Source organism: Musa acuminata, chromosome BXJ2-9 (assembly GCF_036884655.1).
Source record: "Musa acuminata AAA Group cultivar baxijiao chromosome BXJ2-9, Cavendish_Baxijiao_AAA, whole genome shotgun sequence".
NCBI lineage: Eukaryota > Viridiplantae > Streptophyta > Magnoliopsida > Zingiberales > Musaceae > Musa > Musa acuminata.
In genome coordinates this window covers 5,493,619-5,632,180 of record NC_088346.1, presented here as the reverse complement: position 1 = coordinate 5,632,180, position 138,562 = coordinate 5,493,619, and the positions used below count along the sequence as shown (strand labels likewise).

Sequence of the window (138,562 nt, the reverse complement as noted above, 5' to 3'; positions counted from 1 at the left end):
AATCAAGTATGAGAGTTCAATTACACAAGGGATTTATGCAATGCTTTGGAAGCTCTTATACATGCATGATTTGATATTGTTAAACACATGCCTAATTCAAGAAAAAGCTCATCCTATCCTATCTTGTTAATTATGCTATGATTAAATCATCATGTTAATCCAGCAATGTAATTCAAATAAAATTTGAAGTAAAATGTTGTGCATTCTTCTTAACTTTGAAGTTTATTGTTGACCAAAACTGGTAAAAATAAAATATGAGGCACATGGATAACTTTGTTAAAATATTATCATGAAATAAACCACTCCATATTTCAATGAAATTTCATGCTTCTTCGATGAACTAAGATTAATATTTTAACCCAACCCACAACAAGAGTGCCAAATATTTAAGTGAAAGATCATCCCATCCATTGTTTTAAGATAATAGGAATAAAGAGTTAAAGAAAGGAAGAACTTGTTCCACAATAAAAGTAGGGGTGGACACAGCATGAGAGAAGGGTTGGTCACCAAATAGATTAGATTCTTCCACACTTTCTCTTCCCCCCACAAACAAGCACACACTCACATGCATATAAGTTGGGCTTTAGAGGATCCTTAAAAGGTGGAGTGAGTGTGAGGGAGGCGCAAAGGCAATGTCGGTGGAATAGAGATAGACATCCATCCACACACATCCCACAGACACAGAGAGAGAGATAGAGAGATAGAGAGAGAGAGAGAGAGAGATAATAAATGAAGTGAATAGACTGAAGGAGCAAATTGCACAAGAGAACACTCACGTAAAAGTAGACCTGACCTACCATATCCAGCGCCGTGCTTTGCAACCACTCGCCCCCTCCGCACCAACTCGGTCAAATGGGACAAAAGGGATCGAGTCAATGGGCGCTCCCTCTTTGTTGTTCTGCTTCTTGTATATATCCCATCCACCTCCTCTCTGTCTCTCTCTCTCTCTCCTCATTCCACTCCTGTTCCAGCTCAAGCTCATCTCTCTCTCTCTCTCTAACCCCATCTCCTCTCGATCTTATTCCCACTGCTGCCACTCGTCACAAGTACCTGTTGCGTCCGTCTGATATCATGGGCAGATCTCCCTGCTGTGAGAAGGCTCACACCAACAAAGGAGCTTGGACCAAGGAAGAGGACCAGAAGCTGATCACCTATATCACAGCTCATGGTGAGGGCTGCTGGAGATCCCTCCCCAAAGCTGCAGGTTCCCTTCCACGAGATATGAGCTTCATCCTATGAGTACGTCCAGGAATGCTAAGTTTCTTGGTTTCTGTTCTTGTGTAGGGTTGCTGAGATGTGGCAAGAGCTGCCGGCTCAGGTGGATAAACTACCTTCGGCCTGATCTCAAGCGCGGCAATTTCACGGAGGAGGAAGATGAGCTCATCATCAAACTCCATGGCTTGCTGGGAAACAAGTAAGCGCGTCGCTTTCTTTCTTTCTGTTCGTCGATTCATGATAGGTGGGTGTGAAGGAAGACCTATAGATGCTTGTTTCGTGTCTGCAGGTGGTCTCTGATAGCTGGGCGATTGCCCGGGAGGACGGACAACGAGATCAAGAACTACTGGAACACCCACATCAAGCGGAAGCTCCTCGGCCGAGGCATCGATCCCCAGACGCACCGGCCGATCACCGGCGCCGCGGCCACCTTCACCTCCCTACACCAACACCAAGACTTCCTCATTCCCCTGCCACAAGAAACAGCAGCCGCTGCCGCAAAGTCTACGGCCGACTCCACCGACGACGGCCGCATGAGCAGCGACGCCAGCCGCCACCACGAAGACCAAGACCAAGACCTCGACCTCGACCTCGACCTCGACCTCGACCTCGACCTCGATCTCTCCATAAGCTTGCCTCACCACCACCCGAAACAGTCGCCTCCTAACGAGTCGCCACCAACATCCACCGCAACACCAACACCATCCACCGGTAGTTGCACCGAAGCCATATGCCTGTGCTGCCATCTGGGATTCCAAAGCTGCGAAGCTTGCAGCAGCCGAACCATTCCTGGTCCGTATGTCTTCAGATACATCAGACCATTGGAAGAAGGAAAACACACATAGATGAGTTAAGCTTGTATCCCAAACTGTGATCTTATTTGCCCACAGGAACAATGAAATATATCCATGGTCTTTGAGAAGCTAGCTAATGCAGCGATTGGTCCATCATCCCATTCTATTCCTTCTCCAAGGAGAAAAGAAATGCTGATGACATGTAGTCTCCTGTTCGTTCAGATCTTTAGCTCCTTCAGTGGCCATAAAAGAAAATGGAAGTCCAAAGATGATAAGGGTGGGGTGGTGAGAACGGTGGTTGTGAGAGAGTTAGGTTCCTTGTTACTGTTGCAGCATATGATTTGAGGCCTTTTTGCCACATAGAGAGGAGTGTGGGCAACATGTGAAGTGTGGTGGGTAGGTAGGCAAAGCAACCATTTAATATAGGAGAAGAGGAGGAGATAAAAACTTGTGGGGTTTTCTCCTCATGTGTGCTTCTGTTGGACAGCGGATAATAATTATAGTCTCATCATCATCATCATCATCATCTCAGAGACCCACCCACAATCATAGCACTGCTCTGCTCTTCCTTAATCAGTAAGCAACTGATGGAGAGTTTAGATCAGATTCCATCACTCGATCTTGTTGCAGAAGACTAATTAATTGCTCAGGTGGTGATCACCAATCTTGAAAGCTATAACTCTGCACAGCGGAAGAATGCTTACCATCGCCATCCATGGAACAACGTATGTAAACATGGTTGTCGATGGAGGTTGGGTTGCGGATCAAAAGGAGGACATGAGATTGACGATCGCCGTTTGTCTCTTTCGTCTTCTCGTGTTTGTGTTCAACAAGCAATAAGGAGGTTTGCTTGTGGTGCTTTCTTGTCGTACATCCGAACCTCCTGTTTTCAACACATGAATAGGGAACTCAGTACGCCTCTTGAATGCACAGGACTTTGCAACCTGCACAAGAAACCAGGCTTTTTTCCTCTTTCTGAAGAGAATCCATTTTACCATCACATGCGTCCCCCTCGCCATGGCTGTACTGATCGTTCAAGTCATATTAGCTAAAGCTATATGAAATGGATGGGTCGGAGTGGAGATTCTTCTTCTGTGCCGAAGAACTTTGATGTCGGTTTATTACCTCTCAAGAGAAGCATCTCTACCATTCCATCATCTTCCGGTGCTGCATTTGGATCTAAAAATCCTTTCTACAGATAAATTAAAATTTTAGAGCTGAAAATTTTATAATTTTAAGTAAGGTTCATCGTGTATCGTTCCATATAAACGATATACCTCCGTATATTATGTATCGGTACATTCGATATAATTCGATATACATCATAAAATAATTGATCAGCACATCGATACGAATCGATAAGATTAATCAAAATTCTAAACCTTTAAAATCTTATATTTTTTACGCCAAAAAACTTTAATATAGTTTCGAGAAAATTATATATATCAACCATAAGATGATCCTCAAAGTGCTTTTGTATCTGAAGAGAACATAAAATCCTGTAATTTTTTTTGTGTCAGTAAACTTTCACCTTGCAAGAGAAATTATCTCGACCTGAAAAAGAAACATAGTTTTAAGCCTTCCAACGCTCCTGCAAACTGTGTCCAGAAAATTGATGTGGCTTCACCTTTGGAGAGAAATCATATGAACCATAAAATGGAGGACCATCAAAGTGCACTTAATCTTAGAAGAACTTTCAGTAGGATCACCTTCCAAGACACACTACCACCTCCACCACAAACTGATCTCCAAAGTGCAGAGGAAAAGCTTATGCCCTCTTGACCACCTTGCAAGTTACACCGTCTCGACCACAAAATGGATCTTTAATGTGTCCTCGAAAGCTTACTTATTCCCCTCCATTGACCATCCAACATCTATATGCTCCCCCCCTCTCTCTCTCTCTCTCTCTCTCTTTCTTTCACTCTCTACCACTGCCCAGCAATTTAAGAGGGCAAAGAACCCCACCCAAACCCTCCCCGTGCTCTACCAACTTGGGCAGATATGATGGCCACAGACGAAGGCTTAAAAGAAAGGAGAGGCAGAGGGCGGTGGCAGTTGGTTGCAGGTGGTCAAATGACATCACACAGTGCAACTACCGATGTCTTTATCTCATCATTTCCTACTGCTGCTGGTCATCCTTCATTTGTTTGCGTCCTTCCATGTCCTTTTCTGTAGGCTTCGGCGAATGGGCGGCCATTAAGAAAAGATGCGAGTGTGTGTATGGGTGGCTCAGCTTCCAGAAGGGCAAAACCCCCCACTCGAGCCTTCCTCGAGTGTGTTAGGGTTGGTAATGCTAGGCAACAAGACATGTCACGCAGTGCTTGGATGTGATGCTAATGTTTATGAATGGAGGTTTGATAGGGTTAGATGGGTGTATTAGGGATTACATCTTCAACTACAAGTCTCCTTAGATTTTGTTGGGATTCTATTGTCAAAATTATTTTTACTTCTTTTTTTTTTAATCATCACTATAAATAGATTTAATGGTTTAGCAAACAAAGAGAGAGAACTAAAACTATAAATTTAGAAAGCAATTTCTTGTAGGCTATCATCTTGTTAAAGAAAAGGGGGGGTGTGAATCAAAATAGGTTACAAAATATGCAAAACAGAGAGCAAATATTTTTTCTTGTTTTTAGGGAAAAAGAAACACTAGAGTTCTTTCACTTCTTCAAGAACAGGGTAATCTCCAATTGGATGGTAGATATGCTTCAACCTGTGATATTGGAATGTCTGTATCTTATACCCAGACTTGTGATAAGGATGAACTTGCCTGATTCAAGAACCATGCTTCCCTCTCTCTCTCTCTCTCTCTCTCTCTCTCTCTCTCTCTCCTGTAACTTGTAAGCAGTCAATAGTTTGCATTTCATTAGTCATGTAAATCAAATACACAGATTATGTTTCATTTTTCGACAATAAACTTATCGAGCCCCAAAAGTACAAATTGCAACATGGAGCTTCGAAAAACCTGCCCTGTTTCTGTCAAGTAAAAAGGATGATGGCTCGAGGAAGATGGACGTAGCATTAGCAAAGCATACAGCCATACAAAATTGACACCTTAATCTCTTTGTCAGGACATCATCTTTGAGGAAATCAAAATTAGCAAAACTACACTAGTGAGAAAGCTAAGTGCCATTCCACTCAGCAACATATAATCCACGGCAACTAATTTTCTTCTGGTTCCTTCTGTTTGATGGTCGTTTGATGACTTAAATGTGTTACACTCGCTTTTCTTCTCTGGTCCGCATGATCTTTTCCGCACCAGCAGAGACTGAATTGAGCCAATAAAATTTCTCCCCCTGTGATTTCGATCCATAACAATGTCGATAGGATCTACATGGCTGGCGGTACAGGTTTGCTGAACACATGATTCTGGGAGACGACACTGGCAGGGTTCAGGATCCCTTGAGCACTCACAACTGTTGCATGAATTGGAGTGAAGAGAAGATCCCGCTTTAGGGTTCTCTGGGTGTGTGCCTTTATTTACCATAGCTGGGGTGTCAATTACTTCACCAAAAGCAGACCACCTTCCAACAGATGTGATCTTTGAATTGACTGAGGTCCCCAACATACTCTCGGGAGCAACCACAAGCACTTGGATGTATCCCTTGGTATGGCCTACCTGTGATAAGAATGGAAACTGATTTGAGTGAGACAGTGATACAGTATCCTTATTTGGTTAAAAGACATTGACTAATGCCTCGGATGCAAAAAGTAAATTATGCATATTCTTGATGATTATCCAAACGGGATAAGATGGCTGACTTACCAAATGAATTCCATCAGTAGCAATTTCGGTAATCCATATCCTCACAATTTGACCTTCCATTCCCTGGTATGGTGAAAATGACTCAAAAACAGTGGTTAGTTCACGACTGCGATTCTTCACCACTGTGCTGGGGACTTTCTTCATTCTTGCAGCAGGTGTTCCTGAATGACCACCAAAGTTAGCAGCCTGAATGCTTGTGGCAACAATTGAAACATATACTTGTACCAGCATCCCTGAATCTCCCTCCTCAAACGTACATAACGAGCATCCAGCATAAATTTGGATATCTTAGTTTCAGTAGAATTATAATATATTTTGTCTCAAAGAAACTGGTCCAGGTACAGTGACATACCAGACAAGGTACCCAGTTTAAATAATAATCATCTGCTAGTAAGAATGCTAAACAAATATTTTAAGCACAGGACTGTGATTTGTAAAATGCCATATTTTTTATGGGCATTTTATACACCTAATTTAACAAAATCTTTGACTGATAAACTAGCAAGATATACCACTAAATAATGAATGAACTGTTAAGTGTTACTAACACGTCTACACGCACCTGGTCGGGGATAAAACTGTGATATATGAACTTGAGCAAACTGGTACTCTTTTATAAGACTGACAGTTTGTGCAAAATCTTCATCAGTTTCACCTAAAACATGCAGGAAATATTTAGAAGTATTGTGGAGATAAAAAAAATACAGTAAAAAAAGTACTAAGAGCAGGTATTCCAAACGTGTATATCGAACGATCTTAAGGCCCCTCCCAACTATTCAACTATTTAATCAGAATATCAGCTGAAAAGCAGACATGCAATAAAACTATGTATAAAGAAAAATCTAAAGTCCATCGCTGACCCTACTAAAACAAAATAAACTATTACCTGGGAATCCACATATTATGTCGGTAGCAATTTGCATCCCAGGAACAAGTTCCTTAAGAGTGTCAACCACTTTTCTGAACTCATTGACATTGTATTCACGATTCATTGCCTGACATTATCAGAAGACATCCCATCAGGTTTTTACGACCGTCATGACTTGGGCACCTTAGTATATCTCATTAACATCTCAAATACAGAAAAAAGGAAAGAGAAATTGCTACTTATGGAGACTTGAAGACAAAATATGGTTTTCCAACTTACTGTTAGGACAGAATCACTCCCAGATTGAACAGGTACATGTAAAAACGAATATACACATGGGTGACACAAAACTTTAGCAATGTCTTTCAAATGCTCAAGTATATAAGGTGGATTAGTCATGCCAATGCGAAGCATGGTACTTCTATCAGGAGGAAGTTCTGCGATAATAGCGTTCAGAAGAAGTGGAAGATTTGTTCCAATATCCCGACCTGCAATTTTTGCAAGTTTCAGCTATAGCTAAGGCAATCTGATCAGCAAAAAGCATGTGAAGAATAAAGTTCTATAATTCACCACACTTTATGTTGTTCGAATAATAACCCAAAACAAACATGAAAACTTGCTTCTAACAGTTAGAGGCAAACCATGCACCAAGAAAAACATTTGTCATTTGTAATTAGACCTTTACAGAGGAAAAGAATATTTGTCGACTTTTTTCCAAGTTAAAGTAACAGCTAATTGTTATGCTTTGTCACAGAAGTGCAATGTTGAATTTGATCAAGTAGAAGAAGAGAAATGCTTCTTGTTCACAATAATCTAGTGAAATATAGTAATTAATATATTTGACATTTTCCACAAAGTAAACTTATAATATAAGTCAATTTCAGTTCAAAAATCAAGACCAACAGCCACATATTTAACTAAAATTGTTTACCAAAAACAAATCTCATGAATTTACCATATGCACCAGTGTCTTCACTGCTCAACCAGATCTCCTTGACTCCCTCAGAGATAACTGTTCTTACACGTTCTACCTGCAAATATTATGATTTTAAGAGGCATCTTGAGAGAATAATTTTGTAGATGCATGTCAGTTCAGCAAACTCACAAGGCTTTCAACCATGTAGCTTCCAAGATGACCACGAGCATGCTTTGTCTTGCAATAAGTACAAGCACCTAAACATCCAACATTTATTGGAAGAATTTCAATAAACTTGTTCTTCCTCACCTGCAGGAACACGGAAAAGTTATAACTTAAGACACAATACCATCTAAATCGAAATTTGATCAAGTGAACACCAACTCCGCATTAATAGGACAATGAGTCGAAACCACAATGACTTGTTACATCAGCAGGCACAAAATAAAATCCAACAAAGTATGGGTAAGCAAAGTTTGCTTCCCGAAAATAGCTCTTATGTTAGCATAATTCAAACCTGCAAGAAATACCTTAGGAAGGTCTAGTGATGGCAATGTTTTCCGGCTTAAAAGCCGCACCTCATGGCCTTTCAGCGTCTCCTCTACAACCTCAACAACACGATCTATTTGTTGTACTCCGATTATGCTAATGCCTTCAAGCTCCTTCAGGTCTCGACTTCCTTGAGGAACACATCCTGCCACCACCAGAGGTTTTTTTGCAGTTTTACACTTTGATATGAGAGTCGTCATGGCAGACTGACTAGGAGACTTCACAGTACATCTGCACCAAGTGGCAAATAAAGAACTTGACAAAGTCTTAATGGTACATGAAACTGTGCCCTAAAATATAACCACATATAAAAGAAAACAAAAGATCTATCTATATTTTAGTTCATGCTGTGAATAAAACATGCGTTAGTTACATACATCACGGGGGCAAAGTGCCAATCTCAGACAAATATATCCATCTACGAAGGTAATACAGCACAAAATCTGCCTTTCCTTTTTTCAGACTTCTGCAGTACATCCATTATTTGTTTAAGATGCAAAAGAAAGTAAAACCTTGAATGACCAATATAAATATATCATGTATATGCACATTAACAGGCCTATCATGAAGCTAAAGTTTATTTAACATTCACAAGAAGAAGCAGTTACTAAGTTAGAAAGGAAAATTTGAAAATTAATGATAAAAGAAAACCGAGGAAGAGAAGTACGTATTAATCAGCCATAAGTCTGCCTCCTGGGGGTCCTCGGTCACTGCATAGCCAAAGGCTGATAGCTGACCAGCCATATATTCACTGTCGCTCTGTTAAGCAAACACAGAAGCAGACAAGATAAGCAATTCAAATATAACATCAAACTCACACTAGTTATCTGCAATTGGTTGTGGTGATTTCAAAACTACATCTTGTTAATAGTGAAGAGAAGTGCTTTACCTAGTTTTCAAATCAAAAAAAGATGTAAAGGATAGTGTTCTAAAGGGTCAGGGTCCATTAAATTATAAGTAAAGACCACATCTGGGAAATAGAAGCTAATGGTTCAGAAACAAGGGTGACACTTCGATACTGCAATTATCACCAAATGTAAGGTTTACCTATAACGGTTTAGCAAGGATAAATTTTTCACTTAGGATTACAGTTTTCATGATCATTCCGCATCATTTTCCAAAGTGAATCAGCAACTGGCTCGTGAGCTTCTCATTTGACTTTTTCGGACATCTTGCATAGTAGTTTGTTTGTAATTTTCACGTTGACACATTCGTGCAAAGAAAGGACTCTACATAACAACTATGAGTGTTTCATCCATTGTCAACTCGAACTGATGCAATATCAGACAGAAACTTGGTCATGTCTCAATGTGTTATTCACGAGTCCATATCTTTCATTAGCAAATAAGGTGCTAGACATGAATAGGCATACATGGAGCTTCCAACTAACGCCCAAAATAGTTTCCAAAGGAGTCCAATGATACAAGATGAATGTGATAGGCGAATGGCAAACTAAGTGAAGCTCTCGTAACAATATGAACTGAAGACATGCATTTTTTTCTTATAGGTATTCCCTTACTGATAAATGATGAGATCAAACAAACACTCAAGTTGCATACAAATAGGAAATTTGAACATCTAGCGCCCAAATTCTACGCCATTTGGATCTCCTTGCACACACACTAATGAGAAAGAATCAAAAACCAAATCGAGGTACACGAAAAGCTTGCCTGATTGTGCGAACACCCGAACGTCTTCACATATATCGTCTATATCAAATAAAAGAGAACACATGAGCAAAAAGAGATGATGAGAGAGAAAGGGACGGAGACAGAGGTGGGTCGAGAACCTGTGTGCCCGGAACCTGCGGGCCGGGGTCGACGGGGTCACGCACGAGGCGAGCTTTCGGCTTCCTCTTAGGTTTGATGCCGACGGCGGTTACAGGAAGGCGGAGCCCGGGCGGAGCTCCGGCGCCCACCAAGTCCTCTATATCCTCCATCGGGATGGCTCTCCACGGTTGCGGCCGACGAGCAGAGGCGGCTCCGGCGGCGGGTGGAGGTCGAACGGACCGAGCGCAGGAATGCTGGGAACAGTTTAAAAGCAAGGCAGGCACGAATTAGGGATCAGGGGAGACGCCCCGTGCAATTCGCGTGCTCAAAGGTCGGGCCAAGAACTGTGGAGCTGGGCCTGGGCTCACGTGCGATTCTCGTGCCCAACGCAACTGTAACGATATATGGGCCGGGCCTCATTTGGGCCTCTCGATCCTTCCCTACAACAATTCCAAGAAAGCTAATTGTGGAGTCCTCCATGCTTCAATCTTTCTCTTGCACTCCTCTATGGACATGAATGGTTCCCCTATGGCTACTAGAAGATTTGGGATGCTTGATGAGTTAATTCACATGTTCTTTGCTTCATTGAGTACGTCATTTACTAGGTTAAATTGGAGATCACAAGATGACAACAGGATGTATAGAAAAATTATAACTCATTTTAATTGAATTTGTTTAACAATCACATATGGCACATTATAGTATGCTAATAGACTTGGCAAAGGACTACATATTTTAATGCTTTGGATCTCGGAACTTCTTACATAAAACAAAGTCATTAAGAATTTGAAGCATCCAATGTATGCATTTTTGTTTTTATTTGGCTTAGAAGATAGGACCATTAATAATATGTAAATGTTTTTGTCTCATGTCTCTTAGATTCAAAAATACAACACGCCATTCCCCTTTCTACTCTCCTAAGATCATAAAAGTCTTGACAAGAAATTTTATCCATGCAGTGGTAACTTTTCCAAGGCATCTATCTGTATTTGGTAGTCTTAACATAAGCTAAGACTTTCTCTAACTTTCATTTTATTGGATGTAAAGTATTGAGGCTCTGATACTTGCACTTCTTATATATTCCAAGTACCTATTGATTTGGTTGGCCATGCAAGTCTGATGCAGATTACTTGAATCTTCTCTCATCTTTCCATCAATTGTGCTACAATATGTACTCTTGCAGTTTTCTGCGACAGCAGGCCTCATCAATTGTGTAGGATATCTTGATCACTGAAAGATGGACCAATCTATCATCTGCAGGTTCGAACCTTCTCTGCTGCAGCCATGTTCTGCAGAGTCTCTAATGGCTACTTGTCTACAAGATTGATGGATTGAGGAGATACCAGAGAAGGGCAATGAAGAGGAGAACAGAGCTGGCTAGTCCCCACAAAGGTTGGACTAATCATGCTGCCATTAGGTCTCCTACATTAAGCCACTCCTCAACATGATTCCCTATATGTAGGTCACCAATCATGTTCTTGAGGCATTCCTAAACTACTGGTGTTTAATGGAACCAGTGACAACTGGATTCTGTAGGACTACAGGACTTTATTGTGTTGGAGTTCCATGATTCCAGCTTAGTATGCTGCTGGAGCAGGCTGTTTAATCTCGTCATCAACATCTTTTCTTGCACCTACTGCTTACAGACCCTACCTTTCAATCATTGCTCACAAGCATACATGCTTCATGAGTTCATGTATTATTTCTTGTAGCATGATAGAAGGCATGATTTGAGGATTGTCTAAATGCCTGACTAACTCAGGATTTTGTTCCGAGGAATCCATAATCTCACTGCTGTCTTTGCTTTGTCTAACTTCTTTTTTCCCTGTCTCTCAACGATGACAAGAAGAAGGAAATAACTCTTTTGGGGAATTATTAAAAATAGAAAAAAATCTAAAATATGAGACTTCTTTTTTGGTAAATCGTGCAAAAAGAAAAAACAGGTCGAAATGAGAAGAGCGAGTGGTTGACCGGTCGCACGTGCAACGACTTTTATTACACGCACCGACGTAAGAAGCACGTCATATGGCAACGGCGGTAATTTTTTTTGAACTTGGAAATCTATTAATCTCCCTCTTAGATAATTAATTGTCTTCCACCTCTGGTTTGGGTCCCACCACAAGTAGTCATCAACGGACTCTGACACTGCGGTCTTCTTCCCCTCTTCTTGCCTTGCGCGTGTGTCTATATACGTGACTCCTCAGAGACGCTAACTCGTCACACAGCCAGCTGCACTGCTACTTCTACTATCGCTCTCTCTCTCCCTCTCTCTCTCTCTCTCTCACGCAGCGATGGCCATGGAGACCAGACCCGACGAGCCAGAGGCGGCACCCGCTAAAGAGGTTGTCGTCGCTGAGGTGCTGTCGGCGGAGAAGGAGGTTGTCGACAAAGAGACGTCGCCAGAGGCTGCCATTGAGGCGGACACACCGGGCAAGAAACCAGCTTTGGAAGCGGCGCTGGCTGCCGAGGCGGAGGAGGAGGCGGGGGAGAAGAAGGCCGCCGTGCAGGAGGTGGAGGCGAAGGAGAGCAGCGTTGTTGCGGCGGACCGGGAGGACCCCGAGAAAAAGGCCCTCGACGAGCTCAAGCAGCTCGTCCGGGCTGCCCTCTCCAATAAGGAGTTCTCCCCTCCTCCTCCCGCTCCGGCTCCGCCGGCTCCCGCCACAGCCGATGCCGCCGTCGTGCCGACGGAGGAGCTTACCTCCAAAGCGGAGGAGGTTAAGGCTGAAGAAGAAACCGCTACTACAGCCGTGGTGGAATCTCCGAAGGCTGTGGTGGAAGAGCCGGCCCCATCGATCAAGGAGGAAGAGGCCGAGGTGCCAGCTCCGACGCTTCCGACGACGGAGGAGAACGCCGTCGTAGGAGATGACGACGGAGCCAAGACCGTCGAGGCCATAGAGGAAACCGTCGTGCCCGTCGCCGCTCCACCACCTGCAGTAGACGATGCGCCGGCGGCAGAATCCCCGAAGGAGAAGGAAAACGAGAAGCCAGCTGCTCCTGCAGGCGCCGCGCCGTCTCTGCCGCCGGCAGAGGAGATCTTCATATGGGGCGTCCCGCTCCTCGGCGACGAGAGGAGCGACACCGTTCTCCTCAAGTTCCTCCGCGCCCGGGACTTCAAGGTGAAGGAAGCCATGACCATGCTCAAGAACGCCGTGCTCTGGAGGAAGGAGTTCGGCATCGAGGAGCTCCTCAACGAGGACCTTGGCATCCCGGAGATGGAGAAGGTGGTGTTCATGCACGGCATCGACAAGGAGGGCCACCCCGTGTGCTACAACGTCTACGGGGAGTTCCAAAACAAGGAGCTTTACGCTGCGGCCTTCGCCGACGAAGAGAAGCGGAAGCAATTCTTGCGATGGAGGATTCAGTACCTGGAGAAGGGGATAAGGAACATGCTGGACTTCAATCCGGAAGGGGTATCAACCATGGTTCAAGTCACGGATCTCAAGAACTCAATCGGGTTGGCGAAGAAGGAGCTCCGCCAGGCTCTCGACCTGCTTCAAGACAATTATCCTGAGTTTGCGGCCAAGCAGGTAAGTTTGACTGACTCCAACTTCATGCCATTCTTTTTGCTCCAACACCAAGTAGAAGGATTCTTATCAAAATCCAATCTTTTGATGAATGCGTTGGGATCACTTGTGAAAGATGAGTTTCTTTCTTTCTTTCTTTCTGCATCTGTCCAAAAACATGAAGCTTTAACACATTACTCTCAAGATCTGAGTTGGACAATGCTTAATGGCCATGTCTATTGAATCTGTCCTTGGAAGACTCACAAAGCGAGTTGCCTTTGATAGGTATTTATCAATGTCCCATGGTGGTACCTGGCTTTCAACCGGATGATTAGCCCCTTCTTCACACAGAGGACCAAGAGCAAGTTTGTTTTCGCAGGGCCATCAAAATCAGCTGAGACCCTTTTCAAGTTAGTAATCTTCTCCCCGAGTTTCTCCAATGTTTTAAGCTGAATCTTACTGCTGCTTCAAGATTTTTATTCTCTTGTGCTTTTGGATCTTCCAGATACATTGCTCCTGAGCAAGTCCCAGTTCAGTTTGGAGGCCTTAGCAAGGAGAACGACCCAGATTTCAGCACTTCCGATGCTGCAACGGAGATCACCATTAAGCCATCAATGAAGCAAGCTATAGAAATTCTAGTTACTGAGGTAGGGATCTTCTTCTTCTTCGTTTTCTTCCACTTCCAAACTGCTTACCCATTGGCCATGACTCTTGATCGAAATGCTATTTACAGCCATGCCTTCTCGTCTGGGAGCTCCGTGTTCTAGGCTGGGATGTCAGCTATGGTGCTGAGTTTGTGCCCACCGCAGAAGATGGATACACAGTGATCGTGCGGAAGGCGAGGAAGCTGGTCGCGACCAATGACCCGGTGGTGAAGGACAGTTTCAAGATTGGGGACGCCGGCAAGGTGGTTGTCACGGTGGACAACACCAGCTCTAAAAAGAAGAAGCTCCTCTATAGATATAAGACCAAGAGCTCTACTGATTCCATCTGAGAACTTCGATGCTAGAGGAACAGAAGATGAATGATCATAAACTGAATCTTTTGAAGTGCCATTTGTTGTTGATTTCATGGAGAGTTCAATTCCCAGCTGCTTACAGTTTTGTATTTCATCTTAGTAGACCTGTGTTGTTCTGTTGGAATCGAATTTGTTTTCTGTAAATTATCTGTACACAGTTTGTCTGTCATATTTGTTTGTCATGAAAGTTCAGCATCAGTTCGAGTTTTCCTATGCATTTATTTGTTTCCTGAAGCTTAGCAACAAATCCTACTTCCTTGCTGTCATTTGGAAGTTTAGTGTTCATCTGTTCTTGTCTTCTTCAATCATGTGTCAGCCACTAGGAATTCGACTTCCATCATTAGCTCCATGTTTGCCCATTGCAGCTTATGAGATTTGGTTGGCATGTATGATTCAGCAAAGCTAAAAAGCCTTGTGCATGAGTCTCCCCAGTACGGTTCATTGCATTGGAAGCCATCAAAGAAGCTATGAGAAGGAACCTGGCAAGGATCTCAAATTGGAGTTCAGCCTCTGTTCTGGTGAATACTTGAGGATAGGGAATTCTTCAGTTCATATGATAAGACTCGATTCAGCTTATTGCTTCAAGTAATGATCTGTGGATTCCTCTCAGATGAGCAATGTGCTAAGACTGCAGAGATGGTTCTTCTCCAAGCCGTGAGCACATTTGCCTCAAAAGATGAGTTCACTGGTTCAATGTGCCAAGACTGCAGATTGAGAGTCGCAGCACTCAAACCAACAGCTTTTGCCACAGCAATGCATTCCATAAAGGCATTCCATTTCATCTTTAGCAGCTGTAAAGTTCTTCGTCACCCAACTGGCGGCCAGATCGTGGATCACTCTACCTCACTTTAGGGCAGCTTCTCTATACCAAAGACTGCTCTCCTGGCTTCTTCAGCTGACTTGGTCATGAACTCAGAGATGCAAACAGAGAACTCATGTTGTTAGGGGGGGTTTTCTCATTACAGTGAAGTGTTATCACTGAGAAGAGAACAATGATTTGAGCTTCTCTGTGCTTCCCATGTGCAGCTCTTCTCCACTGTCAAACGTCTGGTGCGTGAACCGGGCTTATCTCTTCAGGTCCAACTGCTGCAGTCATCCCACTGTGTCGGGTGAATCCTTGAAAGATTTGGTGTTGTGAGGGGATCCAAAGTTAGATCTTGCGGTGTTCAAGTAGACTGCTGCTGAGTAGGAGTTGGAGACTTAGCAAACAGGCTCACAGCCTCATTCAACTGATGGGGGGAATGTGGGTTGTTCTGCTGCTCTTAAATTTGATGGCCAGGACAACAAGGCATGTCCTCGTCTTGTTCCAGGGGTTGGTGACATTATTGCCATTGGCTGGACCGGTCAAACCATTCAATTTTTTTACCTCAAATTTACTATGCATCACATTCATCTTATGCCATCAGTAATTCTCCGTATTTACCAAAATTTAAAGCTATAAAAATAATCTATCTTCTTATAGGGACAAAGCCACACATTAAAATTGCAGGGATAAAACTAGGGCAAAATTTTCAAATAAATATCTTTTTTCCTAAAACATTCTTTTTTTGATTTATTTTTCTATAACATCCTTTACTTTATAAAAGACGAAAGTGCCTCTAGCCTTCGTCCCATCGGTCATTGCATTCACCCTATCATGATTGTCTTTATTCCTCCGCACACCATCTCTACCTTGCCACCCTCACCTCTCCCCTTTCTCTACCCTTGCCTCTCCTCGCTCTTCCTTACACTACTTCCTCTTCGTCATCGCCCCTTTTTGTTGCTTGACACTTTCACTTCCACTTCTTTCTTTCTATGATCTCTTTCTCTCTATCATCACAGTCATTAACATCCTCTCATCCCCTCTTGATCAGTGGCTACTAGATTGATGGAGAGCTGACGATATCAAAATCCAACAAAAAAGGATGAGACATAAAACGAGTAGAACAAAATCGAAAGCTATAGGTAAGAGACTTCATAATCAGCTTGAGAAAGAGAGATTTCGAATACTGAAAAAAAAAAAATACATGGATAACTTGCAACGGTCTATTCATTCAAATTTTCAACGGAAAATGGAAAAAAAAAAAAAAAAAAAAAAGGAGGGGGAAGAAAAGTAGCTGAAAAGGAGAGAAGAAAGTTGTGTTGAGCAAAATGTTTGTACCTCTGCAAAGGAGATTCTTTTTTTTTCTTTTTGCTTTTGTTCAAAGGGCTGCTGTACTCTTTTCAGGTTCCAAAGGAAACCATGGTCACGTCGATGATGAGCTTGTTGGTACTGCTCAGAGGCAGCTTCCAGACCTCTCCATTCGGTGGGGATCTCTCACATATTTATACCTACCGACTCCTTAACCGGCACAAATTTTGCTAACAAAATCAACTTGGTCCCTTTTAGAAATCTCGTACTCGAGGAGCGAGGCCGACAGAGGTCAGTTAATTCTCAATACATTCTAAGAGGCTTAAATGGTGATGCACACTGAGGCCTCGGCCTCGGCCTCGGCCTCGGTTCCGAGCTCAAATCCAATGGAGGTGATTCTGCCCCCCTTATCTTTAAAAAAGGGTCTATGATGACAATGATGGATCAAGTGTTTTTCCAAAAGGTCTATGATGAGAAAGATGGATCAAGCGTGATATCTGGTTTTGGACTGGGTTACCTTTTATCTTTTTTGCTCGAGTAGCGAGTCGTTTAAAAAGCAGCAGCTTGGGTTCTTTTTTCTTTCTTCTTCTCTATGTTCTATGCTTCCAAGTCTGAGGCGTATGGCTATTCCAAGGGCTGTACAAGTTTTGATCATTGGAACGAAAAATAGTAGGGTTTGGGAAATCCTACGGTTTTAAATGAGTCATACCGCCTGTTCATGAGCATCAGCTCGTTAAAAGTTTTGTTTATATACCAAGTTTGAGTATGACATTAACCCAATGAACCGAGGCCGAGGTTTGATCTAATACATGCTCATTGGGCCATATAAATCATTCACCCTCTAAGACCCATCATGGGTCCCATAATTGTCATGATGGAAAGCAAAACCAAATGAAAGGGACCGGATGCCATGTCATTTAGCATTAGGTTTAGCACAAACAACCAATAGATTGTTTGTGCTAAACAGCTGATTAAATGAACCGGATAGACCCAAAAAAGAGATCCAGTACCTCTAGCTTGGACCAACCCTTAAAACTTACTGCATATAGTTATAACCAGGATTAAGGAGTACCAGAGCTTGTATCTCTCATCTCCCTTGTCTAGGAATGGGCCTTTCATATGATACCTGCTCGTTCATTTTCAAGCTGATTAAGAAAGATCTATGTATATTTAGTAATATCTGGCACAACAGATGGTTTGTAACCAACAAAACACACTTTGAGGAGCAAATTATATACAAGACTCCAAATTATATGCACAACAGATAGTTCTTTATGTATCTTGATAACAATCTCTGTTTTTCTTATAGTACTATTGTGACTACATTTATCAAAATCTCACATTGATATTTGAGAATTTTGCAAATGGTGCCAACAAAAGCTACCATGAATAGAAAAAAAAAATCCAATAAAAAGGTCTTACAAAAATTGAACATAAAAAACCAAAGCAATATCATCCTCATCGGAAACCTTCTCAACCACTCGTGTCTTAAAGGTAAGAATGGTGATGGGTGTTTGCAGACTCAACAATGTTGCTGATGACACTGATAACTATCGGTTCTGATGTCCTGCCCCTAGTTTTGGAATTCTTCTTTTAAAACAACAAATCTGACAAGCTGCGTTTCTCACTTACTAGTGTTTCATTTGCCAAGAACTAATCTGTCCACAAATATGAGCTCCAGCTTTTCACTTTGGTTAAAGCTCAATTTTTCACCATACATAACTTATTTTATAACAGAACACAATTGCTAATCATGACAGAAAAAGACAGGCAGCCATTATCTTTCTCTTATTTCCCTGTTGGATCATATAACGAATCATCTAAAGGTTAAGTATTCATAATTCATCAAGAAAATAAACCAACCACAGGTTGCAGAATAATTTAGTCCATAATTTCGTTTAATACAATTGAAAAATCCTCAGCAACAAATTCCTTGAACATAGCCTTGTTCTTTTTTACCTATAGTCAAACTTAATATAGTTATTGATATGCCAATCAATTTTCAAGCCTTCGTATCCTAATATTTATTCTTTTCTTTTCCATGTGAAGTAAGGAATTAGTGCTCAAATGCAGATCACAACAATTTATCTCTATACCAACCACAGATTGCATCAAGAAAATAAACTAATCACAGATAAAAGAATAATTTAGTCCATGATTTCATTTAGCGCAATTGAAAAATCCTTGGCTACAATATTTCCTGAAACATAGCCTTATTCTTTGTTACTTATAGTCAAACTTAATATAGTCATTGATATGACATGAATTTTCAAGCCTTAGTATCCTAAGATTTATTCTTTTCTTTTCCATGTGAAGTAAAAAATTCGTGCCCAAATGCAAATCACAACAATTTATCTCTATACCAACCACAGATTGCATAAAAAAAATAAACCAATCACAGATAAAAGAATAATTTAGTCCACGATTTCATTTAGCACAATTGAAAAATCCTCAGCTACAATATTTCCTCAAACATAGCCTTATTCTTCGTTTCTTATAGTCAAACTTAATATAGTCATTGATATGACACGAATTTTAAACCCTTAGTATCCTAAGATCTATTCTTTTCTTTTCCATGTGAAGTAAGAAATTAATGCCCAAATACAAATCACAACAATTTGTCTCTATACCCTATTATATCCTTAGTGGGCATAAGCAGTCCGGTCCACAAGCTTCCCACCAATTAGTCCGATGAGGATCAACAATGCAGTAATCCCTACAAGAAGATATCTCAACAAAGTATCCCTAACACCATTTTAACTCAAGCCAAATTGGGCAATCCATTGTATGAGGCTTCCATCACTGCAAAGTCTATAATGGATGTGCCTAGTCAGGTCATTTCCATGACTCGGAGTTGCAAAGGAGGAATGTTACTATGGTGTCAAGGATCCTTGAGAGTAGATCCTACAATAATAAATGAAAAAAGATCAACCAGATCAGAACATCATAGATTCAAATCTTATGTAGGTATAGAGCCCTAGATTCTTAATTCGCCCAGCGGCCACATCTCGAATAACTGGATTTAATGCTATCGTTGATGTTTATATTTTTCTCGCACTAGATCAAAAAATCACTTAATTTCTGTCTTAATTTAATAAAATTTGACTGGGGGCCAAAATTAGGTTTATGATCCATAACATTAAGATGACCAATACAGACTCACACGGATCCTCAATCAACTTCACCCTGTCATTCTCAGATCGTTCCAAAGATGGATGAAGAATCAACATCAAAATTTGTTGACCAAACAGTCGCAGCACGAAGAAATTTACAGCAATACGAAACAATGCATCCAAGCAATCTTTAGCAAGAAAAATCTTACAATGTACTCTTCTGATCTGTAAAAACTCGCTCTCAGATCTCAAAAAGAACAATAGCTTCAACAAGGGCGAAGAGAACGGAAAATAATTTTTCGAACAGCTTCTCTGATAGTCGTCATGCTACACATTGCAACTTGAAACAACAACATTCGGGACACTATCTCGTCGACAGAAAGAAACCATTCAAGATCACAACGAGAAGAAAAAGAGCGAGAACCGAAGATTACCGAGGTTAGAATGAATAGAAGAGACCGGCTCTCGGGGTCAACAAAACGCGGATCGTTCGGAGTCGGTTAGGGCTTCGATCCGGGCCAGATCTTGTGGAGGAAGTAGCAGAGGAAGCAGAAGAAGACGAGGAGGAAGAGGTAATCCACCGCCATGAAGAAGGCGGTGGAGCCGTGCCGCCTGTTGACGGGCTCTCTTCTCTTACTCCGCTCCTCTCCTTTGCCCTCCATCCTTCGCCGCTTCCCGTGCTTTCCCTCCCGTCTTTCCTATTCTGTCTTCGGTTTGTATAGATATAGCGATATCGCACATTAATTGGACTGTCGCACTCAAATTGGACCGACCCAACCCGAGCCGAATTATCCTCGCACTCGAATTCTTCCCAATTGAATCCACATATTTATTTATTTATTTCTATTTTTAAATATATTTATTAATAAAAAAAATATATAATTATGCATAAAATAAAATAAACACCTACTGCAATGATACACACAAATTTCAACCTTTCCAAGCAAAACTAATAACTAATTATAAGGTATAAAATTATTGGTGAATACCCTAATTTAATTTGATCTATTAAAAAACTTAGAAATTCCTAATCCCTAAACGCGTCGAAAAGAGTTTTCTATCCCTAAATAAGAAAATGAACTCCATATAAAATCAACAGAAATAAAAAGAAAATATGATATTAGGCATATCTTCCACAAAAGGTAATTGTTTTGGTAATTATCTTCTAAATTTATGTTTCATTTGGTTAATTTATGATAATTTGACAACGAAGATATATAAGGATTGTTAAATCATATTAATTTTAAGTAAATTTTTTTTAATTATTGACTTATAGAAATTCTCTCCGAGTCTTAAGGTCTTCTCTCCCCAACGAACATCAAAATATTAGAATAATAATTTTTGTTGATACTAATTCATAAATTAGAATTTATTGCATTTATTAATCTAAAATATTGATTAGAAAATTAGGAGTAAAGTTATTAATGAAAATATGATTGATATTAATGGTAATTAAAATTTTAATGTCTTTTCAATTTGATTGGCAATAGTAGTAAGTAGTAGTTAATATATATTGAAATATATATATATATCTAAATATATAAGGAGAGATATGCTACAAAATTTGGAGAGACCAATATACTCTTCCTAAACTTGGAAGGATGAAACATAGAGATAAGTCATTGGCATCTTATTTACATAATTTTACTTAAAATTATCTTTTTTTTCATAAAGAGAAGTGATAGAAGGTAGGATTGAAATCCTAAGACATTATGATAATATGATTAGACCCTATCAATTAAACTAGTCATAATATTTAAAATTTATCGAATGAAATTTTTGAATATTAAACTATTTATAAGTGGATTTAATACAACACAAAGACTTACTCATCATGACAAGAAAGAAAAATATTTGAAAGCATAAATTATTTATACAAATACCCTTTTCATATTGACCAAAGGCTCCCTTGGTAATTGAGACTATGGGATATTAATAGCCTCCACAATAAAAAAAAGATATCGTAAAAACAAAGTTTAATTTTCTTGATAAAAGAAGCAGCTAAAAAATAAGTCACCAAACAACATTTATAATGATATCAATGCACAATAATCTTATGATTATATGTAATATTTTTTATAAATGATAAAATGATGAATATGAGGTTTGATCGATAATCTTACAGTAATTATCCAACATTTTTTGATCAATTAAACTAACTAACACATTCATGATTACTATTGTTAATCTTTAATTTATCGATAACAACTTTATTAGCCGTTAAAAGTAGTCGAAGTGATCGATAAGAGAATTTTTCGAGTTTATACGGATATGAATAAAAGTAAATAAAATATACTTATGTCACGATCATAAAATCGAGAGTGATCATAATTAAGGTATATAATACTGTACTGTATCGATGTTTCGAGGTTGGCTCAGTATAGTACGATACCGTGTACCGCTCGGTACATCAAGACGTACCGAATGATTTTAAATATTTTTTTCTTTTACTATAGTACCATAGCACTGTAGTACATTCCGTTTGGTAGCGGACGATTCGCGTACTGATATATCATCGGATCGGTACGTACCTATTTGAAATTGCATATTATGGTCATGATTATAGTTTGATTTAAATTGAAATGGTTATCGGTTCTATATAGAATCGAGTGATTGGTTTCTGTTTCTTATTTTGAGAAATAAGAATCATGATTTAAATTTTAAATCAATTAAATATAATAAAAAATATAAAATAAAATTTATCGTAGTCTATAGTTTGATTAAAAAAATTATAATTTTATTTTATCATAATTTTTTTAAATATCATTACACTTATTATAATTATGCATATATTTTTAAAATTTTAGAAATAAAATTATATTTTTTATATTTTCAGATAATTTAATTAGAATAGAAAATTAATAATTTAATCCCTTAGATATTCGATTTTAGCTCCGATTCTAATTCCTAATATTTCGAAATCAAAACCTACAATTTTAAACCCGCGATGAGCAGCAAAATTGTGTGTATTGTTCAAACAGTATTTACGATTTTACCATCTCAGGAATCATCACGGATTTTTAACATCATCATCACCTACGCTCACGGATTTTAAAGTCTCCGTCAACCCACCTTTATTTAATGGTGTAATAGTGTACGTTCACAGCGACCGCACGATCTCCTGCCGACCCGAACGAATCGGACGGTTCCAGTGGTTTAATCGCGCGGATTAATCAGACGGTGGCCCGCCTCCGCATGGTCTAAATATCTTAGAAAGGCATCTCTGCATGGGGGTATTTTAGTCATTAGAGACCGGTCCGAGGGCTTTATTGTATCTGACGGTACCTGTACTTGGGCTTTACTCCATGTATCTGATAACCGAAAACAACAGCTAAATTAGTCCTTCACCGCACACACCTTCCTCTTACCTCATTTCTACCTAAATCTTGAATCTTAATTTTTTTTATATTAAATAAATAAATAAATATATATATATATATATATTTTTTTTTCTGTAAAAAAATTCATATAATCGATCTCAGATAATTATAGTTTAACTATTTTATCGTTATTATAAACTTGCTGACTTCACGCATGACATCATAATTAAGATAAACATGCAAAGTTCCAATGTAGAAAATATTTAGATAAACTGTAAATTTCCACCATTAAACTCCCTGTTAAATATTTAATTAAAGGTATATGTTTAGATTTTTATTTTTATTTTTGTGCATTTCGCTCTACCTGTCACGCCATTAATACGTTTCATTTCGTCAAACCATCCATCTATACATCTTTTCATTTTAATCTTATTTAAAATATTAATAAAAATAATATTGTTATTTATGATTTTTCATGATTTTTGGGGGGTAATTTACCTTAAAAATTACCATCCATAATTGCTCTCTCTCTCTCTCCATAATTTCTCATCAAATGGGCCATAAGTGTAAATAATAATTCTATGCAATATTAAAATATAAATAATTTTTTTAATGTTTTGCTCAGCAATGATCATTCCACTCATTTTAGAACCAGTAAGAACTTATCAGACTAAAAAAATAAAATAAACCTAATGGTATTGAACCCTTCAAAATTAACTGTAAACACCTATAATAAACATTATTATATTTAAAAATGTACGATAAAAATAATTTAATTTTGTATCTTACCGCTTGTGACGAAAGCATCCAACCATGCCATCCGTAAATATCTCGATGTCTGAATTTCTGTTTTGTACTTGTAAATACATACGAATTTATCTTTTATTTTGATCTTTCTAACTTTTAGGCACATAATTAGCCACGCAAATCCATCTCATATAGACATAACGGGATAAGTCCTTTTTTTTTGTTTTTATCTTATCATAAAAAAATAGATTTAAAATCATGTAAAACAAACACCCTTTTTCTCGCCGCTCCACCACGACAGGGACACGATGGCCTTTCGCGCGGGCCGCGTGGGGCCCAGAGGTGCGCCTCTCAGCGTCACAGCAGGTAAGACCGTGGGCGGGCGGAAGACGTGTCGGATTCGGATCCCTTCTCTGAAACCGTGGAAGAGAAGGAAAAAAAAAGAAGAGGAAATTATATAAATCGCTCTGTGCGCTTTATTGTTTTTATTTCTTGGCTCCCTTATTTTAATCGGGAACACCAACCGAGAACCGAAGAAGACGAGGTCTCATGAACGCCGGCGAAGAATAGATCGTTGGCTGAATCCTCCTCCCCCTCCCCGCGTCCCCTTCGAGCGTCGAAGCGGCTGCCCCCCTCCGCCGCCGTCAGGTCTTCCGATTTTCCTATTCTTGTGACGATTTTATTCTTTTCTTATTGTATGTTATTGACGATGAAGATCGGATTGCTTTCTGGTGCCTTCTTCGATCTTGGGGTTGGATGCTTCTGGGTCCGTGATTAGGGTTTTTGTTTGCCCTCGTTGGATTATATTGGGGTTGGTTTTTTGGACGTTTCAAGGGTTTTCAATGTAGGTTTTGATCGATCGAATTTCGCCGAGGGGTTGCTTGTTTCCGTTGATTTTAACGATTGTGATTATTTCGGAGTTTGGTGCGGGAAAGGACTCGTTTACGTGACGCGATTTGTTTTGTGTTTGTTGCAGGTTGCTGGATCTTCGTCGATTGATTTGGGTATGATTTTGGTCGTCTAGGGATGAGGGAGTGTTGTGGCGATCCACATGCCGTGCGTGGATTGCAGGGAGGAACCGGTGAAGAAATTTCGGGGGGGAATCAAGATGGAGTGGTTGATGGTGAGGAGTTCGAGGGATTGCCGGCCCTTAAGGTGGGCGGCGCGTTCACAGATGGCAATGCTGGTGCAGGTGGTCAGGGATTGGAAAATGTGAGCGGTGGTTGCTCTCCTTGCGACGGTTGTTGCTCTCTTTTGGTAGTCGTAAATGAGCATGAAGCATTGGTAAAGGAGACAAAGGAGGTGGAGGAAGATTCTGGAGGTTTTGTTGAATCTGGTAAACAAAGTAATCATGTTGTTCCAGAACAAAGAGTTTCAGTTGGGAATTTAAAGACAATTGCAGCAGCAAATTCCGTTGTTGAGGTCGGTGTGCTGGTAGATGCCAATGCTGGTGTAGGCAACCTGGAATTGGAAAATGCAAACTGTGGGTTTTCTTCTTGCAATGATAGGAGCTCTTCTTTGGACGTTGGAAAGGAGCATGAAGTATTGGATAAGGAGATAAAAGAGATGGAGGATGATGCAGCAGAAGATTCCAAGGTTGAGATTGGCATGGTAAAGGCAATGAAGGAGATGGAGGAAGTTAATGGGAGCTTTGTTGATGCTGAGAAACGAAGCAATAATCTTGACCTAGAACAAGGAATCTCAGTTGAGAACCCAAAGGCGGTTGAATCTTGCTCTTCTCTTCCTGGGAAACCTGTGGGTTGTGTGTGTTGCAAAAGAAATTTGGTAGATGACAAATATGAAGATTTACTCCTCTCAAATATAGAGAGAATCAAGTGTAGTGCTTGCAAAGAAGACATCCTTTGCTCAAACAATGGCAATAGTGGAAGACTTGAGCCATTTAATTCACAAAATGATAAAGGGCTAGCTCCAAGTTGCATAGTAGGTCAGAAAGAAGGTGTCTGTGATGTGTCAGAGGAAAATTCTGTTTCCTCATGCATAGCCAGAGGACTAAGTGGAGTTTCACTTGATGAAGTCACATCGTGCTTCTCAGTGGAAGTATCATCCTTTCTGCAATCATCTGCCTTACATACCGCTGCACGGGATCACTCTTCTGACCTTCCGCTGGCAACAGATTGTGAGATAAAAGTCACTGATGCTTTCAACACAGCATCTACTTGCTGTAGCAATGTAAAAGTTTCTCGTGGACAGGTAAGCAATGGAGTAATTGGCATTTCAAAATCTGTTCCTTCTTTTGGTTCAAGGCGAACCAATCCAAAGCGTGCTGCTTCTTTAAGGAGCATTCAGACTGATGTGAGGTCCGATCACTTGACCAGAAACAGGAATAATATGAGGAAACATAATAAGGCCGCTGACTTAGGCACATTATTTTCAAGCATTACAGACAAAAAAATTGAAGTCAGAAGGAAAAGAAGCTGCTTCCAAAGAATGACACGAAAATCTGTATGGGGAGGAACTAGCAGCTTAGTAACACATTTCATGGAAAATGATGAGCTTGCTGTATCTAGTTTTCATCTAGCACAGATTCAGAATACAAATTTAAAGATAAGTCAGAATTCTAGACCTAGAAGGAAGAAACAAATGTGTCATGGAGACAGAAATTTGATATCACCGAAAAGTGAATGTGCTTTTTTAACTCAAACTATGCACTTAAATGATCAAATATATTTGCAGTCGCAGATTCCTAATATGGTTGATTCACAGCATTCAATCGAAGCCAATAATGATGCCGTGCCTAACATGTGTCGCCCTTCTCATCTGGGCATTTCAAGTAAACGTGGTGAAGCTGATTGCAAACCACTGACAGATAATCTTGCTTCTAGTGAAAGGTTTCTTCGACGAGATGGACAACAAGGTGAAAAGGATATGGATAGTACTTTAACACAAGATGCATCTTTGGATAACATGCTAGGCGAATGTCCTGGGGTCTCATCACACTCTGGCTCTGAAACTTTGATGGAAACAACTGTTGACAAGCACTTGGTGGATCCAGAATCGTCGCCTGACTCTGATATCTATAATCCGGTTGTTGATGTTGGTGTTGCTCTTATAGAGTCTGGCACTTTTCAGGACAATGTTGTGAATCAGAGTGTGATTGTTCCTAAACTGACTGTTCTAAATGGCACGTGTGCTAAACTTTTAAATTCCTGTGACGCTATTGTAAGTCCTGAATCTGCTTCATCCTTGGAAGTGCAGCTGCAAACTGAGAATAAGGAAGAGAGTAAATTCTGTGAAGCCAGTGCAAAAGCATATGCCTCATCAGAAGAACATGACTTAATCAAGGAGAAGTTGCATGAGTTAGATATTCAGATCACAGATGTGGAACCTGTGAAGTATGTTAGGAAGAAGCGTAATGGCTTTAAGGAAAGAAGTCATATATGTTCAGATGCCATAAAAGAAGCTAAGGGAAAGAATTATAGAGGGAAGACCTATCCTGATAATACTACAAATGGAGTGGAAGAGTTGGGCTGCAGTGAAGGATCCAGGAAAGCTGATCTTGGTCTGGGAGTGTGGGTATTGACCAAGCAGGATACTGTCAATTTACAGCCAGAAGATGGTGGATTGTTGATCACTGATAAAGCTGATGCGCACAAACTTTCTAGAAGCAGCAAAAAGAGAGTGGGTAAAAACAAATTAAGTTTAAAAGGTTCAACAAGAACCCGAAGACCAAAATCCCATGGTAAAAAAAACTGCACTATACAAAGGTTAGGGAAGAGCAGAAAGAAGGAAAATAATCAGACACTTGATGTGGATTGGGAAGCATGTGGAAGCTTGAAGTTGCCTCCGGGGAGAGCTTGTAAGACAGCTGTAACTGAATTAAGTGAATGAACATTTATCTAATGCATGCATTTCCTTTTGGCCTCTTAGACAAGTTGTTACAATGATAGGAATGCCTGCTTATTGCATTCTGTAGATGTAATTCTGGACATAGATTTTCTCAACCTCTTTATTGTACCCTTTAGGTAACAAATCGAAACCCAAGGAAGGTACTTGTGGATTGGAAGGTCAGTCCTTACCACAAAGGCGGGCATGGGTTCTTTGTGATGATTGCCACAAGTGGCGTTGTATACCAACTGAACTTGCAGATATTATTGGGGAAACCAACTGTAGATGGTAAAGTTTCCAATAGCATTTTCATATATGTATTTCTCTAGAACCTAATGCTGCATCTTATGAATCAATTTCACAGAAATTATCATGAAATGGGATGTGTGGTATGATCAAGAAACATAAAGTGTACAATAAATCTTTTGCTAATTAAATGTAACATCATCAACCAAGTTAAGATGTTCTATTTATTTGATTCTTGTAGGCTTACTTTTGTGATGAAATCTTTGGATCTTTGGTGTGTGTTTGGTTCTGATTTGTGTTCATACATTTCCGAAGCACTTTTAATCTAATTTGTTTTTACTATTTTTTAAGGACTTGTAAGGACAATACAGACAAGGCATTTGCTGATTGTTCGATACCACAAGAGAAGACAAACTCAGAGATCAATGCTGAATTGGAGATCTCAGATGCTTCATGTGATGAAGGTGTTCCTAAACCAAAATCTTCTGGATTTGCAAAGTCGAAGTTAGCTGGTAAAGGAAGTTTGAGCCTGATTACTTTCATATCTTGTAATTATGCTCTTGGATCTGATGCAAAAAATTTTCTTTTGGTGCATGTCCTTGCTGTTATTTGCAGCCACCCAACCAGCTCCTTGGACACCTATCAAGTCCAACTTATATCTTCATCGCAATCGGAAAAGTCAAACAATTGATGAGGTCTGGGTGATATGAGCTGTTGTTTTTTTAATGTAGAACTGTGCTATTTACTATATGTTCATTGCTTGCCTACCTTTATGTTAATCTATCAAAACTTATGTTAATCTATCTTCTTATGGAATGTTGCTGAGTTTTTATTTTTTGTGCATCAGCATGCATATTTTTGATCGATACCTAAATCCTGTTTTCAGCAAAGGGCAGCTTCAACTGCATGTTATCTTTACTCATAGTCATGGATTAAACTCTCAATCTAGTACCGATACAAGTTGGTGGCTGGACTAGTACAGTGATGCATGAATACAAGTTGGTACCAGTGGGACCAGCAGAGAGAGTGAGTGAGAATATGCAAGAGAGCGTTGAGAGAGAAAGAGAAGGATGAGAAGAAGCGAATGTGAAGTAGTAGAAAGAGAGATGTAGGTAGGTTAAATTAAAAATATAAAAGAACATGTGTACCAATACCAAGTAGTAGGGTTACCACCTTGAGCTTTCTTGGTAGAAATGTGGGTGTGAAATGGAGCTTGAATGGATGACAATGTCAAATGAATTTTGGAGCCAACACCAGAATCGTTTTCTTTTCCCTTTTTCCTTAAGTGTCTGCTTTTGAAAACTATCCATTTTATATACTTCTCTAGGCTTCTTATGACTTCTTGTTGTCATGGCTAAATTTTTTATTTATTGTTGCTGCAACTAAGATATCTAAAGTTGAGAACTTAATTGCTTTAAAAGAATGTAGAGGAACTAGTGAATTGTGGTTTATATAGTCTTTTGATGCTTTTAGGAAGTAATTAGAGTTTTGCTGTTGAATTCGGTGGATATACAAGGGTGGACGGATACTACACATGATTAGAACAGTGAGCTGTCAATCTTAGATCAGATTTGAGTGAGAATTAGAGGAATGCTTGAATTAGAGTTCGTACAAGTGAGATAATGAAAGGCAAAGTAAAAGAAAAAGATACAGGATTCTTTATCACTTTATCTTATTTTTACATGGGAAATGTGTATATATAGAAGAAGATGAAGAGAGAAATCAATGAAGAAAATGGAAGTTTAGTAAGTTGATTTTACTGGAGATGTAGATTGTAGATTATATAGATATGTGGAGAAGTGAAAAAAAGCTGGGTAATTGAAGGTGAATAAATATAGATACAAAAAGTTTAATTTGTAATCTCTCCTAATATAAGACTTGTAATCTAAGATTTAACTTTGAAACTGAACAATCCGCAAAATTTGTGATTAATACAAAAAAAGGGGAAGGGTTTCTGTGTAACTCAGAAATTTGATCATGTATAGTGTCATTAGTTATGTGTTTGTACATGCTAGTTATATTTGATTTGATTTTTGGAATACTTGTCCATGTTGCAGCAGATTTTATTTATTTTTTGCAAATAATGTTAGTAATCAGGATACTAATTCTTTTCTTTGCTGCTTTGATAACCGGTATACTATAGCTGCTATGAATCTCAGTGTCTCCCACATTTGCTCATCTTTTATTTCCTCTTTTTGCTGTGTCACTCTGTAGTTGCATGATATGATCTTAGTTCTATGCTTTTAGATGCTTGTCCAGATTCTTTTTCTTTGTATTGACATTAGTTTCATTTGTTATTTTTTAATTTAGACCATGGTTTGCCACTGTAAGCCTCCATCAGATAGCTGTTTGGGTTGTGGAGATCAATGTTTGAATCGGATGCTTAACATAGAGTGTGGGAAAGGAACCTGTCCATGCGGGGAGCTTTGTTCGAACCAGCAGGTTAGTTTTTGCTCCTCAGTTACTTGCACATCAATTACCGCATCCGTCTCATAAGTAAACTTTTTTGGGAAGCAGTTTCAGAAGCGCAAATATGCCAAACTCAAGTGGATTCCTTGTGGGAAAAAAGGATTTGGCCTCCAGTCGCTTCAAGATGTATCTAGTGGGCAGTTTATTATTGAATATGTTGGAGAGGTAGGCATGAAATTTCTTTCCCCCCTATCTTGATATTTCTTTTATGCCTTTTTCACAATGGATTGGAAATTGTTTGTGTATGGGTTTTGTGAATTTATGTTTTATTGACTATCTTCCAAGAGTTCCATATTTGTTTTTGGTACCTTTGGTTGACATTATTCACTGCTGTGTTACTTTGCCAACTCAGGTGCTCGATTTAGGTACCTATGAAGCCCGTCAAAGATACTATGCTTCCAGAGGTCAGAAGCATTTTTACTTCATGACGCTGAATGGTGGTGAGGTTTGTTCTATTCATCTTACCTTATGCTTTAAATTCCATCAATATCCTCTCTTTAGTATGTTGCAATGTTTGGCAATGGAATACTATATTTTATTTTTGGGATGTAGACATTTATTTCATTATCTTGACAAGAATTGTGCATAATATGGCATTTTACAGAATTTTTTTTTTATGGTTGCTTGAAGTAAGTATAAATTGATTGTATGATTTTCACTGAAGTTTTTTCTGGTTTTTGTATATTGGTTGGCCCAATTAGTATCCAAAGTTGATCTAAATATTTTGCTAAATGTTTGCCATGTAACCATTGTTAAATTACATGGTTCTCTAACTTCTCAATAACGTATGTGGGTATTTGACCATGTACTCTACAGCTAGTGGGGTATACTAGAGCTCAATTTGATAGGAAAGAAGTTCCTGACTAGATCAAGTATTAAAATCTCGCTCCAGTTCCAATACTTGTTGGCGGTGATTTAAAAAGCGCTAGACGCCAAAATGTGCCAAGGTCTAAAAACGTCCGAGGCGTTAGGCGCTCGCCCGACCGAAGCGAGGCGCTAAATTATAAAAATATATAATATAATTAATAAATATTATTATTTAAATAAAAATATGATATTAAATTAAAAAAAACATACAAAATCACAATATCACATTAACAAAAAATCTCAAAATTCAAAACAATAACAATAATTTTAAATAAATAAAAATTAGCAGTATTAAAATCAAAATAATATATTATTAATCTAATAAATAAATAAAAAATGGTATTAGTATACAGTTAATAGTATACTGTTGATATACTGTTAATAGTATACTATCGAGTCGATGTGAGAAGAGGTAGCAGCGAGCAACGGCAGTGGGAGCGGGAGAGGCAAGCGACGACGGCGGCAACGGGAGCAAGAGCAACGAGCGACGACAGTGACAGTGGCAACGGTAGCAGCGAGCAGTGGGAGTGGGAGCAGGAGTGACGAGCGGTGATAGTGGCAACGGTAGCGACGAGCAACGACAACGACAGCGGGAGCGGCGAGCGATGATAGTGGCAGCGGTTGCAGCGAGCAGCGACAGCGATGAGCAGGGTTAGGTTTGGGAAGTCGCGAGAGGAAGCACTGGTTCGGTCGCTTGGTTTAACCCGGGCGCTCGCCCGAAGCGCCCGACGCCTAGGCTCGGGCGAGCGCCCAGGCAACGCCTCTTTGAAGCGCGCCACCTGGAAATGAAGCGAGGCGCTCGGGCCTCATCTTGCCCGAGCGCCTAGGCGAGCGCCTATTGAAATCACTGCTTGTTGGCCGGATTGACATGAGTCAATGGCAATGCTTTGTATGAGTTAGGTACCAATTAGTACCAACCCAGACTTTAGATAGATAAATACGTACCGATAGGAGTAGGAAGCATTGTAGATTTGTAGGTGAGGATGCGGTGATGACGTGGACGAGGCGACGATGGTAGGACGTGGACAAGGAGGCATCAATAATGTTGACATGATAGAGGCGTCAATGTGGATGAGAAGGCATAAGCACAGGTGATGGACGAAGAGAGGAAGAAGAGGAAGAGATGGCAGAGGAGGAGGATGAAAAGAAGTGGCAAAGGAGGAGAGAGAAAAGTAAATTAAGGAAAAGATAGTTGTCAACAACCAACCATCAATAGACTACAAACAAGGAGGCGACAGCAAATGCAGACAAGGAGGCATCAATAATTTTGACATGATAGAGGCGACAATGTCGATCAGAAGGCATAGGCAGAGGTGATGGAGGACAAGAAGAGGAAGAGGAAGAGGAAGAGGAAGAGGAAGAGATGGCTGAGGAGGAGGATGAAAAGAGGTGGCAAGGAGGAGAGAGAAGTAAATTAAGGAAAAGATTGCTGTCAACAACCAACCATCAATAGACTACAAACATAGAAAAGAACACAGGCCCATGCTAGAAAGATCATATACCAATTTCAAGTAGTATGCGCATTGCCTGGTACAGCTTGGTACCTGTGAGTTTTTTGCTCAATAAGCCCATTACAATGAGCTTACTCGTGGTAAGCTTTGTTTTAGACTGTATCAGGCAAAATTACATCGTTTGTGTATTGTAAAATATCGGTCTGTTTCCACTGGCATGACTGAAATTAAAATCCTTGGATGACATATTGTTGCACTGGTTGTACTGCTGGGTATAGGTTGTATGTACAAGTCCAATGAAATAATGGAACAGGAACCAATTTATAGGCTTGTACCAGGTTGGCTTGAAGTGGACTATGATACACCTAAGATACAAGTAGGTGCTAGTCCAAATAGTACCAATATGGACTAGTAGCATTCTGTACAGGCCAATATTCTGTTTCATAGTAGCCATTTGAATACCTGATCCCCAACCTAGTCCATGCTTTTTGCTGGTCACTTTATCAACATAAACTATCTGTAGACACTGGTCTAGGACTTGGCCAAGTGCACTCGACCTATCTAATAGACTCTGCCAAATTAACATGCTCTAGGATTAATACTTGGTATATATTAGAAGAAATATACACTTGTGATTTGCTATCATTGGACCACCTAGCCACCAAAGCCACTTGATGTGATTATACATTTATATAGTGGGATTTATTTGCTTTGAAGGCAATATAATTTGTTTCATGTACAGCTTTTATATTTGAATTATAATATATCATGATTGTCTTCTTGGCATCTTAAGCTATCTGATATTGTTTATATTAAGATATTGTGCTCATGATATGTTATTATAGCTCTACATGATGCATATAGTCATGATACATATCATAAATGCCAAGGACTGGTATGACACTGGAATTTCTGCCTGGCTGTAATAGTCAACCCAGCCTTTGGAGAACAAACATCAATATGAAGTCTTTGCAGACACAAGGCCTGTCCCATTACATTTCCCTTCTTGGTCATGAAATTTTCAGTGAGTGAAGCATTGGATAACGTAAAGCTAGTTAAATGAAAAAACTTTTTGAAGACGGTGCCCACGAGATTCAGGATAATGTCCAGTCTCATGATACATGACATCTCTTTTCTCTGTCATGACACTTATTCCTTTAAGAGGCTAAGAGCTAATTTCTGCCTTCTCTGTGTCCTCTATCATTATTTTCTATTTGACAGTAGAAAAGAATGTTGCAACAATGACAGTAGATGATGAACAAAATCATGATGGCGAATGTCATATGCAATACTAGTGACTCTGTGATCATTCTGAGGTTTTCTCATCTTCCCGCAACTTCTCTATTCTTCTCCCCTTTATGTGGTTCTCTCCTGGACAAATTGATTGGAGTTGGCCTAAGTTGACCAGCTTTGGGTGAGCCTGATCGGTTTTGGTTGGTTCATGCTAATTCTGATCAATTTCTGGTGATGAAGTATGGAAGTTAGCTAAAATTGTGCTGATTTTTTGGCCGTGGCAGATGCTGCTTTGAATTGGGCTAACCGTTGGCTGATGCATGAACTATATCTATAACAATTAAGTTTATCTTTTCATTGCAATATATCAAATCAAGCTATCCACTAGCCCAATAGCTTGTGTATTATGTCTTAAGAACATAACAAAGTGGCAGGAAGAGCCAAGGGTTTTTGTTGGAGTAAATCTTAAAAATATTAGGATATGTTTGGTGTTCAAATGTGTGATAATGTTGTTGCTGCCATGAGACTCTTTTGTAAGAATATGAAGCTACGGAAGGAATATAAAGGTTATAGAAAGAAAAATGAGAGATCAGGGCTAGAGGTCACATAATCTTAGTAAATAACTGTTTTGTATATGACCTATAAATCCAAAACTTCTTAACAATGCTAGTTGTCATTCTATATATTCATTTAAAAATTACTAATACATATTTGATGTATGAGGGACAGGGCAGGAGTGGTCTCATTCAAATGCTTTGGCTTTAAACTGGCTTTTTTTGTCCTACACTAATTGGTAATATCAAGTGCTTACTTTTCAGCATAGTCCTACCTTTAGGTAGGTACTAATTCAGTCAAAGTGGTTTTTTGTAGGATGGGTATTTAGGAATGCCATATTTACTCTTTATAGGTATATTTAAAACCTTGTTCATGTATCATGGTTATCAACAAACAATGATTTGTGGGCTGAACGTAGGAGATAGAAATTTTGGAGACCTGCCATTTAAAACCATGATTACCATTGTTTTAAAATTTTAGAAATTTTGAATTTACTAAACTATTTCCCTTGCACAAAGGAGGAAGAAATCACCAGAAACCTCTTAGCAAGACACTTGTCTGTCGATTGAAGCTTTAATTCTGCATGTTTGCTTCTTAATTTTTTTATATAACTACTGTTGTTTCAACTGGATTCAGGTAATAGATGCATGTGCAAAAGGAAATCTAGGTCGTTTTATCAATCATAGTTGTGATCCTAATTGTCGCACTGAAAAGGTAAGTTTTGTTTGTAATTTCATTTTACCACAAGTTATCAAACATGAATGTGCTATATTTATTGTTTTATCTGGGACTCAGTTGTATTTTTCAGTAATTATTTGCATGTTGATATTCATATGCTCTTACATCTTTTTGTTTATGTAGATTTGCAAGTTAGGTCTTTATTTTTTGTTACATGTTTAACTTGGCTGTTAAATCCACCCTTGATGTGGCAGAAGTGCCTCAAATTCGTAGATAACTTGTTGAACTTCCTCAGATTGATAACATTACGTGTCTTTCTACTAATTTCCTTTTTCCGCAATGATTTTTTTGTACCTTTTGTGAAAGATGTGACTTGTTAAACTTTTACATGTTCAATTTGGGATGATCATATTTAGTACATTTAACCCATTTACCTTACATAGTGATTCTTGATTCTTATAAGAGTAGCCCATTGCTTGGAAAACAAAGGCAGAAAACTAGCTATCCGAAGTACTTGCAAAAAGAGACAATATGGAGTCATTATATTTTCCATCAAATAAGTGATGTTCCTTCATCTTATATGTGGAAGTGGAACTAAATTTATTTTTTACATAAATTAATGCACAATGCCAATTTCATCAGTTTGCAATAGCATTATATTTACCTTTTAGACTTTTCAACTTATAACTTTACTGTGAATATCATCATATTCTTGTCTTTCTTGAGGAGTATTCTTTCCAATTGTAATACCCTCTTAGATTTCACAAATATCCTGTCATCTTTTGCTTTGAATCTTCTAGGGACCTTTAGTCATGCTAAAAGATAATGGTACCCACTTTAATATCACTTGATGCAATCACGAGTAGAATAAATATTACAAAGGGTGAAGGTGTGGAAAGTCAAGGAGGAAGAGAAAGGTTAGAAATGGGATAAAATATCGAAGGTGAAAAGGGAAAACCAAGCCACACATCCTTAGAACTCAAAATTTTCATTAATTAAAAGGTTTTTAACATGGCATGTGATGCATGCATGCTTGTGAATCCTATTCTCATGGAGTTGAGCGACAATCATTGTGCAGTTGTAATATATCATAGGATAGTAACTAGACATTTAAATTTTAAAGGGTTACAAGTCATATTCGAGAGGGGATTGGATGTTGGAGGAGCAAATCTCAAAATGGACAAGAGAAGAGGTGATGTAGATAGATAGAAAAATAGAGAGAGAGCAAGAGAGGAGTGAGATTAGAGAGGAGAGTAAGAGACTAGTAGAGAGAAGATATAATTTTTTATTCAAATTAAAGTGTTTAATCCATTGATAAGCTTCACTGTTTATAGGGGTTTAGGAGCCTTAATACAATCAATGAAGGCAATCATTACCAAGAGCAACCTTCGAGATATCCTTTGACTTCTAGGAAACTTGTAGGAAATCCAAGATGTGATTTCTAGGAGACCTAAATAACTTTTAAAAAATTGCCGTAGCAGTTGAGAAGAAAAAGAGTGCACTTAATACAAAAGTAGAGTCCCAAGGTTAAAACCTAGAAAGTTTAAAAGATCTTCATTTTTTCACACTTATAGTTTCTAGGCCAGCAATTGATGACTTTTGTTAATTTCTTCGCCTAGAATAAACTTTTCTAAAAATATTTTCTAAACCTAGATGGTTCTCCATCATTCTCCACCAGTGCAAAAGAACTCGACCTCAAAGATTGGTATGCAAGGTAGTAGTCTAATAAGTTTGGTGCAAAGTCACGAAGTTTCTCTAAAGTAATATAAGTGACATCGAAAGCTAGATGATCACATTACTTGACAAGAAAGTGCTGAGTGATACTAGTAGTAGATGTAACAAGGCGGCGATCAAGAATGAACTCTACATCATCCATGTGTTGTGAAAGAGTTGGTGCTTTGAGAGGATTGTCACTTGCAGGAACACTGTTAAACAGAGAAGGAGGCTCAAGAGCTCTCTATCAAAAATTTTTACATTGAAAATTGGACTAATATTTAAATCGAAAGACAAATCGAGCATATATGCTAGTTTTTGGATAATGGGAAAAGGACCATTGTCTCGGACATGTAACTTTTTGAATGAGTTTTTCGGATCTCTCAGGGCGAATGCGAACTAAGATATAATTTTAAGTTGTAAGTTGAAACTCTTTGACTTCTATGATGTGCATTAGCAGCAAGCTTGTAACTTTCATTACTTAAGAGTAATTTTAAGTAATTTTTCATCGAATCTTATCATGCAAATGATGGATATATTGAGCGAAGTAGTGGACTGGTTTTTGCTACTAGGGGTTGAAGCCATAAAGAAACTCAAAGTTTGATAGCAAATTCGTAAGTAAACATCTTATAGAAAAAACTATGAAAACTTATACTTGTATTAAGATAAAAAATTCTATAGGAAAAAGAAATACATATTATAATCGATTGATTTGCTCCTTTTTTTTCCTCTTTCCCATCCATAATCTTCAATATCATGTCATATCAAGCCTGATCTGTTGTTTTATTTTGTCACATCTATCCCAGTCAAATGTGGTGCTTGTTTTGGCATGGCAATGAGCTGATTAATTACCAAAATTTGTATATTTAATGCCTTACCAAAAATGAAGATGAAATTAGAATTCTAAGCTAGTTAAAATATGCCTATTACTTATTTAATTACCCTCTAAAAAAATAGTAAGAATCTTTAAAAAGTGCTAATATAAATTAACTCTAGAAGTTTATAGTAAATAAAAAATTGTCTCAAATTAAACCCTTTGACATATCCACAAAAATAAATCCAAAGATTATAAAAAATGAACAAAACTCAAGTCCTGACACTTCTATACTGGACTTAAATCTAATTAAGCTCAATTTGTATTTGGGCTCAAATTGATCATCATCCTAGGTGAAGTAAATCTGTAAGAGAATTATAGAGACTATATATATATTTTGAAACGTTCTACTTCAAATATTTCTAATATGCAATATATATTTTTTTAGAAAAGAATCTAACAATGCAACTCTAGTATGCAATATATTTTATCTGCATGCATGAATAAGGGCTTTTTTATTCTATAAAATGTGCTTAAATGTCTTCCCTAAAGCATTAGGAGAAGGCAAATTCCTGGTGGTTTAGCAGTACAGCATATTGTTCAATTCAATGGGAACCAAGTGGCTTCTTAGATTTTACTATTCATACATATGTGCTACTTATCAGAATTTTAGATAAAAGATTATAGCTATCAGATGGAGAAGCTTTCAACTAGAATGAGATTGGAGCCATCAGACTTAGAGTGTGGTGCTGTCAAGTGTCGATCACTGATGATGGCTTCTCCTCCACATTCTTCTTTAACCATGTATGCTGTATCATATTTGGAATCCCCAGAAGAAACTAGCTGGGAAATTTATGTTAGCATGTTGCTTAACTTATATCTTGGTGAGATTATATTAGTTCCATTGTTTTTCCCTTGTATTATTGGTTATCTGGACAATGGTTAAAGATATTTTGCTTACATAAACAAAAATGATATTTTATTTTGTATGCTTATTATTTTTAATTCTTGCCTTTATTTTCTTATTTCCTTTTATTTGTGGAAACAGTGGATGGTAAACGGAGAAGTTTGTATTGGACTATTTGCAATAAGAGATATCAAAAAGGTATTCATCTAGATTTGCTTGTTACATGTGCTGCTCCAGTTGGATGTTCATAATATTTGATGTTTTAGTATTTCCTCCCTCATTCTTCAATTTTCCTGTTTAGTAATTTTGCTGCTATTACATTAGTGAGGGAATGGATCAAGTAACCATCAATTGTTGTCCAAGTTCTTGTTAGGATGTGGCAAGTATCATTAGGTATGGGTTTTGAATCACTGCACACAGAAGTGGCACAAAGTAAGACCAAAGCATCAACAAGGATCGACTTCTTTGGGTTGCAACATTTCAAGGTATCCGTATAAAGATTAAAATGTAAGCCACACACAGAAAAGTATCACAAAATAAGGCCAAGGTATCTGTATAATCAACTTATGTAGATTGCAACATGGACTATAATGTGGTTAAAGTGTAAGCCCCTCATAAGGGTATCAAATTCTAGGTTCCAATATTGTAGGAGTAATATGGGAGGAGAATTATCAATGTGTGGATTTCATAGCAAATGAATTATGAGCAGAATGCTCAACAAAACTATCACTCATGATGAACAAGCTTATTAATGTCAGAAAGATAAACAGATTGTCACTTGAGGAACACTTATTAGTTATTACAGAGGAGGTAATTGAACTCCAAATTGCACAGACCATGGATGGGCAGCACCTTGGTTGCACATGATGCCTTTTTGGATGTGAAATACATTGTTAAAACTCTTAGAAACGCAATCATCCCTTTCACCTTCTTCCATATCATAATTATTTATTATGATAGGTTTCATACAATTACTCTTCCGCTGCATTTCTTCCACAAGCATGTACGTCAGCGTGTCACCTTGATTCCAAGGAACTCAATAAGTTACAGAACCTGTTCCTGGACTCATTACAAATTCACTCTACATATGTTTTAGGTTTTCTATGGTACAATGCACAATTTGAGATTAAACAAAAGGAATATTCCAAACACCAATTTTAGCCATTTTGTATATAAGAAACTACTCGCGTGTTCTACAGTTGGCAAATTTAATAGTACTACCAAGTCCTCTTATGAACTTGCATTTCTTTTGTGCCAATGATAGATGCTACAAACTAAACATATTGTGCAAATGACTCTATATATTCGTAAGCTACTGTTGAATCATTTGATGGATGTATGACACATTATATCCTTCTGCAATTTAAAACTGACACTTTGCAGAATAGCAATTCAACATGCTGCCTCTGAGCAAATATACAGACACATAATTTGTTGGATGACACATTATATCCTTCTGAAATTTAAAACTGACACTAAACAGAATATCAATTTGCCATACTGCCTGAGCAAATATATTGGCACACAAATTGATGGATGCATGACATGTTATCCTTTAACAATTTAAAACTAACACTATGCAGAATAGCAATTTGACATTACTGCCCGAGTAATTATATGGGCACAATTATTCTATGGACCAAAGCAAAGATTTCATTACTGGTCAGATTGTTAAGTACCAATCAATATTTCTAGGTGCAGCCAGTGTTGTTAAAAGGCCCCCGGGCTCACCTAGGCGCTTGGGTGAGGCGAGGCCAGGCTCGAGCGCCTCGCATGATGCTCGTGGGACGTGCTTTAGTGAAGTGCCACATGGGCGTTTGCCTCAGCCCAGGCATCGGGCGCCTCGGGTGAGTGCCTAGTTAAATGTAAACTAGATTGTCAATTGGTTCAATTGAACTAGGCGTTAGTTGGTTCAATTAAACCAAGTAAGCACGATAAACAAACCCTTCCCCCATACGACCCATGCACGCATAGTAAAACCCTAACTACTGTTGTCGCCCTCGACGCACCTCTGCTCTGCTGCCATTGCCTCCGTGCACAGCTCTCTCCTCCATTAACGGATACCTTTGACGCTTCCTTTGCCATTGACGGACAAGTCTGAAGTTCTTGCCGCTGCAACTCTCTTGCATAGTTCCCTTCGCCACCGCTGCTTTCGTGTGTAACACACATTGCTATCGAGGGACAAGTCTACAGCTTCCTCCTCCACCAGTGGATACATATGAAGCTTCCTCCGCCCTCGACATCGTTGTCGTCTGCAGCTTTCTCCGTTGTCATTGTCCTCGCCCGAAGATTCCTCTATCTATTACTGCCCTCTCATTCCCCACCTTCCACCGTCGGTGACCCCTCTTCTCATTATTACTCACTGTTAGAACTGTCAACCCTATTACTCCTTTAAAATTGATATTAATCCTTAAAACTGTTAACCCTTTTTAGAACTACTAATCCTTATCAGTGATATAAAAAGTGCTAGGCGCCAAAAGGCGCTAAAGTCCAAAAACGCTCGAGGCGCTTGGCGCTCACCTGAGCGAAGCGAGACGCTAAAATATAAAAAAATATAATATAATTAATAAATATAATTATTTAAAATTTTAAATAAAAATATGGTATTAAATTAAGAAAATCTAAGATACAAAATCATAATGTCACATTAACAAAAAGTTTCAAAATTTAAAATAATATATTATTAATCTAATAAATACAAATACTATTATTAGTATACTGTTAATAGTATACAGAAGGAGAAGAAGGAAGAGGAGTATAAGGGGGTGCTGACTGAGAAAAGAGGAAGCGACAGCGGGAGCGGCGACAACGACAACGGCGAGCAGCGGCAACGGGAGCAGTGATAGCAGCAACGAGCAGCGACAGCGGCGAGCAGTGGGAGCGGCAGCGGCAACGAGCAGGGTTAGGGTTGGGCAGCGACAACTGATATTGGTGCTTTAGTTGGTTCGATTGAACCAACTAAAGCACCGGAGACCTAATCATACCTAAAACGCTGGTTCGGTAACCTGGTTTAACCCAGGCGCTCGCCCGAAGCGCCCAGCGCTTGGGCTCGAGCGAGCGCCCAGGCGACGCCTCTTTAAAGCGCGTCGCCTGGAAGTGAAGCGAGGCGCTCGGGCCTCGCCTCACCTCGCCCGAGCGCCTTTTTAAATCACTGATCCTTGTTTAGCATTGTTAATCGTTATTTAGAAATGTTATTAATTCCTATTTAGCATTGCTAATCTCTATTTATTTAGAATTATTATTAGAGTTTCAGGAATAATGACAAGTCTATAAAGTAATTCAGAAGATTGGTTAAAAAAACTCAAGAAAGAATCTTGGTTGAAAATACAATTATTTGAAGGATGATAATGATTATGATGATTGAATTTGATGTAATACTTTAACTTTTTTGTTAAAGTTTAATATTTTTGAGTTTTTTTAACATTTTTGTTATATGGACAATGTGACTTAGTACTCTATATCTTTTTAATCTAATGTTGTATTTTTATTTTTATAATTATATTATATATTTTAATATTTTAATATTCTAGAGCGTCTCACTACGCTCAGGTAGGTGCCTAGGCGAGGCGCTAGCATCTCGGGCATTTGGGGACTTTGGCGCCTGACACTTTTAAAAACATTAGGTGCAGCCAAGTACCAATGTCGAAACATATAACTCAGTATGAATATTTGTAGTCATTTATTATTATTATTTTCAATCATATTGGGCGATACAAGTTAGCATACAAGTGTTGTACCAGTCTGATGGGTTATTGAAATCGTATTTGACCTGTGTACTTAAAACCTGTACTTCTATAGAATCATTTGGTGATGATGTTTTCGAAAGCTGACTAGTGGAAGTGGCTTCTTACCCAATGTTTGTAATACCATTTGGCACCATTCGATATGAGTGGTATTTACCAGTTCGATAGTCTATATGCACATGGAACAAGGTGAACTGGGTGGTTTACTCTTGATATTAGGAAGACTGCCTGACTTGGTCTTGCACTGCTCTATATAGATGTGTTTTTCGCTGGGTGTATTACTTGGCCTAGGACTTGTATCGAACGGTAATTATTTTTTTTCAGTCTTCAAACTTTTTCCTAAACTCTCAGTAGGTACTGATGTACCAACACACGACATGTTGGTACAGTTCAGATTCATACAGGTCTGAGCAAAGATTTGTATTTGTCTGGTATTCGAAATTTAAACCCGTGTTCTTACCATAAACTAGGAGTTAAAAATAGCACTCAGAGTTTGTGCATATATCTGGATATCCAAATTACATGAAAGGGCATGACTACACCTTTTTTTTGTATATGATGCGTAAGCTTAGTATCAATACTTAATAAGCTAGTGAGTTACTAGCATGAGAGTAGAGGTGCCCAATGGTCCTTCAACTGTGCATGAAGTCAATCTAATCACTCTGATATGTGATGGCATTTGTTCATTTGAGTTACTTGACATATCATGACATTTGGTTGCACACATTCTAGTATGGCCTATCAACATATGTATTTTCTAGGCCCTAATCATCAAAGACACTGCAAGATGCCTTTTTAATTTAAATTGCCAGTGTCCATTTTTGAAGCATATATAACATTGTATCTGACCCAAACAGTTGGAACGATATGTCTTGTTAACTTTGCACCTTGGAAATTTTTTCTGATATTAGCGTGTGATTGAGTTGCACCTGTAACAGTAATGGTTGCATTGTTGTTTACTATCTTTTCTTAAAATATAATAGTTTTTGATAGCTTGGATAGGCCTTATTTGTAGGATTCTCTTATATTTATTGTGGTCTGATGTTTGTTTTCTTTCCCAGGGTGAAGAACTAACTTTTGACTACAATTATGTTCGCGTGTTTGGTGCTGCTGCCAAAAAGTGTGTTTGTGGCTCTTCTGTATGCCGAGGCTATATTGGTAGTGATCCTTTGGATGCTGAGGTAATTGTGCAAGATGATTCAGATGATGAAATTCTTGAACCTATGATGGCCCATGAAGAAAATGAGAAGGCACTAGATATAGATGTGTCGCTCTCTTATGCTAATGATGTGGTTGAGAAAGATTCTGATTCTTCTATTAAAAATAAAGTTCAATTAGATGACTCCCCCCTTATAATCTCGGAGACTGAAGCTCATCAACAGTCATGGGACACTATATGCAAGTCATCTTATGATGTTACTCCATTGAGCATTACTTCTAATGGTCTGGACAAAGACACTATTTCCAGATCCATATCTGAGATCCAATTATCCGAAGACCAATCACGAAACTTGGATGATGTACACAACAAAGAAACCTCAACGGTACAACCTTCCCTTACTGTAATTGACCCCATTTCTGGGACTGCTCTAAAAAGCATCTTGGCATCTAACATCATTGATGAGCAGCAAAGTGTATCAAAACCTTACCTTGCAAAATCATCCCCTTCAAATCATATTATAAGGAAGAGCAAGTTGAGTGCAAAAGCTAAGCCGGCCCAGAAAGCCAAAAAATCACACTGGCGATCTGGTAATGCACAATTTGCAGGAGGTAACAACTTATTACTTCATCCAACGGTTGTTTTATGGAAAGACCTGTACATGGTATGTCAGTTAACAGGGTCCTGTTTTTGTAGTTGAAAATGAATTGAATGAGTTGTTAGACGCGGATGGTGGCATTAGCAAGAGGAAGGTAATAATTACTTGTCTTTTACTGGAATATACCTTTTTCTTGATCTCAAATTCTTTGGCTATATTGAACCTTTAGTTGTAGTATATCAACTGTTTTCTGTTATGGGTTTGGAGAAGTTGTGCTCTGATGGTAAAACTAGGATTTGATAATTATGTGCACTGGGATAACTTTGCTTTGATTGTAGCTGCTACTTGTTACACATCCATTCTCATCTATTCTTCTTGTTATTCTTTCTGCTAGATAGAGCATTAAGTTCTATTATCCTGTCCAATGATCTGTATATACATCTCTTCATAATGTATTCCTGTAAACAGATGTTAGTATATTATCATGTAATTTGTTTCAAGGCCTCACTGAAGCTATTGTTAGTTCTGGAATGATGTTTTATTTGTTGAACAATTGTACTTGGATCTAGCATGACCAGTTGACATACCTCAAGGAACACTTCTCTTCAAAGTTTCCTATGTAGTTACCCTGCTGGTGGAGTTTCTTAGACTTATTACTTTTTTGCAGACAGATACAGCTTCTTGGCCTGGCATGTGATACCAGATGTTTACTTATTGCTGTTAAATATCATTTCTTTGTTCATTTTGTTGAACACATCGACTTACTAAGCAGTAAATCATGTAATGCTAATTTAAGCACTGAATATCTTGGGACTTACTATGCCCTATTACCCATCGAGTTTTCCCAAGAATGCCTCTATAAATGATTTCATTATTTATATTATCTAACTGTGACCTTTTATTACCATTGATTCATTATTTATATGCTTTATCTTAGCATGGATGTTTTTTTCTTAATATTTGTCATCTTTAAATAGGATGCTACAAAGGGCTATTTGAAGCTTCTGTTTGTGACTGCAGCAGAAGGTGATAATGCTGGTGGTGCATCTCAAAGGTAGTATTTGTGCTACTTATATGATCGATAATGTTATATCTTATGACGGAATATCCTAACTGCTTGTGTATATTGTTTAGTATACGAGACCTTTCCTTGATTCTTGATGCACTTCTAAAGACAAAATCTCGGACAGTTTTGATGGATATAATAAACAAAAATGGTATGTTGTACTTTCATTGTGCATCTTATAACTTCTCCGACAGTGCTAATTACATTTCTTGTATAAGAAAATCATGAGCTTTCTCTGGTTTCACAGGACTGCAGATGTTGCACAATATAATGAAGCAAAACCGGAGTAAATTTAATAGAATTCCTATAATCCGGAAGCTTCTCAAGGTTAGCAAGTTTATTTCTGTTTATTGTGTCTTAGCCTTCCTATAAGGTTGTAGATAGCTCATTCTGGCTGCTAAATTGAGATATAACATTTACCAATCTAGTGTCTGATGACTTCATGCAGTCTGTTTTGAAATTTATCTTTGATGCCATATCAGGAACAGTTTAGATATCTGGACTTTATATATTTGTTCACTAACCATAAGCATTGATCCTTATGACTAATTGAATCAATATTTGTTGCTATAACATGCGTATCTTCATTTCTAAATAACCTTCTTTTCATACAGGTGTTGGAGTTTCTTGCTTTAAAAGGAATCCTTACCCCAGAGCACATAAATAAAGGTCCTCCATGTAGTGGAATGGAGAGGTTAGAAGCAACTTTGGTTAGAATATCTTTGCTTTATGTTGGTTAACCGTATATATAGTGTTGGAAAGCTTCTGCATATTTGAACTTGTTGTGGTGTCTTCCTTTGTTTAACTAGTTAAAATAGTGAATTTCAAGTTTCTGGAGTAGATGTTGACTCTTATTCTCTAATAGTTGACTGTGCACAATAATTTGCACAACTAAGAGATTGTACCTGAAAAATTACTTTATGGTTAAAATAATCAGGTGAAACTTCTATTTTGTTTGTGTTCAGTGATGCTCTTGCCTTAGCAGTGTATCAAGAGTTCCGTGTGTGTGACCTGTTAAATCTTTCTTCATGATAAAATATGGATTGTCTTGGTAGTTATTGGTCATTCATAAGTACTTTCAGGACTTATTAATTAAGAAATAATCTAGTCATGAAATATTGCCTACGTACATTTAATTAAGAAATAATATAGTCAGTTAATTCAAGTTTGTGCATCCAATATTGCCCACTTACATTTACTTAAGAAATAATCTAGTCATGCAACCTCAGCATGTCATTTTGATTACAGTTCATGTTCTAATGTTACATCATATTAGTTTCATTTTTTTCCCTTTATGAAGATTCATTTTTTTCACTCTTAATTTGCACAGATAATTTTCTTGGCCTTGAACAATCTTGTATTAAGTGTTGCTGATTGGATCTTTTTTTTTTCAGCAAGAATGTTGCTGAAATAGTAAATCTTGAAACTAGAACTTCTAAAAGATTGAATTTTCTTTCTTGAATTTACACCGTACCTGTTTTTGTGCACTCAAAATATCTAACCCGGAGTAGATCTGGTTACTTGGTTTCTGCAAGCTCTTTGAAGTAGTGCTTTCTTTTTCCTTAAGATAATGCTCTATTGATGGATGTCTTTTTTTGTTGAATTAACATATCCTCTTTTGATTGCTCTTGCTCATAATGGTTTTTTATCTGTTGTGATTATTTGTATTATCTTTTAAGAGAAGTGCGTATACACTATTCCATCTGATCTTTTTTTAGATTATTTAATAATGCAAATTAAATATGTTCATTCTAGATTGTTCAAATCATATGTAATTAATCAAACTTCATTTCTCGGTGCAGCTTGAAAGATTCATTGTTGAGTTTGACCAGGCATAATGACATTCAGGTAAATGGTGGTATAGGAATTACTAAAATTTTTCCTAATGTTACTTGATTGCTATTTGTTATGCTTCTGGTTAGTTCCATCTTCATGTCTTTTTGAAGTTATGTTAATAATCACAATGTTTAATCAGTTAAAGTTGCATGGTTTTCTCATAGGTCTTGTCTAATAATTCATGCTGTCTGGTTCAGATTGTGTATGAGAGAGAAATAAATATGTATAAAGTAACAATAGTTTATGCAAGCTGTCCATCCTTACCAATTTTAGTTGTAAACGTATATCAGATGATCTTCACTTTGACCAGAATTTCATGTACATTTTATTTCCATTTATAGCTTACTACCCATTATTTTTCATGTTTTCATTTCTTTGTATTAAATTAATTGATAATAATAAAACCAGCCACCATGATACCATATCACGATTTCCTTGGAGTTATTTAGTTGTGAAAGATATCACAACTTTCAGATTGTTTGGCTTATTACATCATGGGCTAGACAAAATTTGCTATCCATAAAGAAACAGATTATTGGTGGGCAACAAACTGCAGAATTATTATTCCTTGTACAAAGGAAAAGGAACTAAAAAGTAGTGATTCTTGAAAAGGGGGTTTTATAAGAAAAATAAGGTACAGCAGTTCTTAATTGATGGTAGCATTAACTTAATTGAAATTGCACCCTGGTGGAGTTTAAAATCGACATTACTACTTCAGATAGTTACAGCAGGAACGACTGTGAAATAATTTTGGTCCTAGTAAAGGAAGGTGTAAAAAGAAAATTGTGTAACGCAGTTATTTCAATATAGCAAAATGGTATATCAATGGTGCTAGCGGTAAATGAATTGAAACTGCCAATGAAATAAAATAATAAATCAATTAGTATTTCTATAGGTAGCAATAGTAGAATGGCAATTTTAACTTGGGACCTATAGATGTATTATTACTTTCACTTTTATGATCTGTTCAAAAGTAACACATTGTTTAGCCAAACTACTTTGGATTCTATTTTGAGTGGAATTCTGGGAAAGCCCTAAGTACTTCTGTAGATTCTTGACTTATCTTACAGTTAAAAATTGTTCGTTTTAAATCTTGCGTGTTAGTTTGAGTTATTAATTGATTGACTTTGCATAATTCTCAACGGTGATACTAAAGACTTGTGCTTATGACATATGCAATATCTTCTAGAAATCTTATAATTGACTTGTTAAGAATTTTCATAAGTATGACTATTCGTATGGCTGAGCTGAAACCCTCATCCAAAAGTACTGCAAAGTCTGACTATTCTTGTCATAACTCTGAGTTGAATGTTATTACATTGGCCATTATATATCCATTCTGAACATTCAAAATTTAGTCATTTCAATAATTTGTCCATGCTTTGGCCATTGTTTGTGCTATTTATGAGTATGCAGTGTTAGAGGATCTGTTATACAATTGTTATCAAGAATATACGGCGTTTAACAACTAACCCTATTCATCTGGTTTTGGATTCTTAATATATTAATTATAGTTATCAGCTATGGATTTATCCGTGTTATTTATGAGGATGCACTGATAGTTTGTTCTGTGTCGAGTAGTTTGTTCTTTTTTAGTCTATTGATTATTTATGTGCCTAGCAATATTGTGCATAAACAGGTTCATCAAATTGCTCGAAGTTTCAGAGATAAGTGGATTCCTCGCACAATTAAACGAGTTGAACCATCAGATCGAGATGAATTTCAATTAGATTCACAGCGACCTTATCCTTGTTGGTTTCAATCATCTCCGTTTAACCACCACCTTGATCAAGGAGCAAGAGACAGTGATGCCATTGTTTGTGTTAGTGAACCCATGGAGCAGGTAACATATTCAGGTGTAGTTGATATGCCTGGAGAAACATGTTCACTTTCGTCAACATTGATTGATAATAATACAACAACTAGAGCAAGAACTCGCAAGCGCAAGAGTCGGTGGGATCAGCCATTAGAGTACAATGGTCCCGACCAACAACATTTGTGGTCAAGTCAAGACCAAGCCACAGAAGCTGGCTCAAAGCTTTTCAAAGCTTCATTTTCAGAATTAGAGCTTGGCTCTAGGACTGAAGCTCAGAAGCGGAACCTTGATAGGCCGAATGAGGATGGTTGTTCTCTCAACGGAGTTGCTGGTATGAAGAACTTTCTGCAACAGAACATGGATGATGAGGCACCTCCTGGATTTGAGTCATCACAGAAGTTACATCAGCTTACTTCTGAAACTCTAGTCCCTAGAGGTGAAGTGGTTGTGGGTTATCTTCAAGAGAGGTACCTCTCACACTTGGGTGTGTCATATGGGATTCCTCTGGCCTTTGTTCAGAAGCTTGGAACCTCTGAGTTAAAGGGAGACACCAACAGACACCAATTTTGGCAAGTTGCACCAAGCATGCCCTTCCATCCATTTCCACCCTTACCTTCATATCCTCGAGGAAAACCAAATCCTTTAACTCTTACATCGGATTCTTCTAAGAATAGCACAGTAGACCAGGGTTTGAATGCAACACAAGTGTGCAAGCTAGATGATGGGGACTCTCAGGCAACAGATGTGCCTGTTCCATCTACAATAGGAGGAAGGCCAGCAACTCACTTAGAAGCACCATCTAGGGACCTGCAGATTTCAGAAAGAACAAGTTGGTCTTCAAACAGCTATGGGAGGAGGTTATTTCGGACGCACAGATGGAACAACCAGAAATTTAGGAGACGTTGGTCACCTTGGCCCCAAGAAGGCAATGATCATGGATTTAGAGGTACCGTAAGACACAGAGATAGTGGCAGAAATTTCAGAGATGAGAGGAGATACTGGCCTCGATGGCCCCAGGAGGACAGCGGTGTTAGCTCCAAGCAAATGTGAGGGATGGTGGTGGAAATTGCAGATGGAAATTCAAGTGTAGGTGTAGGAAATGTGAGGGATGGTGGTGGTTCCACTCCGATGGTGTAAGAGATGATGATGTTAGCTGTAGCTTTATTCAACAGCTAAACCATAATTGATGTCTTCATTTAATTGAAAAGAATCAAAAGAAAAAAAAAAGGGGGTAGAAGCAGCAAAAAGGCGCTTCTCTATGTAGTTGTAATTCTTTTACAAACTAAGTTCATCAGTTGAAGTTTGCTATTTATCTATTCTTTGGCCAACTTTCTAACTCAGTCATTGAATGCAGTTTTTTTGCCTTCAGATATCTATTGAAAGAACTTGTATCTCGTTCTGGTGTGATCATTAATCAAGTGCTGATGGTAGAACTTGTGCTGTAAAATACGAAATTAAGGTACTCATTTCAAAACATCTCAATGCGTCTGCACATTTGCATTCAGCTCCATCTTGGTTTCAAATTCAGGATATTGTATGGAAGCAATAAAGGTGTTGCAAATTACTTACTGTAAGAACCGAGGTGTTAATTGTTTGATCTTTTCATGCTTTCTTCGGAGTTGTTGGGTTTTTGCTACATATAAAAGCTGATTTGGTTTCAAGCTCGCTGGTTTGATTTTTCTGAAGTATTTTGAGTCATTGTTTCCTAGAAGATATCCTAGTGGTTATAATGCAGTTTGATTCTGCAAACCAATAATTCCAATCGTGGATCTATTTGCATTTCTAAATAAATCCGAGCTTGAATAGAACGTTGTCATGCATTGTTACTGTGCTACATGGAGAAATTAGTCTCCCACCACACAGCCATGCTTTATTCTGTATTTATCTAGGTCTGTGTCCAAGCTTCATGTCTTTCCATCAGAAACATGAAGCTTCGTCGTTATATTATTTCAGATGTTGTGCTATTTTGGCATCCCTCACAACCCTATGCTAGTCTAAATTGCTATGTTACATGTATATGTTTTCACCGGATCAAAGCCTTGTTGGAGCTGCTACTTGTCTAATTTGGATATGTTTGACAACAAAATAGCAGAAGAAGATGGTAGTCACAAGTCCATGTAATGGCATTTCAGATTGTTGTGTCAGATTACTAGTTAAGAGGGAAGTCTGAAGAAGAAAAACTTAAGATTATAAGGAGTCCTCTGGACACAACTCGATTGTAGTTCCATTATGTGTTACACAACTATCTTTCAAAACCAAGTAGTAAAGAATCACCTGAATTGACCAATACTTGCATGCAATGGTGGACTAATTTCTCAAGTTGTGAAAAAGCAATCTTCAGCAATGGTAAAATAATATCCAACAAACAATATAAACATTAGCTACAAACAGATGCTCCTAATGCCACAGCAATAAAATTTTCTCTAATCAATTCAACTATGTACACAAGAACATGAAGCATATTACAAGGGCAGGCGCAGAGAGTAATACATGAAAAAGATGGAGGTGCCCATCCAAATGGAAAAGCTACACCCAAACTTTACTGTCTGCTTTAGTATCCTATAAAAGATTTTGGAGGAAATTTATCTCTTCAACAGCAAGCAAATCCCAAACACTGCTTCCGCTTATTCCACATTCAGTTATTATTGGACACTGCACAAACTGGTCTCTTTGAACAAAAGTTGTCAAGTGGCATTTTTTCTAGTACTTCCGGAACATGCTTCTTATGCAAAGAAAGCATGATGTTTTAGAAAGTGTTCGGTACTTTCTCCATCCACCGAAATATCTCCCAATGACTTTTTTGTAGCTCGGCCTGAGCTTTACCAGATTATAGTAGGCTGCTATCTTGGGCCTGCAACTTATATACTCCTCTTCTAGATTCAGAAGAGCAATTCTTGCCAGAATTGGCACAAACATTGAATCTGCCATGGTAAAATATTCACCGGCAAGATATGTCGTCACACTCAGTTGAGCTTCTGCATCATCAAGAAGACTAGACAGCTCTTCCTCACTTTGCTTCAAATTTTGAGGGTCCTTCAACTTGTCTTCTGTTTCATAGGCTTCTCGAAGTTTTACATGGTAGACACTAGCCAGATCTGGAGCTTGGGCCATCCGAGCAATCACTACACGCCGCACAAATTTGGAAACAAACAGCCTACATTTGGCTGGGATGTGAGCGAGAGTGAATATTTTGGGACTCCAATCTTCGATTTTCTCCATCCATTCCATGACTTTGCTACTAATGGGATTATCTTCACCACTTAGGGAAACCGAGAGTTTCTCTATGTACCTTGTTACAATCAGGTGCTACTATGAGTGACTTTTCTTTCGCGAAACATGCCATAAAGCAAAGAACTAGGCCACATATTTAAAGAAGATACCATTAAGATAATAAACTTACTGGATAATATCAATAGCACGGAAAATGACATGAGAACCATTTTGGAAGATAGGAAGTTTTGCAGATGGATTCGTGCGGAAGAATGACACATCCATATTCTTCCCGGTCAGAGGATTAACATGATAGGATGTGTAATCAATCACCTTCTCTTCTAGTGCTAGCCGCACTTTCTGGCTGTCCATCGAGTAAGGATGATGATAGAGCTGCATGACTGCATGATCATGTAATTATCCGATCAATTTCAATTCCCTAAATAATTATGATACCAGAAACAAAATAAGCTAATTGGACCAAGACATAATCAGTCACATAAATCTCAAACATCTAGCAGATTTCGAAAATTGCTTATCTTTTATCTTAGAGATGAATGTTGAAAAGGAAAAGATGGTGCCAAATCTTTGTTTCTCAAGTGATGATGCAATATCTATTATTGGAACTAGGTCATCATAAATGGTATAGCTACACTTGGACAGTCATCTCTCAGATGTGTTAGCCATCACCAAATGTGAAGCAAGGAAGTTTGATAATGGTCATGGAAGAAGAGAAACAGAAGCTTTTCGCTCGAGGAGCACTTGTTGTATCATGTGTCAATAATGGCTTAATGAAAAAAAATTCTAAATCAAGTAAAACTAACAAAGGTGCATACAAATATGCATCCACAACAACAAGGGGAGAAAGTACTGTAGCAAATATTCCAGAGATATCAAGAAGAACCTCAGACTTCCAAAGATCTTGTTGACAAATTTGATATTAGAACGAACACTTATTTTTGAAAAATGCTAATTATAGAGAGAGAGAGAGAGAAGAAACTTAGCCACTGAAGCTAGCTTGTCATTAAACTAAGTTGGAGAAAATGTCACTATCATCCCTGACATTCAAGATCAAAATGATATGTAGAAACTTGACATGGAAGCAGGACACCACAATTTTGATAAGAATTGAGGGTGAAAAGAAAAAATTGCTATGCCATTTACCACACCAAAGATTGCCATGCTCATGTCACCTCCCTATGCACTCTATTTTCACTACAAAATCAAAGGTCAATTTTCAAATGGATCTTTGTCATGTCTACTCCATTACGTCTCTCAAGATATAACTACGGCATAGTTAAAAACAATCAGCAAAAGAATCAAGTGTGTCTTCTTTTTTACCCAACTCCTAAATTCTTATTGATTCATGAAGGCTTAATCTTTACATATGTCGCATAAGATAGAATCCAAGAAACGTAAGCGCATACAATCTTCAGTAAGTGACTGACCACAATAGTTAACAGTACTAACACAAGTTATGTCAACGAGTAGCCTCTGCAATCAGTATGATCAGGATGCCGCAATCGGCAGTTCGTCGCATTTCCCTAAAAATCGACACCCAATTCGTGGTCCTTCGGGGTGGGAGAAAGTAATCTATCTCCCCATGGAAATCTTCCATCATTCAATTTCCTTAACATCGTACATATATGGCAACCGAGAAAAGGAAAACGAATCAAAAAGGAAAAAAGATTTCTTGATCCTACAAAGCGTCGCCTCTCCATCTTTGCCTCTTGGGAAACATCACCAAAATAACAGCAATCGAGATGCAGAAAGCAAAATCCAGAACAGCATGAGGAGAAGGAAGAGGAGGAGGAGGAGAGGGAGCGTACCTTGAACTCGGCGAGAACGGAGGAATTGCGAGCAGCGTGGCCAATTCGTGGAGATCCGCCGGGTGGCGTCGCCTTTTGAGCTGCAAGACAATAAAGTAGGGGGGGAACTTTTTCCTTGCTTCCCTTCTTTCGGTCGCCTTTTCTCGTTGCCTTCCACCGCAGCGTCGTCGCCGCTCTACTTTTACATATATACCCTTCTATCCATTTGCCTACAGGAAGAAATTTCTTGTCGTCGGAAAAAATATATATAGAACGCGTAAATTCACTGAACGATATAAAAATATTACTTGATGATTCTCTTTGAGACATTTAACTTTGGAATTCAGTCGCCAAAGATTATGGGAGATTAAGTGCATTATAATTTCATATAGATAATTAATTATATATGCAATAATGGTCTTCTTGAGGATAAATAGGTAATTTCAACTTTTTATATATATTACGCAATAAAGAAATCGTATTTGGGGCATATATGTAATTTCAAAGCGTCATAATGGTGGCATCACCTGACAACGTTGACCAGAATCCGGTCAAAGTCACGGGATTCCGTCGGCGTAAACGGAAAAGGACACGTGTCTACGGAGGATGCGGCAGAATTTGCTGTCGGCTGTTCGACAGCAATTGTTGGTGGTCAAAGAAGTAGGAGCGGAGTTGACCGTGAAAGCGAGTAAGTGATGAGCTCAAGCAGTGTAAGGCAATGTTTCGTTGGGCTTCTGTGATGTCTGCGTCAATTTGCTGTCAGCATTGGTTTCCCCATCGGTTCGATTCATAAATTACCCTCTTGATTTCATTTATTATCAAATATATTTAATTTCGTTCATCAGCATTAAAATATAACGATGACCGAAAATAATTATTATTTCTTATCGCCCTTCCATTCATAATCTCTCATTATTATTCTCTTCTTTCTCTGTCACCTCACCATACTGCTATGATCATTGAGTTCCTGCTTAGGAGTAAACGAGTCTAACGATGACACCAAAGAATATATGTTCCTCTCTCATCTGCCAGTTTAATGTGCAGCAAAAGATCACGATCATTAACTCATTTGATCTCACAAGCATAGAAGAAAGATGACACAGCGAGAGTCCGATCGGTGACACTTACAGTACAAATAGAAGGATGAAAGCTTCTTCCTTCGTCCACAAACCCTTCTATGCTGAAGCTGGAATAATGTATTCGACGGAAGGATGAGCCAAACTGTAGGGTGAAGATTGAGATAGAGGAAGAAGTAGTCTCAGACAGCATCTCTTCCTCGATGATGTGGTTGGAAGAGAGAAGGCAAGATCTATATGAGTCGATGAATAACGATTTTAGGAACGAATGGCCTTCGATCACATTCTGGAGTTGCCTCGTTTCATCTAATGCTTCAATGAGTTCACGGGAGCAGAGGAGGAGTTCAATTCATGGTCGCAAAACTGGGGCTGGTCATCCCATGGTCAGGAAATGGCGACGGCCAAAGCCGTCTCGTTCTCGGGCGAATGGAGAGACGAACCCTCGCTTGATGCAACCGTGGCATGCGTGTCTGCGTTGGCCTCTCCTCCCGGCGAAGTCGCGCTTATATCTACCGCGTCGGTCTTGGCGCCGATGGGGGTAGCGTTGCCGAACCTCACCCTCCTTGCACCGCCAGGAGAGGCAACAGGGGAGTCACCTGCGGCGGTGGCAGCCGCTTTAGTGGGCGTTGCACCACCCGGCACAGCTTCAGCTTTGGTCGGCGGTCTGTCTCCTCCTCCGCGTCTTTCTGGCGTAATGGATCGGTAGATGCATGTCATGAACCAGAAGACCCAGGGGATGCCCACTAGGACCATGCCGGCGATTGGGAACCAGACTGTGTCTTTCGTTTCAGGCAAGGTGACGAACAGCACGAGAAATGCTCCTCCGGCGAGGATGATGAGGAAGAAGAGGCAGGAGATGAACCAGATGCAGATGTTACGGGCCCTGCCCCCGCTGGGCGGCATTGGTGCCAAGCAGAGGCTGCCGCCAACACGATCTTTTCGATCTGTGGATGCACTCCGATCACATCTGCATCGATTGTCCTCTGTGATGCGCGCGATCTCCAGCTGGTCGCTGGAAGTGGAAGGAGGGAGAAGACCGTCTCCCTTGGAGAGAGAAGAAGGTTGAAGCATTCAACAGAGGCTCACGTAAAACAAGGACCACCCGTGAAGCAGAGAGAGGAAAGAGCGGAGCGACATCTAAGCTTCAACAGCATTCTATATAGGGCTGATGCTGTTGCATGAGATGCTCTGGCGAAGCCCCATCGCCAACTGCAAGCCTGTAATTGAAGGTGGCAGGAACTTTGGATCATACGTAATCACGAACACATTCTTCTTCTTCTTCTTCTTCTCTCATGACATAAACATTTTCTCGCTGATGGATATCATAAGCACATTATTAATTGGATAGATTGACAAAAGGCTTACATCGATGTTTACAGCGAGCAGAGTTCATAGCACACACTACAGGAAGCCAAAGGGAAAAGTGCATGGAGAAGATTAGCTAAAGCTGTAAAAGGAAGAGCGACTGTAAACAGAGCTGTTGAGATCAGAGGACTCTCTTTCCCTGGACAAAAGATCTCCGAGCAGTGGGATGATTGGCTTCCTCTTTCGCAGCTTGATCTTTCTTCTTCCACCCAAGTGGTCTTCTATCTCCGCAAGACTGAGTGCTTGACCCAAGCATGGGAGATACTCGAGTCTTTCTTCCATGTCCCTTGGTCTGTCATCTTGCCATCGCTCGCTCCGAGCTTTAGCATGCTGCTCTATCGACACTGCACTCTCTGCCGCCTCAATCTCTGCCAGTTTAGACATGCTCTTGTGGAGTTGGGAATTGATGGCGGCAATTGCTCTTGCGGTCTCAGACTCTCTCTCCTTCAGAATCCTGAGCTCTCGCTTCATCTCCTCCAGTTCTGCCGCCAGGTTTCTCAGACAGCTGAAAACTGTGGTCTCATCGTCTTTACATCGGATGAAGTGAGAGGCAGAAGAGGTGTAGGAAAGTGGTGAGGAGGATGCCGAATAAGCTGGCTTTGGAGCTGGAAGTGAGCAAGTTGGCCTCAGAGTGATGTCAGGTTCGGCATTTGCATGGGCCTTATGAGGAGGAGCAGCATCGCCTGCAAGAAAGCGCTCGCCGAAAACTGCGACGGCCTCCTTCACCGAGCGGAAGGGACGAGTCGTGTCCACCTCTCCAAGAACTGAGGATGCTTGGCCTTCCATAGTTTCAACGGCAGAATCCCTACGCAAAGGAGATGAACGCATATATGTGGCGAAGAAGAAGAAGATGATGATGTGTTCGATGCTTTGCTTCTACTTCATTGTCATACCTGTAAAATACTGCCTATATTTCAAGGAAAAGAAGTTGCCCAACAGCATGAAGAGAACTTGTCAACTAAGGCCCCTACGTGGATCTGTTGTTGAAGAGTACAAAGCAGGGAAACATGGAACTGAATTCTACTTGCCAAAACCATGCATTCATCACACAGAAAACCTGAGGAAGTCGACATAAATGCATTAGTCCGAAAGAGATGATTTGCAGGTTTCACTTGGTTCTTTCTTTCGAGAAAGGAACATGGCAGAAAGCCATCATGACTCCTTCATGAGGCTTGGGTGAAACTGAAGCAAAGATCAAAAGGTCATCTCGGTGAGGAGAGTTTGCTACATCATTACTGTACAGATACTGATCAATGAAACATGCAAGAACCAGAAATGCAAAGCCAGATTACGGCACAGCACTGTTGCTCACTGATCCACCAACCTTTCTGGTGACACCAAATAGCATATGATGAAGGAGGAATTCTCGCTATAGAGAGAGAATATAATTAATCAATTGTTATTCGATAAGTAACCTCCGTTTAGTATTCGAATCAGAAAGAAAAAGACTAATGTCACCTTTCAGAAAGAAAAAGACTAATGTCACCTTTATCCACGTAGATAAGGGTTAAAGACAGACGATTATAAACTATTCCCGCTTTGTCGCTCGTATAAATAAAAAATTTAAGAAAAATTATTAGATGTAGTTAGAGTCATCTTTTTTACAATAATTTTCTTTTATAATTAAGTATAAAAATTAATTTTTAAATAAATATAAAGAAGATTATTTTTTAACACTCTAAGTTAAAAATTTCTTTTGACTTTGGTCACATAGACACCTTGAAAGTTTAATATTTTCACATCGAAAATATTTCGAATAATCGTATGCATATAAGTCTATGTCATATTTGGCTGATCACAATGTTAATAACATCTTTCCTATAATACTGTACGACGATGTGTATGTAAAAGAAATCATGTAAGGAGATATTTATTTGTACAAATGGTATAGCCATGACAAGCATCGAACCCGAACCCGAATCCAAATCCGGCTCCGATGGTCAGAGAATCAGGCGAGCCACGATCGGATGTGGTTGAACCCTGTTTGTGTACGTCGTGCAAGATCATGGCCGTACATCATTTGAATAACGCGAATCTCGATGACACATTCGTGCCGCACTTGACGCCGCTGGTGAAAGCCAAAGCCCTCCTCGGAGCCTCCGCCCGCCCTCCCTCCCCACCGTATCTACCTCAACTCCTCCTCCTCCTCCATTAATTCCCCGTCTGGTTTCTGGTTCCCCAGCTCTTCGCTTTCCCCGACTTAGTGAAGTTGGTATTGGTCTATCATCCATGGCGGCTCTCCTCCATCTTCGACTTAACTCCTCCCTCCTCCCGTCTTCCTCCTCCCACCCTTCCCTCCGCCGGCGACCCTGCCGCCGCCCTGCCGCTCCCTCGACGCGGATCTCGGCCAAGATCCGCGAGATCTTCATGCCCGCGCTGAGCTCCACCATGACGGAGGGAAAGATCGTGTCCTGGGTGAAGTCGGAGGGCGACCGCCTCGCCAAGGGCGAGAGTGTCGTCGTCGTCGAGTCCGACAAGGCCGACATGGACGTCGAGACATTCTACGACGGATACCTCGCCGCCATCATGGTCGAGGAGGGCGGCGTCGCCCCCGTTGGCTCTGCCATCGCCCTCCTCGCCGAGTCCGAGGACGAGATCCCCCTTGCTAAATCCCAAGCCTCCTCGTCCTCCTCTGCCGTCGCCGCCTCTCCTCCTCCCGCCGAAGCGCCCGCCTCCACCACTTCCCAGCAAACCTTGGCCCCTTCGCCTCCAGAACCCTCTCCGGTAGCCGCTTCTTCTTCGACCCACCCGGCGTCCGACGGTGGGCGAATCGTCGCCACACCCTACGCGAAGAAGCTTGCCAAGGATCTGAAGGTGGACCTGGCGGGTGTGGCCGGCACAGGGCCAATGGGGCGAATTGTAGCTAAGGATGTGGAAGCTGCGGCAGCAGCTGCTGTTGCTTCTGTGCCGAGTGTTCCATCGAAAGCTGTGGTGGGATCTGTGTCAGCGAAGACTCCTACTCCTCTGGCTATTGAACTGGGCACTGTGGTTCCATTCACCACAATGCAGGGTGCCGTTAGTAAGAACATGGTGGAAAGCCTCTCGGTTCCAACATTCCGAGTAGGTTATACGATCACCACGAATGCACTCGATGATCTCTACAAGAAAGTGAGTATTTTTCATTCAAATTTCCGTAGTGTTCTTTGTTCAAGCTGATATTATTTATTCAATGCTGTTCGGGTTCTACTCTGTGTAGATCAAGTCAAAAGGTGTCACCATGACTGCCTTGCTAGCAAAGGCAACTGCTATTGCGTTGACAAAGCACCCAGTTGTAAATTCTAGCTGCAGAGATGGCAAGAGTTTTACATACAACAGCAGCATCAATATTGCTGTTGCTGTGGCCATAGATGGAGGTTTGATCACACCGGTCCTTCAAGATGCCGATAAGGTATTGATGTTCTCTTGAGAGCTTGACTGGTCTTTAGTATATCCGATTTAAAGTTGGAATGGCTCATTTTGTAGGTTGATATCTACTCATTGTCAAGGAAATGGAAGGAGTTGGTTGATAAGGCGAGGGCCAAGCAGCTGCAACCTCATGAATACAGCACAGGTACCTCGTCTTCTGCTCATATGAATAAATAGGTAGCCCAGTAGTGTCATTTTTTAGTTTGAATTTGGTTATCTCTGCTGTTGCAAAAGATAGGATTAGTTGTTTAAGAAGCTTTGCTTATGCTTGTCTTTTTATATGCCAACTTATAGTACTTATAATACTATTATGTATGTGTTTTTTACATCTTTGAAGCTTAATCTGCAAGTCAAAACCATACATAAGGTCTTATCTAATGTAAACAGGATCTGATGTAAACGATCTCTATATCAACTGGCAGTTCATACATCTAGTCAAAGACATTGTTCTGTCAATGAACAACTTGTTGGTTGCAATAATAATAGTATTCATCTTCTTATCTGGTATTTTGACTCATAGACACTTCAAACATTCGAGGTCTTATTAGGTGGGTAATGGTAATTTTTGTTAGAAACACATGTTGCACAATCCTTTGAGTTGAAAGTTACAAGCTGCATGCGCATATTTGGAAGAACGATTCTGCTCAAACATGCAATTATTGTCATTGTGTTCACCAGTGCAAAATAATATAAATCAGAATTTGGGGTTTGTGAAAAGTGATGGTTGTAACAGATTCAAGAGTAGAAACTATGTATGTGATCCATCAACTTCGAGTGATGGTTAAGTACATTCTGAATCTCAGTTATGTAATTGATTCTCATAAGCATATTAGGAAAATAAGGCTCTTGGACCAAATTAACTAAAACATGGCAGTTGTGATTTATAATGAATGAAGACACCTGCAAAGTCGACAGCTTTAAGCATGTATTGGAAGAAATAGGAGCCATTTCCTTTGTTTGGTTCCAAGATGTTGATCATCAGGAAAAGAGGGATGACAAGAGAAGTTTCTTAATAGGTTAATGATTTTTTTTCTACTCATTGGATCTCGAAATTAGAAAAGATAAGAGAAAACAGGAAGCTTGTATTCATTCCAGATCATGTAGAGAGTGAAGCGCAGATGCACTTCTAGCCTGCATAACATCATTAATTTTTAACATAAACATTAGAGAGTGGGTACCTTGTGACTTGATTGTTTTGCTTGCACTAGTGAAATATTGAGATTAGACTTGCTTTTCATTTGCTTGCACAATGGCAAGCAATTTCTGATTTATAATCCCAAAATGGACAAGAATGATGCGTTCTCTTTATTTTAAGAAATAAAGCTATTAGAAAATGCTAAGCTCTTTTTTCTTTTCAATTAAGGATCTAGAAATCACCAAGAGTGATAAGTTTGCTGCAATGGATGAAAGTTTTAAGCCAATCAGGACGCCAACATCCAACTTAAGATATAAGAAACAAGAAAAATTACAAACTTCATTCACAAATTTAAGACAGTGAGCTGTAAGGTCACTGGATATTTACTACTGCAATTCAATATTTGGATGAATCAAATCTAGAAACGAGTATGTTAATTATATAATTTTTTATATCCTTTTAGTTTGGCTTTTGACAAAGCTATCAATTTTTCAAGACGAGTAGCTGGGTTTCAATCCTATTCCATCAAAAGAATGAATTATGGGAAAATTGCAAAAAAAAAAGAAGGAAATCCAATATATAAAGATAGAATTAGATGTGTCTAGATGAGTATTTATATTTGCAATTGGCAACATATAGAAACAAAATTGTTTTTGTGTATCATTGTGTCAACTTATTTTGTTGTCTGCAGGTACTTTCACTCTTTCAAACCTTGGAATGTTTGGTGTTGACCGCTTTGATGCAATTCTACCACCCGGAACTGTAAGTTCTGTTCCTAAATGAATAATTCTAATACTTCTGATGACTGCACTTACAGAATGAAAAGGATTACGTACTTTTCATTATTAAAATTTCACCGGACCTCATTGCAGGGGGCAATCATGGCTGTTGGTGCATCTCAACCAACTGTTGTTGCCGTCAAGGATGGCAGAATTGGTCTAAAGAGTCAGATGCAGGTAAATTTTGTTTTGTGATACAAACCATGTTAGAGATCCTCTTAATTATGTTGAAGTTCCTCGGTGTGGCTTAATTCATAAACATAAAAAATACAATCCTTGCAGGTCAATGTAACCGCAGATCACAGAGTCATTTATGGAGCTGACCTTGCTGCCTTCCTGCAAACACTAGCAAAAATCATTGAGGAGCCATCAGATCTCACCCTGTAACCGCTGCTAAAAAGTTGGTGATCCATAGCTACCGGGAACTTCTTGACCCGAAAAAAAAAATGTTCTCTTGGGCATCATTTTTCTCTTGGTACTGTTTCTACAGAAATACTTGCAGATTCAAGATAAATTGAATTTTAAATTGGTTTATCGAACCATCCTATTCTGGAGATCTAAGTATCGGTTGAACTGATATTTCAATAAAAGTTTTGTTGTGCCAATAGCTACATAATGACAATTTATTTACTGCTCTATCTTTTTAGTAAGTGTTTATATGCTGTTCTCCAAAGATGTCTAGCAGAGTTAACAATTCATCTTTGTTGCAGAGTAATCCATTTGTTTCAGTATCGGGTGCTGGTACTGCCGTTCCAAAACAGCTGAAATGTAGCCGGCAAATAATGATCTTTTTCAGACACAGTAAGGGAACTAATCGGATGTGTAATGTAAAAGTATATTTATGTAATTAGTTATTTAGTATATTTTTAATATATTTTTATAAGTAATTATTTTTAATCTTTAAATTTTTAAAATTTATATTGGAATCTTTATATTTATAAAAATATAATTAATTATCTTTAGTATTTTAATTTTTATATTTTTAAAATTTATATTAAAATTTTTATATTTATGAAAGTAAAAATATTGAGATCATAGAATTAAAAATATAATTTTATAGGATTAAAAATCAAGAGAAAGATTTTTTATATTTACGAAAGTAAAATATTGAGATCCTCAAATTAAAAATATAATTTTATAGGATTAAATCAAGAGAAAGAGAAAGATTATTAAAGCAACAGGTTTAATTATTTCAATTTTATAAGTACGAAGATCCCAATATAATTGTTAAAAAATATAAATATTCAAATATTAAAGATAATTAATTATAAAAAATAATTTGTAAATTAATGATTGAAATGAAACAGTTTTAATAAACCTAAACATATTTATTTCTACAGATCAATTCAATAAATCCTCAAAAGATATTTCATATATATACACACATAAATATACACAACAGTTTATGGATAAAAAAATAAAAATAATTAAAAATAATTAAAAATAATAAAAGAAAATAAATTATTTAAATATTATATTTTTTTAACTTAATGTCAATATGATTAGAAATGATGAATCCAAATTTATTACATGGTTGATTGATAATGAAAGTGTCATAAAAGAAAGCTTTAAATATTTGAAGGGATGTATTATATGCTAAATCAAAAATTGGAAGGTTAATTACGCTATTTTCAAAATTTAGAAGGATAAATATGTAAAACGAAAAAACAGGCTCTTCTTCGCGCCGCGTGCGGGCCGAACCTTTTGCTGGCCCAATTAATCTATCCTTCGAGAGTATTCTTCGCGCTGCCTGCGGGCGGACGACGGTGCTGACCCTAAACCTGCAAGCCCCCTTCCGATCCATTTGTTATTCTCCCCGAAGACATCATTCTTCGATTCGATAAATCAAGCAGTTGTTGACAAGAAATCGTCCCTTCATTGGGTCGAATTGGATTTTCCTTAGCACCGCGGGAGAGAGAGAGAGGGAAAAGAGGAGGAGAAAGCGATGGTCTTTGGGCAGGTGGTGATCGGGCCCCCGGGATCGGGGAAGACCACCTACTGCAATGGCATGTTTCAATTCCTCAAACTCATCGGCAGGTGAGCATGTATATCCGCCGGTGATCGTTAGGGTAAAACCTCGATGTTCACGTTACACTATGTTTTGTTGAAGAAATTAGAACCGTACGGTTGTTAAGTCGATGGTCGTCGGTTTACCCTAAGAAACAATCTTTTCCTTGTCATTTTGTAATAAAGGTTGTCACTGTTTGCTTCGGACCAGTTGGGTTTCGCTAGAAAACCTCGATTTTATCTTAAGGGTTTATTTGTGAGCTGCTAATTGCCCATCGGACGAGTTCTTGATAGTTTGCTTTGTATGAGTAACTCCGCAGCACGGATCAAGAAATGTTCACATGACTGCAAAATTGCTTTTTGCCTTGCAGAAAAGTAGCTGTCGTCAATTTGGATCCTGCAAACGATGCGTTGCCGTATCCTTTGAGCTTGGCGTTATTGATGTTCACTTAATCTTCACGTTGGTGTGACAATAGAAATATCAAAACGTTAAAATGGACCATCAGTTGTAGGTTTCTTGACCAACTACAACAGATATGAATGTGCCGTGAATATTGAGGATCTCATAAAACTTAGTGATGTTATGGCTGAACATTCTCTTGGTCCAAATGGAGGTAAGATCTGCACTGAAATAGTTCTTTGTCATTGATATTTGTGCTCCAATGGTGAAGTTCTTAACTATAGGGTATCTTATTTCTTGGATTCTCAAAATTAGCATTTTATGTGTGTCTATAGGTCTTGTCTACTGCATGGATTACTTGGAAAAGAATATTGATTGGCTAGAATCTAAACTGAAACCCTTTCTTGAAGGTTCGTACAAAAAGTCTTTTTTGCTGAGATATTTGTTGTTGACACTCCGATTTAGATATTTTCTTTTTCTTTAAATTCATGAAGCAAACTGTACAACAAAGTATCTTGCATATGATCTTATTAATAAGAGGTGATTGTGTCATTGACTTTAAATAAACTATATGTTTCCTTGGCCAGTTGGTCACTGTGGTCTCTCTCTCTCTCTCTCTCTCTCTCTCTCTCTTATGAATTTTTGTCCTGCTTGAAACCTTTTCTTTTTTTTTCCATTCTGTAGCCTGATTCTCTCGTTCTCTGTCCATTAAACATTTAAAAATTGCTTCTGCAACATCTGCTTCGTCAAGCATTGAAGTTTTTCCTTTTTTCATTTTGGCTCAACTGTCTGACATCTATACTTTAAAACTGTAGACCACTATCTTCTATTTGACTTTCCTGGCCAAGTTGAGCTTTTCTTTCTTCATTCAAATGCAAAAAACATGATCACCAGACTTGTGAAGAAGTTGGACCTTCGGGTATGGTTTTCTTTCATGCATGGTCATAACTATTTTGCTTTAAAGTCTTCCTTGCGGTTGTTAGTTATTATTTCACGATGAGTTATTATTTCATGCAGTTGACTGCAGTTCATCTAGTTGATGCTCATCTATGCTGTGACCCTGGAAAGTATGTTAGTGCATTGCTGCTCTCATTAACAACAATGTTACATCTGGAACTTCCTCACATAAATGTGCTGTCAAAGATTGATCTCATTGGGAACTATGGCAAACTAGGTATGGTTTAAATCTCGTGTACATGCTGTTGACATATACTGAATAAAACTGTGTGAAGCTGAAATCATAATCATGTACATTTTTTGCAGCTTATAACCTCGAGTTCTACATGGATGTTCAGGATCTATCTTATTTACAACACGATCTTGATCAGGATCCTCGTTCAATGAAGTACAGGTTGCTATAACTAGTTATTTTATAAATGTTAGGAAACCTGATTCTTGTTGTCTAAATCTTTAAAGATATAAATAAATCTTCGTTTTGCACATCTCAGGCCTTGTAATTCTTATGTTATTTTGAACATGGTTTATAGTTATACTGCTTTGTCTTTAATATTTGTTTTTCTATGTATTCTCATGTTACATGGCACCTCACTGTTAGATTTGACCTTTCTAATGAGGGTTTTCTTCAGTTCAAGGAGGAGCATGTTCTCCAAGTATTTATTCAAAGGAGAATTTTTTTAACTGCGGGGAAAATGTATGATAGATGAAAAAAAGAGGTCTACAAGTTCACATATGTAGACTACTATGCTTAATAAACTAAGATATGTGAATCAATGTCAGAATTCCTTTTGCTTGTCAAGCTGCTGCTGCCACATTCCTTATTTTTGCTCTATGTTTGTTGAAGCAATATATCTTTGTAGCTGATTACTAGTGGCCCCTACAGTTGCCCAATTCCTATGGTGTTTGTATTATGCTCTATTCCTTCTTGGAAGCAGGTTGTTATAAATACATGGTCACTATGTGAGGATGAGAAGACAGGATGAAATGTGTATGCTGTGATAAGCAATTCTCCACCACCATGATCACCGAGTTGCCAATTTGGGAAGGTCACAGTAGACGCCATAGCAATATCTTCCTATGCCCTCTCCTGTATGAACAATGGCTTTAGCAAACTGTAGGGTTCAGGCTTTATATTTGACATTTTGGAAGTGGCTGGAACATTAATAGCAGCAGTTAACTGGTTGAACCCCCATCCACCAATACAGTCGCCAATTGATTCTTGCTGTAGGAAGTCAACCTCATGTCCTTCGGCTTCTGAGCCACTTTAACATGGCATTTGTGGACATATCTGCTCCACCTCTTTGATTCTTTTCTCTTTAACTTGCTTGAGGTTTTCAAGAAAAAAATCTTCACCTGTGTCTTTATGATAAGCTTTGGAAGTAGTCTTATATTTGTCACCAAGAGTTCATTTATTATCATAATGACAAAACAGGTCTTTGCTTCATTGGTTCACCAACTTGGAAGTAGTTGCAATCAAGTTGGCCTATTAAAATTTACATAAGGAAATCAGTGGTTCTTCCCTGATTTCCTTGCCTCAAGCAAGTGGCACCTTGTTGCTGTGGTTAGGGTGCACCTTTATAGAACCTGCGGCATAATGCTCTCAGGAACTGCATCATGAGTAACCTGTGGTATGACTTTGTAGTTAACCACTGACAGTCAAAGCAATTTCTTTTATGTTGATGCTGATCCCTTCGTGCATTAGCAAAAGGCTTTGTATTTGCAACATAACCTGAGCAAACATGGTGTTCCATAGGTGCCGACACGAATGCTTCTATGATGTACACAGTGTCAGTAGAGGATTATTGTCATAGAAGCTCATTGGTGTTGTAAGTGATGTATACATCCTAGTCAACCATGGAAGTTTGTTAATCACTAGTTATGTATGTAAAAAGACAGGATTGGTGTAATTACTTAGTAGCATGTCACTATGACAATATTTTGCCATCATATTTTAGAATCTTGCGCTGATTCTTGACCCATACACATTGTTTCACTACATTACATAGATCAAGTTCCCAATTTAGATGATATTTTTGACTCAGTATGGGATTCTATATCACTTCTAGATTTTTTTTCTAGCAGTTATTTGTTTTCAATTTTTGTCAGTCCTACATATGAAGATTTGTCCTATTGTACTAAGATATGTGCTATTGTGTTGACCTGATTGAAGGAAACTCACCAAGGGGCTTTGTGATGTGATTGAAGATTTTGGCTTGGTTAACTTCACAACACTAGATATTCAGGCAAGTTGCCTCTTTGGTTTTCTTTTCACTAGATTCATTAATAACTTGGCACTAGACATTATGCACATCAATTTCAGGACGAAGAGAGTGTTGGGAATCTTGTGAAGCTGATAGACAAAAGCAATGGATACATATTTGCCGGTATACAGGGTAGTGTTGTGGAGTTCAGCAAAATTGCAGCAGCACCGTTAGACTGGGATTACTACAGATATCCTTTTGGTAGATGTTTCTTTGATTTTATTTTGTTGCTTAGCTGTTGCTAACTTCTTGAATGATGATATGAATGAACAATTCTTATTTGCCACTGTTAAGAAATGCCAGATGACAATAACAACTATAACTTATTGGGATAACCCATGAATTATTTCATCTGTACTGTGAAATATGGAACTTTCCTTGAGAATAAATAGACTGCAGGAGATAATTACTAAGCTTAGTTGGTAGGCATGAAATCTCTCTTTGTATACTGTTCAAAATTCTCGTTGCAATGCAACCTTTTATTTATCTTTGCTTCCAGAGTGATAAAATAGTCTTTCGATGATTTAAGAATATGGAATATGACTAGTTTTCTACCATGGTGAGAAGATTTTTGACTACTGATGGTCTCACGATGTTATCTAAAAGGTTGTTTTTAATATTGTGTTTATGTCAACCAAAATTAAACTTATGGAGTAGAATCACTTCTATTTATTTTGGTTTGTCAATGCTGTTGATTATTGAAGTTACTTGAATGGTCATTCACCTATTCATAAGGAAAATTCTTGTTTTCAAATTTCATTCTGAATTCAGCTGTGTTGTCTTTTGATGTGTAACATGTCAGTGGCTTTATTTTTGCCTAAAATAAAGTGGAAGCTATTTTAACTGTTTATATATTTCTATGTTCCACTTGTACATGGTTTCATTTCTGTAGTCTTCTGCCTGTTTCACCTTAACTGGTGGTTACAACAGCAGCCATCCAGGAGAAATATATGAAGGATGATTAGCAATGCTTATGGTTAGGTATCACAATCAAGAGTGCAGGTAATCTGATATGCTGCTCAAGATGAAGTGGAGCCGAATGGTATAATTGCCTGAGTTTTTGTGGATGGAGACTATTTGATTGCACTCTTCTTCCTTTTTTTAATCTGATGTAGGCCCATGTGATGCTTTCAACCCCACCAACCTTGTACTTATCTGGAGCCTGCTTCGACCCTGTAGATCTTGGTGATGATAAGTTTACGGATGGTTATTTCTAATCTTCATGTTTTGTGTGGTTAAGCTTCTGTGTAGTCTCATTCATTCAAGAGATGACTGCAGAATCATGGGGGGTTCTGCACGTTGCATGGCATGTAACAGAGTGTTCCAGGGTCCATAACACCATAACTTTGTGATGTTCAAAGTGAGAAATATCAGTATTGTAGAGTTGATTGCTGCTAGGAATCAATCTCACTTCATCGAAGACCATGTTTGAGGCAATACACCCATTAGTTCTTTGTTGGAGGCACAAGCAAAAATATGTTGTCTGGTTTGGATGCCCATAACTAGTCTTCCCAAATATTAGACACCATGGGACTCTTGCTGGGGATGTTGGAAAATGGTTTCAAAAGGGAAAATAAGGTAGCAAACTATTCACTATTGAAGCTTCAAATTGAAGTTATTGAAAGATAGGTTAATTACATATTATCCTGTTTTTAGTATCTTGATTTTTATGACATCTATCTGCCTTAGTTATTTCTACTATCTCAATTTTTATGGTATTTATATAGAGACGAAAGTAAAACATTTAGGTATATTTATTCTAATGTTATTAGTTTTATAAATGAAAACATAAAAACAAAGAATAAAAAGATAATTTTAACGTTTCAGTTATTGATGGCGGATGACAATGTTGTTAGGGGTTGCAAATGGTTATTATGGATGAGGAGAGCAACGACGAGAGATAATGATTGCTCGACATCTGTGTTGGCATTGACGCAAATGTAGAGCAACATCGCTTGGTATCTGCATTGACGATCTTTTCATCGCTCAGTAGTTGTGTTGGCGTTGACGCAAACGTAGGGAGATGAAAGTTATGCTTGGTAAGGCATTAAAGTATATATAAAATAATTTTTATCTTTCGTCGTCGCTCTCCTCATTCACAATAATCAATCGCGACTCCTAGCAACATCGTTATATGCAACTATCGATGTTGTCCGTCATTATCAATTGTAATATTAAAATTATTTTTTTTATTTTTTGTTTTTATATTTTCGTTGATAAAATCGACGATGTTAGGATAAATATTTGTAATGACGTAGATGCCAATATAACTTTTTAAAATATAAGAATCATAATATTAAAAATAGCTAACCGAAGGGGAGGGGAGGTAATAAGAGGGTAATATATAATTAGTTCACTCAAGACTCTTATGAACAATGAAATGCCAGCTATACAGTGATCATATGAGATCTTTAAACATAAAGTTCACTCAAGACTGTTATAAACAATGAAATGCCAGCTATACAGTGATCATATGAGATCTTTAAACATAAAGAGGCATTCAAAGTAATAAAAAAGCTACAAATGGCAATCCCTAATCGCTTGTGCATCCAAGAAGAAATCACCTAAATTCGATGTAGAACAACATGGATTTGTCTAAGATTCGCCATTTTGCTTCTGCTACCATTAATGCTCTCTCCAAATCAATCCATGGCCAGTATTCACAGAGTGAACAAAGAAGAACTAATACATATACTTTGAATCATATTTCCAGATCTTTCTTCCGGAAATGCTTGATCAATCTTTACAGGATGAGCGGGTGCAGAACGGCCTCGAAACCTGACCTTCGTTAGAACCTACCCACCCCAAGACTTCACTGGGTAGCTGTGGAGATGACATAAATGATAACTAGGTTTTTTCCACAGTTGAAAGTGTTTTGAAGTAGACAAAACTGGTTTTGCTGTTGGCCTATGTTTCCCCACCATCATTGGGAATTCTGAGACCATCATAAGCTCTCAATATCTGTGAAGTAAAATCCTCGAGTGCTCCGAATAATGGAGTCAAACCAGTTTGCAAAGCACTGGAAGCAACATGCTTAATTCGTCTTAAAGCTTCCTTGTGCTTATATATTTTCTCATCCAATTTCTTTCTCAGCAAGTCCAATTCCACTATGCCATCATCATGGTGTTCCAGACCATCCTTGGTGACTGACACAATGTCTAGATGCCCGTATCTTCCTTTCTCCTGCAACGATCCTAACCTTCGATCGTAAGCTCCTGATAGATACTCTGCCTCAAGTCGTTGGCGTTGTTCCTCCTCCTGAGACTCTAACAGAATATGGAGAATTTTAATGAAAGCACGCATAGATTTGATGACCTCTTTTCCTGAAATGTTCTTGTTAGCATGGAACCAATCATTAGAGAGGACGTACACAGCAGGAGCACCAATTCCACCTGGTGAGAAAGGAGCAACTCCGTCAGGTGTCTGCTCCTGTTCTTGAGGCAGCCAGCTGATTAACCATCCATTGAGGGCCTCAATGTAGGATTTCTGAATGCCAATCCAGTTGTTGAAACATTGGTACCAGTTTACCAGCTCCAGTTCCAATTCCTTGGTGGCCTTCGCAATGGATTCTTTTTGGCTTCTGGTTTTCACAACCAGTTTACGGCTTGTGGTGTTAACTATAGCCTGCAACTGCTTCTGATGGCAAATCAGAACAGTCTTCCACATTCTGATAAATCTAAATTCAAGAATAATGACATTGTCAACATAGGTTTAGGTAATGGCTGTGGAACCATAAAATGCTGTCTTAACAAAAAAATAAAAATGAAATTATAAGGCACCTATAACTAATCAATATCAGAAATCATTCATATTCTTTTTCCTATAGAGCACAACAGTCAAATTTGAAATAAAAACTTAGAACAGTTGCTGACAGAACCTGAGTGATTAGTGATTCAAAATATATAGATCCCCTCGGGCACTACATTACTGCAATATTGTAAATTAAACCTTCCCTTATAGGAAAGAACATAATAATTTAAAACTTCAGCATAATTACAATTATTTAGTCAGGAATGTAACTCTGGGGGCAGTATGTCTGAGCTGAAGGGTGACATTAAGTACCTTGAGTACAGTATGTATAACCAACACAACCTATAACTTGAACTTACCCAATTTTTTTCCCCAGCTCAAATCAAATCCTTGATTAGTTGGTTAGTACTAAAATCCAATCTTCGTTCTTCACAATCTGCCATCCAAAAGTCCCAGATAGTGGGCTTTAAGGAAGGACAACCATGCTCACAATACTATATCGTTTGGATGTGGCATTCCTCTTCCCAAATTATTGTCAGGTTCTGTTATCCCATCTAGCTTGAGAAATCCAAATGCCAAAATCAGTTATTAAGGTTCAAAGGCCTTGGAACTCTACAGCTGAACCTGCAACCCTTGTCTAAATTGCTACAACTTTGCCTCAAACAACTAATTGTTTGTGAAATAACAAAAAGAAAATATTCTTTTCCTGGAATGTCCATCACTGAGCATCATGCAGCCTGAGTATCCTCAGGCTGAAAGGACTGGGGGAGGAAGGGAACTTTTAAATCAGAGAGGAACTTGATTGTTTTCACAGCGTGTGTATTTTACTGGGCTATGAAATTCTAGATTGTTCTTTTATTTCATATAGAGGTGTTTTATCCTAATATCACAATAGTGAAAAATTCATAATTAATTTCTATAGAGAATTTTTTTGTCAAAACTGCAAGATAGTATACTATATATATTATACACACAACAAACACAATGAATTTACTTTCAGAAGACTAAAGGTTTTTTTCCTTTGTTTTCATCATGATTGGTGGCATATTGATTTAAGACAGAGAACATACCACTTTGAAATGAACATACTGTGAAGGCGAAGAACAAAAATTAACCAAGTAAAAAAACAGAAAAAATTACAGTAGTGATAATCAACCTATTTTTTCAAGTGTTGCATGTGCTTTTTTAATGTATGAAAGCACCACAAAGATTCTTCTTATATTCTCATCAAGTCCAAGAAGTGCTTAATTAACTATCATGACTTTCTTTCGGAACTTTTATTAACTCAAAGCACACACTACACTTATCTGAACATTGATAACCACATTTTGAAAGATGATTCTTGACCGAAACAGGAGATGTTTCATACTCAATTAAGTAAATGAAATTAGTCCCAATTATCTTCTAATTGTCCTTATTTTGAGGGCTGATGCCCAGAGAAAAGTGAATTAGGGTTCACCTTTTCTGGGCAATAGAATGTTATTAGGATAGTTTCCAATTATCAGAGAGATCTACAGAAACTACCAAAACAAATTAGCTTGGTAAGACATGTAAGATATCTAAATGTCAACCCACACTATTTATAACTGGTCCAACGAAATAGACACTAATAAATACTAGGTTGCCACATGCCCACAGTTCAAGCTTCTAGTCATTCCATTTTCCAGAATGGAGCATATTAGTGCTTTTTCCCAAAATGAGAATATAAGACTACAAACTGACATCAGCCAGATTTGTCATAGTTGATTACATTATGAACTAAAATAAATATAACCTATTTTTCTTTAGTTTATATAGGGACATAAGAAGTTGCCAACAGATGAGTTTTTAGAAGACTTTTTTCGAGTTGAAGTAATTCCAGATGCATAAAAATGGAGAGGGACAACACCTTTATGAGTTCTTTCCTCGTGCATGGATGAATAATTAATGTACTTGCAATATTAAGGTGATGAATTAAAAAAATATTAATTGGATAATATTCTTTAATTGGTGTAAACATTGAGCTGATATGAATAATTTTCTATCATTAGCCTTGAGCAGGATTGATACGACAAGTTGTGGAATGATCAACGTGTAGGCAAGCATATTAATTACTAAGAAAAATAAAAGGTTACCTCCTGGAAGATTTATCATATAGCTCAGTGAAAATAAATTGTTCATTAGTTATAAGAAACAAGATGAAAAAGATTCATAATAGAACTCTTGCGGTTTCATACCCTTGGATCAGTTCAGTAAGTTGGGGCTGCAATTCTTCATCTCTTATCTTGTGCATCCTGTTTGAAATGGAATCAACTGACTTAATGATGACACTAATTTTTGTGTGCAGCTTCCTTACTAAAACTTGAGTCATATTAATCTCAGATGGCTCTGCTCCTCTAGCATGTAAAGCTTTTAAATGCTTGTACTTCTTGTCATAGATAATCCGGAGCTTTTCTTCATCCTAGAACAAATGCCTAGAAATTAATACATAGTTCAACTAAAAGAGGATGACAAAGGAATACAGACAACACTCTTAAAGTTTTCATAATTACACTGGTGATAAAAGAGAATATATCAAAGACAAACAATCATTGATTTCCTTAAGTAAAAGGCTTGATGCTTACGCACCCACCGATGGGTCTGGGAAGGTTTAGTTGTATGCACCCTTATCTATGCGTGGAAGATGTTTCTAGACTCAATCCTTGACACATAGGTACAAAGGAGCAATCCTATCGTAGTTCCAAAAGTAGATCTTTTAACATAATTTTATTCACTCTTTGTATCACAAACACATGTACTATAGCTTACCATAACTAAAGAACCAGAGCATGGTAAGTACATTAAACTTCAATTTAAACTCAGCAAAGATCACATAATTATTCTACTCCTTTCAGTTACTGACTTCTCCAGGATGAAGCACTCTTGGATTGATCTAGTAAGACAATTAAAATAAAATAGATGATGCCAGTAGACCCTTCACCATGCCATGGATCAAAACTTTCTTTGCTAAGTTCATTGATAGTGCATATACCAAAGCACAGCACAAATGCTCTCACGGTCTCACCCATTATTGATGCGTGCAAACCTGCTTCCTGTGCTTTTAGTTGCAGATTTCAGTAATACAATATGGCTCTGGGAAACTTGAAAAGAGGAACTTTCTTTGTGACAGTAAGCTAACTAAAATAAAACATGTTCACTGGCTATAAGTACATTCAACAATAAAGATGAATAAACTTAGGCCCCACCATAACTCCCGACATAAAGGAAGGGGATATCCAATGTCCTTCAAGCCATGAAAACTCCTGTTCTACAGCCTGCTTGAATGATCAATTTTCTGGCAACACAAACATTCTAAATTTGATTTCTTCAGATTTAAGGACTTGACTATCCACTCCTATCTCAAGTCCTACATGCTGTCCTATGATACAAGTGGTCATAATTAAATAAAGGTCAATTCTATATTCATGTCTCTACATGAATATTCAAATGTTTGTGTGTGTATATACATGGCAAACTAAGCTGAACTCTATAAATTCAAAAGGATAGCTAAAGATGTGAAATGCTTCATCCACAAACCACATTGTTTACCTGATGCTAGAAAGGATGCTTTGAGCGTATTATGTATAACTGGTATATTTTCCAACAATGAGACAAAGGTCTAATTTAGAGAGAAAAATTAATTTCATTTAGAAATAAATTATCCTACGTCCTTCAGAACCAGCATCAATGTATTTGAGAAGGCAATGAATCAAGTAATGCAATTTGAGCACCATAATAAATTCAGAAAATAGAAAAAAAAATATTTAGTTGGACCATATGTTACCTCTCCAAATACGTTAAAAGAAGGATATCGTTTAACTACTGAAAATGTAATACTCTTTTCGCTTGATCACTTATGTTTTGCCAAGAATTGCCATTTCACTCAGAAAGTGTAGGCATGGGTGGAATTGTTACAATATGTGCCATGCTAATCCATGCTGAAGGTTATAACCTATGGCCGAGTTACTTTGGGTGTATTAACTTGAATGATGCAGAATTGTACCATCATTGTAGAATTTGGGTGTATTAACTGGCATGATGCAGAACTGTGCCATGCTAATCCATGCTAAGGATTATAACCTATGGCTAAGTTAATTTTGGTGCATTAACTGACACGATACAGAATTGTACTATGCTAGAAAAGTATCAGCACATACCCAAAATGGCAATTCTTGTATCTTGCATCGAACTTCTGTGATTCTAACTCATCATTAACTTTCTATCCAACTTGACAGAAATGCTAGAGATAAACGTATCTCTTGCTTGTAAGCAAGGATATACCTCAATAGCTGTTAATCTATTGAGTATAGTCCATGCTACAGATTTTCATATTAATGTTTCCCAACAGCAGTTAATTGGCCCTTCGTATATGCAATTAAATAACTAAGTAAAGCAATCTAATCTTGCATGAATGTTATTAAATCATACCATATAATTAACGACACCCAAACTTTCTCATGTTGCTGTGGATTATTTTGTTTTAACCACCCAAATATAGGACTTACAATAGATGACAAATCATATGATATCAATTATATAAATTCCTACAAAAAACTGAATGGCATTGCTGAATTGATCTAATGATGCTTGTACCTTCACTTCCTTGTAGAGTTTCTGCTCCCATAGATATAACTTCTCAAGAGTTGATGAAAGGTTCCCAGACTCCACAATATCATTATTTTCAGGATTGCAATTTCCTGCTTCTCTACTCACTGAACTCATATTTGTCTGTTGTTGTCGCTTAAAAGGAAGTGGAACAGGCAGAGTTATAGGATCCAGAATCCTGGAAGAAATATCTGCAGCAAGATTTGTTCTAGATTATATAGCCTTTCAAAGCAACACCTGTTCCTATTGTTTATAATAGGACAAAATTTAAGTCTTGGTATAGCAGAATTTCTTCCTTTTTCCAATTACAAAAGTCAACATGGAAAATAGGCAACAAGCAACAAAGAACACAAAATCAATTTTTAAGAACGTAAGTTTGCAACACAGGCATACTACAACTTTGCAATATAATGACCTTTTTAAAATCAATTTTTAAAAAGGTCATTCATTGTCAAAGAACAGAATAGATAAAAACTTATCTCTTGGAAAGAAAGACCATCAAATGAAATTCATATACAATCAAGTAGAGAGGATACTAAAATCATTGATTAAAAATAAAATTTCCTTTGAGCTATTTTGCAAGCAACTACCATCTGGAAGATCATGGCAGTGCATTTTTCACCAAAGGCTCAGAAGAAAAAGTTAGACCAACAAGGGCCGTGCATGATAAGGTCCTGATGAGATATACCATAATGAAACATAATCAAGGAACATTTCACACTAAACCTAGATCTACAGAGAAGGTTTGAGAAGTAACTTAAACAGATGCCTTTTGTGGGGTAGGGAGGCATGATGAAATATGGATCTCATTATACAGACTGTTTCTGGAGGGGCTGCTATTGTTTTTTGTTTTGTTCAATAGCAGTTCTTTTGTTTTCTCTTGGCATGTAGCTTTATCTGGTGGTGGTTCTCTACTATATGTTCTTTACATATTCTTTTAATTAATGATGGGTCCATAACCCCATTTTTCTCCCACAAAAGCAAAAGAGAGAAAGATATGCTCCAGGTCAACAAGCATCAAGTGATCCCCTGGACTTACACCTGGCTCTATGTTAGAGCAAATACCAATTCATGCTTCAAATGTGGTGATCTCTATGTAAACTAAAGGATTTACTTATCTTAGGAAAAAGACTAATAAATATACTTGTGAATTAGTAGAATAAGAGAACTTGGAAGATATATGAAAATGACAACAATTCTAGACTGTGTCACTATGGTAAAAAAAACAATATCGGAGCATTAAATTAAATTAAATGACCACATTATATGTGACCTAGTTCCCTCTAGTATGTTTTTTTCCCTTTTATTTTCTGAAGGGGATTGGATACAGTTAATTTCGTCCATGGAAAAGTAAAATTTTTTACTCCCATTGACAGCCAATTAGAAGTTAGAGGAATGACTGCTAAGGAACTTGAACTGTGCCAGGATCGGTCATGCCACTGCTGCGCAGCTATTTGTTATACCACTCAGGTACATAAACTGTCAAGATATCAAAGACAATCTTAGACCTTGCATCGTTAAAATCAAATTATAATGCAAATATTTTGTCGACAGAAAGCAGATAACTATGGAACAAAGAACAGAAACTATAAATAAAAAGAAATCATCAATGAAAGACCAACCTCCAAACCTTTTACTTCTTGAAGGGTAAGGAAACCTGTCCCCCTCAAGCATCTTTGATACCTCCTCACCACAATCAGCAGCTGAAGTGAACTGCTTCTTAATCTCTTTCACAACGTCTACCACATCCCTTGTAGCATGAAGGAAAAATGATTGCTCACTAGTGGACAATGATTTAACGATTTGTGGTGCACTTTCCTCCGTTTCATAGGATTTATCATAAAATATCATCACTCTGTCCTTCCCATTGGATTTCTCATCCTCTCTGATACTTCTTCCTTTGCTAGATGCCCAACTATTCTTTCTCCCTTCCTTTGCAAGTCCAACAATACCATCCTTCGCATCCTTTCTTCCGACATCCTCTGCTGGTACAGCAGATAACTTTTCAACGCTAAAGTCCTTTCCTTCCAAACCATTATCCAGCACATTCTCCTTCTTCACCTCTAAATTCACCTTCTTCGCCTGTACATTCTCCTTCTTCGCCTCCTTCATTGGTTTCACGTCCATTTCGAATTCAAGATCAGGGATTCCTTCTTGCTTCCTCACTTCCCTCAAATCAGGACTACTCGTGAAGGAACCCATGCGAAGCTTTCCCTGAGAGTAATGATGCAAAAAGTGTTCATACATATTGAAAGGGTCAAGAAACTCCCAACCAGAGGTTTTGGCCGGCGACGGCGGAGGAGGCGTAGCAGGTGCCAGCGTCGGCGTGGGAGGACCATACGTCTCATCTCTAGCTGGAGTTTTAAATCCAAATGGGGCGTCATAGGGAGGATAACCGAATCCATAGGCGTCGCCATTGTAGGGAGAATTTGACCAAGGTGAGGCAAGTGGGTCCTGGTAGACTGTTTGGGGGATCTCCATGGATGACTTCAGGAACGAAGAATTAGAGCTTGAAGAAATATGCCGGCGTGGCGAAGTCGAAGAATCTCTACCACCATCACCAGCGACAGCGGCTCCACGGCCTCCACCAGCTTCACTTGCACCACCGTCTCCGCCGTCAGGGTCAGTCTCGGACTCGGAGATATCTGACAACGGCAGGTGGGAGCCGTTTCGCGAGAGGGAATGAGAGAGCGGCGAAGCGGAGGATGACACGGAAGCAGCGGCGGAGGCGCTACCTCGCCCCCTCTTTGTTTTCCTCTTGCCGTCCGACGAGGGGAGGGTGAGGACGGGGGATCCCGTCGGCGAGGAGGACGCCACCGTGAGTTCCTCCTGAACGAATCGCTGGAGCGCGTCCCCGACGGCGGCGAGGGAGTCAAAGTAGGCAGCGTGCGCAGCGGCGAGGGCGTACCGGCGGTCCACCGCGGTCGCGATCCGCTCCCTTCGCTCCCGGCACAGCGACACCGGCTTCGACTGGTCCACCTTCGAGCTCCCGCATCCCATCTCCAGCCGCAACCACCCTCAGCCGCGCCTCCGCAGGAGACGGCGCCGCCCCCCTTCGCTCTCCGACATCAAGGAATTAAGTCAAACACGAAACCCTAACCCCAGCTCACGTTCTTCTTCGCGGCCGCGAAGCCGTTTCGTATCGCTTCCTTTGGAAAGAGGAGGAGTCGGGTTCGTTACACAGAAAAGAGACCAATAGGTGGGACGACGGCGCGAAGGCGAGGAAGTGGCGTTATAATATATTCACAGAAGACTTGAGGGCACGACGAAGGGGGAGGCTCGGCTGTCCTTAGAGAAACTGCTTTGTAAGCTGTCCATTGACGTGCCAAAATATAAGAGGCTACAAAAATGGGCCCCATTTAAATATACCCAATAGAAATACGGTGTGACTTGAATACTCACGCGAAATGGACAGATGATCCGCTGCTGAAGGAGATGGCTTTGTCACGCTGACAAGGATCCAAGGTATCAGGCGAGGTCGGTTCCATTCCTTTTATTCGATTCACATACCTGCCTCTCCGTTGGATGAAATTTGAGGGACCCGCACGCAGGACCACCAATAGAGCCAATCAGAGAGCAGGTAGTTGGTGGAACGGGCGAGGCTGAAATCGCCGACTAAAGGACAACACGGTTGGGTCAAGTCAACGAAGTAAATTGCCCGGTTGGAAGGATGACGTCAGCTGACAAGACTTAAAAGGCCGGTCAACGAGAAAGCCTGACGTACTCTTTTTCTGACGTGGTAAGCAGCGTCTATTCATTAACTCCGGAAACGTGCCACCCGCGTGCATTGGCACGTCAGCACGACCAGAAGACGCGTAATTCACACTCTTACATCACCTAACCCGTCACATTTTATTTTCTCATGTCATTCAACATATTCGGACCTCTAAATTTTTTCTATTAAAATCTTATGATTTATATATGAAAGGTCGGATTCATAATTATCAAAATCGGATCGAATTCAAAACAATCAATCAACATTATGATTTGATTCCATAATCCCTAAAAATATAGAGACTTGATCAAAATCGATCTTCCAATGGTCAACTATGCGACTAAATATAATATTCTAATAGCCCAAGAAGTTAAACTCTATTAAAGAATATATATAGAGAAAGATGTGATATAGGTAGATCTCACATAATTTTATATGCTTGATAGTGACTACGAATCTTTAGATGTGTAAGAAGATAATGTAATTAAAACCAATACAATCAAACAACAATTTGTGTCATTAAATTTCATGTTAGGTGGCTAATTGACAATTTGGTATGTATGTCTCCACTCTTAACATTGATTGGAAGTTGACATGAACATATAAATACATTTCACAAAATAATTGAATTAATATGTCACCTATTATTATGAGTATGGAGATATAAGAGAATGAAATGTCCTAAGATTAGGAAGCATGAAATAAATCGAGCAAGTACGAATTTTAAGTCGAGATGAAGACGGTTTTGATACTACAACTTGATAATGAACTGTTAAAATTTTTATCAAGTTAGATTATTTTCTTATTCATGAGAGGACTGATTAATCATCTTCCTTGTAAATTCATAATTTGACCAACAAGATTCGTATATCCTTTTCATAATTATATGGTTTCAATGCTTTGTTCCTCACAAACATATGAATTTGTAAGGAAAAAGAAGTTTCAATGTTCAATTAAATAATTTGACTATCATATTGGCTGAGTTGACCCACCTTTTCTTTTGACATCACTTATTTTTTGGGTTCCCTTCTAGCTTGTGTATCAAGATAAACTTCATGGCTTGTGTATGCACAGAATGAAGAGATATGGGATTACAGCATGAGGTGTAGATTAAACAATTGGAAGCAAATATCTGTAGAATGTGAGAATAATTATGCCTAATGAGCAAGAAAAGCTTGGTCATGTGGCTTACCTCTTCACAATAAAAGAACAAGTAGATGGTTTAGAGTTTTACATGAGCCCAAATATGTCTCTAAAAATTATAGATGGATTAGTAATGTCTCTTTATGAAGAGGCATGATAATGATTAAAATAATCAAGTTATGATAATGACAAAGGTCTATCTTACATCTAATTTAAATGAAATGTTTATGTAGTATGAGGAAGAGATAGAGGAGATAAAAGACTTATGATGGTCCAACTTGCTTAAAGGCACTATCAATGCTCAACAATTGCATTTAGATGATGGCTAGTTGGAGAAATATTATAAAACAAGTTACAATAGGCAATACAAATCTTTATAGGGTGTAGCTTTTCATCTAATGGAGCATATACAATGTGATCCAATGAGTCACTTCAACCACCTTTGAGTTCATGCTCTTTCTTTTTTGGTTTTATTTGAACCTTGTGATGTTATTTATCTTAGAAACTGGTGATAATTTCATGGCAAATAGAGTACATTAAGTGAGGATAAATGCATATAATTTCTAGGGTTGCACATACTATTATCCATTTTGCCCCTTTGAATTCCTCAAATAAATTGTTTCTTTTATCCATATAGCCAATGATACAACTTTTATTTTTTTACAAAAAACAAAAAATGGGGTTGAAATGCTTTATCAATTGAAATGAATATGGCAACTCATAAAAATATATTTTATGTATATATCATCTATTTTATGAGTTATCATATTTATAATAGTCTAAGGAAAATTCTTCTAAAAAATTATGTTTTCTCACCAAAAAAAAAAAAAGGGAATTGATTTACCTCCTATTTATAGTTTCAACTATGAATAAAAATGGATTCTATATACATTTCTAAATAAACTCTGTTTTTAGTACACATAAAAATATGAGGCGTATAGGGGAGTTGAATTATCAAATCCTTTGATTCCACAATATCTCTTCTCATATCATTAATATTAATTATCTTACACCTTACTATCTTAGATTATTCTTTCATATTTTATTATAATATTATTCATCTTTATTTTTTTAAGAAGAAATTGAATTCAAACAAATAACAATAATAATAATTATTATTATCTAATAATATCTAACGTAAAACTATATCGGTGATGATTGCATAAACCACTAATAGCTAGCATAAGACTATGTCAGATTTTATTAAAAAATATTAATAAGTCACAGAGATAACTTGAATAAAATTAAAAATTTTAATTTAAAAATATTTTGTAGTGCAAAATTAAAATATTTTGCAGCACTAATTCTAGCTGGTACTTTGCATGCAAAAGAGAGTACCTCCATACTATGGTATCATTGTTTGTTCTCTCGTTACATAATACTATCAATCATTGTTGAAGTGCATTCATGATATTAATATTATTCATGTAACATCCATCATGACTTCCAAATGTGATGCTCATATAATGTTCCACCGAATAACACAGAAAGGATGGTGAAGAATATTGTAAGCACAAAAGGTGTGTACCATTGAGTACATCAAGATTTGGCGAGCTCTAAATCCAAATAGCTTTCACAGGGAAGAATGGAATACAGGAGAGAGAGAGAGAGAGAGAGAGAGGTCAAATCCCACTCATCTCTCCTCTGAGGAGCCACTCGTATGGAACGTATTATACACGTAAAGTTATCCTCGACGCTACGCCGTACCGCACGAACCCTTTGCTTTGCGATTCGAGCCGTGATCGACAGCGGAAATCCATCGCACTACCATCGTTTGGACGGCTGGTGATCCGTTGCGGATGGATGAGCGGGGCCCACCTTAGTCACCCAATAAGCGCTCGGGTGGCCGAGCGGATACGATTCGGATGGGCGCCGGCCGTCGTCCCCATTCGCCGCGCGCGTCCATTTGGTTCCCGTTTCCTCGAAGAATGTTTTCCACCTGGGCGTGAATACCCGCGTGAGATACTCTTATAATGACTGGCTCCGGGGCGAGGAGTTTTTTGTGGGACCCATTGGGTCAAAATGGGTACGTAGAGGCAGTTTTTTATGGGGGCAGCGCAGCAAGAGGGAATGGTCCCATTTGCCAGCTTCCTTTTTAAAGGAGACGCGAGCGGAGAGGCGTCGCTGACGCTGTGAGTGCCCTTCCGACGTCGAAAGATACCCCTCGGCCATCTTCTTTGCCGAATCTCGCCTCTTCTCCCTCTTTTTATAATCCCATCCTTCTATCTGATCTGATTCCTCCCCCTCTATAAATCCCCCCGTCTTCGCTCCTCCTCCTGCGTGCCGCGCTCGGGAACGACTCCAGCGAGCCAAGAAAAGGTGGTAAGTCTTCACCACCTACCTTCCATTCGATGGCTTTGATTTTTTTGTTTCCTTTGATTTCTGGATCCTTTCTCTCGAGAAGGACATGGGTTGGAGGTGTGGTTTCCCACCATCGATCTCCTTCTTCTTCTTCCTCGTTCGGGCGATTCACGGTGATTGGACCCCGTCCGTCCGATGAAGATCGGTCGGACCAGGGGAGCCTGTACGTGGTCCCCTCCGGCGTTTTCTGCAGCTTCTGTCGCGCCGTGCGCGGCGCTGCAGCGGCAGGGCGAAAAAAATATTTCCTTTTTTGTTCTGCACTGCGCACTTGCTAGTGGACGCACCACATGGGCGCTCAGAGCGGGTGCAGATCGCACGCTCCCCATGTCAAGTCTTGTGCGTGCCACGGTTTTCCTTGTTTTGTTTTATTGAACGAACGGACGAGGCCAGGCCACCCACGGTGTCTGCGTGCGAGAGCTCGCAGTGGAGTCCGGAGGTTGGAGAAAGGGGCAAAGAGCTGGTCCGCATGAGGCTGTTGTGCTCGTCGCATTTTGGTCACACAATTGTTTCGTCTTCAAGATGCCATGAATTCATCGCATCAGTGTGTGCGCGCGCGGGGTGGACGGTTCTCTACCGCGCACGGCTCCGCTGTTTGATGAAATGACAGACAATGTTTGATTAAAGAAAACGTTGCTGAGCAGTTGGGCCAATGGCTGCTTGCGCAGAGCACCTGGTGAAAGAGATTCTTGGGCGGTCTAAATCCGCCGGAGAATGGTTTGGGACTAGTTGCCTCGTAAACTACAACGCAACGAGACCAAAGTACGTCCGATGGCGACGCGATTGAACCTTTGTCGACCCAGGGACTCCCGGCTCGTGGGGCACGGGATTCACTGTGCACTTTTTGCACGCAATCACAGCCATCCAAACCCGTCTTTTTGCTCCACCATAAGGGTTGAAGAATGCACGCAATGGGTGTGCTATGATTTGCACCAGTCGTATCGCCTTGTCAACGGTCGCACAAAAGGTTGCTTCCCCGCCCTACTTTGGGCGACCACCAGTAGTGTTGTCTTGAATCTGTCTTCTGGGCTCTTTATTCCGTAACGTTCAGCTCTCTCCTTCCTTCAGCACCAAAGCTTGATGCCTTCGTCTGTGAGTTGGACACGAGATGGAATTTTGCTTTCTCTCTCCGCACAGTCACATCTACGTGTAGTGCTATTCTTTATTTCGAATCTGCTTGTTGGTTGGTGGAGCTCAGTGGGAGCACTGCACGCCTCTCCTTAGAAAATTATTGTTCCCACTGGTCCGTAACTCGTGATAAGCTGTGCTTCAGAATGCAACTTGGTGTTGCTACTTGTTAATCCGTGGTTGGTTCTGGTTGTTGTGATATTATTTACTTTGATTCTGGATATCAAAGCCACGATGGGTCCAAAAATTTCTCCATCAAGTGCCTTGATCTGTCAGCTTTGTGAAAGCAGAGCAATCGATTGCGACACGGAAGACCATATGGAACGAAGTCACTTAGTTTTAAACTTAAGGTTCGGAGAAGTTTTAGGGAAAGCATTTAGTGTATTGACAATGAGTTTTGTTCTAGAATTTCGTAGTGAAATTGCCTTGAGGTTTTCAAGGTTGACTTGATTGGTTGAATCTGGATTTACAGATTTTAGCATAATTTTTTGGACATATTCTTCTCAATTAGCTGTTCATATTATGTTAGAAGAAATTAATTGACTTTGCCAATCGTCATTCCACAATTCAAACTTGAAAAGTTCTTACATAATAACCCATTTGTAGATTGAAAAGGGCAAAGTAATCATCTACTTACAATATCAGAAGACCTTCAACCATTTAGATTTCAGAGTTTATGTCCTACAGATCAATTTATTTTTCTTTGTTTTTTGTTTAAATAATTATTTATTGAGATGTGCAACACCTCTTTGAAGATCTTTTCTATAGTTAATAGTGAGTCGTTATGAATAGGGATCGGAGTGGAAACTTCTGGCTGAAGTTATTTCCTTCAAGTGTATACTTGCTAATACAAGATGCAAATTTCTATTTAGTTAGTTGCTCTCTGCATCTATTAACATACCATGCTATATAAGCATAGTGCAAGTTCCTTAGCCTACAGGATACCTAATCGAGATTAGGCTGCAATTAAAGGTAGGTTGTTTTGGAAAAGGAAACGAAGGTGTTACTTTGAAAATTATTGGTAACTGTTGCTTATAGCTCTTATAATGATTGTTTCTTTTGAAAAAAGGATACAATATTATCCTTTTACAATGTTAACAGCATCTATCTTTTGTTTCCAGAGAATTGTGTGCCTTTCTTGGTCCTCATGCGACCTTACTTCGACCCTGATTATGAAAATTTCAGCCAATGGATCAATCCCCCAAGGTCTCTCTCTCTTTTCCTCTCTCATTTCTTTACTCCTAATAAAGATTCTATGTGGTTTCTAGATGGCCATCAGCATTTTCTGATATATGGCATCACAGAGTACAATAAGAAGTGAGATAATTTTGTTGACATTATAAGCTGAACACTTACAAGATCAGAAGATAGTAATATCCATAATTCCATATTTTACATGCATATCTGTGCTATTAGTACCTAATCAACATATGCTTCTCATACATTGTCATTGTTATTTTGATATTTTTCCTTCTCTTCAAGATGATTGAATAAGCTGCTTGTGTAAATAATTTGCAGAGTGTGTATAGACAATGTTACCTGCAATGACTGTACACTTGTTAAGGTAAGATATCTTTATCTTTGTACCCTTTAGATCCTCAATCAATCAATATTATTCAACAGTGTTCAACTACATGATTCACAATCTTTTGTCTTTTAAGGTCTCCTATGGTTGTGTTATAGAAAATGATTATGTTCCATGTCTAGAATCCTTGTGTAATTAATGGACCTTTTTCTTTATGGTGATTATTCCAGCAAATGCATAATCATCTAAGCAGAATGAATAAGCCTTGAAGGGCCTACGCCCAGTGCAAAAATCAACATAAAGAAAGTAAAAAATACTTTGTCCCACACAGTAGATTCAGCAAAAATAATTCAGGTTAGCGTACTTTGTGAGGAAGTGGTCCTCTGAGCTGGCATGAAAGAAAGAGGAATACAGAATAAAAAAATCAAGGCCATCATTTGATAACAGAGTCTGAAGAGAAAGGGAGAGAGACAAAGGAGAAATGGAAAAAAAGTGATCTCCTTATTCGCTATATCATCATCGTTCAGCTCCAACTCTGCACTAATATCCAACCTCATCTAAAATAGCTTGACTGCCTCTAATGTTGTTGATGTAACATGGTCTGATACCAGTTCCTCAAGCAAAACAAAAAAATGCAAAAGTTGCAGTCCATTAATCTTCTTTTGTAATATATACTAATTTATTCTCTTCTTGTGCTTAGGTGGATAGTGTGAACAAGCCCGGGATACTTTTGGAAGTGGTGCAGGTTTTGAGCGACCTTGACCTAGCCATTTCTAAAGCTTACATCACTTCTGATGGCACATGGTTTATGGATGGTATGCTCATGATACAATCAACAACAATCTTTGTGAATTTTCTTCAAAGTAGATGCATTGAATTTTCTTTGGATTTTGAATGAATCAGTATTCCATGTTACTGATCAGCAAGGAAGAAAGATTACCGAGAAAAAGACTATCGACTACATTGAGAAGGTGACATCAATACTTATTTTTTAATAATAATAATAGTAATAATTTTATGTTTAATATTAGTGCTAACTGTTAAACAAGAGAGTAAACTTGTGGTTCATTTCCTTCTTCAAGTAGACAGAGTTCATAATAGAACTAAATATCTGCTTTGCTGAACATACAATGTTGAAGTTGTCTACACCAGTTAGGAGGTTAAGGTTCTGAATGTTGATTTAACTGAATCTAGCAGGCAATATAATGGTTAAATAATTTAGCAGGCTTCTTTTGTCTTCTCATTTTGATCACTATTATAATTTACTAGTTTTCTGAGATCATCATCCATTTTGAGATCAAGCATCATTGGGCAGACCTCTAGAATATAGTGTCAGATAAACCAGAATAGCATTGTCAAGGATGGCCTAAATTATCCCCACCAGGCAATGAAGGGTTGCTTATAAACAGTTATTCCTTATGAATCTAAAGGAATGAAGGATATCTGAAATGAAGAGCGTTTTTTTTTTTTTTGGAACCGATGCTTATGAAATGCAGTTTCATATAAATTTCTGTTAATTAACATAAACTAGCCACACACCTCATTGTCACCAACAAACCTAATAAACTATTTTTTAAAACTTGATGACAGCATGTTACAATACAATTATATTTATGATCAAAACTTAGGCAGAGAGGCAAAAACAGATTACTCGTTGCAATCTCATGGATTGTATTTAGCAGATGCTATCTCATTATACTAAATAATACTTGCTCTTACAACAACAACAAAAGCAATAATATCCCAGCTATTTGGGGTTATCTAAATTTTATTTTTTCATGTCATTGAATACTTGCTCATGCTGGATTTAGAATATTCTACAACCATAACTTACCTGATGAAAATTGGATGCATAAATTATTCACTTGTTTCGTAGTGTTCCCTTTGTTCATTTTCAGGCTTTAGGTCCAGAAAGCCTAAAGGCGGACTCATGGCCAGGAAAATCAGTGGGAATGCACTCATTTGGTAATCACATTGCTATAGAACTAATTGGTACAGACCGTCCAGGCCTCCTGTCTGAGATCTTTGCGGTCCTTGCAAATCAGCATTGCAATGTGGTAGCTGCTGAGGTTTGGACCCACAAAATGAGGGTTGCTTGTGTTATATACATAAATGATGAGGCCACATCTGAACCAATGAAGGAACCTAGCCACATGTGTACAATGGAAGAGCAGCTACGGAATGTTTTGCGTGGTTGTGGTGATGATGTAAAAGGTTCTTGCACTAGCTTTTCTATAGGTTCCACTCATGTGGATCGTCGCCTTCATCAGCTAATGCTTGCTGACAAGGACTATGAAGGTTATGGTGGCGCTATAGAGGAGAAAGATGACATGCTTTTCAGGCCAGTCATCACTATTGATCAATGCGAGGACAAAGGTTACTCAGTGGTGAACATAAAGTGCAAAGATCGGTCAAAGTTGTTATTTGATATAGTCTGCACATTGACGGACATGCAATTTGTTGTTTCCCATGCCTCAGTCTCATCTGATGGCCCCTATGGTGTACAGGTATTCACACAACAAACATGATGAGAAAACTTGTCCTTTTTCCTAACTACAAATCATAATATTTCAGTTGTTACGGAGGTATGGAGCAAATTTCTTTTGTTTAGGTCATGTTATTTTCGAGCATAAATTTCCATTAATATGTTGAGATGAACTAATAGTTAAGTAACTGAGCGTGTTAGATGGTTGCAAAATAGATGTTAGTGCATGGCTAGCATATGATTATCATTACAGTTGATAGAAAAGTTGAATGTTCATGATTCTTGTAAGCACATTTTGTTGTATAATTCGCTGCTGTGTTTCATGTATAGGATGCAAATTTCATCATGTCAATTTAAGTTTCCTTCTATTCTCTTTGCAAATTAAGTGGTGAGATTTTGTGCACCTTGCACCATTTTAAATTATAAAAGCCAGATTCCTCTTATGTTCTGAATCTTGTCTTTGACATGCTTTGTAAGATTCATCTAACACCGTCAATTTTTTTGGTTTAATTTATACGTTCATATATGCAATTTGGCATGTTCAAACGGATTTTCAGTTTTGTTGGTTAAGATATTGCTTGGCTGATAACGATGCTAAGCATGGTTTAATGATTGCTCAAGATGGTTGTAAAAAAACAACTCTTCATCTGCAGGAGTTATATATTCGTCACAAGGATGGAAAGATCCTTGATTCAAAAGATGAAAAGGAGAGGGTCATCAAGTGCCTCGAAGCTGCAATTCTTAGAAGAGTATCTGAGGTGAAGTAAAAGTTCTTTCCGAGTCTAGTAAATGTGTGATTTCTGCCACTTGTGATAGAGGTATATTTGAATATGGACACTAGAAGATTACAAGTTCAGCCACATTGCTATCTAATGTTTTTGACTGCTTATAGGTGCAATAAAGAGAATCTGTAGATTGCACTAAAGTCAATTATATGGACTGCTTGAGGTATTTATTTGTTGATCACTTCCTCGTAGAGGTCGAAAATTGAATTCCTTGAAAACTGGTTTGATGCATCTACTTTTGTTCCAACTTGACCAGGATGTTATATAATGCTCAGGTTCATATCAGCTAAATGATGATGCTTTGAAGAAAAACATTTTTTTTATCAAGAATATAAATCAACCTAGCATTTTCTGCAGTCTTTACATTGACAATGCAAGAAAAAGGGCACCATGTGACCGAAACATTCATTGCATTTTTTTTTTTATCTACTTGACTTGACATTGAAGAATACTAAGTTGTTTGTCAAGTCTACAAACTCACATTATATCTGAAAGATCAACTTAACAATTTAGTATTTAGTGTACAATCATAAAGAGCTTGCTGTAGGATTGTTATATGTAAATAGACCAAACAAAAGTTCAGAATAATCTTTTTGATCTATTCTCATTTTGCTACAAAATTCTGATCTAATTCTCATTAGTTATCCTTGTCATCTTGCTATCTTGTAACAATGGCATGAAGTTTTAGTAAACAGGAATATTGTTTCTTCTGTTCAATCAATCTCATCATCCTAGGACTTGGTCAATTGCAGGGATTCAGTTTGGAGATTTGTGCTAGAGACAGAGTAGGGTTGCTCTCTGATGTGACAAGAGTTCTTCGGGAGTATGGCCTCTCGGTACTAAGAGCAGATGTGACGACCATAGGAGAGAAGGCCATGAACGTGTTCTACGTGAGGGACCCATCCGGGAATCCAGTGGACATGAAGACCATCGAAGCTCTCCGACAGGAGATTGGACACACCGTGATGCTCAACGTGAAGAGGGTACCTTCCACCACCAAGTCTCCCGAGGCCAGTGGCTGGGCCAAGACCAGCTTCTCCTTCGGCAACTTGTTTGGTAAGTTCTTGAGCTGATCAGGGGCACAGGGTTGGCCTCTTAAGGAATGAGGCTTGTTAGTAAGACCTGCATGTAGATTAAACATCCCGCAAAATGTAAAGTATTCAAATATGGAATGAGAGGGACTGCTAGTAAAGCTGCATGTACCGAATGGATTCCAGAATTATCTGTTTGGGGTCTTGTAGACCAGATGGTGCTTTAAAGGTTCTGTCCCATGGGATAAGGGCATTGATCTTATTACTTGGAGACAGGTTTTTCTGCATCATTTTGTGTACATTGAAGTCCTTGTTGAATTGTCTTCTGATACTAATATAACTTGCTGAACCTTTTAGGTCACTGAAGCAGATCAGAATCATTCACTGACATGGGTCAAAGAGAGAACCAATTGGCAGGAACAGAGGTAACTAACAGCTTCTTTCTCACCCTCCTTTGCAAAGTGCATGCATGAGGGGGTTGACTGCTTATTAGCTTATGCCTTGTCATTATATTCCTATGCTTTCCTCTTCTTTCTCTTCCAAGAAGCTAGATCTAAGAGTAAACAATATAGATGAAGACCCTGGTTTATTTCACTTTTGTACCCTAATGTTTTCCAGGGCTTTTAAAATCGGATCCATTTGGTTAGTCAGATTGAAGACTTTAGTTCTGTAGAAAAATCAGATTTGTGAAATCAGAAACCAAAAACTTGGAAAACATTAGAAATCAGTGGAATACTTGTAAAGATCAAAACTAAACATTGTTTTCAAAATAATATCACTAATTTTCTGTGGCTTTATATATATGGCAATAAGAAATGATATTATACATCGTAAGCTATAAAATATTTGACAAAAAGATAATTTTTTTGCATAGGTAAGCGGCAGAAGTAGGATTTAAACCCAGAAAATAATATTTGTACGGGCGGTACGTACCGGTCCGACAGGCTTTCGATACGCGGACCGCCTGTTTCCGCCTGTTTTCGATACGCGGACCGTCTGTTTCCGGTTAAGTACTGTAGCAGTACCGAGCCCAGGTACCGAGCGGTATACCGTACCGTATCGATACTGAGCCCAGGTCGAAACTCCGGTACGGTACGGTATTGCAAACCTTGTGACAAACTGTCAATTATCGGCTAAACTAGTTAGCACATTTAAAATATTACACAAGTTAGTATGATTTTCATTTTCTATAATTTAAACTAGTTAACAACTATAATTTTCATTTTCCAAAAACATTATGTCCTATGTAACTATCATTATATTTGTATGAGGATCCGTTCTTAATCAAATCTATCTCTTATTAACAACTAGAATCTTCATTTCTTAGAATCATTATGTGGCATGTAATTATCAGTATGTTTGTATGAGAATCAGTTCTTAATCAAATGAAACTAAATGTATTTATCAATGTTCGTACCAAAGTCAAGATCTCTTGAGCACATAAACATACAAGAAATTATTTTCTCTATATGGTCCTACATCGTTTTCTTTTAAGGGTCCTACATGAGTTTTCTCAAGGGTTTGGCTCCTTTAGGATTAAGCATGCTTATTAATGCAAAACCATCATAAGCGACGATGAGAAATGAGATTAATGCAGAACCCTGATATGTATGTTTATTCTCACATTGATTGAGTATCAAAATTTACATCTATGCTTACTGGTGACAAAGAGCAATGTCAATCAAACAGTCGACTAAAAAAACCTTCTTGGACGAAAATGGAGTCATATCACATCCCATATTATTTATTTTTGCTGATAAGAGAAAGAATTGTATAACTACAAGCGACTCACACACAACATGGCACACTCAAAATGACAAACTACAAGAACAAAAGGAAAGAAAACCTCACAGTAGTAGCTCAACTCCTCACAACAACAATAACTTAATCTCTAGACACTCAACTATGCTTCATGAAGATACCACGATTGATATGTTTATTCTGCGCTCAGTTCGATGGAACTCTGAATTTTTCGTATCGAGCTCCGATCTCATTGTATGTCTTCAATCCGATCAAGCTGTTGAACTCCTCGAATGTGGTCAGCTTGTGGAGCTGGTCTCTGCTGGTTCCTTCTTCCTTCATCACCTTGAGGACGTCGATTAATGCGCGTGCAGATGCATAGACGGCCGTGGTGGAATGCACGATGAGGTGGAAACCCATCTCTTTGAGTTCCTTAGGTGTGTGCAAGGGTGTAAAGCCGCCTTCGAGCATGTTGGCCGCTCGGAATCCATTTGTCTTTTTGCAAACTTCTCTCAGCTCATCGTCACTCCTCGGTGCCTCGACGAAGCAGGCATCTGCTCCAGCCTGCACGAGTCAATGAGCCAGTGCCAAAGTCATCAGTTTCTCTACGAATCGAGAGAAAGCTTGTTGCTTGTTGGAGAAACCAATCAAAGGCAGTAGGAGCTTTATGCGTATCAAAATGCGTGTGTGTGAGAGAGATTTTACTGTTAGTGGATCTTGATGCAAGATTCAAAGCAGTCTACAGAAATATGTTAACAGTTTCGGTGTAAAGTTCTTCAGAAGAATACTGAGTTTAAATTCTTACAACAAAGATCAAGATAATGATACCCAACAATTTTTGAAAGTTTAACAACTGCAACTAAAGATGTCGAATAATTTTTGCAGTGACCCTCTGTTTCTGATTCACTTACTACCTTATGTACCACACAAAGAATAGCCACATTTGACATCTAGAAGCATCAGGTAATGACATCTCAAGTATTATATATGGGCATGCTCAAAAAAACCTATACCAATCAACACATAGTAAAAGAGAGATTCTCAAAAAACCTACATCGAAGTTTCTAGGCATGTAGTAATTCGGAGCCTATCATGGAATTATAGATATACCTTTGAAGGGCAAAAATCACTATCATATAACTTCATTCAATTGTATGGTGAGGCAAGAATTGGCAAGTTAAAAACATAAATACTTGCTGGTTGTCAATTAAAAATGAATAGACCTAGTAATTCGATTAATATGATACCTCCATGTAGAGGTTAGCCCGTGCAATCGCTTCAGGTAGACCACCTGCAGTGGCACGAGCATCAGTCCGAGCAATAAGAAAGAAGTCAGCATCACCAATGGCTTCTCTTGCAGCTGCTATTTTTGCAGCATGTTCCTCAGCTGGGATCACCTAAGACAAGTGACACGAAGCAAAGTTTCATGCCTGAATTTAAAACATTATTGAAGCTGGGAAAAGAAAACAAGACAACAATTCTCGTTTTTCATGTCAGATTGTTACCTGTTTACCCTGCATATGCCCTGGTTGCCAGAGAGCAAAAAAAAGAAGCCAAAAAAGAAAACTCTCGTCACACAGATTCCACAGGAAACAACACAGTTAAGATCAGCCACAGTTGAATACCAATGGCTAGTTGTAAGAAAAGATTAATGTTCTCTTACCGCACTTCTTTGGCCAAACTTGATCCTGTAATCAATGTGAAAATAGAAAAAGTTAGCTCTAAAACTAAGAACTAAATGAGAGCAGACTGCAATTCCTAGCATGGAGGTAAGTCATCATCATCGTACCTCAAGAAACAGACCAGCGGCACCAGTAGCAATTATATCTTTGACAGTCCTTTGGACATTGAGAGCATTGCCACCTCCGGTATCTGAAATGTTTCAGAGAACTAAAATTATAACCGAAGTGCATTTACAAGATGGATAAAACACATCAAATAGACCTTTTTTTGGGCAGAAAAACAAAGAGTGAGCTGATTAAGCACATCTAATGAGATCAAAGATTTCGACTGGCTAATCACATATACATATTTCACCATGAGGCTGACAATAAATTCCATGTGTTGGATATGCTAAGCTTGCATACATATGACAGTAATAAACAGCCCTCTTATCTTTATTCCTTAATGATATTAGAAAAAACTATTCATTGCACACAGGTTTCTTTGAGATAGCGGAACCGTTCAAGTTGCAAGTATTACATTATATTTTCTTCCAATTCTATTAATTTACATATATTTTTTATTTTCATGCTGATTACATAGGTTTCTTTGAGATAGCGGATTCATTACTCACAATTCAAACTACTCGAAGTTCCAGAACTCCTTGAAAAGATTGTGGTAAAATATTATATTCATCAAATCAATTGGTCTACCTAAACTGTGAAAAGTGAGCATAAACTGTCGTGGTCAAAGTGCCTGCAAATTGCCATATTTTGTAAGCTTCAAAGCTACCAGTAAGCATCAAAAGTGACGACCAAGCACATCACTCTTCGCCTTACTGGTGCTTACAGACACATTAGGGTTTCCTGCTCAAGTAACAACAGAGCAGGACAAAATTTGACAGAGAACTGAAGAAATGCTGTTGAAAAGGAGCAGAATAATACGAGCGGAAGAAGATGATTACCAGCGTCAACGATGAATGCAACATTTGGAGCCGAGGCACAAATTGCTCGAGCTGCATCCGCCATCTCCGGCGGCCTAAAATTCAAGAAAGACAAAAGGAACAAACGAATTAGAGAAATCAGACGAGGAATGGGGAGGATGGAGGGGTTGGGGGTAAGAGGGAGATACGTGAGGAGGCCGATGTCGGGCATGCCGAGGCGGGCGGCGGAGACGGCGTAGCCGGAGATGAAGCCGGCGCGGAACCCTAAGCTCTGGAGGACGGCCGCCGAGAGCGCGTCGTAGATCCCGGGCATCAGCACGATGCCCTCCTCCTCGATGAGGCGGTGCATGCGCGTCTTCCTGGGGCCGGATAACGCAGAGATCGACCTCACAGTGACTGCCACCGGGGAGTTCGCCATCTTTCTTCTCGCTTGCAGCACTGGGAATCTTCGCACTCGGGACTGGGAGAAGAGAGAGACAGAGCGAGGGATGGAGTATCCCGAAGGGCGGGATTTATAGAGCGCGCGAGGGTCGAAGGCTGGGTCTGGGTTGGCCCACGGCGGAGGACCGTTGACCATGCGAAGGGCTGAGATTGTTCCAAAGCCCAGACTGATCTAATCATGACCGTTCAAAGCGTAGAGCGCGGTAGGTGAACCATTTATTCACACGTCAGCTGAATCATGTGCACACAAAAAAATCATCGTAGCATTTCACTCACCTGTTACGTGGCCCGATTTTCTACCAGTCTCATAATTCGTCGAAATTATGGAGCCACGTGGGACCCATTGAGATGTTATGGCAAGAGGCTTTGATTGCAGAAGGCATTCCGTGGGGCCAAGCCAGCCTTTTTATCTCGACCATTCATCCTGTCAGACTTGACAGTGCCACGTGGAGGCCCCGACACACACGACGACTTCGGTCGCGACAAGCCCGCCAAGTCAACGTGGCTCGAGTCGCGTCTGAAGTCTGGAATTCGAGCATTGCTGAATAATTTATTCGTCCCAAAATTCCATCCCCCACAACCTTCTCAGCTCTCTCACATGACAAGCGGAGCCCACACGTCAAGTTACCGCACATAATGGATCCAAACCCGCAACACGAAAACACGTGTCATTAATCACTTAGCTTATCGTGCCAATTGATAACTCCATGTGATTCATGAAGACGTGCACGTTTTGATCGACGACAAGTCCGTCCTGATCTCGATCGAACGCTCTCTTGTCCTCACCCTATCTAATGCTCCTCAACGTGTTCCACAACTCTACCCTCACACGTGCACAATACAATAAGGAAGGATGACTTTTATTGATCATATTAAGGAGCGGTGATTATTATTATTATTATTATTATTATTATTATTATTATTATTATTATTATTATTATTATTATTATTATTATTATTATTATTATTATGAATACTTATATATTTGTTTTCGAATAATAATACTTATATTTTAATTTTTAAGAATCGAATTTAATCAATCATCATCGTACGTATTATTCGATCATCGTACGATGATGATCGAATAATTATACTTATATTTGTTTTCGAATTGATTTTGATTTGATTTAGAATCATTCAATCATCATCGTACGTATTATTGATTCGATTTAAATTGAATATCTTTGGGTGACATAATTATTCTCGAAACGTGGCACGTGGAAGTCTCTCGATCTGAACCAAAACATCGAGTACATCAAGTACTTAATCAAATACATTCTACAACATTAAGGTAAATATAATATATCATTAACCTACCTCTTATTATCTATTAATCATATGCTTGATGGTTGTCACTTGAATCGATATAGGGGAAAATGATTGCATGGATTTGTCATTTGATTTCAATTATTGTTGCAAATGGGGGGACATTTTGCACTATAGATTGCTTGGCTATCCCTATCGTTGTTGACCTCTATCAGTGATTAGTGTCGCTTCCGATTGTATTGGACACAAACTTTGTTTGTGGTTATTTTATGCTCTCATTATCATGAATTGGATTGTTGTCATTAGAGACAAAGTGGTTGAAAGGGTTATTCACCAACCGAAATTGAAACATGTCTCATAAGTGGTTAGCAATTGGTCGGGTATATCTAATTTGCTAATGTTCTATATAAAGCTTTTATGTTCATTTTTCTTAATTTTTTTGGTAGCCATATGCTTATATTCCTCCAATTTTTTAAGACAATTATATATAATTATATATAAGGTTGATCATAAAATCAAAAGAACATAAATAATATTATTGTTTTTTTTTTCGACCTAAGTTTAATCTTGTAATTCTTCTTGTGAAAAGAAAAGTATGGCTAATTACATATTATCCCTTATAGTTAAACTACTTTAGCATTCTGATCCTTAAATTTAAATTTTTTTTATTACAATCTCTATAAGTATGAAAGTGAAACATTTAACCTCGTTTACTCTCGATTTTACTAACGAAAGATATAACACGTATAGGAATGACATGAAAATAATATGTAAAAGGTTATTTTTAATATCTTAATTATGTTTTTTTTTTGTTATATCTTAATTAAAATTTCTTAGTCAACTATTGGGTCTTCAACCCAAAATTATTACCTCGTCACATGATCATATCGCTAGCATTATGGACCCATAATGATGGTGGGAGAAGAGGAGGAGCGAAAGGAGGTAGCCACAAAATTGACATGGATTGGAAGCTAGTGGCGAGTGGCCCGGTCGCAATCTAGGCAGCAACTGACAAAGCTCTCTCTCATAGTCCGAGCTATGCTGATGCAAATGCCTCACCTCCTGCCAATGCAGAGGCAAAGCGATGTCAATGGAGGAAGAGGAGTGAGAGCGACAAGCAAAGGGTGCATCGATCAACGTCCTCCATAGGTCGAACCTTGAAATACTTAATTGAATGAGATTGTGGGAGCTTCACCAGTTATCACTTAGATTGCGACAAGGCTGCCCACCTCTAACTTCTAATCCACACCAATTATGTGGTTGCCTTTTTCAGCTTCTCCTCTTTTGCCGCCATCGTTGTGGGTCCATGACGATGGTGACATTATCCTATGATAGGGTAGTAGTTTTGGGCTGAAGATCCGCCACGTTTATAACAGGGGTGGATATACGTAACAAGTCGAGATTATCATCGACGACTTGCTTGGTGAGGTTGGCATGACAGATAAGGCAAGTTACATGAGAGGCAAGCCAAGCATCAATATAATCCAAGTGAAAGATATTACTGCAATGAGGGAGGAGACAGAGCTCCTCATCATCCTTGAAATCATCGAGGCACACTGCACACTCGAGCGTCCTCTTTCCCACCTTTAGCCCTTTAATCTTAAAGTACACCAGCATGGAGAACATCTCGAGGACCTCGGGGCTCAGCCCCTACTACCATCAAGAGCAAGTTGTGTCGCCCGTAGTGTGGCAATGCCATCATTTGCCACTACTGCAAGTTGACTAAGAAATTTTAATTAGGGTATAACAAAAGAAAAGGTAACTAAAATATTAAAATTACCCTTTTGTCCATTATTTTCGTGTCATTCCTATACTTTATATTTTATGTCGGTAAAACCGACGATATTAGGATAAATTGGGTTAAATACTTTACTTTTATAACTATAAAATTTTTAACATAAATTTTAAAGTTTAAGAATTAGGATGTTAAAGAGGTCTAACCACAAGAGATAATATATAATTAGTTTATAAATCCCTCACAAATCTAGAAAATAGTAAGCAACATAGATAATTTTTTATCCATGCATAAAAAATTATTGCCGAACTTATAATATAAGCTTAGTTGTTCCATGTGGCATTAAAATTGAAATCGAGCATTCTTCTTCCATTTCAAATAAATATCTACAAATATTCAAGTCCTCCTTAAAAATATTATTGAAAAGTTGATTAAAATTTTCATAGCTAGGGATGATAATTGGTTGTGGATCATGTTCGGATATCCTATAATCGAGCCTATAATAATTTTGAAAATAAAGAAATTACTTAATTCGGATTGGATTCAAATAAAGGATGGGCACAATATTACCATCCCTAATGGATCATGCGATGCTCGTATCCTCCATTAGATTGGGTTCCATCTCATGGCCCAACACTTCACATTGTAAATAGTCCTTCCATTTGCATGGATTTCATCATCGTAAAGTTCCTGTTCATTATTAAGAATCACAAAATAAGTAAACTAAGAACCAAGAACAAGCTTTGATACGTAATCTATGGAGAGTGTTTATAAATACTTCTTTTCATCAAAACCATATATAGGTTTGGTAGGCTTATTATGATTACTATATTTCCAAGTCGTTCCTTTGATGCAGATCAATATAATGAAATCAGGTTGGTTGGTAAGAGAGAAGAAGATTGATGAAAGCTCGGTGAAACACCTCTACCAAACAAGACCGAAGAACTTGGATGTGACACATGGACAATTCCACAAGTTGTAGATCCTTATACATACCTTACTTCATAAAGCTAATCACTTCATAAATCAACACTCCACTTAATTCAAAACGTTACGCATTTATTACTCTCTTTTATCTTCGATCTTACTAATTTAACCATCGGAGGAGTTCTTATCGAGCATATCGGATGTAGTTTTTACAACTTCATTTGAATCCATCGATCACTCGACACCAAACTTGCGATAGGCTTAGTTGGCGAGATAAATTTTAATTCCGAACTACTTAACGTGTCGGGCAATCAATATGTATACTAACAATAAGATTCAAAGCTACTAATTGGAGGAGAGTAAAGATTCAAAGCATGACCATTAAGATTGTGACTTCATTCAGAATCTAACCATCTTAACGCTCAACACGATCTTTCATCGACGGTGGATGGAAATTCGATGATCATGATGATGATGTGAAGAGGGAGTTCAGCTTTCTTTATGCCTCAACATGCATGTTTAAGGTGGTAGATTTGTTCCATCATCCCTCTACCAACGAGACCCGAACAAGAAACCCTATTCGATCGCTAAATCCATCCATAAGCTTATTGTATCTCATTAGGGGGAATGATTACACATTACCTGAGTTTGACCTTTGTAAAGACGAGCTTTGGCAACACTGTAAGATTGCAATTTAGACGATAAAGAATCCAAATCAAAAAAATCAATTTACATTGTTTGCAGTTTTGCTAGTCTAATTATCGTGGATCATGAGGTGTTGGGTGATCTTAATTACGTAGCTGAGGAATTAAGTGATTTTTCTCATCTTCATTTCTTGTGTGTTCACGAGAATGGCGAGTCTCCATCGATTCAATTCCTCTCCCAAATTAATCCAAGACTTTGTCAAATTAATTACTCTTCTTATTAAAGCATATTTACCAATTGCTTCGCGTTAATTTCAGAATCATGGTTAAAATGTACACCTTAGAATGAATTTTTTTTATTTTTTTCTTTGAATATAAATAATAATATTATTAGTATTATAAGTTTTAACTATTTGAGGTCGATGCATGTATCTCTTATCGCAATTGAGATTCGTAAAAAGTCATATGTTTAATTAAGTATAAAGTATTTAAATTCTTATTAATAATTTCTATTAAGATTCTTTTACGTCTTTCTCTATGTCTCCTCTTACCCCCTAACATTAATCATCATTTTACTTATTCTTACAACATATACCCATATTAATTTATCATAATATCTAGTTATTCACGAATAAAAATATATTTTTTCTATATTTCCTTGTAACTCCAGACATCAATCTCCAAAATAAACTTTTTTTCTATATATATTATTTTTTAATTACCCAACACTTCAAACTATAAAACATTATTTGTTTTATAAAATTTTTATTATGTGTAATAAGAATGTTAGCCAAAAGACTTATAGGTATATCTAAGAGAGAGAGAGAGAGAGAGAGAGAGAGAGAGAGAGAGAGAAAGAGAGAGAGAGTGTTTGTATGGCCATTGAAGCTCACATAGTTTTAGTTTAGTAGGTTGGCAGCATTGGCTACATCTCATGTCAAGTTAACATGCAATGTTCCATAACTCGGATGGTCTCAGAGCAAACAATACATATCAAGATCCTCGTTTTCCAGTTCAGAACCAAATCTACCGAGACACTTGGATGTTCTTGGATTCAAGATGTAATCCCGACACCCAAAAAGTCTATGAATGGAACGCCCTTGCGCTTCGAGGATCGATCATCCCCTCCATGCTCTTCATTAGGGTTCGTCGACATGGCCGAGTCATCCCCCGGAGAGAACACCTTCATGGAAACACGAGGAGGCACCCACTCGTACTTTGCATGGTAAGGGTGAAAGGACCGGCCGTGGAACTTGCAGCTGCCGAGAATGGAGGCGGCGTCTTTCTCCCCGCCCAACGGTCTGGGCGGGGACTGCGTCGCCGATCCGGAGAAGACCCACGAGCGCACGGAACTCGTCTCCTCGGCAGCACTCCCGAACTGGAAGACACGGTTGGGCGAGCCGTCGGTGTAGTCGAGAAGAAGGTCCCGAGGAGCTCTCTTGTTGAACAGCCTCGATCGTCCTCTCTGCCGTCGAGCCATGATCACATGCCAGTGGTTCTTCACGGCGTTGTCGGTTCTCCCGGGGAAGACCCGCGCGATCAACGCCCACTTGTTTCCATGGATCCGGTGAGCTGCCAGCAGCCTTTCTTCCTCTTCTTCCGTGAATGGCCTCTTGTTGATTCTCGGGTCCAGTTGGTTGAACCACCGCAACCTGCAGCTCTTGCCTGCGATCAACCCGAGCTTTGGTGAGATCCACGGGGACTGACGTATTGAAGCGAGCTCTGAGCTACGCAGTACCTGATCTCCCTTGGAGCTTCTCAGCGATGGAGTTCCAGTTCTGCGGCCCAAACTGCTCGACCAGCTGCCGCAGCTTCTCGTCCTCGCCCGGCCGCCAGTGACCTCGGGGGCATGGCTTTGTGTCGTCTGACCCTGCCGTCGCCGAAGCCGATCCCATAACCTCCTGCTGGTAGACGAAAGCAGGCTGAAAGAGGAGGAGGAGGAGGAAAAGGGGGGGCCGAGGATAAGTAGAAGAAATGTGGGATTAGGGTTTGGATGGCAAGTCCTTTTTGTTAGTTTTACACGACAAAGTGGGTTAGCATTGTATCTTTCTACATGCCACCTTCTCATCAACTTGCGTGTCTGCCAATTGGTCCATCACCTTCCCCTATCAATTGCCTACTTATTTGCATTCTATACTCTCTCTCTCTCTCTCTCTCTCTCTCTCTCTCTCTCTCTCTCTCTCTCTAAGCTATCATGAATTTAGATTCACTTAAATTTTGAGGACTAATCAAATTATTTATTTTTAAAAATTGTAATTAAAAAATTTTTATTTTTAAAATAAGAACTATCGAATTCGAATCGAAAACCGAAACCGTAGATTTTGGTTTGATTAGGGTTCCTTAAAAAATAGGAACAATGAGGTTACGATTGAAGTATAGTTTCGACTCGAGTCGAACAAACTAATTAAATGACATGATAATCTCTCTATGGGAAGGAAATTGGGGTATGATTTAGCTGTTTTAGGTCATGTTCTTCTCTCGAAAATGGCAGACGGTTGTGGCAACAGCTAGACTACCTACCCACAGTGCCACTGCAGTGCATTGAAAGGATCAACAATTGTGGTGTTCAATAAATGGCGATCAGGTACATGTCTTCTGTTTGTTCTTCCTCTTCCTCCTCTCAACATTCCCATTCCGATCCACCTTTCTCCGAGATGGCAAGTGCTTCTGCAGACATGCAACCACGCTTTCCACATACGTATTAACTGACCGCCGAGAGTGGCAAGAGTTGGGTGCCATCAGCTCGAGGTATAGCAGGTTTTTATGGCTTCCACATGATTCAAAACCTCTTCAGAACTCGATATGTAGCACGGCATTTAATGCAGAAAAGGTGGAAGAAAATAAACGATCCGATTAAGCTTATTGTTGCTTAACCATTCATTCGTATGGCGTGTGAGAACGGCATCAAGATAGGTATATAGGTAGCCCATCTCCCTTTCTTCACCCTAATGGAGATGCCAAGTCCAACTTTACTGATAGAGAATCGGTGATGGAGATCTCAAAACCCATTTAAACGAGACTGTTCTCCTTCTCCTTCACTAAGCTTGTGCTCTTCACCACCGAACAGCTGTAGATGTATGTTGTGTGTGGTAGGAACCATACGTACCCCAACCGAACATAATTCCCAGATGTTTTCTTAGTCAAAAGTAGTTTTACCGGTCAGCATGACAACATCAGTTAGCTGCGGTCTGATGTGAGAATGGGAACCGCTGGGACTAATTAAATGGCACTGTGCTACCTAATCCAGTTTACAGCCATCTATTCTGCACAGGTGGAGGATGCTTGCTTCTCTCACTCGCCATGGGGGGGAGAAGACTGGGAAATCTTGTGGTCTTTTGACGAGTAATGGTCAAGTTTGTTCTTGGTAAAAGATTCATCTCAACAAGAAACGCTTGGCAAATGGATGAACAAACACCTGGTGGGATGCATCGGAAGCCATCAAGTCCACATCAAAAGGCAGCAGGGATGATGCAGCGCATGGGATTTTGGCTGGTCCGACAAGGAAAGGTGGAGTCTGTTTTGTTCGAAGGAGTATTGCTTGGCATATACTTAGAAGGAGCAAACAAGAAGACTTTGTCTCAGCAATCCAAGTACACCTTTTATGACCGTCTCTCCTTCGAAGATGAACTACAGTTAGTTCTTTCTTTGATCACGCAACATAGGTTCTTGGGATCTTTTTTTTTTATTATGATCAAATCATGTGGTATCTTTGTGACATTCCTCCGAAAACCTCGTAAGGTCTCCTGAACACATCGTTGGGTCAACAAGGAACTGCATTTGCCACTGAATCAACTCACTGTTGATTCATGCAGCAGTAAGAACATGGTTTCTCTTTCATGGAGATCACATCAATGCAACGAGTTCGTATCTGTTTCGAGCTAAGGCCATGTTCTTCTTCCCCACCATACATACCTGTTCTCGATGCCCTGAAAGCAACAAGAAACCAGGATGATTCGGCCATACCAAAACGTCCCCCCTTCTCATTCCCACCATCCCTTTGACCCCTATCTAATGTTGTCTTGGCACATATCTCAACCATCACCACAAGAACATGGAGACATGCAGATGTTGTATGGTACGAGAGAAAGAAGAGCAATTATGGCATCTCTGTTTTCATGCAATAAAATCGAAACAACTTCTGGTTATTATAACATCAAAGTTTATATGTGTACAGCTGATATAAGATATGAGAAAAAGTAATAATAAAGAGACACTAATTGCTACAGCAAGTTGGGATAATTACCTGTTTACTCTTTGGTAAAGCCAACTGGTTAACACAGGAAACCTGACCAGTAAACATTTGATCCAACTTCCAATTTGAAACAAGATATATCTATCCAAGTTGAATATAATAAACCTTTTAAATGACATACCAATAAATAAGAATATGTAGTTATGTGGTTCTGGAATCCAGGTAGATAAAAAGTGAGACAGAAAGTGCAAGCAGTCTTCTGATCTGCATGGATGAACAAACCAAATAAGAGTTTCTCTTCACACATTTATGTCCACCCCGTCAATCCTAACTTGTCTGCAAGGTTGTACATAACAAGATCATTCCATACTGGACCAAAAAGCTGCTCCCCTCCGATTAAGAATGTAAGGGACCATGAACCAAGGAGCACAGTGAAGATCGTAAAGCCAATTGCAGAAGGCATTACATCTGCATATGAGCCATGATTAACATGATACAGAATGATAAAAAAAAAATCATACGAAGCATATATATAAATATAAAACATAAGTGAATTACATATATCTATATACATACAACGACGACGAGCTGTGATGTTCCAACTATTTCGAAATAGCTACATGGATTGTTTCTTGTCATTCAGCTCTACAAAAAAAAATGTAAATATTCAAGAGTATTTGGATTTCTGGTTATAGCTTTTCTAATAAAGCATTCTTGGGTTTTCTTATAACTATTAATATTAATTGTTTTACCTCGACTATTCATAGCATTTATAGGTCTTCTACTAGAGCTACGTCTTGTTGGCAAATGAATTCACACATTCACCTAATGAATTATATGTATATACAGAGATAAAAGGGTTCGATTATAAACCTAAAACAAACCATTGGAAAGTTAGGTAGAAAAGAGCCTGTAAAAACACATCCAAATCTTTTCCTCGGGAAAAGCACACTTAGAGGTCTGTCTTTGGCTATGCATATACATGTCAAAAAACAATCCTTTTATTCTTCAGTGTAATCATTTTCCTTTTACCTCATAAAAAGATAAAACTTGTACTTCATTGCTAACCTATGCATGTAAGCTACAAAGACACATGCATATTACAAAAATACTTTGATGTTCTACATTATATATATCATCAGATTAGTTAACTGTTTCATAAGAGACTTCACCAACTATTTAATTTTACAAACCTATCTATCAGCTTAATTTCCACTTTACAAATACTATAAGAAAAATTAACAAAGTCAATGAAAGAAAATACTATTATGAGCCTGATTGATAGCAGTGTACACAACTTCAAAGAGATCACCATTCATATCACCCTATTGTTAAATCTGAATGCCAAGGAACAATTAAGCAGTTGACATTGATCCAACAGCAATATATCTAGCAAAAAAAACTCAGCCTGCTTGAAGCTTCACTATGATGTTTTTTCACATAGTAGTGACAAGCAGAGTAGCACCATTGAATTAGGTCAAAACCTACAAAATTTTAACTTTAAACTTATGGAGCAAAAAGCACTATGCTGCCAGCTTACACGAAGTGAAAGTGTGCAGTGCCATGCAATTTGAAGGGGAAAAACTGGTTGTTGAGATCAGGTAACTTTGCCACTCCATATAACATTTACAGATGCTCGCATACTGTATTGGAATGGACAAATTCAGGATCAACTTTTAGCTAACAAAGGATGTTCAGATAATGCAAAAACAAATTACATGTCTGATATTTCATGATAGCAGCAGAAATGCAAAGTGAGATTCCTAACTTTTTGTTTTGGTTGGTCAGCATGATACTTTAGTGTTCAAATTAAGTTGACATCCTCATGGAATGACAATGTTTTCTAGAGTTATCTCTAAAAAACTGATCAATATGTGGAGATATGTAAATTAGAATATGCTGAAAAACTATCGAGACTCGATTTCAAAAAAAAATAATCTCTTTATTCGTCACCCAAGCTCTTCTTGTTAGTGTTATTTTCCATTTTCTGTTAATAATTGCATTATTCACCAAAAGTAAAGTCCACAAGGACATGTGTAGCCCTTTCCTGTGAGATAGTTGTGCTATCCCATATTATCCATAACTAGGTTTACCAAAAAAATCACTTTTCTCCCCTAATTATTATAATTCCAACACTCACTTCCTCCAATGGATGGTGACAATACTGCAATCTGTAGCCATTATTTATCAGATCTATGATATTCCTTCCAAAACCTACTAGACAATGTATTAAGTCAATATTCACTTAAGGTTCTCATGCATATCACGGTCAAGATGGTCAATTTGCATAACTCAATTCTTTTGGGATCAAATATTCCAAAACTTTGTTTTTATTCTATTGGGAACTAAGAAGATAATTCTATTGCCACAAAATAATTTGAACGAAAAACCATCCTGGCCAAGCAATTATCACTTAAATCCAGGTTATATGCTCATGAAGCTATCAATCTACCAGAGCTTAACAAAGAAACAGGTTAACCTAAATGCAGCACAAATATACAAAAACGATGAGCAAATTCCATGGCTTCAAGGATAGTCTACTCCTCTAGCTCTAACCTCCACTTTTTGTCTATGGGTTATAACATTTGTCTTGGAAGAAAGACAATATGCTAAAAATTCCAAAATTTATTTCGTTCCAGAAAGTATACCACAAACAAACACTCGTTTTCTTCCCAATCTGAAATCCAATTAAATTCCAATTGTAACACAAAATATCACAATGCAAAACAAAATTTGTTCACTAGACCGAAAGCTAGAACTCACTGGACCTACATTCCCATATCCTGCGTCTCAAAAATCACTCATCTGTCCTCGATTAAAGTTCATAGAGAATAGCCACAATTTAAATTGACCTAATTTAGAGGATTTCACCCGACAAAGAAGAACTTCAACAAAATTGTCAAAGGAGAATTAGAGCAATGAAAATCCAGTTGATGACAGTATATAACAGATAAGACAAGAACAGCTTGCTCTAAGTCAATCGAACAGCAACAGGCAGAAAAATCACACTTTAATTGAACGAACACAACTAGGACGAGACCGAAAGCTTACAACGGCGAACGTGAGGGGAGGGATGATAGTTCCTCAGGACGGGCCAGAAGTAGCAGCAGTTGACGGCCCAGAGCAAGGGAAGGAGAGCGAATCCCCAGTAGAAGTAGCTACGGGCGTAGGCGACCGACTCTTCTTCCGACAGCCCATGAGGTCCGTCCACCGTCGGCCAGGTGCGTCGGCCGGAAACCCCTTCGCCTCCGCCGCCGGGGCGGGGACGGGGGCCGATAAGGCCCTGCTCCTCGTCGATCGTCTCGCCTCGCCGCTCCATTTCGCCCCCCCTTCTCTCAATCTCTTCGACGAGCCCTCGTCTGTTGAAGTGGGGGAAGAGCGAAGGGGTCGCATGCGCCTACCGTCGTCCAATCACCGCCATCCAATCGATAATGAGCGGCTCTGATGAATTGCTTTGATCCTTCGGCCGGTCTTTTTAGTTGATATTTTACCAATAAAATATTAAAGCAATAGTCACTGACTAATTAAAAATAAAAAATAAGAATACTTCCGGTTGGTGTAAACAACTTTATGCCGTGTCTCGGGGTCGACACGACTTGGTTCGAGGCGGAATGGCGGGGATCTTTGCTTGGGGTTTCTTGGGGCTACTGGGGTGACCGACCGCGCGGACCGGGCCACGCCTGGGATCGTCGAGATGCCTTGGGGGAAGGCGCCTCCTTCTTGCGTCCCGGGGAAATCGCCTCGTCTCCTTACCTGCACACAGGTCGGGTCGGATGCTCGGTCCGACCCCTCCGACGATCAAGTTAGATGATGTGGAGTGGAGTTTGCTCTCGATGTCGGTCCCTCCCCCCTCATTTAGAACTCGGGGATATTTATAGGGAAGTTCGGTGTTGCCTGATGTGCCTGCCCGCAGGAGCAAGATCGTACCTCTGATGGCGTCTGACATTGCTGTGGGCGTTGCGTGAATGACCAAACTACCGCAGGGCATGGGTGTGCCTCGGTCGGCGTTCTCCTCTGCCTCGGCCAAGCATATTAGGTCAAACAACGACGAAGTCATTGTCTGAGAGCGAGTGACATCAGCGTACATCGCGTCGACATTATTGCCCTCTTTGGGCAGAGTGTCGTCCAGGTGTGGCTGACGTCGTGGCGCGTCACGACGCTATTTATTATCCCCATCATCTCCCAATAAAATATTAAGACAATATTAATTAACTAAAAACAAAAAGTGAATATCTTCCAAAATAAAAGACAGTGGAAGAAAATGTAGCAAATAACTATATATTATTGTTTTCATGGATTTAAAAAATATTTGACATATAATTACAAATAAAATAAAATAAAAATTGAGTTTTTTTTTACAAGATATGATAAATTTGAATAATTATTATCTAATATGAAACAAAGTGAAGTTCTGAATCTTGATTATAATATAAAAATTCATGTATTAAATGGTATAAATGTCAAACTAAACTCTGGTGATATGTCAAAGCTTAACATGAAGTCCTGAGTTTAACAATCCATCACAACTCAGCTTATTTACATTTGAATCAAACTCTATGATGCTGGAAACTGTAGACAGCACAGCCACAAGAATTCACCAATGCCTGCTGTTTCTGCAACACATCAGCTGCTAATTTGCATCCACAAAATTCATTTCAAAGAAGGTATGAAGTAGAATGAAATCTTGTCTGTATTTCCCTTTTTTCCATTGTTTTTACTCCAAGAGGGCTCTGCTATGTATTGCATGCTATGAACACAAATCTACTCTATACAATGTGGAATCTGTCTGTCTTTGGCTGCTACATCTTTATGAACAGAACCAAGAACATTAGGAAAAATAAATCATGTTCCAACCATTCCACAAGCAATGGCCCTTATTTCACAAACCCATGCTCAATCTTCGAGGAGAATCATACTGTGATTGGGGCTTGAATAGTGTGATGTCAAACCAAGGATCTTGTCGGTTGCTGCATGGTCTGGTTGAATGGAGTGCTAAGTTGACTGGGCTGTGGTTAGCTGCTCCAGATGAATAAGTTGGATGTGGAGGAGAAGGTAAGCAACTTCTATTAGACTGTTTGAATTGCCTTAATGGACTCGAACAGGGGGACACAGGTAGGGACATGTTCATTCTCATGCTCGGCAAATCACTGCAAGAAGAAAAGCAGTGTTAACACCAGCTTAGGAACAAACAGGGGTTCATTAATTCCAGCTTGAACCTCAAAGTACCTTGGGTTCTTGCATGCCAGAGGAAATGTCGAGCGTAAACCAGATGCTCGTCTTGTTCCGCAATCTCTATCATGAAGTGGTGAAGTACTCTGGTTGGAAGAAAATTCCACAGTGCTCTGTGCATCAGCAGCAAATGGTCAGTGTTTGTATTGTCAACATCAACCAAAATAACCACTGAGAACTTAAGAATTACTTCCCACATAAGTTTCTAAGTTTGAGTTGTAATTTGCAAGTTAATCGAGCAAATATGTGTACACAGCAGACTTAAGTGTGCGCATGTAAACCAGTAAATATGAGAAGTAATTTTAGGCCAATCGAGCATATGAGTCCACATAGACAAAATTGTGAGACAACCAATTGATCCAAAATATACCCTCAATTTCATTAAAAAGCATTCAAAGAAACATAATGCATGGTGAGAATAATGAAGCAGATATCAATTTTTTTCTTGGGTAAACATACACTAAGAAAATTATTTGAAGTTGTCATCCAAAAACATAGTGAATAATACTTCATAAAATTCATCAAACAATATAGCTGAGAAAAATGTGGAACTGACTCCTAATAGAAATGTCATTATGAAGGAACAAGAAGCTAATGGGATGAAAGACCTGATGCACAAAACCCCCAACATTGCAGGGTTAAATTTGATGTTCTATAAGGATTTTGAGCACGAACCAACAACATTTTAGGAATTAAACATACCATGAAGAAAGAGCTTATCATGTAAAATATTCTAAGAGAAATTTGAGAGGAAAAAATATTTTATCATGCATCAGAAAAAAAAAGGGGGGGGGGGGATCGTTAAATCAGCCTAGTGAGTTGGCAATCTGAAGAGAATCATTAAGTCTTTCATTTATCTAAAAAACCAAGGAAATCAAACCATGGATGTAACTCTGCCTAGTGAGTTCTACCTTTTCACTATCAAAAGCTGAAACACATAAGCGGACATAGAAAAAAGAGCGCTTCCAACAAATTTAATAACCTGCTCCATTGTTTGGCGAAGAAAAACTTGCTTTTTGACCAATTGTTAACTAAAAATAACAAATCTTGATGTAGATAAAATCAGGAATTTCAAATATGCTTCTGTAATTTTTTTTTAAACTTTACCACTGCATGACTTGCATCAGAGGTAGATTGTGGCACATCCTTCATCATATTCAATTTTGCAGCCTTGATTATTGTTTGATCTCGAACAAAAGGGTGATCCATCAGTTGAGCTGCTGAGGGACGAGCTGATGGGTCACGCTGCAAACATAGCTTTAAAAAGTCCTTTCCAACAGGCGAAAAATGGTCTGGGAGTTCTGGTACATCTTTACTATTGCCAATTTTAAATATTGCAGCAACCTGTTAATTGAATCATAAAATTAGAATTACAAGAAGTTAACTAAGTAATCATATAAGCTTGAAAAACATTCATGTTGGAGATTTTGTTTAAGAATTAAGTGCAAAGTATGCAAAACACACCCCTTCAAACTGGCTCCAGGGAGGTTTCGAAGTTGCCATCTCAATAATTGTACACCCCAGGCTCCATATATCTACTGAGAGGTCATAACCACTGCAATTCATGATAACCTACATGGTGTTTATCCAAAAAAGAGGAGAGCTTAGCGATTACAAAAGTATTGAAAGAAGGTAATAGCTGAAACTTTCATGTAACACTACCTCAGGAGCCATCCAGTAAGGGCTTCCTTTAAAAGACCGTATTGAAGTGTAAGCAGATATCTGTTACAAGGCAAACAGTGTAAAAAGCTGAGTGAAGTTGACCAAAACAATAATAAATTAACACAAAGAAAATGGAATTTTCAGCAAAGTACAGTACTGCATAATGCCTCATACATGCCAAAGACAGCAGGAGCTACCCAAGGCTAACTTTTTCTTAAAGTGACTGCAGTTTGTTCTTGTGTTATTTTGAAATATCATACTTACATTTCTATACCAATTCAACCTATTTGCGAGCACTAATGATTGCAGAAGCTATTACCATTATTTGCAAAACAGTCATCAAGTTTTATTTGGTTGCTAGTTAACCACTGGTTATGCACTCTTGGAATTGGATTCCATAACAGAGAAAAGCAGAACTTGTTTTTTCTTCTTTATTGCATGTCCCTTTCATTAATGAAATCAGGTGATGTCACATGCTAGACATTGATCTCAATTATTTTCTCCTCACCAAAATCTTTTCATTTTTAATGTTATTAGTTTCTACTTTTAGCATCTTATTTTCACTTTTAAGGGCATTGGCTCAAAATCCACAGGGAAGGACATATATCAAAAAGACAGGCTAGACTCCAAAGTTGCCATCTCAACTAAACTCATACGATGGCACTAGATGAGATGTTAACCTTTACCAAGGATTAGGCTTGCATTTTCTTTCCTTTTAATTAGATATTAGTAAATTGAGAACCCAGTAGTTAAAGAAACAGTAGTTAAACAAATAATGTTTATTCTTCTTCTAATCATTGTATCTTTCAATTCTAACCCCTTTGTTCCGACATTCCAAGTTACTAAAATGTGTTTATGGATATTAGGAGACTGAAGGTGTAAGTTTCAAAACAAAAGGATGAAGCCATAACTACCACCAAAAGTCAATAAAGAGAAGAAAGACAGATTATTTAAGCTACTAAGGATGAGGGAAAGTTTTAGCTTACAATAGATGCAATCTAAAACTGGAATTTGTCTTTTGAGTCGAGAAAAAAAGGTTGTAGTCACAGTTCACATGATCTTTAATAAATGTATCTGGCATTTGTTAATATCTTTCATAATTTTAACAATTAATTTGCCTTCCAGATTATCCCATTCTACAAGCAAAAAAGAAAATTCATTAACTAAGAACCTTACATGTTTAGCCATGCCAAAATCAGCCAGTTTGATTTCACCATTGGGATCTACCAGTATGTTTGCGCCTTTAATATCCCTGCAAGGTCACAATCCATCTTCAGTCATCATAGCAATAATGAAAACAGAAGGTATTTCCTCTGCAAGGATGTCACCAGAAAATTGAGTTTTCAAGTACCTGTGCACAGTTTTTCTCCCATGTAAATAAGCAAGTCCAGAAAGGATTTGAGCGGTGTAGTTACGAGTTAAAGATTCCCCAAAAGGACCATATTCCTGAAGTAACTTGTGAATAGAACCCCCAGAGACATACTCAAGATAAACTGAGAGTGTGTCTTCAGCCTGTACAGGAAATGAAACTAATCCATGTTATACCTAATTAAGCTACTTAAGAAAGCAAAATTTTCATAGAAAATTCTAGCCAAAATTCAGTATATGAGTTCATTCAAAATTGTTTCTGAGAAGATAAAATACTATTCGTCCCTTATAATGAATTATAAAATACATACAAACCGTATTAGTGGGTCAAAACATAAATGCACATGTACTGGACTGCACAGTGAGACAATGATGTTGAAGTTTAAACACATTTCTAACTTCATTCATGGATAGATTAGCTGCAGGTAAAAGCTCAAATAGCCATCTTTAAACAATATTACTTCCAGAATAAAGTATTGTATGGGTTTCAATTTCTTGCAATTGTAATTTTTCTATAGATAACATTAGGTGATAAATATAACATCAATAGATTGATTGTCACACCAGGAGATTGATTCATACAGGAGTGCTCCAACTTGCTTCTTATGGTAAACTTGATCCACAATTTTTGGGATGTACCAACAGAAAAGATGGAAAAAAAAAAAAAAAACTCAAAAGACTTCCCCATGATCTAGAGGGTCGAACTATGAATAATTAAATGGCATGCTGGATTACAAGCAATGATTTCTAGTGGGTGAATTTGTTCATTCTTTTCGTTTAACTTTGTCTCTCCCTCAATTTTTTACTTTACTTGGATTGTCATTATGCAACCTAATTTACCGGTCCATGCACCTTCCAATTGTCACTACATGTCCATGAAAGGAACTTTAAGCATAAATCAGTGTGAACTGCTCCAACAAGATTCTTTATCAGGAAATTATAAAATATATGACATAAGGTCCTCACCGAAGAATGAAAACAAATAACTCACTAGACTTAAATTTACCAGTTCGCTGCCATAGTACTGCACAATGTTTGGATGTGAGAGCTGACTAAGCAAGACTATTTCCTGACAAAGTGAAGATAAAAAAAGCCAATTAATTACTTATTCGATGACTAGCTGTACTCAAAAGGATTGCATATTACGTCAATCAGTAAATAGTGGAAAGTAATTCAGAAATGGGAATTGATGTTATCTGATAAATCAAACAAGATAAGAAGATTGCCTGGTTGAGCTGCTTGAGACATTCTTTAGAATTTGCATCATCCGAAATGTCCTTAACCTCTTTAATCGCACACATCTGCCCACTTCCACTGGAGCATGCGCATTTAAAGTGAGATATAAAATAATTTAATATTCTGGATGTAAACAGAGAAGAAGGCCTTATTGCAGAAGAATGTAACTGAGGAAAGAGATATTCCTAGTTGAAACACTATGTAGGTTCCTTCATCTATCATTAGAACATTTAGCTTCTCTTAACCAGTACAGAGTCCTAATACAAATTTTTAGGTGCATGTGCAAAATTAAGCATAACAAGTACCTGTTGAATCCAAGATATACGTGACCAAAGGTTCCCCTGCCCAGTAATTTGCCCTTCTTCCACAGTGACTTGGGAGTACGTGAAGAAGAAGACGAACAAGACGAAGGAGAAGCAGAAGAGCAGGTGGGAGAACTTGGAGGAAGAGGCAGTGGCTGAGGTGAGCTCCTCAGATTATCCTGCCGGCGGTTAGGGGATGCTGAGCATAAACCAAATGAACTGTGGTGTACAGGTGATGTAGGAAAAGGATGATGCCCTGTCAAGCCAGGGGAAGGACTTGCAGTCCTTCTACTGTAAATGGTTTCTGTGGAATTTTGGCCACGAGAGTATGCATTTCCACCATGAGACTGCTCCAAAACTGGGCTGCATGAGAAGAGTTGCCTATCTTCAGCCGCATGCCCGTGCCTTTGCGAATCACGTACTCCATTTCTGCCCCTGGGCGTGTTGATCGGATCCGAATACCTGCAATACGAAGACAAGTTAGATGTACTTCTGATGCAGATGACAAGCTCTTTCATTCCAAATCAAGAAAGGAAAGCCAAATCCTTGGTCGTATAAAACGAAGAATCGCAAGATCAATACCCAGGAGCACCAGAATAAGCAAAGAATGAAACTTTACCTTTGACAAATAATCAGACGTGATAATTGCCACTATATCATTAAGATCTCCGAGGTCAAGTGTCTAATCATCACTTCTACACGAACAAACCCAACCAAATCCAATCTTTAGACAAAGAGAGCCAAAAATCAAAGGAAATCCACAAAAAATTTCCAGCTTCTTTACATCTAGTCGAACAGGCACAACCCGATCCAGCCTCCGAGAGATCGAAACCACAAGAAAAGAAAGGAAAAAGAAAGACCAGGTACCTATACAGCCCAAGATCCGGCGTCTCCTCCGACGAGCTGGAGGAGCTGACGCTAGACGCCGACACCGTAGACACGCCATACGACGAGATCGAGGTCGGAAGCGGGAGCGGGTGACCGAACACAAAGCCCGTCCCAGCTCCTAATCCTCCTCCGCCGCCAACGGGAGAAAGGTCTCCGCTCTTCCTAGAACCAAGAACCTCGTCAAAGCTGTTAGCTTTCTCCTTGGTTCCATGCCTGGCCACCGCCACCAGCTCGTCATCCGGAAGTACCGTCGCCGCCGCCCGCGGCGTCCCCGGCGTCTCCGGGTCCTTTGTCCGAGGGCTGGCAGTGGACTTCGACTTGGATTTCAACTTCCCCTTCCACCACGCCGGCATCTTCGCAGTAGGAGAAGCTTCGGCAGTAGAATTATATGGAATTCCGATAAGATGATAAAGAGGATCGATTTTGGGGGAGCGGAACAAGAAACAAACGAGAGAGAAGAAGAGAACTTTCGATTTAGAGAGAGAGAGAGAGAGAGAGGCGTCGTGGACTCCCGTCCTTCAAGCAGCGATGGGACATCCAGATGGAGTATGGTCCCGCATGTGTCCCACGCTATTGTTCCAGTCACCGCGCAGGTAGACTTCGGCTGGGAAAGGAACTGTGGGTAAAAAGTGATGTTCGCTAGGGAGCAGCTTACGGTGACAGCTCAGCAGAGCCCCGGCCGGCGCTTCCCGCGAAGGGGCAATGACGTCAGACGGCGTGGAGAGGAATACCTTTCTTTTCTACCTACTCGGCCGGCTACCGGCGCGATAATTGCAATAGTCTCGGTGGGACCCGCCAGTCAGCCTTAACTACTTCTCAGGGTAACAAAGCGAGTACGATAAACGCTGGTAGTAGAAAGACGCACTGGCGGCAAAGATTAGAATCCGACTCCACCGATGTATGCATGTACGTACATTGGACGGACGCATCTTAAATCGGTTGAACATTGCAGTCCTTTCATTAATTATATCCGACACATTCACATGTAATTACGATCCATTTACGTCTCGGGGAACCCACTTCAGACGCAATCACACCCATCAACGTGCACTTGAGCTGCAACAAGTGGGATGTGACTTTTCCTTCAACGCCGGTGTAGAAACTTAGAAGGTTCCAACCACCACCAGTGCAGCTTTCTGCTGCCGGGAATGTGGCCATGAGAGGTGCATGGAATCTGCATGCCGTCAGCTCTGAACACCGCAGTCGGACGTCTCGTCTCGTCATGGGCTATCCCGAAAGGGGTAACGAGGACAAAGGCTTCTCGTCCTCATCATCGACGCTGCCACTACTCGACCCTGCACACAGCTCCTCGCCATGACGAGGCGAAGCTTCTCACTATGATGGGATCGTCCACTTGTCAGGGATGAGCCGACCCACCACCATTTGTATAGAGGGAACGACGCAGGACACCATGTGAAGCACAGCGAGGGCAAGGGTCTCGTCGTCGTCTTCCTCTTCTTCTCCTTCTCGTGACGTCAGTTTTACCTCACGGAGGGGGCCATGCATGATGAGGTCCGTGGCGTTAGGCATGGTTGTATTGTGTCTGACATTATTGGATGCCTCACCCACCAAGGCGGGACAGCACGAGATCTGCCGTTGAGATCCGTGCAATGACTTGATACATAACTCATACAGTTTGAGTAGGTCAAATTAGAAGGATTAAAACCTCGAAAGAACGATCACAATCCGTCCTCATCAGTCCACGGCTGATCTGAGAATAATCGACGTATCACATCATCGTACAAGAATTCCAAGGCATGCAAAACCATATGTTTGCTCCAAAGGAACTGTACACCAAAGCTGACTCGATCGGTCTCTTGGCTTTCTACCAAAGCATACCGCTCGAAGGTTATAAATGTGGAAATGGCAGCAAGTTGGTGAGAAGAAGCAGACACCCATCACATGATGGTGCAGCTGTCCGACACATAGTATCTTCCTCCCTGTAGCAGAGACAAGAGGACTTCTTGGGACAGCTGAAGCGTCGGATTCTATGGGTTGCTGTGCAAGTGGGCGTTCGTCGGCATCGATGGTTTCCGGGGACAGGTAGAATTAGTGCCCTCAGAGAAACTGCAATTGGACGTCTTCGCCAAGAGGGAGTGGGACAAAGGAGAGTGTTGGATTCATGCTTCGTCTCCGAGTCAAACTAGCCTTCTTCATGCTGCTGCTGCAATCCAAAGAGTAATCATCTTTGATACATTTTCCATTTGGGTCTACTGATATCCACTGTACAAACCCTCCACCAACACCTCCATTATGTCATCAACAGAGTTCAACCTTTTATACAGAGAAAGATGTGAGAGAGAGAGAGAGAGGGAGAGAGGAGAATTGGACTTTGGCCTTGTAAGGTACAGTTTTGACTTCCTAATTATGCTCCTCAGTATATATGTATCACTGTGTGTGATGGTCAATTATCTACATAGAAATATCAAATATAATGATTAGCATATGATACTGTGAATGAGGTAGCAGAAAGGCCAAAAATTTGATTGCATTCTTCACAGCAATGAGCACCAAACTTTGCAAGTTCTCCTCTCTGTGTGCTGCCCAATGCATGCAGGTTAGAGATGCTTGGATTCTTTAATAGCTTGTCAGTGGGGTGTGCAGAAGAAGCTTCACAATCATATTGAAATCTCTTCATGTGGTTGGATCCAATTGCAGACTTTCTTTAGGTTAAAGTCACTGAGACAACAAGGATTGCATGTCCACAATGAGTACCATTTGTTCTCAAGAACTTTCTGTATCATTCTTCTCTTCTTTTTATAGCCATAATAATACTTCATTCTAATATGTTTTGTTTGGGTTAGAAGCAGTTAATAAGAGGGCCGGCATCATCTCATGATAAGATTGTTCCTTTATGACCTAAATTCATCTTCTCTGGACCCTACATTGATAGGATCTTTTGTGCTAGACCAACAATTTTGTATCATTCCTTTCCATCACAACCTCTAATTTATTTGTGAGGGACCCAAACATTAATATTCTCATGCTATAAAATGTGGTCCAGTGTCTGTATACTGATAGTTCTTTTAGCCCTATAATTTGGAACTATGCAGTAGATTGCAATCAATAATACACACTTAACGGCGCGTTTATCGCCTTGATTACGAATCGAGAACTTTTTGTTAATATTATTGTGATGATTGATGATTGCACATCAGATCTCCTTTCTTTTCTTTTGGGTGTAGGCCATGGCATTTGGGATTGGGATTCCATTGGCATGGTTAGGTTCTTGGGGAAGGTATCTGTTCACTAACTATAATGTAGATAGCACACAGCTTTCTGTCCTCATTCCATTGTCCTCACAGTTGTAGGGGACCCTTGAAAGCTCCAAAGCCTCTGATAGAAAAAGCCAAGTTGGAGAGAAACCAGTTTGGTTGATGATTTGGTGGATTAGGCTTTGTTTGTTTCCTGATCAAACCATGTGGTTAAGTAGTCCTAACAAAATGTTCTATCCAGAGGGATTAATTTAATCTGGATTGTTTGTGTTAAACTATTCTAAGATGATTAATCTAATATCTACACTAACATGATGAGGCAAGAGCCCTATACTACCTAAGATGTAGACTATTGCTTCAAATATTTTTGATTTTGTATATATATATAAGATGTAATTTTTATATCTTTTGTCAGAAAAATATAAGATGAGCAAAGATAACCTAAACAATCTTGCAAAGGAGAGAGAAGAAATAGGGTTGACTTTGGTTCTGCCTGAAGGCAGCATCAATAATTGCTACAAAGAAACCAGGAGACAGGAATTAGGTTATTATGGATGAGCAAAAATTTGTGTTTTGACTTTGAAACAGGAAATTTTGGGGGTTTGTGATATACCTGATTGAGAATGTTTGTGTTCTTCAATTATATATGTGGTTGAGATATAACTCACTTTGATTTAGCAATAATTTGGTCTGAGGATTAATGAGGAAACATCTCAAGAGCAAAAGCCCAACTCATGGAACCAAAGAACCAACAAGCCTCAGAAGAAACTATTGACAATATTTAATAGCCAAGTGAAGTACAAGCAGATCTCATTGCAGAATAGAAATTTCAAATATAAGAGGTATAAAACTACTGATTTTATTTACCATTTCATACAACAAGTTGTCTCATCTAATTACCAGAGAGACTGCTTTCTCAAGGAAAGAAAGAAGCATAAAACCTGTTCTATTTCATTCTGAACAGGTTCTGCTTGAAGCTTGTTTGTTTAGGAGTACAGAACAGCTCTATCCATCCATATGAATGATGCACCGGAGGCTCTCACCTTTGAGCATGTAGTCGAAGGCCTTGTTGATCTCAGAGAAAGGCACACTATGTGTGATGAACTTCTCCAATTCCAGCTCCTGCCATATTATGGATGGATTACATTCGTATCGCATTCCCAACATGTAGCTGAACTTTGTTCTGAATTCATTTACCTTGGCCATATACTTCTCGACGACTGCAGGGATATCGGAGCGCGGTTTGTAGTTTCCATAGAAGGTTCCTTTTAGAGTCCTTTCAACCAGGAAGTTCACAGGGTGTGTCTTGAACACAGCATCTTTATGAGGCACCCCAACAAGTACAGCAACACCCCAACCCTGATGTTGAAGATCAAATTTTCAGGATATGAGAATGCGGCAGCGCAAACTATATGTAGAAGTTCCGAAAAGCAAGTCTGTGGAGCAAGAAAATACATCATGGACACATTCAAATGCAGATATCATGGCACTTGTGCTGCCAGAACATTCAATGCTGCGATCGACTCCACCGTTGGTCATTTCAGCAAGCACCTGTAATAGATTTAATTGTCAGTGATCAAAATGATGCATGTACTTGAATCATTAACAATTCTATTAGTATCATGATTGAAAGCATTCATCATCAAATAAGCAGTCGTTAGTATTTTATAGCCCTCTTCCATAGATTATTGGCTTTGGAGGAGACAGAGAGGGCACCTATACCATGCTCAGCTTTCTTGCTACTAGAATAAGGAAACACCAACAAATAAATCGATAAATGTATGCTTGAACTGATAAGGTGTTAAGATTCTACTTCCAAAGTGAGGTTTCCTATCCTATTGTCCATCTTTGGTATTTTGGCTCCGATATGTCTATGCGCCTCTGCCTCTGCCTTTCTTTATGTGTGAATAGATACTTCCCTAGAGTTCTTATCCTGACAACATAGAAGAGTTTAATTGCTTCGATTGATGCTTCTATAAATTTTTAACATAAAACTTCTACAATTTATTCTCTTTTTTTTTTTCCATTTTTCAATAATATTATCAAGAAATCATAATGGAAATTGTTCTTTCTAATAATGGTTTATTATTGTGCTTCTTTTCTTATTGAGTTGCATGCATTCTGACAATCTTGCTGATGAGATCATTCTTGGTGATGACATGGTGACTAGTTTTATGTAAAATGACATAAACGTATGGGTTTTGCATAATGATGTCAGGGATGACAAAACAGAATCTAATATATGAATCGGAGTATGAAACCAGAAACAAACCTCTTGAACTGGTCTGTCATAGTCTGCTGGATTCACAAACTCGGTCACACCAAACTTCTTAGCTGGTGGCAAAATATAACAGAGAGATTGAAACCAATAAGGATGTCAAAAGCATACAAATTATACAGTAAGTTGAGCACAACAGATGACCCCTTAACTAATATAGTGAAGAAAATTATGCACATGATCTAATAGAAGTTACTTATTCTCACCTTCCTCAAATCTCTTAGGATTAATATCAACACCAATTATTCTTGATGCCCCTGAGGCCCTTGCCCCTTCAGCTGCCTAATTGTGCGAAATTATATTTCAGAAGTTTGCAAGATAGAACAAAATTTTCACAAGAAGATGGTGTCTAAAAGATATCGACAGTTCTCCATGGATTGACAGGATCTGAGGAAGAACTCACTGCAAGGCCTACAGCTCCAAGGCCAAAAACAGCCACAGTTGAACCCTTAGGTGGTTTTGCAACATTCACAGCAGCACCATAACCTACAAAAGAATCAACAAACTCAACATCACAAAGTGTTGATCCTGATCAATCTTGCCATATATATATGAAGTTCATAGCAGCCTATGTCACTCACCTGTTGAAATGCCACAGCTGATGACACAAACTTTGTCGAGAGGAGCCAAAGGGTTGATCTTGGCAACACAGCCGACATGGACGACGGTGTACTCGCTGAAAGTAGATGTTCCTAAGAAATGGTAAATAGGCTTTCCATTTATGGAGAACCTTGATTGCCCATCACTTATCATCACTCCTCTGTCAGTGTTTATCCTGAGGAGATCACACATATTGCTCTCTTGGGACTTACAGTGAGCACATTCTTTGCATTCACCCATGAAGATAGGGAGAACATGGTCTCCTGGAGAAAGATCAGTCACACCTTCTCCAACACTCTCAACAACTCTAAAAACACAAGCAACAAACATGAAATAACCTCAGAGTACCAGAGAGAAGCCAGATATGACATGATCAGAGTTCTTTTGGAAACTTGACCACAAAATGCAACTTTTTGCTACAAAACTGGATTTCCAAGAAGTATGAGATGGTGGTGTCAGCAGTTTAACATGTACATATTAATGGAACAAATCCTTGAAGTATGAGATGCATTAATTAGTAGGGAATTGAAGGGCCTAAACCAACCATAATAAACTAAGCCTTAGAATGAATAACATAAAATGAGATGTTGTCTATGTGGATTACGTATCTGAGACAAGGGAATCAATACCCTCCAGCTTCATGGCCAAAGATCCTGGGAAACACAGGAGTCTGGCCCTGCAAAGCACAAAACAAGCAACTCATTTACAGTACTTCCAAACAATCCATTTGCAATAACATGGCTCCTGTGACAGTACCTTAGCTTCCCAGAAGTAGACATCAGTGTGGCAAAGGGAAGTGTAGAGGATCTTCAACCGTACCTCCATGGCCTTCGGAGGTGCCACCTCGACCTCTTCCATTACCAATGGCTTCCCTGCCTCCCAAGCCACCGCAGCTGACCCAATGAGTTAGCATCAACCACAGTCAATTATTGCACCAAGAAGTAATCCTTATCATGCAAAGTGTAATCTTGTAGGAAAAGAAGAACACATATATGTAATGATAACACGAGATCATAGTACAGACCTCTGCATTTTATGACCTGACCAGCTGTGCTGGACATCTCTTCCACTATTGTTCTTCAGTCTTTTAGCTTCTGCAACTAAAGAGGCAGAGAACAGCATCGAGTAACGCAGCTATATATAGCCAACAAAAGAGAGAGAGAGAGAGAGAGAGTGTGTGTGTGAAGTGCTAAATTTGCTTCTCTAAGAAGGGAAATTTGTTCAGGTAAATAAGATGTGGAGGATGGAGAAGAAAATTGGATTAAACGTGTCCATCATCATCCTCTCACAATCACAAGATGAACAGCTAACACACGAATTCCTACAGGAGTATAAGATTCTTAGCTTAACATAGTGTATGTGTTGCAAACTGTTTACAACGTACATAAACGGATAAACTGGTCGGATTGGAAGAATCTTGAATTAGATTCTTGGTCGATTCGGTTTACTAATTAGACTGTTTCAGTTCCCAAAAAGCTTGAAATCTATTTGCTACCAAAGATATTTATATTTGTCAGAACATTCAAAATATTCTTTTGGATGTCTAAATCCACACATCAATTTCCTTCGTAATTGTGGTCTTTTGTGCTCTCTTTTAACATCTTTGTCAACGGAAGAGTTTGATTCTTCTACCGAAAGGATAACTCAAACCGAGTCATGAACTGACAGCAGTGTGGCAATTGATGAACTGATTCGTTGGATCTCACAACAGAGAACAGTGCATGAGCTGCGAGTCTTCTTCATCCGGTAAGAGATTGATTGTGATGTGATGCGTGTAGAATCGGATCATCGCATGCGTAGCTCCACTAGAGCCAGAAGAGGTATCAATCCCACCTTCAGCTACTTTTGTCGGATCATCATCATCTTAATCTTCTCATTCATGAGTGTGACGCTCCTCTTCGATGAGTCGTTTCATTTCATCACCTGCAGATTTTTCGATGTTGAAGTCATAGATTTCTTGCGATGAAGGATAGTGTGAGGTAGGAGAATGAAAGAGACATCCTCTTTATGATTGGAGTCTATAATCGCTTGTGTTTGGTGCATCTATAAAAGATACGATTCTTCGTCATTGCAATAGTAGACTTGTTACAGTAGATTTTAGTTTGTTCAATCTTTTTTTTTATTTTAAATCTACTAAAATTCTTTGAAATCAAATTATTTAGCATGTCATATGTCATAATATATTGTCTATGAAATCAGTCCTAAATCAAGACCGAACTAAAATCCTAAAATAAATTTTGTATAACCAGCCCAATCACTATTAATATAGGAATACAACTTAAAAATTTTTACTTGTTCATAACGAATATCTTAATTGAGACTTTATTTGATATATCTATGAACTCACTTAACTGCTCCAAATTGATGTTTGCTAGGGTTATACATAAATTTGATAAGCAAACTAACTACAAATATAATATCCAACCATGCGTGAGATAAATTAGCCCTTCAATTAAACTTCTATACTGTTTTTCATATATTTTTTCAACTCTATCATATAACATAAATTTATTATTTATATTTATTGGAGTATTCACTAACTTGCAAGTTATTATACGAAATATTTTTAATAAATCTTTACTATATTTTTCTTAACATAAATTTTTTTCATTTATATCTTGAATAATTTTTATTCCCATAAAATAATATAAAAGTCATAAATCAGTCATTTCAAATTTACACATCATATCTTTCTTAAATTTAATAAATATTCCTGATGAATTTTTAGTATAAATCATATTATCCATGTATAAATGGATAATAAGAATTTTCATACCTTGGCTTATATATATAAAGTTGGCTTACTTTTAAGAAAATATGTGAAAATATGTGAAATTTGTTTATTTCAAGTCATATAATACTTTATCTAATTTATACGCTTTATCTTTTAGTCTTTTAATCTCGATGTTTATTTCAAGTCATATAATGCTTTATCTAATTTATACACTTTATCTTTTAGTCGTTTAATTTCAAATCCTTCGTACTGCTTTACATAAATCTTTTCTTACAATTTTCATTCAAGAAGAATGGTTTAACATCGAATTGATAAACTTGTTATTTTTTTAGGCTACCAATGCTAATACTATTTTAATTATATCAGTTCTAGCAATTAAAAAAAATTCTAATTTTGTTAACAATAAAGAAAATTTTCTAAACAAATGTAGCACATATTTATATTAGATTAATTATAACCTAACAATTCTTCTCATCCTCATCTATATATCTTAATTTAAATTCTTATCTTTTATTACATCTAATCTTACTATTTAAATTAATCTTATAAGATAAAGGTCTCTCTCACTCTCGTTCTCTCATCAATCTTGAGCTGCAACTACTGACCATTAAGTTGTTAGATTTGGTGAATTCATACGCAATTTATCTGCAAAATCCAACTATTTTGTTGGCCCATTCAAACAGCATACATAATAATATCACACAAACTCTCTTCCACTTTACCCAAATTTTCCGAGGCATGTGTTTGGGTAGGTGATGACCAAAAGCATCATCTCGGACAAGTTTCTTGGAGAAGTGGTAAGCAGCATGTCCACATCCCCACTGATTTCTCGGAGAAGGGATTAAAGTAGAAGAAAGATCACACCATTGCACAACATCAACGACGACAATAATTATCAGCTGTATATTATCCTCAAAGTTGGCCACTTGCTACCACTACTTGGCCCGAGACGAGATTAACACAGGAGCTACTACGCCTATGAAGAGAGGAAAGATGAAGGTGGAAGATCTAATAAATCAAATTGGTTGAGTCCTCACAAGCTTTCATTCCTACAGCAAAAGATGTTTAAGACAGTACATCTCTTGAGATGAAGAATAGTGAAAGATAGGAGGGTGAAAGAGATGAAGGATGGTTTTGCCACTGGTGTCGTCAAAATGGTTGTCATCGTCCATCAATCATGACTCAGGCAGACAAAACAAAGCAAGCATGACTCAGGCAGTGACCTCATTTGCTGGGGAGGGAACAGACCAATACATAGGTGGCAGGATGGAGAGACATCAGCTAAACCAAAGAAGGGATAAGAGATGGACTCCAGTGGTGGTGAGGGGGACGGGTATCGTTCTCACATCCATGGAGACCACGAGAGGAACACGGAGTGGAGGTTCGGCTCTCCTCCCAACTACGATCTCGTGAACAAGCTCTTCGAAGAAGGCCGAACGAAGGTGATGACCTCTCTCCCAGCAGAAGATGATGCGATGATGTTAACTCTCTCTCTCTCTCTTTCTCTCACGCACAGGTATGGGAAGCAGGGTCCTTGGAAGAGAGAGTGCAGCACTTGGTGAAGACATGGGAGATGGAGATGTTCCACAAGAGACGATTCCAAGACTACAAAACCGTGAATCCGGATAACTACACCTTCAGCCTCAATGGTGAACACGAACACCATCTCACTAAATGCATCTCATCGTTCGGATTCTACTTCTCGAAGCATGTATAACATGGTTTGGTGATCTGATGACGAAAGGGCGAAGACCGATAACGCTAGAACAGAAGCGGAAGTTGGGAGGCGGCTACAACTCGCTGCTGCAGACGTCGCTGCCGCAAGGCCTGCGCGTGTACGACCCGTCGAGGGAGACGATGGAGTCATCTCACGCCGCCTTCACCACGGCGTTTCCTCGTGGGTTCGCGTTGGAGGTCGTCCATGTCTACAGCGGCCCGCCGGGGATCGTGTACAAGTTCCGGCACTGGGGCTTCATGGAGGGGCCTTTCCAAGGCCATGCACCGACGGGGGAGATGGTGGAGCTCTATGGGATGGCAATATTTCAAGTACTGATCGATCACTTCACCTCTACGTATAAGTTTCATCGTCTGAGACAAAGATTGTTGTGTTGTTAGGTCGATGCGGACATGAAGATCGAGAAGGTGGAGTTCTTCTATGATCGTGGTGAGCTACTCGGTGGCCTCCTCAAGGGTGCGAAGATGGAGGACGCAGGACTGCCCGCTTCAAGCTGCCCATTCTTGAAGAATGTTTAGAATGCACACGGATAAGTATCAGAGATTATGATGCTGTCAGTCATGCTATAAGAATATAATGTCTGTATAAGAATACAGAGATCATGCTATAAGAATATAATGAGAATAAACACAAGAAATCCTCACTTGCGACAAAAATGAATCATCAGAAGCACAGAGTATGCAATTAAGCTTCTCGACAACAGCTCAAACAGTGGTGAAAAATAAGTTCTGGTTCAAAAAGTCTCTGATAAGTGCCAATTTTAGACTAACCTATGTTGGTAGAATTGCTTTGGAGATATGCCAGCTTGATCAAGCACGAATCAACAGGCAAGGGAACTACAGGCAGCATCGAGGCCTGAATATAATACAGACGTCGAGATCACTATGTTAATTCTTGCATGTCTTTCCGCAAATATAACCAACGGAAACATGGATTTCAAGAGCTTTCCTGCCACTGTCATCAGAGGAAACATGAATCTCAAGATAAGCCTCTTACCGACCTTTGTTTGTGACCAGCCATTCCATCAGACGTACTTGCCTCTGTATTTTGGTTTTGAATCTCTGTCAAACTTGTTGGACTTGGCACCCAAAGCTTCCTGAGAGTCTGCCGGACTGAATACTGCAGAGTGAAGATTACCATCTTCTAACCATTTGAGATGGTTCTCCTTGAACTCCAAGTGCCTTTTCTGAGCCGATTCTCTGATTTCTTCAGTATAAGCACCTGTCTTCACCATGGTCAACAAATAACGGCTATACCGTAGGCTAAGTATCTGCTCACAGGACGCGATCAAGGTGAAGCAAGGATGCTCGGGAAACTGTGCATTAGTCAAACCATCCTCCCTTACTACAGGGAAGAAGAACACGAGCCTCCCACCCATCACCAGCAACTTTGCAGAAAGGTCGAGAAGATCGTGCATGCACTCTACTAAGCTGTACGGAGCAGTTGATGGTATGTGGTCAAGCCTTTTCTCCTCTGGAACAGTGTAAGGACCAACTGTGCCTCTCAGCAATTTCCGGCCACCAGATTTCCGACCTCCAGCACGGACTCCATAAGGTGGGTCACATATTATAGCATCGAATACCTTAAAAAGAGATAAGATACTTGAATTATTATACTGTCATTTATCGATATTATAGATAAAACATCAAACTGAAAGTTCTATTAACCATGAAACATGATGGACGGTTCAGTGCCTGAAGGCCCTGAACATCGGAATAAGCAACACCCAAGTACATCTCACCAGTTGAGCAGTAAATCACACTGAATTGTTGCAACGATATTAGTCGATGGTTCACAATACCAATTGTACTAAGAACTCCGAAATATTAGGAGCCATATTTTTTCTGAAGTTAATAGACTTGAGAAATTGAACATGCAGTATTTTCTAAGTTGTGTATATGGTTAAACATACTGATTGGAAGTCTTGGACAATAATGATGATATCTCTAACATCTGGAATACTTGAGGCACAAAAGTTGCACCTAAACTACTATGATCTTGTTTCAACATTAGTAAAAATATTGGGAAATAATTATGACACTGTACCTCGAAAATTTTCATGAAAACAAGATGCCTATGCATGTACATAGTTGACCTAGAATCCTATTACCTCAAATCGATTACGGGCTGTCCAAATCAAAGATTAACTATGTTAAGCATGATCTATGATGCTAGAAACATTTAGAAATTTGTGTGTTCTTCAAACCAACACAAAACTAATGTGTAAGAAGAATCACAGATGAAAAGCTGATCTAAGACTAATTTTATTAGCAATGAAGATAAAGTGTACCTTGATTCAAATATTGTTCAACAATGCATAAAAAATTTCAACTAAATTTGATACTTCTATGATATTGATCAAATCAAATATATTGTCATTAAAACTGCTTGTTTTTTCATCCATTTGATCTGTAAATTATAATATTTTGAAATTTTAAATTTTAGGATCAGGGATTATATTCAATGGAGCTGACTTCAATGTAGAGCTTCCATAATTGATTTTGAGGTAATAGGATTGACACCATGAATCTTTCTAATAGGATTTTGACTCCCTCTATACGTAGATGTATACACACAATTTGTGACTAATGCTGCCCCAAAAATAGGAAACAATCATTAGTATTGCAGAATTCTTTTGACATATATATAGCATTTATCCAGAATAGAGTTCACATCAATATGTACTTATGTGTTATCTAATAAAAAATAATAGAAAGTGATTTATGTTGTATAAGAAATCCAGGACTAAATTAAACATAGATAATAATAGTTCATTAGTGTTTGAATATAGGTAAAACCAACAGTTGCTATATCATTCAAAATGTCAAGCACAAGAAGCACCTCTTTTAGACCTGAGCGCCAAGGGGGCATGTTATTGTCTGCTCTCAACAAAGAAATTGGCATTGGCAGATTATACTGCAAAGACAATAAAAAAAGATAGACTTAATAATACTAGAAATTTCAAAGCACAAAAAAGACTGTTAATATTATATGCCAGTAGTGAAAAATCAGGAACAGAAGCTTTCTTATACTGAACATGTGAGGCTTGTGCATTTTGGACAGTGTTGGCAAGCCCATTTCATTTAAGTTACTGATTATAAGGTTGAGTGGGTTTGGCAGTTGAGGTGGCAGTAATGGGCTAACAAAGTGGCATTTAAATATCATTTATGTACTATGTAAAGAGTCGAGTCAAATTAACAAAATCTTTTACTTGCTGAGACTTTTGCATTTAGTTTCCAAAATGTTTTAGACTTTCATAACAAGCTTCTCTATACTTCATGTGCAGAAATTAGCCCATAATTTTATAACCATAATGCATATTGTTCTTAGTGTTCATTAATGCTAACAAAAGATCAGGAAATTTTGCAACGATTGGACTCAAGGAACTAAAGACTCATTTAAGCATCATTTTTTATCTTGCCTTTTGCTCCAAAAAGTAAAGCACAAAAACATAGACGAAAAAGTAGAACAAGACCAATCTGGTAAATATAATGCCTTTTTTTCAGAAAAGCATTTGCATGGTTTCTGATATTCTTAAAGCTAAATTTTTATGCTTCCAAAAATGTCCATGAGCTGGATAAGCCTTCATCTCAACAGGATAATTATGTATGTAGCTACACTACTTATTTCCTCCAACTCCCATCAAATTTCCCTTTCTCCATCAAATTTGTTACTGTTTTTAAACTATTAGAAGCAATAAGAGAGAAAGTTTTTCTTTTCCGTTGGCTTATAACATTAAAAAAACACCATCTCAATAAAATGCCCTTAAAATATAATTGAAATTTTGCAGAAGTGAACTAGGAACATGAACTTTCAACAAGAAAATGGTAAGAAAGAGTACACAATGTGCAATCTATTTCTTTCTGAAGTTGCTCTATTGTATAAGATGCATTGACAGCTTATGGAAACACCAAAAATTAGGTCAGGGATGACAACAAATTCTAAAAGAAGAGGAAACTGTACAAAATGGTGACATATCTATTAAGTATTGCCAGGGTTTTGAAGAGATCAGAGAGTTAAGAACAAGAAACCATAAATACTCTATCAAGTGAACAACCATATCAAATCTCCTTTTAACAATTATACATAAAAACCCTGCAAAATATAACAAATGTTCAATAAAGTCACCACTTCCTTGAAAACTCTGAGAACATGTATGATGAGAAACCAGATACCTGTTCAAAATTGCTCCAGACATTACAATTTGGTCCACGCCCATCACGTACTACTCTTATATCAATATCTGCACCCTGGAAATGTTTTATCAGAATCTTCAAGAAATATTATGAATTGTAGGATTCTTAATTATGAGCAGAAGTAGGACTTTGTCCAAACAAGACGGACCATTGTCATCGCTCCAAAATGTGCAGCAGCAACCAGTATGCTCCCAGTTCCAACAAATGGGTCATAAACAAGTTTGCCTGGTTGTGCAAGGCCTTGATTAGCCATAAGAAAGGCCATTTCAGCATCCATAGCTGTAGGACCTAGGTACCTGCGACTTTTCAGCTGGTAAGTAGGCAATAGCTTCCTATCTGCAGCTCCAACCTCTCGGCCAAAGAAAATTGTCCTCTGAACAACGGGAGGAAGGCCATTGTTTGATCCATAATCATCAGTTTCTATGAGCCAGAACCTGTGCTCAGGTTTCCGAAGATCAACTCGTCCCTGGAAGGTACATGTCAAACTCAGAAGCAGAAGTAATAGAGAATTCAATTTCAACCAACAACAGAAGGGTCATTAGCCTCATTTAATGAAGGAATTCACATTCAACTAGGAAAAACTCTCTATTAGCACAGCGCAATTAAATTTGTAGCCAAATTAGTTTCAAAATCTGGGGTTGTAAACCACCTAAAGGCTTCTTTAAAGTCTCCTTTCTTTTAAACAATTAAAGCATTTATCTTTTTGTTGGAAGAAGCAGCTCTGTATAGATATTTGAAAGGCCTTTCTCCTTTTTGAACAAGAGAAGCCCTTAGTTAGAATGGCTAATCATAACACTTTTAACCAAATTGACAGGAAGTTATACTATTCCATAATAAAAGCCACAGCACTAACCATGAATGGTATATAGCTGAGTCCTTGAATTCGTTCATTCTGTTCCTGAAAGCTGATCACCTTGCCAAAGCTATCAACAGTGATCCGGAATGTGCTGTCTGATGTCAAGTATGGCAGTTTCCTTTCATCTGGAAATTCTTTTATGGCCTTTTCCAATTCCTCATAGCTACTTCCTTGCCCCCAAAGTTCATAAAAACCCTTGACAAGTATACCTGTACATTTTAATCAAGCAACTTTGTCAGATTCCACATCTATATTTTCTTTGAACAAAATGTTGAACAAATGTTTCAGATTTTCTTCTGATAATTAAGCAAATAATTTCCAATAACATGATACATTTAGGCGGTCTTCGGGTGTTCCAAATAAATAAGTTATTCCCCTAAAGGTCCCATTGAAACATTAGATTTGGTCCAACCAAACTAAATCCAGCTTATATAAGCAGGCCTTTAGAGGTTATTTGCATACAAACATATGACATCTCCAATATTTACATAGTAACACTCATATTATTCACAGTTGCTTTAGATCATAAAATTCAAATTTACATGTCTTTTGAAAGGGTATCTGAGAACAGTAAAGAGATGTGTTCATAAACTTCATTAATTAACAACGTATGTTTCTTGATGATTTAATCCCTTTCTTCATTCCTTGAGTAATGCACTCCAAAAGTTAAAAACATAAATTTGTCCTAATTTCACTGAGATTAGACCTTACATAATTTCAATTTCAACTCCAATAATTATAAGAAAAAATTAGGGTATGCAGCACAATTGTTAATCCTTCTGTGGTGTCTACCATGTCTTCACTTAAAAAAGGTAAAGATTTGCAGTTTATAAAAGCAATTGGCCAGTGATGCCGATTCCAAGGATCCTCATGCAAATGATTTTTCCTCAGCCTTAACATGGTTAACTTAAAGGCATTATACATAAATTCGAGTTCAAGGACATGCTTAGACATGTCTAAATAAGATCGAATTGCAATCTCTAAATTATAGAAGGATGATCCTTCAACTTATCCCAGCTGGTAAGTTTGATAAACTAATAGGTAACCATGATACTTCAGATTATTTATAAAGGGAAGGCAAATCAGTCAGTCCTTTCTAACCAATGTTACCTTACCTAGTTCAACCAAGAAGAGAATACGACTCTTCTGATTCTAACTATTTACATAACCATTCACCATCAAGTAAAAGAACAATACTACTGCAGAAAACGATCTAAATGCCAACGCTCTTAAAACGAAATACTAGATAAGCATCCTGAAAACCCATACAAAACCTGGATAATATAAACAATCACTCAAATCCTTAAAACAAATGAAGGATACAGTAGGCTCTTCTTACCTTTGTATATTCACCAAACTACAACATAATGCTAAGTCGAATGGAAAAAACACACAATGCTATCAACCAAACTACGACAGAGAGAAAAACACATATGCTAAGTCGAGGGAAAAAAAGGATAAGATCATCTAAACCACAAAAAGGTTTGGTGAAAATAGTGACTCGTTTTCTTTCTCATTGTAAGAAAGATTATATGAATTCGACGAGATAAAGATATGGCATTAACAAGAAACAAATATCCCAAAAACCAACAAGCTCGTGCAAAATCAAATTTCGCCTACAACACAGATCAAACAGATGCGTTCATCTCGCCTTTGAGCTCCACCGAAGTCGCATATGTTCATGGATCCATGCACATCAACTATCTAGAACTAAAGCAAACATGATGCAACCCCAGGGTCTGCAAGCATCAAAGCTCCTGCCGAATTCCATAGAGTAGGCCAAATCAATCAAAAACTGCACCATGGACAAGAGAAATGCGAGAGCCTTACTACGGTTGGCGATGTTTCTGGCAATCTCCTCAGACGGAAGGGAGACGAAATGGAAGGGAGAGTCTATGTGGTGGTTCTCCGGAAGCTTCCATTCCAAGGAGCGCGTCGAAGGGGACTCCTCTCCGCCGCTGTCGCCTCCGAAGGCCCCAGAGAGCTCGGCGAGGGATTCGACCTCCGGCCTCCTGTAGTCCAAGAGCCTGTGGTAGAAGACGCAGAGAAACCACATCTCTTTCTACCCTTCTCCTCCGAAGCCTCTTCTCATTCGTTTGGGGGCGCGAGCGGCGGCGAAGACAAGTAACTTCCTTGTGTCAAACCCTTCGAGGAGTCGAGTGGGCGACGGAGAATGAAGGGTGTAGGGTGTCCCGCGATCATCTTTCACGAATCGTAAAGCTAGCTTGATTCCGATGCACCACGCCTGTTCGACCAATGTACCCACGACAGAGATGTAACTCTGCCTTTTTGATCTTTCTATTTCCAGTCTTATATATATTGCAGAATTATATGCACATATTTTACTGGATCATCGTATCCTGAATGCGAACATATTTCTCGTTAAATCAACCATTCAAATACTTGGATGATAATTCCATCTTATGATATATCTTGCTGCAATAGAATGATCATACATTTCTATAAGATCAGTAAGCATCAATATAATGTTACTTGTGTAACGTGCATTTGATGCTGTTGCATGTACAACGCAAATAGGACTCAATATACCATCATCAACTCAAAAAATAGTTTAAAGAGAGCATTATGATCAAGCTACCATATTTTGCATCATTCACACCATAAGTTCTAGCATGATCTTGTTGCCTGACATAATTCAAGAAATCCAAAATTTTGCTACATTAATTTTACATCTTTAACTTGTCATGCTCAGAATCCTGTGTAAATCCATTACGGTCAACAATTCTGGGTTGCTGAGCAACTATTTGTCACAAATTGATAGATCTGGAGGCATAATATGAAGAAAACAAATTGGCAATCACCAGAAGCAAAGATGAGAATTTATTTCAGTGTACATGCTTCATGCTTTTATCGCTTTGAGATCAAGACATCATCCGAAGAAGTTGATAGCAATGCAACCTTGAAACTACTCGATCCAAGGAAGTGATGCTGGATAAGGAACCGGACCACAGTAGCTGAACAAGCCTTTCAATTCAGGGCATCCATTAGGATAAGGGATAAGCCGATGAAATGGGTCTCTCTTTAGTCGCTTTCTGTGAAGTGAACCTAAACATCCGTAAGGATCTTCTTGAAACTGGGCCCTAACATGAGCCTCGCCTTTCTCTGCGGCCTCTTGTGCACCTGGAGCAGCAGGGGTGCCGATATAGAAGAACCTCCCTTCAGGAAATCCAATTGCTAGTCGATGCAAGTGAGCAAACCTTTCTTTCTTGAAATCATAGCTTACAACCTGAGACCATCATTCAAAAACAATAGAAATTTTTTTTAGAAACCATGACAAACACTAAACAACAATATGAGAATAGCAACAACGATTAGAATGAGGAAGAAACAATCTGAGAGTGTTGAAATGATTTGATGAGATAAGAAATTAGTCAATAATGTAGCTTTGCATTATGACTGAAATAGTTCATCCTAGTGGGACTCAAAGAACATTCAAGACACAGGAAGACTCTGGCCAACAGAGAGAATTTTACATGTTCAATATTTCAAATGGAAGAAATATTCAGCGCTCAATCTACAAACTTTGTTTGGTAAGACATGTTTGGGAGTAATATTAGGGTTGGCTCTTATGTAAAATGATCAGATTCTGCAATTTCGTAAGACATTTTTGCAATTAAACTCCATCCTCAAACACACAGCAGAACAAAAATAATGTGCATCTCATAAATGGATGGTATAACTGAAAAAACATTTTGTCATTTAGTGGTTTTTTGGGCAAAAAGATATGAAATGGAATGGCATCTCTTTATTCATGCTCTTCCAGGAAAATAAATTTTCTAACCTTGAGCTTAGAAAGGTACAACAGTGTACTAAAATTTATCTTTAACATTTATTATAAATAAAACTTCAATGTTTCAGAATATTCTACTTGCATGATATCGACAACTTTTGTCTGTGAACTGGAGTGTGAGATCTTAGGACTCATAAATGAAGCATCCAAACGAATAAAATTAGTGAAAATGAATTTGATCTAGTAAGAAACACAAACCAAAATCCTAAATAGAGAAATAGTGTCACCAAGTGGAGTGTTATAGATACAACCTAAAGGACAACTATTCTGTTGTACATAAGAGGCACAAGGTATTATATTGGTTGCATATAATAATACATTGTGCCTTATTCTGTTGTACATAGGAGGCACGATGTATTATATCGGTTGTGTATATTGTGCCTCCTATGAAATGCATGTGACAAAGAAGCATTAGATAGAAGAAAAGAAATGACTATTGCAAAAGAGAAAGAAGCTCACAGTAATATTCTGTGGATAAGTGCCTGTAAGTTCACGAAAGCGACAAACACTAAAAAGAAGGTTCTCAAAGCTATCTCTAGCATGCTCCTCTGTGAGTGCTCTACTCCTGACACTATCTTGCTGTCCTGTCAAGGCAAAGATAATAACAGAGCTTCTCAATAAAAAGATCAAGCTTAAAATATACAAAAAAACTAATGACAGACTATTTAAATCTTTGTGGCCTCTTAGATGCAGGTTATCTATGTAAATTCAAATTATACAAAGCACTAGATATTTGAAACCAAAAAAATTAAAAATATACCGATGTCCAACTCTCACACTGCTGCGATTGAAATTTCAATATGGTTGATGGAACAGAAAAGAGACTGCAGAAGCATGAGATGGAAAAAGCAAGGGAGCCAATTGAAGGTATAGCTCCATGTGTGAAAAGAAAACACAGGAGACAATTTCAATGATCATGAAAATAATAGTGGAGCACAAGCTATAAGATAGATACAATAGACGCCAAGCAATACCAGAGATAAATAAGATAACTAACTTCTGAGTATAACGTCTGACAAATATACATCAACAGTCCTCTAACTATTAAGCAATTACTTTAGTATCAATTGTAAGGTCCGACAACCATAATTTCCAACTAATAAGTCTAACTCCTATGAGCAGTGAAGAATACTAGGCATGCTACATTGGAGTTGGAAAGGTCCAGATGCCATAGCAATTATCTTCATCAAGAAAACATAACTGCAGAACATAGTCACATGATGAACATAGTACATGCTGCTAAAATGCTAGTAATAATGGTAAAACCAGGTTAAAATAGATCCCAAGTCACAGCTTAGAAGGATATGCAAGACACTAAGACCGGAAAGCTCAGTGGTTATGCAGCTAGTACCCCACTCCCAACACCAAATTGTGGTCAGAAAAGCTTGGGGAAGGATCAACAGGTCCTTCAATGTCAACTGGCAATAACTGGCCTCCCAAGAAGACAGAGGGATTGTAACCCAGCAAAAACATTTTGTTGCCGTCAGAGTATGCCATTCAGCCAGATCAAAGAGGATGGTAGTGAAATTGAAATTTTCTCCAACAACATCATAAGGAGCTTGGTGAATGATGGCTTTGCAATGAAAAGTAAAACTATATAAGGTCCAAGTCTTTTTTCCTTTCTTTTTACAGCAAATACATTCCCAGCAAAAAATGGCAAGGCCAGACAGATTACTTCTTTGAATATCATCTGTACTATCAGATCACATGCATATTAAAAGTTGAAACATCATCCTTGTACAATGTATTATACAAATCAGTCCTGACAAATAAAATTAATACCTAAAATTTGAATCCTTTACAGCTTAGATCTAGTTTCTACATTATGTTTCATTTTCAACCATCAACCATGCACATGCATTAACGAGAGGATAAAATTGAAGATTGGCATTCTACAGGTGAAAGTAAGTGTGTTGGTAGAAACAGCTTTAAGTTTTTTCAGTAAACTCATAAAGAGTAGGTATTTTGTTATCCGACTGGAATAGTGTTAAACGAAGAGAAAAAAAAAACTAATTTATCAAACACAGCACATGCATTAACATATATAAACACCTAAGACACGACTGAATGTCAACTGTAGCATCAAAGACAAACGAATAACATACCAAACCAGCCTTGGGACTCGGCAACAGACCAATAACTCTGTGCTTCGCTGCGAGGACCAGCATCCTTCCGAGTTTCCCCACCACTAAACAAAAGAAGTGATCTTTTATCCTTAGCTGCACTCTCTACTCCCTCTTTTATATGTGCCAAGAACGTCGCCGCTTGCCCCGGATTCTTCTGATATGGCTCCAGGAACCACGAATCCTCACTGTCGACCTTTCCGCAGGTGGTGCTCGTATAGATCGAATGCCCAGCAACCATCACGAGATTGCGAAGATTCGCCAACGGATACAAGCCCAAACTCAAACTCAGGTCATCGTTCCTCCGGAAACCCATCATTCTGAACCGGGTCTCGTATACCGAAAGCACTACCAGCATGGTCAGACAGACGAACAAAGAGGCAAGAAAGACTGCAACAGGGTGAAGCTTGCATACGTAATGGATCCTGTTCACGACGGAGTTTATCTTCCTGATTGGATCAATCAAAGGCGTACTTTTAGACTTTCGGAAGCTCTTCCGGGCGTTTCCAGATTCCAGATCAAAGTCTACCCTGGGGTAAGCATGAAAGGATTTGGGGCTTCCTGTTCCAAATGATTGGTTGTTCATATTCGCATGTACAAACCAATGGATCAGGCATCAATTAAACGAAAAATAGGAACTCAACAACCACACACATCGTCTGAAATTGCCATAATTAACTGCTAAGATCCCACCAAAATCACGGAAATAGATGAAATTCGGAACCAATTGCAAAATTGGATTTCTGATATGATGCCCTATCAGATCTAGGAAGGAAAACGAAAAGGGAAAAAGAAAGTAAAAGTGGGAAGATCGAGTCCCTCGGATTGAGAAACCTCTGATCTTCCAGCGCCGAATTCCAGAAAAAGGTTGACGGAAATCGGCTGAGATCAAAGAAGGAACAAGCTTTTACTGATCAATGAGCATTCTTGATCGAATTAAGTGGCAGGAAGGAAGCAATCGAAGCTACCAGATCGGAGTTAAGGGCACCAGATTCGCTCGGTGAGCGTGGAAGAAGGAAATGAACCGTCGATTACTGCAGCGCAAGAGGCGTTCCCACTTCTGGGGGTAATATTTCATATTCATACCCGTTTTAAGCGTTACCCCTCGCTATACTGCTCTCTGTTATTGGGCCAAGTTATGAGCCCACACAAAATTTTCCAGAGGCCACAAACAGTTCCACTAACAACCGAGGTACACAGATTGGTAATTTTTGAAGGAGTAGAGAACGCTTTCTACAGATTTAGGTTGCCATCGCAAATGCCTACCCGCCTTGTGATGGGATCAGGGTGTGGCTCCAAGTATGGGACCCACCTGTTCTGGCTCCCTTGTGACAAGGTGGGTGGAGCGGGTAGAAGACATATATCACGATAGTATTGTTATCGTCGCACGCGTACGTACGTAAGTAGAGATGCAGTGCAATTAATACTACACATTCATTCACGTACACGTTCCACTCGAGATGGCATCGCCGGTGGTGCCGCTGTACGAGCGGGTCGCCTCGGGCCATGCGTAACTGGCCGCTCCCTCCCCGCACCGGCATCTCCACCTCCGCCCACGCCTCCATGTAGCTCGACAGTATCGCGAGCGTGCCGCCACCGTAACCCCCTCAGCGAAGACGAGACTTACGGCCTCTCGCTGCCGTGAGCCGCGAAGAGAGGAGAAGGAGGAGGAGGAGGATGGAGTGCTGCAGAGGAGCCATGGGGGAGACGAGGGCGGACTCTTCTCTCAAGCAAGACTCTGTACTGAATTCTCTCCAACAATATCTTGAAACGCAGCTCAATCAACAATAAAATGATAGGAGCTCATCAACGACCGGACAAAGTCACGGGATAGGTAACATTCCATATCGTGCAACATTCTTTTGTTAAATTTATAAATATAAAAATTATAATTTTATTTTTGTATATAAAAAAATTTAATATAAAAAAATGAGATAAATATCAATAGATGGAAGATTAGATATGTATGTACCTTCAGATGTCATTCAAAATATCTCTATTTGATTTATAAAATATAAGCAAATTCTTTCTTCTTATCTTTCATAAGATTATTGTAAATTATAATACATTATCATCATTGAGAAGTTATCTCTATTTATAAGCAAGTGCGGATGATATATGATAAATATTTAGGAAAGTTTCTCTCATAAAATAATATCTTAAATATTCATACCATTTTCTTTATGGTTGATAATCATAATCAAAATTTAATTAAATCTATAATATATTTTTTTATTCAACTAAATAATATTATATAATCTAATAAAATTACTTAAAGAATATTTTGGCATGATAATCAATTTTTGTTCACTAAAATTACTTCACACTCATCAACCACTAACTTAAGCGTTGAAGGAATCATGTCATGAATTATACCTGATTTTTGGTCTTCGTATAAATTAACTATGGAGCATGCCCCTGAGTTCGTTTCAAATTTATGGATCTATATTGAATTAAACTGGATTAGACAATATCGACATTCATTATATTAATAGTGATGTTATACCAAGGAAGATGTGTCTAGTAAGTTTCTTGTTAATATAAGATTATACTAAGGATCTGGATTAAGTCCTTAAAAATTTATAGATAATGGATGAGCTTATTATCACTTATATGGTAGACCTCCATAGTATAGTTTAGTTAATGAAAGCCCAAGTGAAATTAATTATAAACTTAGTTATGGAGGTAAGTCTTAAAAATTAAAGATTTTAGATTAAGTAGAACTAAAACTAAATATCTAAAATATAATTTTAATGATTATAAAAATAGACAAGAGAATATAATTAAAATAGATCGACCAAAAATCCTTTTTAAATAAAAACTTTAGATATCTTGGGTTAATTATTCAAAAAGATAAAGAGATTGATGAAAATATTATTTATAGAATAAAAACAAGATTGTTAAAATAGTGAGGGGTGTTAAAAGTCTTATGTGATCGTGAAATACATTTGAGATTAAAATTTAAGATAATTATGATACCAATAATGCTTTATGGATTTTTGAGAGTTGAGAAAAAATATATATAACAAGCTTATGTTGTGAATATGAGAAAGTTGTGATGGATATATATAGTTATTAGGAAAGATAAAAAAAATATTTGTATTCATAAATAACTATGTATTGCTTCAATAGAGGATAAAATAAAAAA

At 38.6% G+C, this 138,562-nt stretch overlaps 18 protein-coding genes across 27 annotated transcripts; 7 read left to right on the top strand and 11 right to left on the bottom strand.

Annotated features, from left to right (window-relative positions):
• The first annotated feature begins 662 nt into the window (after window positions 1-662).
• LOC135622784 (transcription factor MYB8-like) lies at window positions 663-2,141 on the top strand. Of its 2 annotated transcripts, none has more exons than XM_065124963.1 (3): window positions 663-1,168; window positions 1,285-1,414; window positions 1,505-2,141. In XM_065124963.1, the coding sequence occupies exons 1-3, from the start codon at window positions 853-855 to the stop codon at window positions 2,058-2,060; spliced, it is 1,002 nt and encodes a 333-aa protein (XP_064981035.1). In that variant the 5' UTR covers window positions 663-852; the 3' UTR covers window positions 2,061-2,141. The 2 variants fall into 2 exon arrangements, with proteins under 2 accessions (XP_064981035.1, XP_064981034.1); XM_065124962.1 differs by having other exon boundaries at window positions 692-1,204.
• Window positions 2,142-5,009: 2,868 nt separating this feature from the next.
• LOC135622783 (uncharacterized) lies at window positions 5,010-10,155 on the bottom strand. Its single transcript, XM_065124961.1, has 11 exons — window positions 9,898-10,155; window positions 9,779-9,817; window positions 8,776-8,867; window positions 8,090-8,339; window positions 7,749-7,868; window positions 7,599-7,674; window positions 6,923-7,131; window positions 6,662-6,770; window positions 6,338-6,430; window positions 5,776-5,936; window positions 5,010-5,628 (listed from the first exon to the last, which is right to left on the bottom strand). The coding sequence occupies exons 1-11, from the start codon at window positions 10,045-10,047 to the stop codon at window positions 5,077-5,079; spliced, it is 1,851 nt and encodes a 616-aa protein (XP_064981033.1). The 5' UTR covers window positions 10,048-10,155; the 3' UTR covers window positions 5,010-5,076.
• Window positions 10,156-12,093: 1,938 nt separating this feature from the next.
• Window positions 12,094-14,611, top strand: LOC135622782 (patellin-3-like). Its single transcript, XM_065124960.1, has 4 exons — window positions 12,094-13,404; window positions 13,666-13,790; window positions 13,886-14,027; window positions 14,114-14,611. The coding sequence occupies exons 1-4, from the start codon at window positions 12,169-12,171 to the stop codon at window positions 14,372-14,374; spliced, it is 1,764 nt and encodes a 587-aa protein (XP_064981032.1). The 5' UTR covers window positions 12,094-12,168; the 3' UTR covers window positions 14,375-14,611.
• A 9,567-nt stretch (window positions 14,612-24,178) lies between these two features.
• LOC135622780 (uncharacterized) lies at window positions 24,179-50,025 on the top strand. 2 transcript variants are annotated; one of them, XM_065124957.1, is made up of 19 exons: window positions 24,179-24,336; window positions 24,665-27,505; window positions 27,672-27,822; window positions 28,132-28,292; window positions 28,396-28,475; window positions 30,091-30,222; window positions 30,298-30,414; window positions 30,602-30,694; window positions 34,992-35,069; window positions 38,609-38,665; window positions 43,272-43,754; window positions 43,839-43,980; window positions 44,066-44,121; window positions 44,945-45,021; window positions 45,102-45,184; window positions 45,281-45,360; window positions 45,648-45,727; window positions 46,836-46,881; window positions 48,509-50,025. In XM_065124957.1, the coding sequence occupies exons 2-19, from the start codon at window positions 24,715-24,717 to the stop codon at window positions 49,733-49,735; spliced, it is 5,934 nt and encodes a 1,977-aa protein (XP_064981029.1). In that variant the 5' UTR covers window positions 24,179-24,336; window positions 24,665-24,714; the 3' UTR covers window positions 49,736-50,025. The 2 variants fall into 2 exon arrangements, with proteins under 2 accessions (XP_064981029.1, XP_064981028.1); XM_065124956.1 differs by having other exon boundaries at window positions 43,272-43,980; window positions 48,509-50,001.
• A 1,037-nt stretch (window positions 50,026-51,062) lies between these two features.
• On the bottom strand, window positions 51,063-53,882 carry LOC135622781 (glutathione S-transferase TCHQD-like). Its single transcript, XM_065124958.1, has 3 exons — window positions 53,725-53,882; window positions 52,086-52,296; window positions 51,063-51,974 (listed from the first exon to the last, which is right to left on the bottom strand). Exons 2-3 carry the CDS (start codon window positions 52,292-52,294, stop codon window positions 51,386-51,388), a joined length of 798 nt encoding a protein of 265 aa, XP_064981030.1. The 5' UTR covers window positions 52,295-52,296; window positions 53,725-53,882; the 3' UTR covers window positions 51,063-51,385.
• Window positions 53,883-56,099: 2,217 nt separating this feature from the next.
• LOC135622217 (uncharacterized) lies at window positions 56,100-57,171 on the bottom strand. The gene has a single exon (XM_065123864.1). It carries the CDS (start codon window positions 56,970-56,972, stop codon window positions 56,217-56,219), a length of 756 nt encoding a protein of 251 aa, XP_064979936.1. The 5' UTR covers window positions 56,973-57,171; the 3' UTR covers window positions 56,100-56,216.
• Window positions 57,172-58,244: 1,073 nt separating this feature from the next.
• LOC103997442 (dihydrolipoyllysine-residue acetyltransferase component 5 of pyruvate dehydrogenase complex, chloroplastic) lies at window positions 58,245-62,068 on the top strand. The gene is made up of 6 exons (XM_065124951.1): window positions 58,245-59,252; window positions 59,341-59,532; window positions 59,607-59,698; window positions 61,380-61,446; window positions 61,557-61,640; window positions 61,746-62,068. Exons 1-6 carry the CDS (start codon window positions 58,374-58,376, stop codon window positions 61,848-61,850), a joined length of 1,419 nt encoding a protein of 472 aa, XP_064981023.1. The 5' UTR covers window positions 58,245-58,373; the 3' UTR covers window positions 61,851-62,068.
• Window positions 62,069-63,161: 1,093 nt separating this feature from the next.
• Window positions 63,162-68,485, top strand: LOC135622778 (GPN-loop GTPase QQT1-like). Of its 3 annotated transcripts, XM_065124948.1 has the most exons (11): window positions 63,162-63,500; window positions 63,842-63,886; window positions 64,005-64,084; window positions 64,206-64,280; window positions 64,686-64,789; window positions 64,888-65,044; window positions 65,134-65,221; window positions 66,998-67,070; window positions 67,148-67,279; window positions 68,015-68,090; window positions 68,204-68,485. In XM_065124948.1, the coding sequence occupies exons 1-10, from the start codon at window positions 63,409-63,411 to the stop codon at window positions 68,051-68,053; spliced, it is 885 nt and encodes a 294-aa protein (XP_064981020.1). In that variant the 5' UTR covers window positions 63,162-63,408; the 3' UTR covers window positions 68,054-68,090; window positions 68,204-68,485. The 3 variants fall into 3 exon arrangements, with proteins under 3 accessions (XP_064981020.1, XP_064981021.1, XP_064981019.1); XM_065124947.1 differs by having other exon boundaries at window positions 63,163-63,500; window positions 68,015-68,485; XM_065124949.1 differs by lacking the exon at window positions 64,206-64,280 and having other exon boundaries at window positions 68,015-68,485.
• Window positions 68,486-69,478: 993 nt separating this feature from the next.
• On the bottom strand, window positions 69,479-78,675 carry LOC135622777 (protein ROLLING AND ERECT LEAF 2-like). Of its 2 annotated transcripts, XM_065124946.1 has the most exons (5): window positions 77,084-78,675; window positions 75,450-75,652; window positions 73,055-73,278; window positions 70,459-70,764; window positions 70,132-70,346 (listed from the first exon to the last, which is right to left on the bottom strand). In XM_065124946.1, exons 1-5 carry the CDS (start codon window positions 78,459-78,461, stop codon window positions 70,283-70,285), a joined length of 2,175 nt encoding a protein of 724 aa, XP_064981018.1. In that variant the 5' UTR covers window positions 78,462-78,675; the 3' UTR covers window positions 70,132-70,282. The 2 variants fall into 2 exon arrangements, with proteins under 2 accessions (XP_064981017.1, XP_064981018.1); XM_065124945.1 differs by having other exon boundaries at window positions 69,479-70,764.
• Window positions 78,676-82,435: 3,760 nt separating this feature from the next.
• On the top strand, window positions 82,436-90,382 carry LOC103997445 (ACT domain-containing protein ACR3). Of its 4 annotated transcripts, XM_065124943.1 has the most exons (9): window positions 82,436-82,641; window positions 84,927-85,011; window positions 85,324-85,369; window positions 86,031-86,145; window positions 86,234-86,301; window positions 87,229-87,837; window positions 88,469-88,573; window positions 89,353-89,656; window positions 89,989-90,382. In XM_065124943.1, the coding sequence occupies exons 2-9, from the start codon at window positions 84,953-84,955 to the stop codon at window positions 89,994-89,996; spliced, it is 1,314 nt and encodes a 437-aa protein (XP_064981015.1). In that variant the 5' UTR covers window positions 82,436-82,641; window positions 84,927-84,952; the 3' UTR covers window positions 89,997-90,382. The 4 variants fall into 4 exon arrangements, with proteins under 4 accessions (XP_064981015.1, XP_009416936.2, XP_009416935.2 ...); XM_009418661.3 differs by lacking the exon at window positions 89,989-90,382 and having other exon boundaries at window positions 82,436-82,638; window positions 89,353-89,918; XM_009418660.3 differs by lacking the exon at window positions 89,989-90,382 and having other exon boundaries at window positions 89,353-89,918.
• Window positions 90,383-91,349: 967 nt separating this feature from the next.
• On the bottom strand, window positions 91,350-94,458 carry LOC135622776 (carboxyvinyl-carboxyphosphonate phosphorylmutase, chloroplastic-like). Its single transcript, XM_065124944.1, has 7 exons — window positions 94,165-94,458; window positions 93,998-94,071; window positions 93,161-93,243; window positions 93,035-93,059; window positions 92,877-92,896; window positions 92,619-92,768; window positions 91,350-91,935 (listed from the first exon to the last, which is right to left on the bottom strand). Exons 1-7 carry the CDS (start codon window positions 94,392-94,394, stop codon window positions 91,579-91,581), a joined length of 939 nt encoding a protein of 312 aa, XP_064981016.1. The 5' UTR covers window positions 94,395-94,458; the 3' UTR covers window positions 91,350-91,578.
• Window positions 94,459-99,865: 5,407 nt separating this feature from the next.
• Window positions 99,866-101,070, bottom strand: LOC103997447 (transcription factor MYB52). Its single transcript, XM_009418664.3, has 2 exons — window positions 100,728-101,070; window positions 99,866-100,654 (listed from the first exon to the last, which is right to left on the bottom strand). Exons 1-2 carry the CDS (start codon window positions 100,882-100,884, stop codon window positions 100,044-100,046), a joined length of 768 nt encoding a protein of 255 aa, XP_009416939.2. The 5' UTR covers window positions 100,885-101,070; the 3' UTR covers window positions 99,866-100,043.
• A 2,205-nt stretch (window positions 101,071-103,275) lies between these two features.
• Window positions 103,276-106,566, bottom strand: LOC103997448 (probable gamma-secretase subunit PEN-2). The gene is made up of 2 exons (XM_009418666.3): window positions 106,233-106,566; window positions 103,276-103,649 (listed from the first exon to the last, which is right to left on the bottom strand). Exons 1-2 carry the CDS (start codon window positions 106,498-106,500, stop codon window positions 103,489-103,491), a joined length of 429 nt encoding a protein of 142 aa, XP_009416941.2. The 5' UTR covers window positions 106,501-106,566; the 3' UTR covers window positions 103,276-103,488.
• A 1,287-nt stretch (window positions 106,567-107,853) lies between these two features.
• LOC135622775 (mitogen-activated protein kinase kinase kinase 3-like) lies at window positions 107,854-114,360 on the bottom strand. 2 transcript variants are annotated; one of them, XM_065124940.1, is made up of 11 exons: window positions 113,846-114,360; window positions 112,982-113,440; window positions 112,667-112,754; window positions 112,447-112,509; window positions 111,424-111,584; window positions 111,249-111,324; window positions 110,073-110,132; window positions 109,875-109,982; window positions 109,518-109,754; window positions 108,408-108,523; window positions 107,854-108,328 (listed from the first exon to the last, which is right to left on the bottom strand). In XM_065124940.1, the coding sequence occupies exons 1-11, from the start codon at window positions 114,217-114,219 to the stop codon at window positions 108,061-108,063; spliced, it is 2,010 nt and encodes a 669-aa protein (XP_064981012.1). In that variant the 5' UTR covers window positions 114,220-114,360; the 3' UTR covers window positions 107,854-108,060. The 2 variants fall into 2 exon arrangements, with proteins under 2 accessions (XP_064981012.1, XP_064981013.1); XM_065124941.1 differs by having other exon boundaries at window positions 112,432-112,509; window positions 113,846-114,354.
• A 3,557-nt stretch (window positions 114,361-117,917) lies between these two features.
• On the bottom strand, window positions 117,918-121,145 carry LOC135622774 (alcohol dehydrogenase 3-like). Its single transcript, XM_065124939.1, has 10 exons — window positions 120,984-121,145; window positions 120,716-120,852; window positions 120,589-120,635; window positions 119,941-120,266; window positions 119,763-119,845; window positions 119,566-119,641; window positions 119,354-119,415; window positions 118,537-118,632; window positions 118,279-118,440; window positions 117,918-118,203 (listed from the first exon to the last, which is right to left on the bottom strand). The coding sequence occupies exons 1-10, from the start codon at window positions 121,018-121,020 to the stop codon at window positions 118,087-118,089; spliced, it is 1,143 nt and encodes a 380-aa protein (XP_064981011.1). The 5' UTR covers window positions 121,021-121,145; the 3' UTR covers window positions 117,918-118,086.
• A 2,796-nt stretch (window positions 121,146-123,941) lies between these two features.
• LOC135622773 (pathogen-related protein-like) lies at window positions 123,942-125,084 on the top strand. Its single transcript, XM_065124938.1, has 4 exons — window positions 123,942-124,135; window positions 124,210-124,342; window positions 124,438-124,739; window positions 124,809-125,084. Exons 1-4 carry the CDS (start codon window positions 123,998-124,000, stop codon window positions 124,944-124,946), a joined length of 711 nt encoding a protein of 236 aa, XP_064981010.1. The 5' UTR covers window positions 123,942-123,997; the 3' UTR covers window positions 124,947-125,084.
• Window positions 125,044-131,663, bottom strand: LOC135622772 (uncharacterized). Its single transcript, XM_065124937.1, has 6 exons — window positions 131,311-131,663; window positions 129,478-129,689; window positions 128,773-129,090; window positions 128,604-128,678; window positions 127,270-127,344; window positions 125,044-126,010 (listed from the first exon to the last, which is right to left on the bottom strand). The coding sequence occupies exons 1-6, from the start codon at window positions 131,534-131,536 to the stop codon at window positions 125,453-125,455; spliced, it is 1,464 nt and encodes a 487-aa protein (XP_064981009.1). The 5' UTR covers window positions 131,537-131,663; the 3' UTR covers window positions 125,044-125,452.
• A 443-nt stretch (window positions 131,664-132,106) lies between these two features.
• On the bottom strand, window positions 132,107-136,479 carry LOC135622771 (uncharacterized protein C57A10.07-like). Its single transcript, XM_065124935.1, has 3 exons — window positions 135,397-136,479; window positions 133,751-133,875; window positions 132,107-132,727 (listed from the first exon to the last, which is right to left on the bottom strand). Exons 1-3 carry the CDS (start codon window positions 135,998-136,000, stop codon window positions 132,407-132,409), a joined length of 1,050 nt encoding a protein of 349 aa, XP_064981007.1. The 5' UTR covers window positions 136,001-136,479; the 3' UTR covers window positions 132,107-132,406.
• Between the last annotated feature and the right edge of the window lie 2,083 nt (window positions 136,480-138,562).

Coding starts and splice junctions, on each gene's coding strand:
- LOC135622217 (XM_065123864.1), bottom strand. CDS start 56,972: ATGCGTTCATCTCCTTTGCGTAGGGATTCTGCCGTTGAAACTATGGAA.
- LOC103997447 (XM_009418664.3), bottom strand. CDS start 100,884: ATGGGATCGGCTTCGGCGACGGCAGGGTCAGACGACACAAAGCCATGC. Junction 100,655..100,727: donor GAAGCTCCAAGGGAGATCAG/GTACTGCGTAGC, acceptor GGTTGATCGCAG/GCAAGAGCTGCAGGTTGCGG.
- LOC135622783 (XM_065124961.1), bottom strand. CDS start 10,047: ATGGAGGATATAGAGGACTTGGTGGGCGCCGGAGCTCCGCCCGGGCTC. Junction 9,818..9,897: donor CGCAGGTTCCGGGCACACAG/GTTCTCGACCCA, acceptor TATTTGATATAG/ACGATATATGTGAAGACGTT. Junction 5,629..5,775: donor CTACTGATGGAATTCATTTG/GTAAGTCAGCCA, acceptor TTCTTATCACAG/GTAGGCCATACCAAGGGATA.
- LOC135622777 (XM_065124945.1), bottom strand. CDS start 78,461: ATGGGATGCGGGAGCTCGAAGGTGGACCAGTCGAAGCCGGTGTCGCTG. Junction 73,279..75,449: donor AACTCTACAAGGAAGTGAAG/GTACAAGCATCA, acceptor CATTTGTTCTAG/GATGAAGAAAAGCTCCGGAT. Junction 70,765..73,054: donor CTTACTGAACTGATCCAAGG/GTATGAAACCGC, acceptor TCTTGAATTTAG/ATTTATCAGAATGTGGAAGA.
- LOC135622773 (XM_065124938.1), top strand. CDS start 123,998: ATGGACTCCAGTGGTGGTGAGGGGGACGGGTATCGTTCTCACATCCAT. Junction 124,136..124,209: donor TCGAAGAAGGCCGAACGAAG/GTGATGACCTCT, acceptor TCTCACGCACAG/GTATGGGAAGCAGGGTCCTT. Junction 124,343..124,437: donor CTACACCTTCAGCCTCAATG/GTGAACACGAAC, acceptor TGATGACGAAAG/GGCGAAGACCGATAACGCTA.
- LOC135622778 (XM_065124948.1), top strand. CDS start 63,409: ATGGTCTTTGGGCAGGTGGTGATCGGGCCCCCGGGATCGGGGAAGACC. Junction 63,887..64,004: donor CCTGCAAACGATGCGTTGCC/GTATCCTTTGAG, acceptor CAACTACAACAG/ATATGAATGTGCCGTGAATA. Junction 67,071..67,147: donor TCACAACACTAGATATTCAG/GCAAGTTGCCTC, acceptor CATCAATTTCAG/GACGAAGAGAGTGTTGGGAA.
- LOC135622782 (XM_065124960.1), top strand. CDS start 12,169: ATGGCCATGGAGACCAGACCCGACGAGCCAGAGGCGGCACCCGCTAAA. Junction 13,405..13,665: donor CTGAGTTTGCGGCCAAGCAG/GTAAGTTTGACT, acceptor TGCCTTTGATAG/GTATTTATCAATGTCCCATG. Junction 13,791..13,885: donor TCAGCTGAGACCCTTTTCAA/GTTAGTAATCTT, acceptor TGGATCTTCCAG/ATACATTGCTCCTGAGCAAG.
- LOC135622771 (XM_065124935.1), bottom strand. CDS start 136,000: ATGAACAACCAATCATTTGGAACAGGAAGCCCCAAATCCTTTCATGCT. Junction 133,876..135,396: donor CGAGTCCCAAGGCTGGTTTG/GTATGTTATTCG, acceptor TTGCCTTGACAG/GACAGCAAGATAGTGTCAGG. Junction 132,728..133,750: donor CTTATCCACAGAATATTACT/GTGAGCTTCTTT, acceptor TGATGGTCTCAG/GTTGTAAGCTATGATTTCAA.
- LOC135622780 (XM_065124956.1), top strand. CDS start 24,715: ATGAGGGAGTGTTGTGGCGATCCACATGCCGTGCGTGGATTGCAGGGA. Junction 28,293..28,395: donor TGCAAAGTCGAAGTTAGCTG/GTAAAGGAAGTT, acceptor TGTTATTTGCAG/CCACCCAACCAGCTCCTTGG. Junction 45,022..45,101: donor GCTGGTGGTGCATCTCAAAG/GTAGTATTTGTG, acceptor TATATTGTTTAG/TATACGAGACCTTTCCTTGA.
- LOC135622774 (XM_065124939.1), bottom strand. CDS start 121,020: ATGTCCAGCACAGCTGGTCAGGTCATAAAATGCAGAG. Junction 119,846..119,940: donor CAGCTGTGGCATTTCAACAG/GTGAGTGACATA, acceptor ATTCTTTTGTAG/GTTATGGTGCTGCTGTGAAT. Junction 118,441..118,536: donor CATTTGAATGTGTCCATGAT/GTATTTTCTTGC, acceptor CTTCAACATCAG/GGTTGGGGTGTTGCTGTACT.
- LOC103997442 (XM_065124951.1), top strand. CDS start 58,374: ATGGCGGCTCTCCTCCATCTTCGACTTAACTCCTCCCTCCTCCCGTCT. Junction 59,253..59,340: donor TCGATGATCTCTACAAGAAA/GTGAGTATTTTT, acceptor TACTCTGTGTAG/ATCAAGTCAAAAGGTGTCAC. Junction 61,641..61,745: donor GTCTAAAGAGTCAGATGCAG/GTAAATTTTGTT, acceptor CAATCCTTGCAG/GTCAATGTAACCGCAGATCA.
- LOC135622775 (XM_065124941.1), bottom strand. CDS start 114,219: ATGCCGGCGTGGTGGAAGGGGAAGTTGAAATCCAAGTCGAAGTCCACT. Junction 112,510..112,666: donor GTCTCAAGCAGCTCAACCAG/GCAATCTTCTTA, acceptor TCACTTTGTCAG/GAAATAGTCTTGCTTAGTCA. Junction 109,983..110,072: donor CTTACTGGATGGCTCCTGAG/GTAGTGTTACAT, acceptor AACACCATGTAG/GTTATCATGAATTGCAGTGG.
- LOC135622784 (XM_065124962.1), top strand. CDS start 853: ATGGGACAAAAGGGATCGAGTCAATGGGCGCTCCCTCTTTGTTGTTCT. Junction 1,205..1,284: donor ATCCCTCCCCAAAGCTGCAG/GTTCCCTTCCAC, acceptor GTTCTTGTGTAG/GGTTGCTGAGATGTGGCAAG. Junction 1,415..1,504: donor CATGGCTTGCTGGGAAACAA/GTAAGCGCGTCG, acceptor TCGTGTCTGCAG/GTGGTCTCTGATAGCTGGGC.
- LOC135622772 (XM_065124937.1), bottom strand. CDS start 131,536: ATGTGGTTTCTCTGCGTCTTCTACCACAGGCTCTTGGACTACAGGAGG. Junction 129,690..131,310: donor CAGAAACATCGCCAACCGTA/GTAAGGCTCTCG, acceptor TAAAATGTACAG/GTATACTTGTCAAGGGTTTT. Junction 127,345..128,603: donor TCTGGAGCAATTTTGAACAG/GTATCTGGTTTC, acceptor TTGTCTTTGCAG/TATAATCTGCCAATGCCAAT.
- LOC103997448 (XM_009418666.3), bottom strand. CDS start 106,500: ATGGAGCGGCGAGGCGAGACGATCGACGAGGAGCAGGGCCTTATCGGC. Junction 103,650..106,232: donor CTCCCCTCACGTTCGCCGTT/GTAAGCTTTCGG, acceptor GCTCATATGCAG/ATGTAATGCCTTCTGCAATT.
- LOC135622776 (XM_065124944.1), bottom strand. CDS start 94,394: ATGGCGAACTCCCCGGTGGCAGTCACTGTGAGGTCGATCTCTGCGTTA. Junction 93,244..93,997: donor TGCATTCATCGTTGACGCTG/GTAATCATCTTC, acceptor GAAACATTTCAG/ATACCGGAGGTGGCAATGCT. Junction 92,769..92,876: donor GGCATATGCAGGGTAAACAG/GTAACAATCTGA, acceptor CACTTGTCTTAG/GTGATCCCAGCTGAGGAACA.
- LOC103997445 (XM_009418661.3), top strand. CDS start 84,953: ATGCGACCTTACTTCGACCCTGATTATGAAAATTTCAGCCAATGGATC. Junction 87,838..88,468: donor ATGGCCCCTATGGTGTACAG/GTATTCACACAA, acceptor CTTCATCTGCAG/GAGTTATATATTCGTCACAA. Junction 88,574..89,352: donor TTCTTAGAAGAGTATCTGAG/GTGAAGTAAAAG, acceptor GGTCAATTGCAG/GGATTCAGTTTGGAGATTTG.
- LOC135622781 (XM_065124958.1), bottom strand. CDS start 52,294: ATGCAGCTCTATCATCATCCTTACTCGATGGACAGCCAGAAAGTGCGG. Junction 51,975..52,085: donor CGTGCTATTGATATTATCCA/GTAAGTTTATTA, acceptor GATTGTAACAAG/GTACATAGAGAAACTCTCGG.